At 38.7% G+C, this 144,179-nt stretch overlaps 1 protein-coding gene and 1 long non-coding RNA gene across 5 annotated transcripts; one reads left to right on the forward strand and one right to left on the reverse strand.

Annotated features, from left to right (window-relative positions):
* Nucleotides 1-57,818: 57,818 nt before the first annotated feature.
* LOC307008839 lies at nucleotides 57,819-64,137 on the reverse strand. Its single transcript, XR_013799913.1, has 3 exons — nucleotides 64,010-64,137; nucleotides 63,611-63,742; nucleotides 57,819-57,935 (listed from the first exon to the last, which is right to left on the reverse strand). It is a non-coding gene; the product is annotated as an uncharacterized lncRNA (long non-coding RNA).
* On the forward strand, nucleotides 63,768-111,073 carry lrfn5a (leucine rich repeat and fibronectin type III domain containing 5a). Of its 4 annotated transcripts, none has more exons than XM_079632081.1 (4): nucleotides 63,772-64,519; nucleotides 87,385-87,538; nucleotides 102,501-103,908; nucleotides 109,376-111,073. In XM_079632081.1, the coding sequence occupies exons 3-4, from the start codon at nucleotides 102,521-102,523 to the stop codon at nucleotides 110,358-110,360; spliced, it is 2,373 nt and encodes a 790-aa protein (XP_079488207.1). In that variant the 5' UTR covers nucleotides 63,772-64,519; nucleotides 87,385-87,538; nucleotides 102,501-102,520; the 3' UTR covers nucleotides 110,361-111,073. The 4 variants fall into 4 exon arrangements, with proteins under 4 accessions (XP_079488206.1, XP_079488207.1, XP_079488205.1 ...); XM_079632078.1 differs by lacking the exon at nucleotides 63,772-64,519 and adding an exon at nucleotides 82,979-83,178; XM_079632080.1 differs by lacking the exon at nucleotides 87,385-87,538 and having other exon boundaries at nucleotides 63,768-64,519.
* The last annotated feature ends 33,106 nt before the right edge of the window (nucleotides 111,074-144,179 follow it).

Raw genomic sequence — 144,179 nt, forward strand, 5'->3', positions numbered from 1 at the left:
AGAGAATCAAGCAGTTAAGAGTTTCCTATGTCGGAGTAGATGTCAGATAAGAGTTCAAGACTGGATGAAGAAAGTAGATGTTGTGAACAGTGGCGTAAGTTTCACCAACACCTTGACAACTTAACCTTCTCATAAAATTGTGATGGTTATGATTGAGGATTCCAAAGATTAATTTTCACCAGCCATTACTCCAGTCTTCAGGGTCACATGATCCCTCAGAAATAATTCTAATATACTGAATTGTATACTAAAGAAACATTTCTTCATACTATCAATGTTGAAAACTGCTGCCTAATATTTTCGTGGAAGCTGTGATGCAGTGTGTCTTGTGTTTTCGGGTGGTATAGTATTGAAAGTCCAAACACATCAGCACTATGAACACATGAGATGGTAATAGCACTATAATAATATTATTTTTGTTTGTCACCCAACACAACAGTAATGTCTTCCTCTGAAATATTTTACAGCAAACTTGTCTCATTCTGTATTGACTCACTAGTAGGCTGTTTAAAAGTTTAAATTCATGCATTTAAAATCATGTTTTTATGTGTTGTTTCTCAGGAGAATTCAATACTGCAGTATACAGTACAATGACTTTCTCTAGAACTGAGGAAGAAAAGCAAACAGGTTTTTAAGCACTTTTGGCAGCATGCATATAATGACACATATAGGGCCCTATCTTGCACCCAGCGCAATTGACTTTGTACACCGACGCATGTATCATTCCTATTTTGCACCCGCGCACAGCGGACTTTTCCCTCCACAGACGCACGTCGGTAAATTAGGGAATGAACTTGCGCTCGCGGGGGCGGTTCAGCGCAAAGAGGATACGTTTTCCGGCGCAAAACTCCCCTGGTGCTATTTTCCAGTTTTAGAAAGCAATTCCGCCACTGACCAGGAAAAAAACAGTCTAAAGACAGTGGCGCGTTGCGCGTTAGTGATGTGGTATTTTAAGGGCGCGTGCTTGGCCATAATGTTAACGCGCATCCACTTTGATTCTCTAATATAAACAGATGCAGCAGTTTTCATTTTTGCAAATCATACATTATTACAAGGAAAAATATTAACACACGAGGGAAATCATTGTTGTGTCCGTGAAGATGTGAAAAATATCTATTTAGATAAAAAAAAAAAAAAAATCTAGATTAGGCTACACATTTACTACCCAAATTATACGCCTGTTTAACCGAAGCTAATTTGGGTGGGTTTCTCCCACCATCCCCAATGTCACTTCTCTGTGTTTTACGGCCCTGACGAGAACGTCGGTCTCCTCGGCTGTGAACCGCTACTGGAGAGCGCTGGCAAACCCGCCGTTATAATAGCGATCCGCCATGGAACAAGCGCGCCGGCTCTTAAAGGGAATGTGAGAGGACGCTCTGATTGGTTTATTTCACGTTACGCCCAAACCACACCTATGAATAATGAAGCGACTTCAGACCAACCCCTTTTAGATTTGCGCCGGGCGCAAGAGTCATTATCCCGCTGGGAAAATAGCAACAGCGCCGGGATCCGCCCACAAAGTTACTTGCGCTTTGCACTTTGACACTTGCGTTTCAGATCGTTAAAATAGGGCCCATAATGTTGATTACCTCAGACCCTCAGTTATTCAAAATTAATTATAATAATATTAATATAAAATAATCATATGAATCATATATGGAATCTGGGTTTTGGGGCTTTATGGCAGGCTGATAAAATAATTCACAATAATAGGATTAATTAAATAAGTAATGTCTATATACATTTATCACAGGTACAATATCTCATGCCCCATTGAAATTGCATTTCTTTACACACAATTTTTGCTTGTTTTGAGTAGGAGTCTTCCTTTGATCGGCTACCGTTCGCTATCGGCCAATAATCGCATTGGGAAGTTTGTTCGGTGGTCTCTATTAAGGTCGATCTCATAAACTGATCTCGTGCTGACGACGCATAAAGAGGCGAGCCTGCCTTGAGAGGTATGGCGTGACATGCATTGGCACTGTATCAATCTCTGATCAATCTCAGTCTGGCACAGGTAAAATATATAATGCTGAAGGTGAGGTACAATATATATCTCTTTATAAAATAACTTACAAAGTCATTTGAAAACTTTCTGTGAGATGTACTTTGACAAACAGCGTGAGTGAATCACTACGCGCGCTCTCTCTCCATCTCAAAATGTGCAAATGTCTTCACATCACCACTTTGCGTCTGCACTATAAGCGAGCTGCAGGCTGCACAGTTGAGAGGAATTGTCACTTGCGCAATCGAGGCAGTGTCGCATCTTAAGTATGCACATAAACAGTCGGTTTTGTATTAAGTCAACAGTTAAGAAAGTTGTGTAACAGTATATTGGATCCGTGCAGCTATTAAAGTGACAACAGCCCAATAATCCTGCTGCTGTCTCAGTCTTTTGTTGTTTGATTACACTCACTGCTCTTGAATGACTGACTTTTGTAACATCAATTGTAAGGATTAATCTGTATTTAATTTATTCAGGGAAGACCGTCAAGTATTATTTTACATTAGATTGGCCGGGAGCAGCAGCAGCTCATTTGTTTTTAAAGGAACAGACACAAAACTGTGTGTTTTTGCTCACCCTCAAAAAGTGACAACTTTAACATGCTATATAAAAATATATGTGGTGTATTTTGAGCTAAAACTTCACATACACACTCTGGGTACATCAAAGACATATTTTACATCTCGTGAAAAGGGCATTATACCACCCCTTTAAAATAGATCGGTATCGGTGATTGTATCGGCAGATACTGCTTTCTGCAATCCAGAATCGGTGATCTGCTCCAAAAAAATCCTTATCGGAGCACCATTAGTTTTGAGTGTTGAAATTATGTTGAAATGAGTTTTCTATGATAATTAGCATAATACATATCCTGTATATATAGAGTATCATTTGAATTGGGTCAGTAAGACTTAACATATCTGTTTTACACATGAATATGTTTAAACGTTTAATTTGGAATTGCAAAACTGAATTTTCACATTTTTAAATTACCAGTCTTCAGTTTGACTTGATCTATCAGAAATTATTGTAACATTAAATGTATTTACTTTAACTTTTTTGTGCACTTTAATACCTCCTTGCTACATAAACGTATCAATTACTGATATATATATATATATATATATATATATATATATATATATATATAGCCTATATGTATGTGTCAATATGCCAATGTGTAGTGAGAAGGTTCTCCAGTGAGCTAGATTAGAGTGTGTTGAGCTCATTAAAACTGTGCGGTGGGAACTATAGGCCTGTTAATGTATGGTAATTCTACAGCTGCTCGCTAACAGAGGAGCCGGTATTACCCAGCGATACCTTGAACTCCCAACATCACGCCAGATGCATAATTAAGAGCAAAAGAGCTGCAGTTACATTTGCAGGAAACGGTAATTATGGTTCCCTTCTTCATCATTTACACTCTTAATCATCTCGCTCACCTCCGGTCATCACCTAGTCACTCTGTCTCTGTTTCTAGCTCTGTTTTGTGTCTCTCTCTTGTTCATAAACACACACATATACACACAGATTTGTGTGTGGGCTGTCATTTCATCAGATCGCTTTGTCTCTGTCATTCCTCTTCGACTCTCTCTCTCTCCCTCGCGCGCACACACACAAACAGAGGTCCATTAGTTTCTCTAATGAGGGCCCTCACACGCGGTTGCCGTTATGGCCCATAATCACCCCATCAGCGAGTGGCGGTGAGAGGCAGAGCTAATAAGCCAGTGACCACCAGGAGTGGGGGTCTCTTCAAACCCATCAGGGCAGAAAAGCAGAGCCCCAGGGTCAAAACACCTTTTCACATGTTCCCTCCATCCTATTCGTTCACTGCTTTATAACGCCATCCATTTTCTCAAGCCCATCGGTCCTCAAGGGACGAAGCCTGTAGGAAAAACACACCACTGACATTTTGCATGTGACTGCACGTGTTTCCATACGCAGCACGTTTGTTTTCGCACATCTACACTGAGAGCGAGCGACACAATAAATGCTTGCAATTTTACATTACACGCTTAGACAGCTATTAACTGGAGTGATTTAGGTGTTTGCATCTTGTTGTTTACTCTTACAACATTCTTCATGTGAGCTATAGCAAAACTAGCTTCAGGTTTGTTTATTGTCAACCACAGCTATACTTGAAGGAATCTTCCAGGTTTAAAACATGACTCTATACACTACCATTCAAAGGTTGAATAAATTGATATTTTATTCAGAAAAGACGCATCTTTAAAACTGTCTTCTGGAACATTATAAATGTCTGTACTATTTCAAATAAATACTGTTCTTTTGAACTTTCTATTTATCATAGAATCTTGAAAAAAAAAAAAAAAAAAAAACATGTATAATGGTTTCCACAAACATAATAAGCACTAAGTTTTTTTTTTTTGCAGTACATTGGTAAAAATATGTTTCTTGAACACCAAATCAGCATTTGTGTTAGTTAACCTTTATTTAACCAGGCAAGTCAAGTGCAAGACAAGTGCAATTATAGCCTATATTCTTAAATCAGCCTGATTGAAAAGACTTTCAACTTGATTTGTAAGAAAAGGACAATTATGTGTGCTGCAGTGACATAAAAAGGACAAAACAATAAAATAACACTATGAAAACATAATACCATTTAATAAATACATACTACTACTACTAATAATAATAATAATAAAACAAACAAGAATTGTGCATTGATTTTATTGATACAATACCTTTACTCAGCTCACATATTTCCTCTGTGAGAGAATCACATTTCTCCTAAAATATTAAAGGCATAGTTCACCCAAAAATCATTTTTTCACAATTTCTTTCTTCTGCTGAACACAAAAGAAGATATTTTGAAGAATGTCGCTAACCAAACAGTTCATGTACCCCATTGACTTCTATAGTATGAAAAAAAAAAATACTATGGAAGTCAACGGGGCCCATCAACTGTTTGGTTACTGACATTCTTCAAAATATCTTCTTTTGTGTTCAGCAGAAGAAAGATATTCATACAGTTTTGGAACAACTTCAGGGTGATAAAAATACAGAATTTAAATGAGTGAACTGTAAAAAAAATAAAAAAAATGTTGGGTTTTGCGTGAGAATATGGATATAGTATTGTGAGGTAAAATATTCCAATACGTCCAAATAACCATTCCCCCAGCCCTAGCACTAGTCTAGGGCCATGATTCACAGACAGGGCTTAGATTAAGCCAGGACTAGGGCTTAGGTCAATTCGGGCATTTAAGTAGCTTTTATAAACATGCCTTAGAAAAGAAAAAAACATTACTGGTGTGCATCTCGAGACAAAACAATGCACTGATATATCTCAAAAGGCATGCAGGGAGTAGAAGTGGAAAACTATACACCAGAGTCATGCTAATATGTACAGGATACAGTTTAAGTATTGTGGCTGTACTTTTATAACAGTATTCATTTTAATGTTTACTCCCTGCATGGCCTTTGTATACTGTTTAAAACTGACGGGTGAGTCAAAATAATTTTCTGTACTAATGTACATTGATACAAATTTGGTCGATAGAGCTTACTGCTATGAAGCCCCATTCCTTTAATGAGCCGTGTGGTATGAAACAGTCTTGGTATTAGTTACCTCACACAATCTCAATTGTGTCATATTCATGATGTGTATTGTTGAGTTCGTAATGATATTTTCTGTCTCTTGTGCAGAATGATAAAGCAGAACATTGATTCGTGTTATAGCCAGTCATGTGGGGGAATCAATGTTTGTTGAATCATTTGAGTTATTGGAGCTGTGTTGGTGTGATGCTTTTATAGTGTGTCTATAGAATTGTATCTGTTGCTGCACATAATAAACCCATATGGAGTTGGCTAGTGATTTTTATGTTTCTCAAGGGCACATAAGGCATCTGTTATATCATATTATGTACAACCCACAGGCAAACGTATGTTTCTGCTGGTCGGTGACCACACTCCAGACACTTTTTCTCCATGTGATGGTGCTCTTGATGAATTCATTAGGCCACACAACAGTTATTTGTGTCTCACGAAGCAAATACATTACCAACCAAACAAAAAACAAATATTCTTTTCATAAGGGTTTTCGCGAATCGCTCTCTTGCTATACACCAGATGATTTTGGAGTTAATTACTTAAAATGCAATGTATCATTGTGTAGTGGTGGTATGGTGGCTCAGTGGCTCAGGATGCCTTTCTGTGTGAAGTTTGCATGTTATCCCTGTGTCAGCATGGGTTTCCTCCACAGTCCAAAGACAAGCAGGTTAGGTGTGTGTGTGTGTGTCTGGAAGAGCATACGATGTAAAACCTGAGTCAAATCGAGAAGCGGACCCTGCAAATGCGCGGGAATAACGCTAAGAAAGAGGGAGCAATTTATCATTGTGCAAAAAACAAACAAACAGAAAGCACAAGCTTTTGTTTTAGGTTGGTATGTTGTAATGATAAATATAGCGGTCGAATTGTGTGTATTACCAAAGTCCCTTTAAGGCAAGTCATTTCACTCGGCGGCTAAAAAAACAGAAAGCACAAGCTTTTGTTTCAGGTTGTTATGTTGTAATGATAAATATAACGGTCGAATTGTGTGTATTACCAAAGTCCCTTTAAGGCAAGTCATTTCACTTGGCGGCCATCTTGAAAACGCCTCTCAGGCATCTATTTCAGTCATGCAAGTACAGCTCCTATCTCTCCTAACAAATTCTCCAAAGCTGTTCACTAAACTTACGGTTACATTTGATATTTGTAATCACAAATGAAATATGACCACAACTGCCTCATAAATGATGTTTCTAAACGCTCAAATCACGACAAAAAAATATATTTTTCAGGCTGGAGCAGCCAATGCACATATAAGCGCCGTTTTAGAACACTGACTGTTTCTATAGCATCCGGAGCATAACGGCTGGTGCAGTGACGCAATGACTTTACCAATTGTCGATTGGTTCTTGTATTTAGAAGGAGGGACGCTTCCAAAAAAACTTAACTGAAACATGAACGCAACACGGACGCAACAGATCAAAGCCATCTAAATGAACCAAAAACATGACGTGATGTCACAAGATGTGACCCTATAAAGGACAGAATGCTAAAGCATTCCTGTTTTTTCTTGTCAAATGAGCTACGTTGCCCATTACAGTTCATTACAGCGTCTCCTTGCAGAAGATCTTCATTTGTGTGCAATAGAAAAATTCCTTTACATAATGACTTCACAGGTTCTCAGCTTATAAAAAAAATCCCTTCATACGTACGTAGATACAAGCGCAAACTTTAGTGTGACGCAATTAGTCATGAGACATATGAGAGCCAATGCCATTTCACAACCAAAGCTGACATAATGCTTCTGCTGGCGGCGATTTTTGAATGTGTCAGGATCTTTATGAGCTTTATGGCGGTGATCACTTTTGAGTCTGTTCCTCACACAAATCAATCGTTTGCCCTCGGAACACTTGGAATATTTGTACTTTTTGAATATCTGAATATTTGAATGTTTTATCAGCCTGTTATATCATGTGTTTTATATTGTATACTATACAAATTGGTAGGATTAGGTTTGCATGCTCAAACATGTATAAATAGTAAATAAAAGATAGTGTAGATAAAAAAAACTCTAATAAATGTGAATACAATTATGCTGATTGAAATGAAAATCAAACCCCAACATACCGGTATATGTCATGATAGCAAAATTATACACCACTATTTCATCATGGTGATACAATTCCCATGTCCATCGTGTCCGTGTATTGATGGCAAAGGTTTCTAATTGAAAGCAAAAATGGTGTACCCTGTCCATTAAAAAGTGACACAGGGGTCACCAAAGCATCAATATGCGACGAGTTGGGAGTGAGAACGTGTTAGCCTTTGAGATGAATGCTAATGGAAAGCTTCCACCAGATATTGATGTAAAACCATAATAATTTAAATCCCTAATTGATATTAAACTAGGAACCCTGCTATTACATGAGCCTTAATTTACTGCGGTCATGAGTGTGTGAACACTTAAAAACCAGAGAAATGTTGGTTAATGTGTCCTGTGTTGGTAAAATTAATTGGTTTGAACGGCATTACAAGTTTAAGATCAAGGGGTCTTGGAGTCAAACCCTCCCCGAGTCTAAAGTATGCATAATTAAAAACTCTTTCATTGCACTATACTGCTATTAATATGTATTCTTGATGCCTGTAATTAGCAGAAACATAACAGACATGGAATATAAATGAGGACTAGCAAACAGACATGCAACTGGGGCTAGCGATCTCTGAGTGGAGTTTCAATCTCACAGCCTAATGTGATGTTTTTCTTTTTTCTCTCCCTGATCTGGCATATCTCATTAACGTGATTTGTTCCTCATCATCAGGAAAGTATTCGTCATTTTACTAGCGATTCATTTCATCTATTTTTTTCTCTCTCTCTGATATTAGTTCCACACATTATAAATTGCTTCACTCCCACCGTACTCTTGTGTACCACGACGGGGAATTTCATTGGAAATCAAATCCAAAGATGTATGAGGGATAATTTCGTTATTTTCAAAATGCATACCTTTGTTTACATAGTACGCTCGGTTATTCTGAAACAAGATTAATTTTCTGTGAAGAAAACCATTTCCTGTCAAGATCAAAAGAGAAACTGGATTGCATTGAACCTGTGTATTACATTAGAAAGATTTTTTTTTTTTGTAGCCATATGCCAGTGAAGAAAGGAAACTCACTTTTGTGTCCAAGCAGGCTTTATTGTCATGCGCTTCATTGTCTCTTCAATACTAACCAGCACTATATAAACTGTACTCAAACTGAAGCAGCACTGTTTCTTTCTTCTGTTTTCCAGGCAAAAAAGCCTATAAATAAAGAATAGAAGAAATCTAACGGCTGCATTTTAAAAGATTTGATGACATACGACAGAATTATTTTTATTCATTATTTTATTTTATTTCAGATTGACTGCTCTGATGTGTATTTTTATGGCATTTTTGCATTTTTATTTTATCTATTTAATTATTTTTATTTTATTTTATTTCATTTTATTTTATATTTTAGGCCTATTTTATTTCATTATTTTGTTGTATGATATACTACATGATTATTTTTATTTATTATTTTATTTAATTTCAGTTTCACGGCTTTGGGTATTTTCATGATTCATGTCCGTATTCCCCTGTCTTGTCCTATGTTTAGCAGTTCCCCGTTATGTTGATTAGTTCCCAGGTGTTTCTTATTAGCCACGCCCCCTTGTTATTTTGTTAATCTTGTTTGCCTGTGTATTTATAGCCCTTGTGTTTCACTTGTTACCTTGTCAGTTGTTGTACATGTAATGGTTGCTGCCGGTTCGGTCCTTTTTGTAGTTTTGCTTCTTTGTCCCTGGAATTCATTATTAATTGTTCTATGTGTTATTTCATTAAAAAACCCTGCGCGTAGATCCTCGTTTTCTCCAGCATGTTACAGGTCAGGTGTCATTTTCGTGTCATTTTTTTTTATGTATGTCTCTCATCAACAATTTAGACAAACAGATCTTAAACTCTGAGATAGTAGAAGATAAAAAAAAAAAAAGTCACTCTTCACCTTGCAGCATTTGTATTTTTTTTTAAACAGCATATACAGTGTTGCATGAAGCACACATATGGGCAGGGCATGTGCAGTGTGCGACCTACTGGTGTGTATCTCAGGGTCAGTACACCAATTACCACTCATAACATTTCATCCTGACTGCATGAGCTTCTGATTGATACCTTCACGGACAACTGAGACATAACATGTAAAATAAAGATGAAGCTTTAAGGGGAAGTTTGGCTTGTGGAACATCACACGCTGCGAATACACACCATTTCCTGGTGTGACTTGGGAAATGCCAGTAGCACTATCAGTCAGATTGCCTTCCAGTTCGAATCATGGCCGAAGAATACCGCCGTTTGACGTGCAAGTTAAATTCGAATCTAAATTGACTCCAGATTAACAACTAATTTCCCAAGGTATTCACTAATAGAACATAATAGATTGTTTGATAAATGAATCACTGGTTGATGAAAATGAGCTCATCAAAATGCAAAAACCAGAGAATCTCACACGCAGACACACTGATCATTTCTGTTAAATACTAGAAATACACTTCATAACCTAATGCTCACTCTAATGAGCTCGAACTGTTTAGGTTTTTTCTTTTCTTTTTCTTTAGTATTCTTGTTAACACTCCGGCGATATTAATTTGATATCCCGTGCTCTTTGTGATTCAGGAAATGTCGGTTTTCGGTGACATCAGTGATTCTTGCAAAGAGATTAGGCTCATAGATAAAGCACTTAACCGTGCATGAAGGGAAGTAGCTCTGCAAATTAAAATTTTCATTACATGTGGATGGAGGCTTGACAGAACTTTCAGATTTCTTGTCACTTCCTGACTGTCAAGTAGGGCTAAATAATTATTTATTTTTTTCTATAGTGACTTAATTTTAATGGCACTTGCATATCACAGAATTAAACTGGATTTATTGAATTTGAATGCTGGTTTGTGCGTCTATCATTTGATGTACATATTTGAATTTGAGTTCAAGCAGACTTGTTTTTGTATGATAAACACAATCTATTTGCTTGTCAAACATCTTTAGTCACGAGGATGCAGACATTTGAAGGACATCGCTTTCAAACATGATGTATTTATTTACTTTTCCCTGGGTACACATATTCAAAATGTTGGTTGAATGGCTGATTATTTCCATTCATAAATATGGATTTATATCCTGCATCAGGATGTGCCTGCATCTCTGAGCATCATGGCAGATGCTTTTAACCTGCTAATTGCATTAAGGAGCTTTATGAGCATGTTAGTTTGGAGGGATGTAATGAACAATTATGCTGAGCCTCCTCATCAAAAACATGACTTGATTCTTAAAAGCACATTAACGTTTTGTTGTTGTTGTTGTTGCTGTTTGCAAATATAAATACATGATTGTCATCCTTCTCAGGAAAAAAAGAAGAAAACAAATCTAATGCTGCAAAGCTGCAGACAGGTATGATAATGTGTTTTTGTCACTGAAAAGTGCCCTGCAGACTTCATTTCCAATGTTGTATACACGTCTCATATATAGCAAGAATATTTATGATTATTATTATTTATTTTGTATTTATTTAATTATTTGTTAGTTTATATTTAGTTATTTAAATATGTTGTCCTTCTCTTTAGTCAGAGACATAGGACAAACATTTTCAGGACATTTTTGCAGAGCTAGTGGCAAATAGATATTTAGAAAATAATAGATTATTTATGCGATTTTGGATGAGTATTTTGTGTGTATGTGAAGCTTTTGTAAATGATCTGCTGTCTTCTGAATGGAGGCGAAGCAGCAGCTCATTTGCATTTAAAGTGACACACACTAAAATGGTGTGTTTTTGCTCACACCCAAACATGGGCAAATTTGACAAGCTGGGGGGTTAAATAATCTTGGGGGTGTTTTGAGCTGAAATTTCAAAGACACATTCTGGGGACACCATTTATATTACATCTTATGAAAAAGTGGCATAATATGTAACCTTTAAATACATTATTTATGTTTCTCAAATAATCTCTCTTAAAGGGGTCATGACATGAGAAACCAAATTTGCCTTGATCTTTTGGTATGTAAGAGGTCTTTGTACCATTAACACGTCCTGCAAGTTTCATAGCTTAAGACTTCCTCCCCATTATAAACGAATCATTTATTTAATCAAGCTCTAAATACAGCTCGTTCTGGATCCACGGTACGAAGTGACGTACCAGCGTTTGCATATAGACCGCCTCCAGCGCAAGGCAACTACGCTTAAAGCGCAAGACAACTGCGCTCATTTCGTATCAGTGTCGCGCCCGCGCGCTGCGCGCCTCACAAGTGTTCAGTCGACGGACATCGAGTGGGTCTGTGTACAGGGAAATTACGATGCCACGCAGATGTGCTGTTCCTGGCTGTGGACAAACAACATCTTTGAATACGCTGCGAAAGATCCAGTCGTCAGGGAAAAATGCATGCACTTTATTTTTTGCGGACGTCTCAGTCACGGCAGTGTTAGTTTAAGCGTTTGTTCTATACATTTGAAGGATGACTGTTTTGAGAACAAATCCCAAAATGATGCTGGCTTTGCCAGAAAACTGTTTCTCAAAGATAAGTCTGTGCCGACTATTCTGGGCTCAACAACGACGACGCAAACTGTAAGTAATGTATTTAAAACTTTAAACTACTTTTTAAATACGCTGAATCCGCACAGGTTCTGGCTGGGGGCGTTAATAATTGATGCATAGGCACTGACGTTAGCCAATCATAACAGTGGGCGTTAAAGGATTAGTTCACTTTTTAAAAAACTTTTGCTGATAATTTACTCACCCCCATGTCATCCAAGATGTCCATGTCTTTCTTTCTTCAGTCGAAAAGAAATTAAGGTTTTTGATGAAAACATTCTAGGATTTTTCTCAATGCAATGTAATGTATTGGGTACCAAACGGTTCAAGGTCAAAATGACAGTTTTAGTGCAGCTTCAAATGGCTTTAAACGACACCAGACGATGCATAAGGGTCTTATCTTGCGAAACGATCGCTCATTTCAAAAATAAATAAAAAAGTTTAAGTTTTATAAGCACAAATGCTCGCCTTGCTCTGTTGTGTAATGCACGTTTGTAACGTCACGTAATACGCAATTACGTTCAAAAGGTCACGGTTGACGTAGCCGGATTTTATTGAACAACGAGGATCGAATTACTTTTTGATTATTTTTACTCTGTTCAATGAAGAAGTATTCAAAAATAGGCTACCTATACAGGCAAACAGGTAACTTAACTGTTACATTTAAGAATATTTCTGTATAAATTAATGCATATAATAACTATATGTGTAACTTTAAAGGATTAGTTCACTTTTTAAAAAAACTTTTGCTGATAATTTATTTAATATGTGTATATGTTCCTCCTTCCTCACATTGGTAACGTTAAACACCATAGAGGTAAACACTGACTCTGTACCGTTACTTCCGGCTACGTCAACCGTGACCTTTTGCACGTAATTGCGTATTACGTGACGTTACAAACGTGCATCACACAACGGAGCAAGGCGAGCATTTGTGCTTATAAAACTTAAACTTTTTTATTTATTTTTGAAATGAGCGATCGTTTCGCAAGATAAGACCCTTATGCATCGTCTGGTGTCGTTTAAAGCCATTTGAAGCTGCACTAAAACTGTCATTTTGACCTTGAACCGTTTGGTACCCAATACATTACATTGCATGGAGAAAAATCCTAGAATGTTTTCATCAAAAACCTTAATTTCTTTTCGACTGAAGAAAGAAAGACATGGACATCTTGGATGACATGGGGGTGAGTAAATTATCAGCAAAAGTTTTTTAAAAAGTGAACTAATCCTTTAACACTGAACTCTTAAAGGGGAAACACCCCCAAAACAGACTGTTTGAATCAGAGGATGAGAAACAGGGTGGGAAAAGGTCATAAATCACTACATTTTAAAAGTTTTTTGTAAAAAAAACTATAGTAATACTATAATTGCACCTAAGGGAACATAATAAAATAAAAAAACCCATGTCATGACCCCTTTAAACATAATTCTTAATTCATTCATCATCTTAATTAATTAGTCACTGTTGTGTAAAAAAAAAAACTCTCTCTCTCTCTCTCTCACACATGCATAATTTATACATGTTTGTACTATTTGTATAATTTTGCGCAGTTTGTCTTATTGTGACATTGCCATTCAGACAGTCTAAACAGATTCACTGGCCAATAGAACATTGTTATTGTTATTATTGTTTTATATATACTATATATATATATTTACTATAATAACATCCAGGCATACAACATCTGTAAATTTTGCAGCACCTTCAGGGCACAACATGCTATGGAGTTGAAAAAAAAAAAAAAAACATACAGTACCATATGATTAATGGATGGGGATGTCACCGGTTCTCTTACGTAGAGTTCTCTCGTACTGCGTCGAAGAACGCTACGGGAAAGATATTTCTTTGTCGAGATTGAAGCCTAAAATTAATCCTTAATTTTGTAATAATGTAAAACGCTTTTCTGAAGCATACAACCTAGGCGGAGCAATACAGCTCACCCATTGGCTGCTCTGCCAGAAAAGCACAGCCTATGCGAGGCCAGGACGCTGACCAATGAGGACGCTTCGCGCCCTTCTGCGTCACCTCCCGCCCAAACAGGCGTGGCCTAGGCCTATAAATACGAGCATAGCTGTCTAACACGCCGATTTTCTTAAATTCAACGAAGCTGCACGCATCGCTGGATTGATTCGAGCCGCCACAGCCGTTTGGAACAAGCACCTCAGCAGGACGAGCCCTTACCTGAAGCCGCTGGTCATCGCCGCCTTCAGCCGCCGTTCCCTGCTGCGCTTCTCCGGCGTGGAATATCCTTTCAGTTTTGTGTGTGTTTTGTGTGTGTGTTCGCCTACCGCGGCACACATTTTTTCCTCACAAAAGAGCAACGAGTGTCTTTTTAAAGATGTCTCGCGTTTCCTGCGGCTCCTGCCGAGCCGCGCTCATCGACGGGGACCACCACGAACTGTGTGTTTCCTGCTTGGGCGAGGAACATGCAGCTCTCGCTCTCGGTGATGGCGGCTGCCATCACTGCGACATGATGCCAATCGCGACTCTGCGGACTCGCCTTGCATCTTTCGCCGAGACTGCTCAACCGCCCCCTGTAGCGCCGCGCCGTAAGAAGCGCCGCGCTCAGCGGGTCCCGGAACCTCCCTCCACGAGGAGCTCGCCGCCGCCACCGCCGCTAGCTCCTCTCAACGTGTCGCTTGAGTCGCTCACCGACGGACAACAGCCGCAGCACGCCGCTTTGTCCGTTATGGAGGACGACCAGCAAGCTGTATCAGAGGGGGATGACGATTGCTGTTCGCTTCTCGCTTCGGAGAGCGAGGGATGGGCGAGCTCTGTGGACCTCCCCTCCCCAGCCGTTCCGGAACGTCGAGGAGGGAAGATCAGCATCGAAGCAGAGCTGATGCGTCTGCTCACACAGGCCGTATCGAGCCTCGGCCTCGAGTGGTCGACGCCCGAACAACCTGCACTCAACCGGCTGGATGGCCGCTTCCTCGCTGGAGACCGCGCTGCGCCCCCCTCCAGACACGCACCCTTTCTTCCTGAGCTTCACGAAGAGGTAGCGAAATCGTGGAAGGCGCCATTTTCAGCCAGAGTACGTACTTCTGCCTCGCCAGCATTCTCCGTAGTGGACGGTGCTCGAGACAGAGGCTACCACGCTCTCCCTCCGGTCGAGGAGGCTGTAGCGACTCACCTTTGCCCACCCTCTGCTGGACGGCGGGCTAAGGGAGTCCTACCATCTAAAGCTTGCCGCACTTCGTCAGCTCTGAACGGCCGCGTGTATTCCGCCGCCGGACAAGCTGCATCGGCGCTGCACACCATGGCGGTGCTCCAAATCCACCAGGCTAACCTCCTCTGCAAGCTAGACGAGGAAGGCCCGGGCGCGATCAGTGTTCCGGACTTACGTAGCGCCACAGACCTCGCTCTTCGCGCTACAAAGTCCGCCGCACACGCCATCGGCAGGATTATGGCCTCAGCTACTGTTTCCGAGAGACATTTGTGGCTGACTCTCTCCGAAATGGCGGAGTCGGAGCGCTCTGCGTTCCTCGACGCTCCCATTTCACCGACTGGCCTCTTCGGATCCTCCGTGAAGGACTTCGCGGACCGATTCGCCGAGGTACAGAAGACTTCGCAGGCCATGAGACATTTTCTGCCAAAGCGCTCCAGTTCCGCAACAGGCCGCCCTAAACAGCCGCCTGCCCGAACTCAGCAGCGCCCCGCGCCCGCCGCACCGGCCCAGCAGCAACAGGCCCGAGAGAGACCACGGTCTCGCTCCGCCGGACGCCGCCCGCCACCGCGTGGTCCTCGGCCCAAGATCTCACTCAAGCCCGAGGCCTCGGCGCCATCCTAGCCCTGCTAGGAAAACGACGGTGTTCGGGTCCCGCTGCGGCCGGACTTCCACCAAAGATTTTCGCTTGTACAGCCCTAAGTTCCGTGTTTGTACCAGTGTATTTAGCAGCCAACAAACCGGCCGTAAAGCCCGTTTGCCTGCACACAAACGCCGTTTTCACGGCGACCCAGATAAATCTAAAAAAGAGTTTAATTTCTGGTGTTCCGGCCAAGGCCGATGGTGTAATGTGTGTAACTGCAATGCCCACCCAGTGCCCATTCATTCACACAAGCACAGCCCCGTTCAACACAGGGTTTGCACACATAAAATCGGCTCATGCCGGTTGTGCTTTACATGTAGTGAGCGTGCCCACTATCCAGTGCCCACAACCACTACACACTGCACGTTCCGCGGTTTCTGTAAAAACGAAACTAACGAACGGTCAGTCAGTACACAAACACAGTGTCCCCGGTGTTATAAATGTGCCCGCCACCAAGCGCCCACGTTTATTCACAAACATAACGAGCCCCGTAGGGCTCGCCCCGCGTGCTCTCTCTCAACTCAGAGAGTCGAGCGCGCGCGGGACGCATACTGTGTTAAACATGTCCCCCGCCTCAGACGCCACGGCGTCCATGTTACAGCACACGGTTGCTCTCGTGTCGCCGCCATTTCGCGACCAGGGCCCAGATTACATTCAACCCCTAGTCACACGTGCACATGCATGGGAAAGACTTCCCGGGGTCTCAGAATGGGTGCTAGAGACTATAAAAAGAGGCTATTCGCTACAGTTTCATCGACGCCCTCCCCGTTTCACGGGAAAAGTCGAAACCACGGTAAAAACAGAAGTAGCACATCTACTTCGAGCCGAAATAGCGAAGCTATTGAGCAAAGGGGCCATAGAGCCTTTATCTCAAGCTCAGAGCGAAGGGGGTCTGTACAGCAGATATTTCCTGGTACCGAAGAAAGACGGGGGTCTCAGACCCATTTTAGATCTAAGGCGTCTGAACAAAACGCTAACAAAGCGGAAGTTCAGAATGCTCACGACCAGAAAAATCCTCGCGCAAATTCGCCGGGGAGACTGGTTTATGGCGATAGATCTGAAAGACGCGTATTTTCACATACAAATTGCGTCACGTCACAGGCGATTTTTGAGATTCGCCTTCGAGGGCCGGGCATATCAGTACACAGTCCTGCCATTCGGCCTATCCCTAGCACCTCGTACATTTACAGTGTGCATGGACGCGGCGCTGGCACCCCTGAGACTCCGAGGCGTTCGAATTCTGAACTATTTGGACGATTGGCTGATTCTAGCTCAATCGCCGTCAGAACTCGCTCACCACAAGACGCTAATACTCGATCACCTCGAGTGCTTAGGTCTGAGAGTCAATTGGGAGAAAAGTTCACTGTTTCCCAGTCAAAGGATCTCCTTTTTAGGACTGGATCTGAACTCACTGTCTATGACAGCACGTCTGTCATCACAGCGCAGGCGAAATACCCTGCAAATGGCGAAATCCTTCCGCAGCGGCCACATAGTGCCGCTCAGGAGATTTCAGAAAATGCTGGGCCTCATGGCCTCAGCCTCTACAGTGCTGCAGTTGGGCCTGCTGCGCATGCGCCCACTACAGTTCTGGTTGAGAACGCGCGTACCGCGCCGAGCATGGTTACACGGTCGTTATCGCCTCAAGGTCACTCAGGAATGCATTTCAGCCCTGACACCATGGAGAGCGTCAGACTGGTACCAGTCAGGTGTAAGCCTGGGGACTTCCTCGAGCCTGAAGGTGGTGTCCACGGACGCGTCCACCTCAGGCTGGGGAGCACTGCTCGACGGCAGACCGCTCTTTGGCCAATGGGCAGAGCGAGCCAAACTACCGCACATAAACTGCCTGGAAATGATGGCGGTGGACTTTGCGCTGAGGCGTTTCTGTCCCCGGATAAAAGGACACCACGTCCTGGTCCGCTCGGACAACGTGTCGGTAGTAGCCTACATAAACCACCAGGGTGGCCTGAGGTCCCGAAACCTATTCAGGTTAGCGGAACGCATACTGGTGTGGGCCCAGCACAACCTGCGCTCGTTAAGAGCAATACACGTGCCAGGTCACTTGAACGTAGGCCCGGACAGACTCTCACGGAACAATGTTCCTACGGGAGAGTGGTCCCTACACACACAGACAGTGCGTCTGCTGTGGAAAAGGTTCGGCAGAGCGGAAATAGACCTGTTTGCAAACCAGGAGAACGCTCACTGCCCAGAATTCTTTTCGAAGAGCGCGAAAGCGCTGGCCAGAGTCTGGCCCCGCCGTCCGCTCTATGCCTTTCCTCCTGTCTCACTCCTGCCTCAAGTGCTGGAGCGTATCAAGGAGAGCGGATGCTCGGTACTACTGGTTGCTCCATACTGGACGAATCAGACCTGGTTCCCAGCTTTGATGCGACTGAAAAGTACTGCCCCGTGGCCGATTCCAGTGAGGAGAGACCTCCTCTCACAGGCCAAGGGCGCGATTCTGCATCCTCACCCCGAGCTTTGGTCCCTACACGTATGGGCCATAAACGGGTACCCGCTAACCTCCCAAGAGGAGTGTTAGACACGATCGAGCAAGCTAGGGCTCCGTCTACTAGACGGCTCTACGCTTCCAAATGGTCGGTGTTCTCTGGATGGTGTTCAGATCAAGGTCTGTCACCATTTCAGTGTGGAGAACCGGAGATTCTCTCCTTCTTGCAAGAGCTATTGGATAAGGGAAGAACCCCATCCACGCTCAAAGTCTATGTGGCTGCCATATCAGCGTTCGTTAATCCAACGCTTGGCCGTTCACTAGGCAGGAACGACCTGGTGGTCCGCTTCCTGAGAGGCGCCAGGAGGTTAAACCCTCCAAGGCCTCCTTCAGTCCCCGTTTGGGACCTTTCTACAGTGTTGAACGCTATGAAAGGGGCCCCTTTCGAGCCTATTCACTCAGTTGACATGAAACACCTGTCTTTCAAGACCGTGTTTCTTTTGGCTCTCGCTTCAGTGAAGCGTGTGGGAGACTTGCAAGCGCTCTCAGTAAGAGCTTCTTGTATGGAGTTCGGGCCAAACGACTCTGTAGTCGTATTGAAACCGAAGCATGGGTACGTGCCTAAGTCCCTCAACACACCGTTCAGGGCTCAGGTCATCTCCCTGTCGGCCCTGCCGGCTTCAGAGGACGGAAATAGCTCCCTTTGCCCGGTCAGGGCATTAAGAGCTTATGTGTCCCGCTCCGCTGTTTTTCGACAGACGGAGCAGCTCTTTGTTTCGTTCAGCGGACGCTCCAAGGGGCGAGCCGCGACGAAACAGAGTCTGTCTCGATGGGTAGTGGACGCCATTGCGCTAGCCTACGCATCTAGAGGTTTGGAATGCCCTTTGGGCATCAGAGCACACTCCACGAGAGGCATGGCCTCTTCATGGGCTTGGTATAGCGGAATCTCGTTACAAGATATCTGTATGGCGGCAGGCTGGGCCTCCCCGTCTACATTTATTAGGTTCTATAACCTAGAGGTTCCTGCGTTGCAGGCTAAACTGCTCTCGGTCTAGAAGACTATGTATTAGTGTCCTGCCCCGCGCTGCGGCCCAGGTCACTTCAGTGTTAATATGTATAAGTGTTCCTGCCCCGCTGTGCGGCCCAGGTCACTTCAATGTTTAAGCATCACTCACTGACAATGTGTCCCATGAGCATGCTATTACCCCTCATATATATCTATATTTACATATATATGCTATTATGCCTTAAGAGGCACTACTATAAAGGGATGATGCTAATTTAGCCGCTCTCCCTATACTTCTTGGGGTAGGCACTTGTATACCAGGGCGCGCGCGCCCTTAGGTGTCTGTGTCGGTCCAAGAGCACGCACGGCGTTTTACATGGGGTTCCCGTAGCGTTCTTCGACGCAGTACGAGAGAACTCTACGTAAGAGAACGTACTCGGTTACTAACGTAACCTCGGTTCTCTCTAGAAGAGGGAACGAGTACTGCGTCTCATGGCCGTGCGTGTCCGCGCTGCGTCGCTTCATTGACGAAAATCGGCGTGTTAGACAGCTATGCTCGTATTTATAGGCCTAGGCCACGCCTGTTTGGGCGGGAGGTGACGCAGAAGGGCGCGAAGCGTCCTCATTGGTCAGCGTCCTGGCCTCGCATAGGCTGTGCTTTTCTGGCAGAGCAGCCAATGGGTGAGCTGTATTGCTCCGCCTAGGTTGTATGCTTCAGAAAAGCGTTTTACATTATTACAAAATTAAGGATTAATTTTAGGCTTCAATCTCGACAAAGAAATATCTTTCCCGTAGCGTTCTTCGACGCAGTACTCGTTCCCTCTTCTAGAGAGAACCGAGGTTACGTTAGTAACCGAGTACGTTTAGGTCTGTAGGTGAAAACAAGAGGAGGTGTGGAGCATTTGTGCAGGTGGAGACGTTCTATAAAAGACAGACTCAGTTTATTAGTGCAGTGCAATCATTTATCACAGTCCTTCTGTGACAGATTTAAGAGCTCGTGCTGTGCAGAAACGCTATCTGAGAATACTACACAAGGAGGGAAACCGTTCGAGAGCGATGTATTAAACCAGTGGAGTTTGAAGAACCTCACGCAAACTTAGTATGACCACTTGTCTTTATTGCTCTCGATTACCATGCGGTTAACATGCACCTAGACTGAATTCTGACAGTGAGAACGCAGCAAGGAAAGGTCAAGGTTAGTGATAATGGATGCACTGGATACTGAGGAGGTAGAAGGGAGCACTTAGCTGCGCTTGATCATTTTTACGTTGGCATATTTCTCTGAACAGCAGGTCTGCAGTGCATCTCAAAGGGAAAAACTGTGCATGATGGGAACAGAAGGGCGAATGGAGCTACGCAGCATTATTTCAGGTGTAAAAATGTAACCGATTCATTCAGTTTTCTTTTGGCTAGTTTGATTACTGACGTCCATCGACTAAACCAAACAAAGTCTTCCGTCTAGTCTTTGTAACTGTCACGTGGAGACATTATGAAGCAACTGCATACAATAGTTTAACCCGATTAATTTCTTACATATTTGTACATATTTTGGCTAATTCATACCAATTCGTAAGATTTTTGCTAAATTGTACATATTTTACGAGTTGTCCAATTCGTATAAATTCGTATGAACAAATTTGTACGAATTGGTCGTGAGAAAGCATTGATCTGTGTTTAAGTCATTTTATTACTACAAGCTATCTCTGTATGAAAAGAGCTGCATGAAGAATACAGGTTTGGAAAAACTTTGGTGAGTGAATAATGACAGAATTAAAAACAAAACAAATACAACGCCTGTAATAATTCACCACACATCCAATAAAACCTCAGATAAACGTGGTGTGCCCAAGGTAACCAATCGAACCCTGTGCCTAAAATGAAACAGGCCTAATGTAACATTCAGTTCAATTTATCTTTTTTTTTTCACCTCTATTGAAACTAACTTGATGTCTAAAGCCCCATTAGCTGCTGTAAATGTCAGTCATCAATATCGTGATGTCTCCATCCTATCTCTCTTACCGTTTATCGAATGTGCTATTTCTAAAGCAATGCTCTCCAGGAACATGTATCATGATCATTTTCCTACAGCCCATTGCCCCAAGCTCCTCTGAGATTGAGATGTTTTGCTACACCAGATGAGTGTTTTCTGGGTCCAATGAGGAGCTTTTTGTAGAGTGAGACAGAATGTCACGTGTAGAGGTAAACTGCAAATCATAAAGATGAGAAATAAGACAAAAAAAGATGCAAAGCTGAGTTTAAAATGTTATTTACTAATTATTTACGCACCGTTGTGTCGTTTCAAAACTGTATATATATATATATATATATATATATATATATATATATATATATATATATATATAATTAAATAATAATAATAATAAAATGTCCCCATATTTATTTAGAAAAAGTTTCTAAAATAGAGTTTGCACAACATTTAAACTATTATAATATGATGTGTTTGATCAATACAGCCAGACTGTAATGCATTTCTTTTTTTTCTGGATCTGTGTTATTGCCTTCAAATGGTTAGTAATGAGTTAGCCAGACTGAGGTATCATTATCCGCACCACTTGAAGGCCTAATAATGGATTCACCGCGAGCAGTTTCTGATTTAATTGCAGAGTGTATCATTTAAATGTGTTATATTACCTTCACTTCTTTTGTGAGGTGAACAGTGGCATGGAAATTATGTAAACTACACCAAAGTCCTGGAAAAGCATGGGAATCTAACAAGTATTATATGTACACTCAGTCATTTTCGAGTCATAATATTCTTGAAAATGCTATTTTGTCTAAATGTATGTACATTCACATGAGATGAAGACTTCATAAGGTCCTCATGTTAGATCACATGAATATAACTAACTTTGTGCCCTATCACAAACCCGGCGCAATGCAGCGCCAAGCGTGACGCAAGTGTTTTTTGCTAGTTTCAGTCCGACGCAGTTATCATTTTCACTTTGCGCCTATTTATGCGCCCATGGGTGTGCTGGTCTGAAAACGAGGTGTGTTCAGGCGCATTGTTGGCGCGTTGCTATTTTGAGGCAACTTAAAGGGGTCATGACATGGTTTTTTTTATTTTATTATTATGTTCCCTTAGGTGCAATTATAGTATTACTATAGTTTTTTTTACCAAAAACTTTTAAAATGTAGTGATTTATGACCTTTTCCCACCCTGTTTCTCATCCTCTGATTCAAACAGTCTGTTTTGGGGGTGTTTCCCCTTTAAGAGTTCAGTGTTAACGCCCACTGTTATGATTGGCTAACGTCAGTGCCTATGCATCAATATTAACGCCCCCAGCCAGAACGTTTGCGGATTCGGCGTAACTGTTTAATAGCGGGTGATGCATGCGAAGCGATGGCTCTGGCAATGATAAAACCTTATTATGTTTGAGCCAGAATCAGAGGAAAATGAACCATCACCACAACAACGAAGACTGGATCAGCCCGTGTCCACATGGAAAGTGAAACTATTTTGAATTAATAAAAAAAAATTAACCCGAGACACTTGAAAACGGATTATTGTTGCATAATTATCCTATAGCTTAATTTGCTAACAGTTTAACATTATTTAACTAATTCCAATGAAATGATAGGGTGTACCACGGACAAAAATGCATGCACAGACAGGCCATCTTAGAAGATGCAGCATTGATAAAGGCAACATTTTTAATTTTCTATCACATGTAGGCCTACTAGAAAGGCGACATATTTTCAAGATTCTCTTATACAAATGTGTTTATATTAGCCATGGTAAAAAGTAAGTTTGCGTCGTCGTTATTGAGCCCATAGTCGGCACGGACTTATCTTTGAGCAACCGTTTTCTGGCAAAGCCAAGCATCATATTGGGATTTTTTCCTCAAAACAGTCATCCTTATATGTATAGAACACTGCCGTGACTGGGACGTCCGCAAAAAATAAAGTGCATCCATTTTTCCCTGACGACTGGATCTTTCAGCGTATTTAAAAAGTAGTTTAAAGTTTTAAATACATTACTTACAGTTTGCGTCGTCGTTGTTGAGCCCAGAATAGACGGCACGGACTATTAACAGTCATCCTTAAAATGTATAGAACAAACGCTTAAACTAACACTGCCGTGACTGAGACGTCCGCAAAAAATAAAGTGCATCCATTTTTCCCTGACGACTGGATCTTTCGCAGCGTATTCAAAGATGTTGTTTGTCCACAGCCAGGAACAGCACATCTGCGGCGTCGTAATCTCCCTGTACACAGACCCACTCGCTGTCCGTCCACTGAACACTTGTGAGGCGCGCGGCGCGCGGGCGCGACAACGATATACGAAGTGAGCGTAGTTGTCTTGCGCTTTAAGCGTAACTGTCTTCTGCTGGAGGCGGTCATTATGCAAACGCTGGTACGTCACTTCGTACCGTGACGTCACTTCTTACCATGGATCCAGAACGAGCTGTATTTAGAGCTTGATTAAATAAATGATTCGTTTATAATGGGGAGGGCGTCTTAAGCTATGAAACTTGCAGGACGTTTTAATGGTACAAAGACCTCTTATATACCAAAAGATCAAGGCAAATTTGGTTTCTCATGTCATGACCCCTTTAAATAGACTGCGCCATTGATCATCTGAAACCTGGTCTAAATTTAATGGCTCAGTATTATTATTTTTTGTTATTTAAAGAGTGCGTTAGTAATGTGTACATATAGGCATGTCCACAACGCGCATACACTGCTTATTACACGCACAAACTAGCCAAATTTAAAAAATAAAAGGATTACAATGTAAAATATCAATATTGTGTACATAAAGATATGGTGGAGACGCGTTCAGTCTTTCCGCTTGCAAATTCCGTCATGTAAATAGCGATCCGCCAAGGCGCGAGCGCAACTGGCTTTTAAAGGGAATGGGAGATGAGACTCCGATTGGTTTATTTCACGTTACGCCCAAAACACACCCATTACTCATTAAGGGAATAGGGACAACCCTTTTAGACCATGCGCCACGCGCACCAACCATCTTTCCCGTCATTAAACAAAAGTGGATTCAGACACGCCCTAATTGCAATTGAGCCATACATTTTAGACCATGCGCGTGGATCGTTAAAATAGGGCCCTTTTATCTCCATAATCCCTCATTATTGAACACTTCTGCTTATGGAATAAATAAATAAATTAAATTCAGTCTGTTTCTCACGGAGACCTTCAGAAGACTTGTATAGGCTACTGTTGATTTAATTGTAGTGCTTCTTTGTTGTTTTTAGGGTTTGACACTAATTAGTCATATGGCAAGATACTTCAATGTTTTTTTTTACATTTTTTTTTTTTTTTTTTTTATGGGAAAAAATAAAAGCATTTGCGTTTGGTATAAAATGAGGGTGAGTGAAAAATAAGAACATTGTCATTTTGTGCTGAAAAATATTCCTTTAAACCTGTGTTAGTCTGGAATAATCTCTGTGAAGTCTGCAGGATGTCATTATGTAGATGGTTGTAGATTCAGGGCTGATTTACCTTTGTGTGACATTCAGCTTTGTATAATCCTGTGGAATATTTGTTTTTCCTTTCTGCAAATGCTACAAAAAACAGCATTTCAACAAATAACATGCTCAAATAATGTTTTTTTTTCTTTCTTTCTTTCTATTATACCCAGCCATGCATAGATTCTGGTTTCGATACCAAGCGTTGTGATTAGGCCTTTTGCATAATATAACTGCTTATTACATTGAAATCTCTGGGAACATTTCAACACCAAGTAACCTACAGTTATGTCCTTTGAGCTGTACCAGGTCTCTAATCTGATGAAAAGAAAATGAGGATGTCCCAAAGACAGAGGAGCAATACAAATTATTTAGCGAGACAGATTTTTACCTGGCTTAAATCAATGTCCCAAATGAAGGAGAGAGGAGAGAGGAGAGATCTACAATTGACAGATCCGATATCAATGACCGGTCAGGAATTATTTAACACGCATTCAGTCCCCGGGGTGAAAAGCAGGGCCCTAAAAACAGAAAGATGGTTGGGGGGTCCAGCGAGACTTATCGTAGTGTCTTGTGAGCTCTGAAAGAGGCAGAAGATCGATAGAAAATCAGTACTGAACCAGAACCGCTGGACAGACTGCAGGCAGGGACGAATGAGATTCCTCTTACATCAGAGCAATGGCTCACAACCACAAATGACCACAGAACTGCATGACTTTCTGATTCAGTCATTTAAACACTTTAAATTACATATTTAAATGTTAAAATGTTCAAATCTGATGAATTTGGCTTGCTTCTACCAAGAGACAATTGCACTAAAATACTTTAATACATGAGTTTGAATTTGAAATTAATTTAATTGAATAATCAGGAACTTTAATGGAATTTTCAATTGGAATGACAGGAAAAGGAATTTGCTGATTGACTATCTGTCTGTGTCTGTCTGCCATCCGTCCGTCTGTCTGTCTACAATCTTTGCTTTATAGGAACATTCATTTTCTAGTTACATTGTATTTAGGCCTACAATTAATTTATTTTCAGTGTAATTCTAATTTCTTACATTCAAATTCAAATTGCAACACTGCATCCTGTTTGATTTGAACCATCTGGGGTCTAAGGTGTTTTTGGGGTGCCCTGACATTTGTGCTTTTTTCAGTTGCTTATAAACATATTAATGGCAAAGGTGTAATTACAAAGCGTGTACAAATAACAAGGTCACATGATACACAGCCATCTTCTAATCGTATACATACTAGGTCTCAGAAGGCGAAGCACTGCTACTTCTGCGGAGTGATTTGCTCGCAGCACCAGAGTTCGCTCAGAGTGCTGCGCTAATCACTTCGCCCAAGTAGCAGTGATTCGCCTTCTGAGAATATAGTTCCCAAGTATGTATACGGTTAGAAGATGGCTGTGTCTCATGTAACCTTGTTATTTGTACACGCTGTGACTATACAAATCACAACATGTAAATAGGAAAATGTTGGCGTTATTTTGTCACTTATTGGGAGCAGTATGCTAGCTGGAGCCGTTTACCTCCAGTCTTTGTGCTAAGCTAGGCTAGCGGTGGGTGCGTCAGAGAGAGTTACGGCACGCACGGAGATGAGAAGGGCATGTATGGACTTATCTAACTCTGGGTTATACGGGGAATAAGCTGAAGTCCCAAAAAGTCGGCGTGTTCTTTTAACTAAAACTTTTTTTTAAATGCATTTTCCATTCAGTTTTCCCATTCAAATTCATCTACCCAGCTTTCAAAACCCCAGGTCGTTCAACTAAGTTTGTTTTGTGTTATGCTTTTGTTTTGTGTTTTCAACAACTCTGATTATACCAAACATTGAGTCAGACAGCAGTACTTAGCATTATGCACACATTTCCTTATTTTACGTTCTGAATTTCTCTCTCTCTGATCCTGCACATTTGTCATTTTATTCCATCACATGTATGCTTGTATATTGTGAATCATGAAACAGTAATAAGTAAATGTATTTTTTTTTTCATGTGGTGGTGACTGAAAACAAACATATTTTTCATAATAGATGTTCAGTAAATTGGAGAAAATTGCTTCCTGAAAAATATATCCCCAATTTACTGTACATTCTGAATCATTTAACACAGGTGAGGTCAGCTTTACAGAGAAGATTTTCTTCAGATTTTCTCCCATTGTTCTGTTAACAAAAACTGGAATTGAAGATGGCTTTTTAAAATTTAATGAGTAATTTTTGTATGTAATATTTAGTGGTGAATCGCCAAAACTATTACCATTGCTCATGTTTAAGATTAGGGAGTGTTAGGGTGAGGTGTTTACTTTTCTAAATGATCAGACTTTTTAAATCAGTAATAAACCTAGATTTTAAACTTCCTGAAGAAAATGTGTGGCTGTTTTTGTTTGTGTTGCTATGCAGTTTCTAAGGTGTCAGATAGTTGCCAGCACATTTCTGTGGTTGTTAAGGTGTTGTGGGCAATCGCCAGGGCATTGTTATGTGTTTTTTACTGAGTTTGTAGCATATTGCTACGCAGTAATTTGTGCTGCTCTTGGTAGATTGCGTTGGTCATTATGATCCGGCTGCGTCTGTGTTCTTTAATTTGAGCATTGTCGTTAAAACACACGCAGAACTTTCCTCTCCAATCTGTGCTTTTTGATTTGCACTCGCAGGCTAATTTGCCCTGGGCTGCGTTTCCTAAAAGCATCGTAAGTCGTTGATCGTAGAACAATTGCCACCAATGGTCTCTGCGATCAATTTAGGATTACGATGCTTTTGGGAAACTCAGCCCTGTTTAGTAAATCTGGCCCAATGTATTCGGACTAGGGGCTGCACAGACTAGTCGACTTTAATGCTCTGCCATTACGCTTTAAGTTTGATGTAAACTAGTTGCTGATCATGGCCTATAGATGGCTCAACAGGATAAGACATCTCTGAAGTCCACTTTTACGCTCCGTTCCCGACAGTTAAAATGACATATAAATGCATACTCAAAGAGCACTCCACTAGATATGTGTTGGAGCCATTATTTTGAATTATTTTGAGTATATTTAAATAAGGTGATGATGAGTTACAGGTGCGCATATGGAAGGCCAAACAAACTTTTTGACCATGCTGTGAGGAGCGTAGTATTGTGCAAGACTGTGCTCATGCCCAACAGTTTGTTTTTAAATAAATATTTAGCTTTTTGTTAGTATTAAGTCAAAGTAAAGTGTGGAGTATTTATTTTTCGTTTTATTTGTTGTTTGCAATGCCAAAGGGATTCACAATTGATCGGGTGAATGGAATTGATCGGTTTTCACAATTGATCGGGTTCCATTCACCCTCACAATTGATCGGGTGAATGGAAATTTTTAACAGATTATTATACAGGTAAATTAATCTCTGTTCTAAACTAATGCATGCTGCATTGTAACAGACACACACACACACACACACACAAACATACATACACACACACACACACACACACACACACAGTAGCGTGCAGATTGCGCGCACACAGAAACATTCAGTAGCGTAGAAATTGTCAACACTGTTATGTGTTTAATAGTGAATAGTTGAATATTACTGTGTTGAATAGTGTCACAGTGTCTGGTGGTTCCCTGGGTTTAACACTAGAGGTCTCAGTTTTCACGGTGTCTAGGCATTTTCACTACATTTCCCATAATCCTGTCTGTCACTGATTGTTCATTGCCTTCAGCTGTTTCTCGTCACCTTGTTTGCACTTGTGTATATATATACCCTGTCTGTTTCAGTGTTTGTCACGGAGTCCTTGTATATTGTCCCCACACTTCCGTTCCTGTTTGCTTTTGTCTTGTGTTCTTTTGGATTGCTTTTTGGATATCGACCCTTGCCTGGACTGGTTGTGAGTACGGATTACACTTTAATAAAGAATACTGCTTTTGGATCTACCTGTTCCTGTGTGTGTTCGTGACAAATAGTAATAAAATAGCTTAAGCTGAAAATATCTAGCATCTTAGTAACTAACACCCACAGCTTCACTTTTAGTAGAGAGACACTTCCAGGTAGAATAAATTCACGCTCTCTCACATTGTAAATAATTCAATTTGCTCTCTCACTATTGCATTAAATGTAATCTTTACTGTGCTACTTTTTTTTTCTGAAAAATATGAGCAGAGATCTGTGAGAAATATAATTACCCAAAGAAAAAATAACTGTTAAAAGTCTTTGTCTAGGAGCAATAGCCTTTGTGGGCAGCGCTGTTTCATATTTGCCATAGCTGTGCACAAGAAAACCCGTGTTCGAGTCTCAGCTCAAGATTCAGGCTAATTTGTTCTTTAATGATGTCATCAGCAAACAGTCGACGTCGATTAAATTTCCATCACATAAATGTCAACAATCTGATGTCGTTCAACCCCTAATTTGGACAGACAGCTCTTTTGTTGTACTGTTTATTATATACAATGTAGTAGGGACATATTCAGTTTCGGACGCAGCATATGATATTATGGTCTTTACAAAAAAAAAAAAAAAAAAAACATTCTCTCATAACTCACTGTGGAACATAAAAGAAGATATTCTGTACCTGAATTACAGAAACTTCCTATCGTAATTATTGACTTAAGATTTAAAAAAACACACAAAAAAAAACCAGATAGGATGTTAGTAGGATGTTTCTACAGGCATTGTTCAGAATACAGGCTCTAAATAATGTTTTGTTTATGCAATGAAAGTAAATGGGTTTCAGTGTTGTTTCTTCAATAAATATACTTTTTTGTGTGTGTGCTCTGAAAGAAAGTCATTTTTGGAAAGTCAGGTTTGGAACAACATGAGGGTATAAATTAAATTATTTAAATTTTTTTGGGGTGACTTATCTCTTTAATTAAAAGCAAATTTTCATTCAAATGAAAATCTTCACCATATGGAAGAGTTTGGCTGATAAAGGGCACTGTATGATCATTTCAGATTATAACTGCTGGACTCTGCAGAAGTCAGCAGGAACATTCCTATGTCTCAAGCGATTTATTTGAGTCCGTCCGATCGCTTTTGTGACTCACGTTTTTTTCTGTCCTTTCCTCCCGGCCTTGCTCCTTCTCTTTCCTGTCATTCTTGATTGGAGGTGCCCATGTAGCCAGTCTCCAAAATGCTTCTCTTTAGAACCTAACATTATCTGAGCAGAAAGGCCGCTAATAGAAAACCTCTCTCTCTATCACCCCTGTAGATGTGCAGCACAATGAAGCAGTGGTGGAACATGAATATTTATGAATTTTCACTGCCATTTCTAAAAGTGTCAGGGGGAAGTAGAGCATTTCATGAGCTATACCAGCCTCTGCTTTATCCAAAAACAGCGTGGAACAGAATAAGCGTGAGAAAGAGAGTGAGGTAGAAAGAAAAGAGATAGAGCGAGGTGAAAAGTGAGGACATAGTCATGTCACGCATCCTAAGAGATCTCAAATTTAATCAGACACACTAAGAAAAGCTCCCAAGAATGAGAGTATCACACCACAATCACAGAATGATAACATTCTCCTTCTGAAAACTGCAACTCTCAGGACATGTTTGACGTTTATGAAGTTATTTCTGATACGTTCAATAGGAGCACTGAAAATAAATTGGATACTAGGGATTTTTTTTTGTACATTGTGTTATGTACTGTAATCCATTAAACGCCGTAAACATAATACCAACTCCTTCAAGTCAATTTGGTTTTGTTGGAATGAAAGCGTGCCCCTCAGACCAGGCTTTAAGACATCTTCTATAAAGAAGTATCAATCAAGCATGAACTCCGTCCCAGAGGAGCCGATACGGTCAGGGAGAGAGGTAAGACGAATGGAAGCTGACATTGAGCTCTAACTGAGCATTATGTGAACTCACCATGATACATTCACATACAGCTTATGCTTGCTTGCAGCTTTCTTATGCCCTTTACATCCCTGTCAATATTTTTATTCTAGGGAGTATCTGGAGTGGGAGGACACATTCTAACCCTTATAAATCTGACTCGTGAATATTATTTAGACATATCTCGCACAGTAGCAATGTGATTTGCTGAAAGGCATGCGGGTGCTATATTAGAAATGCTTTCTTGCATTCAAAAACAGTTAGATGCAGTGCAGTCATGTTTTAAACGACTTTTAACCTGACTCTAAAACATTTGCATATATTCAATTAGCCGACATCTGTCATAAATGTTTCAAAATCTTTTGTTAGTGCTCGGCATAAATCACTGTGCTACATATTACTATATTTACTTCAGATTTTATATAGAATTTGCACAATGACATTTGCACAATGAAACAGTGAGGCATGTCACAATGGTCAAAGATCTCCATGTCGTGCAGTGGTTCTCATGCTTTTATACTCCAAGGTTGCCTATTGCCCAAGACAATATGAGGATTGAGTGCACATTTTAAAATAAGAAACATGATGTCAGTTTACATTTGTTCATTTAGCAGATGCCTTTTCCAAAGAAACAAATGAGGAACACAACAAGCAATTCAAATACACAATAACAATAAGAAGTAAATAAGAGAAGTGCTAGCAATACAAATATTCAAACATTGTCCAGGGTACAAGCTAGTCAAGTCTGGTCTTGTCATGTTCAAGTTTGTTATTTTCATAGTGAAGCCAAATTTTTGTTATTGCCTTGTTTTGTTTATCTTTAATTTGTTCAATAAATTGTAATTGGGTTCTCATCTCTTCTCAGCATCAGTGGAAATTGTTACAGTTACAAAGCACAAAGCCCACTCCAATGGTAAAAATCAGTGAGCACTGTTTCTGAACCCCCCTGAAATAGTCTTACATTTTCTTCAGGGAACCTACATTTCACAATATTCCTCAATTCAATTATTCCCACTCAAATCATACACAAAAAAAGTGTGCGAGTTGTGGTAGTAGCAGAGGCGTAGGTTTGATTTTGAGATTGGTGGGGACATTCCCGGAAGCTGAGGATTCAGGAAATTAATAGTATAACAAATAATGACAAGGAGGCAGTTTGGCTGACTTATTAACTTTACTCCGCTTATAGTGTAATGCAATAATTAATTATGTAATGTTACAGGTAACAAATAATGACAAGAAAGCCGTTTAACAGACTTACTAACATGTCAACATCATGTCAAAACTTGACCTCAGCTTTGACTTCAGCTCTCCACTTGCCTCTCTTCCTGAGCAACTAGCAGGACTGTTTCTGTCACCTCAGCTGGCAAAACAACACATTGACGGAATTAACAGGGAGAGAAAACGTAGAAAAAATTGTTGATGACTCTACACTTTAGCAATTGAGAAAATATTTTAAATGACTTACTTGTATTTGTTTTAAAGTAGCTCCTAATGTCTACCTTTCTTTTTTTAGCTGCCATCCTGACTCAGCACATAAAAAAAGCCTAATTGACAAACACATTTGTTTCACTATTAGTAAGCTCAGGTCAGGACATTGCAGACTTCCACTTTTTGTATCAAGTTCAAAATTCATATTTTACACAACCCTTACACAATAGAAACATGATTTGTCAGATTTATAAATCTTTTTAAATAGCAAGCACATATAAAATAGTTGTCATGATCTTTTAGTGTAAGTGCCCATCACAAAGTGTACACACACACACACACACACACGCACACATTTTTTGTACTGTACAAACTGTGTAAAAAAAAGTCTACACGAACCCTACCCATCACAGAAAACTTTTTTGCATTTTTACATTTTCAAAAACATCAGTTAGATAATTTATAAGCTGTTTTCCTCATGTGAATCAAAAAATCCTTGTCCACATAAGGATTTCAAATATTGCCATCGTTGTGGGGCATTTTACCCCCACAAGGGTTTACCAGGACATACAGAGACAGAAAGACACACGCACACGCGCACACACACACACACGCACACACACACACACACACACACACGCACACACACACCCAACCAACCAGACACACACACAGTTTGGGTTGGCTACTTATCCGCGATTGTCATACATTGAAAAAAAACTGCACTGTCCCAGAATCAATATTTGACGTTCACAGAGCTGTTGATTTCTTTCTCCCTCACTTACCGCATCTAGGTTTCGGAGGAATTTTGCCGCTTCTCACAACCGAATTAAGCTACAGCCTCTCACAAGTTAGAAAGAAAAAGCACAGCCAATCGGATTAGCAATGTGGGTTTGCGAGGCGCGGGACTTCTACGAGATCTATTAACCAATGGTTGTGTACCAGGAATTGCGCTTTTTTCACAGAACGCTCTTGTAAGAGTGGTTTTATATATACATATATTTTAATTTATATATAAAGTTCGTTTTATATAAATATATATATTTAAAAAAATCTAAATTATTGCAAGGGACAAATCAGTGGTCATTGGATATTGGTAGGGACACGTCCCTAGCGTCCCTACTAAATTCTACGCCCCTGGGTAGTAGCGTGTTGTTGCCATGTCTAAGAGATGCTGTTTTTTCCACCCCGGGTGGAAACGCTCAAAATGGCTGACCAATCACACAACACACTAATCCAACTGACCAATCAGAGAACATTGCATTTTTTGGAAGGAGGGGCTTCATGGGCTATGTTCAGATTTTTAGTCCAAATCCGATTTTTGTTCATATCCGATTGAAATCCGTGAACGGCCAAAAATCCCATGAATTTTTACAAATCCGATTCGAGCTGCTTTCATATGTGGTTTGAAATCAAATAGTATTTATGGAAATCCGTTTCTATCTGACTGCTCGAATAGGATTTCGCCTGCGGTTCTGCTGCTGCCTCCAGAAGACTGTCCAGCGGGGAGGCTACGGTTTACAAGCTCGGGTGCTGATTGAGACACACCCATAGAAACCAATGCAGATATTCCGGAAAACTAAAGAACGGCATGGACACACAAATCGGATATGAACAGTAGCGATACACAGTTTGGACATCAACCATTTTAGATCAGATACACAAATCTGATCGGAGAAGTATCGGCGGCGCGGTCAGACGCATGCTCCGGGTCCCATAGACGTGCTTTTAAGTCTTTCAAAAATTACCGCCAACTCACAAGGAACTCACTCCAAAACAAATATATGATCTCTCAAATCCACAACAATCATACCGGTACCAAAGAAATCACATGTGTCCTGTCTAAATGACTAGAGGCCCATAGCACTGACTCCAATCATAATGAAGTGCTTTGAGAGGTTAGTCATGCACAACATTAAAGCCAGCCTCACCAACACACTCGACCCGCTGCAGTTTGCATACCGTCCAAACCCTCCACCTGGCTCTAACCCACTTAGAAAACTCCTATGTTAGAATGCTGTTCATTGACTTCAGCTCGGCATTCAACACAATCATTCCACAACAGCTCATAAATAAACTAAATCTGCTGGGCCTAAACAATTCTCTTTGTAATTGGATCCTGGACTTTCTAACCGGAAGACCTCAGTCAGTCCGTGTCGGCAACAACACCTCGAGCACTACCACACTGAGCACAGGTGCCCCACAAGGCTGTGTGCTCAGCCCGTTGCTCTTCACATTGCTGACCCACGACTGCACTGCTAAGTTCAGCTCCAACCATATCATCAAGTTTGCTGATGACACCACAGTGGTAGGTCTCATCAGCAACAACAATGAAATGGATTACAGAGAGGAAGTGGCACAGCTGGCTGAATGGTGTGGCACTAACAATTTGTCCCATATTGAAAAGACAAAGGAAGTTGTGATAGACTTCAGGAAAAACTCGGTTGACCACCCCCCACTGACCACCGTCAGCTCGACTGTGGAGAGAGTCAGCAGCACTAAATTTCTGGGGGTACACATCACAGAGGATCTCACCTGGGCCACCAACACCATGTCACTCTCCAAAAAGGCACAACAGCGCCTACACTTTCTCCGCCGGCTGAAAAGAGCAAGCCTCCCTCCACCCATCCTCACCACATTCTACAGGGGCACCATTGAGAGTGTGCTGACCAGCTGCATCACTGTCTGGTACGGAAACTGCAGTGCCGCTGACCGCAAGACCCTCCAACAGACAGTGAACACCGCTGCTAAGATCATTGGTGCCCCTCTCCCCTCCATCCTGGACATTTTCCTTACACGACGCTCCAGAAAAACCAACAGCATCGTTAAGGACTCCACCCATCCCTGCCACAGTCTCTTCCAGCTCCTACCATCAGGAAGACGGTATCGGAGCATCAGAGCCCGCTCCGCCAGACTGCTCAACAGCTTTTTCCCCCAGGCCGTGAGGGTCCTGAACTCAAACCAAGTCGCCATCCTCTGAAACCCCATGCAAACACCTACCTCTTGAAACATATTAGTCACTTTACAAACTATGCACTAGACACTTTACACACACTGTTGCATGTACATAAGAAGACTCAGCAATATATGTATGTGTACATGCTCATGCACTTCGTTCACTGTTGTATGTTTGTATTTATGTAGCACCGTGGTCCTGCGAGGCACGACATTTCGTTCCACTATATGTCCCCACATGTAGTGGAATGACAATAAATCTCAACTTGAACTTGAACTTGAAATAATCATGTTGGGAATGACAGTGTGAACATAGCCATAGAGACAGGAAACTAAACAGAGCATTACTGACAGAGGTGCCACAATAATGTAAAATATTAGAAAATTGTGTTTTTTTAACATTCAAGCTTGAAAACCTATTCTAGTAGACCCCCAAAAAACTAAATCAAGACTTTACAAAATGACATAATATGGCCCTTTATAAAACAGTTCAGATGGACAAAATCTGCTCAAACTGCATTTGAAATCTGAATTAAATATAGTAATGTGTACTGCCACAATGTAATATAAACACCATCGGCATTTATGACAGACGTTTTCTGCATAAATACCTTATTTGCATTAAGTTGTGTATTTTGCAATTTTTAGCAACCAAGGCTTCGGTTCGATATTGAAGTTTATGCAGCCATCATTTCCTTTTCACCTTGGTAAAGCAAAATAAAGCTCTTAAAATATAATGATTAAATCCTATGTCCCCCAGGTTAAAATGGTTGCTACTCCCCTCTTTTCATCCATTTGCAAGCAGTACCCTTTAGCACCGTATCTATTATATCCTGGGTGATTTTTCTGAGGTTTCTGTGAAGGGCAGGTGAATGATTACAATCAAAAGTGCTTGTCAAGGACGATGTGTGCCGATAAAGCCTGAAGTCCAAATTATTTATTATTAATGCCTAACCTTTTTAAAGATGCACAGAGCACACAAACCCGTTAATGTGATTGTTTGCGTGCCTTTAACCGGTTATGGAAGCAAGCTCAAAGCGGTGGAAGAAATGACCTTGGTTTTTGTTCCTGTTTGTGTTGGTCGGGTGATATTTGAGGACGGCATGTTGTAGCATATGTTTGAAATGAACATAAATATGTGGCTACGCAAATGAAGACGCCATGCAGCTCTGTAAGTGCAACACACTGTCATACATAATGTAGCTCTTGATGTGATCAAAGATTTGTTACGAGCATTTCAAGAGTTTCGACAGAATTATTGTGCATGTACCGGTGCAAATTTGTGAAATGTGCTCTTAACAAGCTTGCCTTGAAGGCCACATGTCTTTATTATTTAATTTCATGGCTTGTGGTTCACACGTATTGTCACCGGCAGATGCTGATGGGAGTTGAGAGGGTGCAGTAAGGACCTTCAGGTTTAATTTTGCGAATGTCTGCAGCATTGTTTTGAAGATGGAATTGGAAGGCGAGAAAACAAATGCAGCATTTCCATGAGGAAGCCGTGTGTCTCTGCTCACTTTTCAAATTATGTATGGTTTATATTAAGACATGCCCTGCTGAAAATATGAAAATGAATTTCCATGATGGTCCAAGCTGGTTTATGCTGGTCTAGTTGACGTTGTAGTCTGTTGATTACAAGGATGTCTTGCTGGTTAATCTACTGAAGAAGCCTTATATGTACACCTGTCTTCTAAAGACATATGATGCAATTTAAAGTCTTTCAGAAGAGGAATAAAGCCCACTTATTTTTATGCTATGGTGCTTTTGTGCAGTTTGACAGGCCCACTTCTCTTTTAATTGCATTATATTCTAAAATAATGTTTTGTCTCATACATAAGACAGAATGAAAGTCATATAGGTTTAAAACGACATTAGGGTGAGTAAATAGTTAGTAATGTGTTACTTTATAGAAAGAGCTTTTAGTAATCTATTATGCTGTTGAAGAGGTTATTAACTAGTAATTGATTACTTTTTAGAGTAACTTACCCAACACTGTGTATACTACCGACATAGTAACAAAAAAGAGTACAAAGCTGAAAATCGGCAAACTTACCATTTAAAGGAACAGTTCACCCAAAAACGAACTTTAATCAATTAATGTAATTTCTATAAGACTTCTTTCTTCTGTGGAAGACAACAAGTTGTGTTTATGAATGCTGGTCATAAAATATGTAGGCTACACGTTACCTGCAGCCAGATATCCTTAATCATTTGTCAACAAAAGTCTGCCGGATGACACAAAATCTGTCATTTTTGCATCATCCAATGGACTTTTATTGACAAACACATATAACACACTTTTGACATAGCATCAGGGATTTTATTAAAACTTTTTTTTTTTTACTCTAGTCATGTAACAATTATATATAAAAAAGTGTTAATTAAGTCTTATTAAAAGTCCATCTTGCGAGCAGAGAATCCCCATTTTAAAGACATGAAATCAGAATGGGCTATTCTTATTTTAATGTAATACAGTTACATTTATTCATTTAGCAGACGCGTTTATCCAAAGCGTTTATCCAAAGTTAAACTAACAGTATGCAAGTGATTTCTCAGTATTAAATTATATTTATATTATATTTATTATATTATTAATATTGCAGTATTTATTATAAATGATTCCCATCATTATTTTACTAAACGTATGTGCCCTTGTAATCTTTAATCAAAATAACTTCCCCCCGCATGAGAACTCAGATTGTTGCCATTCTTCTATTTCTATTGCTAAGTACCGGTATATACGTCAAATTAGGGAAGAAAAGGTGTTCACAACTTCCGTTTCATGTTTCCAACTTACATTCATCCGTCAACCACCTTCAACAGAAAGACAAAGTTGGAGAACAGTTAAACTCGCACCAAACCAACCATAGTCTATTTAGCATACTGTAAACCCAGCTCTGCCTAGAAATGGGAAAGAGCTTTTCCCATTTGTCAAAGTCATCAGATCTTTATTCCAGCATTTAACAAACTGACGTAACTGACACAGATTGTGTAATTTTAGGCTGCGCTAACTCCCAACCTCAATAGCCGGTGAGCTCATGACCCCATTATTTGAGATTTAGAGGTCTGCAAACCCCATATTCACATATGCATGTCTATCCCTCCTCAGCCAGTTCCGTTCTCTCTATTCCCATTCCAGACAGAGTGTGATACTCATATCAGCATCATTGCCATGCAGCTCGAGTTTGTCCTCATCCTTGCTGGTGTCAGACTCCTGCCTCTGACACCTGGAATGCTCTGGAGGATTTTCCTCTCAACTGAGCCCATGCGAGAGAGTATTTTATGGAAGGGACATGGACTGTAGCTTCCTTTGTACCACCTGCCCTCTCTCTCTCTCTCTCTCTCTTTCTTTCTCACTCCCTCACTCATTCTCTGGCTGTGCAAACATGAGTCCTGCAGAGACAGGACATTAATCCTAAAAACAAACAGAGTATGTCTGCATTGCAGCTTCTCCTCTCTCTCACATGCCCAACACGTGGCCTCTGTGCATCCCTGGAGTGCCAACTAGCCCTGCCATTTCGATTTTCACATGCCCAATTGAGAGAGTCTTGGCAGAGCTTCCATCACCCGTTTTGATGTCCGTGGAAAGCTGGGTTAACTACTGTTCACATGCACTGTTGTTTTGTTTTGTTTGTTTGTCAAGATACAGTGGTTAATGTAAATAAATCGATTAAAAACTACTTACAATTTCAAGTCCATATGCGCTACATTTTATGTCTGTTTTTAGAGCGAATATTTTGTTCTTTACTATGTTTTCAGTGTCTGTTCTACTTTTTATAGACATATTTTGTGTGCATTTATTTAAGTTTAATGCTGTGACTCTGATTGAGATTTGTTCAGAAGCCTATCTGCCTATCTATCTATCTATCACCAAAGTATTAGGACACCCGTCCAAATCATTGAAATCAGGTATTCCAATCACTTCCATGGCCACAGTTGTATAAAATCAAGCACCAGGCATGCAGACTGCTACTACAAACATTTGTGAAAGAATGGGTCACTCTCAGGAGCTCAGTGAATTCAAGCGTGGTGCCGTGATAGGACGCCATCTGTGCAATAAGTCCATTCGTGAAATTTCCTCAGTACTAAATATTCCACCGCCAACTGTTCGTGGTATTATAGGGCTGGGACAATAAATCGATGCATCGTGAATCGAGAAATGAGTCCGGATCGATTCTGAGAATTTCCGAATGCTTCGCGATTCTCTCTCGAATTGATTCTAAGCTTAGTTTTTACCAGCAGATGGCACTGCGTGCTTTAGAAACTGCCATACTCTGCCTGCTTCCATGCCTTACACACACCACTTAAACCTTCCATAAAATAATCATTCGTAAAGTTTGAAAAGGTTGAAGCGAATTACAAGGGTGTTTGCAGTGGGCGATTTACAGTAATATTGCGTCATAAAAGCATCTTGAGGTGCAAGTACATTTTCAGACTCCGAATGCACGTTTGCTCTTCTTCGTGAGCATTTGAGCATGCGGTTAAAAACTAGCCTACAGCGCCAACTGCTGTTAAAAACTAAGCTCAGAATTGATTCAATATTGGATATATTGGAATCGATCCACGAATCGCAATGCATCAATTTATTGTCCCAGCCTTATGGTATTTATATGGTTTATATCAAAACAAAGTGGAAGCAATTGGGAACAACAGCAACTCAACCACAAAGTGGTAGTTAAATATCAAGTATTATATAAATGTAACAAATTATTACCAAGACATTTTGGACAATTTCATGTCTTCAACATTGCGGGAACAGTTTGTGGATGGCCCCTTCCTTGCACAAAGCAGTCCATAAAGACATGGATGATCAAGTTTGGTGTGGAGGAACTCGACTGGCCTGCACAGAGTCCTGACCTCAACCTGAAAGAACACCTTTGGGATGATTAGAGCAGAGAATGCGAGTCGGGCCTTCTCGTCCAACATCAGTGCCTGACCTCACAAATGCGCTTCTAGAAGAATGGTCAAATATTCCCATACACACACTCCTAAACCTTGTGGAAAGCCTTCTCAGAAGAGTTGAAGCTGTTATAGCTGCAAAGGGTGGGCCAACTCCGTATTAAACCCTACGGATTAAGAATGGGATGTAAAGTCCCATTAGTTCATGTAAAGGCCAATCAAATTTCCCTTAAATGCTGTTTTTTCACTTAAGTAATCCCTTAGAAAGCGTTAAGTGTTGCATAAAACCCCTTAACGGTCATTTCCCTAAGTATAACTTAAGGTTTGGAAATCGTAACCTTAAGAGTAACGCGGACAAAAAATAAGACGACATGGCTGAATTTATGGAACCAGCTGAAGATAATTATGTGCCAAGAAGAATTTTTAGGGATAGGGAGAACCCTATTGTTGCATGAATACCGTTTTGATCGACGCGCAATATTTGACATCACTAACAAACTAGACGGCGACCTTGACCGTGTCACAGATCGCAACCACTCTACCTGCGGTGTTACAACTGCTTATAGCACTGCGTTTTTTTTTGCAACTGGGAGTTTTCAGACGATAGGGGGAGATGTTTTCCACGTTCATAAATCGTCTGTCAGCAGCAGAGTGGTTCACCGGGTTGCGGGGGCTATTTCCCGCTTGTGTTAGTGTTTTGCGTATCTATGGCAACAACAGACTTTTATAACGTGAATCCAGGATCGCTGTCGTGAAACACTTAAATGTTTCCCTTACCTAAGAGAATCGTTTAAGAGATTATATGCAACACCCTTAAGTTATTCTCTTAGGTAAGGGGAAATCGCCCCTTAAGTGTCATACTTAAGGGAAAAACTTAAGGTGCTTTATGCAACCGGGCACTGACCTTTATCATTGTATTTCTTCTGTGGAAACAAAAGATGTTTTAAAAGGGTTCGGTGTTGTAATATAACATTAGAGACATTTGAAAAAAGATATAATTTGTGTTCCACAAAAGAAAGTCAGAAACAGCTTTGAAATGTCATGAGGGCCCGTAAATGATGATGACAGAATGTAAAAAAAAAAATTCAGTGAGATAATTTCTTTTTAATTTGAGCTTGTCATTATCTTTCGTATAAAAGTAGAAAATAATCTATTGTCATACGATACTGTATGGAGATGACTATTTACACTATATAGAGTGCAAAATATATAAGTAGGGAAAAAGCTAAACAACAACTGAAGACTGACTTTTCCATGTAACCTAGACTGCTAGTTGTTGAAAGAAAAGGCAGCGTTGACTGTCAGAAGTCATTACAGAAAGCTTTCTTCTGAAACAGACGAGCACACTGTCTGACATGAGCAACAGACATTTCACTCTCTGTTTATTCTCACTCTCTCATAATTTTATGTGGATTTGATCATTTTGAAGCTCCTGGAGGTTGGGATTGAAGGTAGTATGCTTGTTATACAAAGCCTCATGCTGACTTTGTTCTAGGTGTGTGTGTGTGTGTGTGTGTGTGTGTGTGTGTGTGTGTGTGTGTGTGTGTGTGTGTGTGTGTGTGTGTGTGTGTGTGTGTGTGTGTGTTTAACCATACATTTATTCATGGAAATAAAATACATACCACTACATTCACAAACTAGACCGAACATTGTGATTTTCTGTGTATCATCTTGAAAAACTAGTCTGTTATTTTTTCAAGGACTTTGTAACAGTAGATTTATTCATTCCAATATATGCTGTGTACCTGCAGAAAAACTATAGTCTTTCATTTTTGTAATACTTCAATAATATACACAATAACATTTACAATCTGAACCCACATGCTATATCCTTTTTCATGGAACACAAAAAGAGCTTTTACGGTTTTAGAACTGTCCATTTTATAATATTATTTAATTGTCGAGTGTTTTGTTCTCATCTTCAATAATATCTAATGTGAATCAGTGGTTTTTGCCAGACACATTTGTCATAATATTTTGATATTTTTAATGGACTTTTTACGTCCATTAAGTTCCAAACAAAATTATCAAATGAAGTCAAGTAAATTATTTAATTGTTGAAATTTGCGTGTGCGGCTTTATAGGTGCTTCATATACAGCATATTTCAAAGGTTTGGTGTTTGGTAAGGTTTTTTAAACATGTGTGAAAAGGTCTCTTATGCTCACCAAGTCTGCATTTATTTGAGGCATTTTTTTTATTTTAGGATACAGTAAAAGCAGTAATATTGTGAAATATTATAACAAATTAAAATAACTGTTTTCTATTTTAATAAATTTTAAAATGTAATTTTATTCTTGTGATGGCAAAGCTGATTTTTCAGCATCATTACTTAAGTCTTCAGTGTCACATGATCCTTCAAAAATCATTATAATGATGCTCAAGAAACATTTCTTAGTATGATCAATGTTGAAAACAGTTGAGCAGCGTAATATTTTTTGTGGAAACTGATACATTTCTGTTGCCATGTTTTCCAGGAGACCTCAGTGGAAGGAGAGCTATCTAGCTATGGTGGGCTTCCGCTGTCCATGCGCTGGCCACGAGATTCCCTCTGGACTGCGGATCATCTCTGGCCAGTGTTTGGTGTGGATGGGGTAAGGTCAGCGTTGCATGGAAAATTACAGTATGTGACAGGAACAGATGCTGCAGAAAAGAGCAGCCTGTGGCCACAGCTGAACACAGAGCAAGCAGATTTACTGGAAACCCTCAAACAACCAATGAGCTGTATCCTTTCAGATGACACACACACGCACACACACACGCACACGCACACGCACACACTGTTTAGCTATCTTTGTGGGGACTCTCCATGGACATAATGATTATCATACTGTTTATTATATCACTACACTAATACTAAACATAAACCCATCATAGAAAATTTCTGCATTTTTACATTTTCAAATAACAATCATTTAGTATGATTGTAGTATGATGTTTTTTTGTTTTTGTTTTTACTCATGGGGACAATAAATTCCCCAAAAGGTCATGTAAGCATCTGTGTGGTGATGTTGTCCCCATAACATATAGGTTTACCAAGACCATTACCCAAAAGGCTATTCAAGAGACAGAAAAGAGTACATTTTAATTTCATGATGACTTAAAGACTTAAAAATATTGGGTTATTTTTGTCTAGAGAGCAGTGCAGCTCTGTCAAATTGGTGCACGTTCTTGGTAAAATACAGGTTTGTATTCTGATTGTATTTGATCTATAAATTTGTTATCGTGCTGTAAATCGATTTTGTAAAAGCAATAAGCCATCTGCTGCAATGCTTTTTCCATGGTTAAGGGGGGGGGGGGGATCTGCATCATATAGTGCCTAACAACACAGCTTAACAGAGGTAAATCACTGTCTCTCATGCTTTATTGCTTTTATAGCATCCAGAAAGTCACAAATCAACAACTCCTGTCTGACGAAGTCTTGGAGGTCATATGAGGGTGCAGAGAGCTGCTAAGGTCAAAGGAGAGGATGAGGAAATCAAACCGAGCTGCAGTACATAAAGAACACTTGTTTGTATCATGAGCCTTAAAATCCCTTTGTGATTGGCAGATTCTCTTCAAGTCTAAGAAAGCTGTTTATCAGAGCTATCCCCGTAAATCCTCTCACCTCAACCCTGTCACCTTTAAATAAATGTTTTCAGTCTCCTGGAAGACAACCTGCCAACGCTAGAATAGACTGTTGATTTGTCCTGTTATTAGCACTAATCCAAACCTAGATATCTGCCTTCTAGTATCACAAAGTCATGAGTGACCAACTTGGAATGTTTTTACATATCTACAACATAATTGTAGAATGTCCTCGAAATATGAGATTATAATGGACATGGAATAATAATGGAAATTATAATGGACATTTCTTTCACCTCAACTGCAAATCTGGATTTCCTTTTCTTCTTTTTTATTTGAACAGAGCTCGTGGCAATGCATTATGAGATTGCTTATGCCCTATCATTAATGTATGACCTTTTTTTCCCAGAACACAAATACTGTAAGTCTGTAAACTGTGTGTGAAGTTTTTGCGACAATGAGATTAATGTTATATTATATTTATATCTAATTACAACAAACAATAGCAATGAACAAAAACTGCAATAAACACAATTTAACTGCACATTATCGAAGAAATTCAGTGTTGTAGTGCTTTATTTGAAAGCTGAAGACTAATGTAGGGCTATAACCCTTATATAGAGTATTATATAAAGTCAGTGTTGTAACGCCACGCCAACAGAGGGAGCCCTCTCCTGAATTCTGACTGGGTGCAACTCCCTGTTCTCACTCTATGGTTACTTCCTGTTTGGCGGCCATTAAAGCATGGCATGACCAAACAAGCCTTGCGAAGTATTGCCAGTCCTACTGCCTTACCAAGCATTCTCTATTCATTGTCTGATTACTTTGTGTATGACCTTTGCCTGCCTTCACTGATATCTGTCTCTAGGATTACCCCTTTGGATTGTTGACTGCCTGTTGGATTGTTTCTGGAGTTTGACCCTCTCGCCTGCCTTCTCATCTTCTGCCTTTGGATCCCCCTTGGTTCTGTTGCCCTTGGACCTTTACCTGTGTTTTTGCACATTGCTTATTCCCACTCAGTCTGCTGCCTACACTTAATAAACTTCAGCACATGGATTCTAATACTGCCTCTGGCTCCTCCTTACAAGTGTATATATATATATATAAGGTTTAATATTTTTTGTTATTTTTTTTTTTTTTTTTTGAGTCAGAAATGTGTCCATAAATAACCATGTTTACCACTAGAATTTTTATTTTATTTTTAAACTTTGCCTTGCGTGTGTGGAAAAACAATATTAAGCAATACTCTTCTAGCCTACTTTTCACAATCCAATCCAAAAAAAGAGAAAACGAAGCATATAATTTTCTCTTTCACTCATCACATTATACGTAAAGGTTAAAGCAATACGAATGCTCTTCATGTTGTCTTTGAAGATTAAATATCTTTATCCGCTCTCGTTAAATCCTGTTTTGCATTACAGGCCAATTTCAAACTCTGTTTACAAATACTAAAGGTCATAAGTTTATGGTAATATATAGAGGCAGTTTTCACATTCTGTCACGTACAATAGTCAGTAATGATGCATTAGGTGAGCAGACACGGCATTAGGCATTGCTGATTCATATCTCTGATTGACTGAACACCATTAATGACTGAATCTCCTTTTCTGTAATTGCAGACATTGAATTGCACATGTATTTCTCTCATGACTCACGCTTGTTCACTCACTGAGACCTGACCGTAAAGACTCAGATGTCTAGAATGCACCTGCCCGTTCACTTAAACGGCTGAGAGAGCTTATCAGTGTTTTGGCAGCTAAATGGTCTGGCCAGAGCACCCAGTTTTAGGGAAAGTTATCCGGTGTGCAGGAAAGCAGGGCACTCTCTGCCTCTGCACTCGCCAGGGTCATTCGTCAGCACCTGGAATGGAGAACGAGGGAGATTACGCCTTGTAAATAGTGGGAAATGTGAAACGGTGAACACTCCTTCCCGGCTCTCCTGTTTTCGCGATTTACAATCTTCCAAAGTGGGCTGTAAAATTCCCCTCTCCGTCTGACACGAGCACTCGAGCTCCCTCTGCTCTCGGGTTGTCCGTCCATATCTTAAATTTCCTTTAATCCCCATGGGATGCCATATTACACAATCCCATAATCGCACAGCCGACGTGCAGTGTTTAGGGCATGCCGTCTCAAGCGTGATAGGCTTGGACAGAAAACAAAACAAACAAACAAATAAAAGCCCCAAAAGCAATCATTGTGATAAATCTTAAATACTATTTCAGATGGTACCATCCATATTATACAACCGGAGCATTGCATGTAATTCTTAAGCAGATTGTATAGTATTCAGCCCAATGCAAGAACCGTATACACAGTATAAATACACATAACGGACATATGTCATGCAAAACACGATTTCACTTGTTATTTTGAAATGAAAGAGTTCAATCAAGAATGTAGATTTAGATATTTACAACGAAAAGTCCTGTATGTAATCCATCAATATTGGATATGGGAACCTAAGCGGCAAAAAATGGGTCATTTATAATGTTATGGCATGATCGTTCAGCTATTTAATATTGCTATATTATTTTATGAAATTACATAATATTATATTTAAGTATAGCCTGTAAGCCGCGCTGTATTGGTCCAATGAGGGTTTCCAATAACACGGGAAGGTTTCTTGCGCGTTCCGTCTTTCCAGCATCTCAAAGTAATTTGGGTTAAATACAATACATTTCTCATATGTATTTACTCGTTATTTCATCTGACTCCATAAATGAAAGGTTTTGATAATATCTATGCATCACTAAAAGTGAGCGAATGTTTGATTATTACTTTTAGACTATTAAATGAACAAGGTCAAAATCAGTTTGAATAATCAAATGTAACAATTTATTAAATCAGGTATCAGGTCAATTGTATAATCAATTCAAAGATAATCAATATAAAGCATGAATAAAAAGAAGAGATGCGAACCCAACCTGATGCAAATTACATGAGGCTGGAAGTTTCGGTCACTTCCAGCCATCACGGGCCAGTCTAGATACAGAAAAGCCCTGATTCCTCTGCCGCATTCCATTAAATAGCCAAAACCTCTTTCATATGTTAACAATGGGAATTTACATTCAGAGTTGACACCTTTTGGGGGTAGGAGACCATTTGCCAGAGACAACCTTCTTTTGTGTGCCAGTTTCTCTAAACTTCTCAAAACCTGATTTCTTTTTGTTTAATTTAGTTGGAAATGAGACATTTGTACCACTCACTCTGAGACATTTTAAATGATACTAAACATAATAATCATTCACATTAAACCACATATATATTCTTGTGTGAGTCTTTGGTGTGAGAGGGAGTGAAACTGTATGGGGTAGGTCAGATGGTAATTTCCAGCAAGGTCCTTTGTCCAGACCAGTCTATCTCTCTAACCAGTTTCTCCAGCCTTAAAGCCTAAAACATTGCCTAATATTAAGTGGACCTATACTGTAATATATAATATTACAACATAGAGATGTGTTGTTGAATGCCGTTGGAAATCAGATCCGCAACTCCCTGAAGTGTTTGGTCACAGGGATGGTTATTTATGTCTGTAGGATAAAGAAAAACCGCTGATATCCTGTCTGTGTTCCCCTGTCGTGTGTTTTACCATCACACAAGGGCATGTATCAGTTTTTTTTCTTATCTGCTAGGTTTCACAAGTTTATGAGTGCCAGAGTCTCTCAGCAGGTGAGAAGACAGCTGTTTCTCACCTCACTCTGCCAAAAAACACATTGTGTCGGAGCAATACTCACATGCACCATAGGTACACATAATCATAACCTTCTGAAACTCAAAAAGCACAGAGATGTAATTATAGCTGGCCCTCCTGCTGGAATTAATCCAGATATCTAAGGGTGTATTCACACCAGGAAAGTCCGATAGTTCACTTGCTTTGGTCCGGACCAAATACAATGTTTATTTATTTATTTTTTGGTACGGTTCACTTTCACACTGCTCTTTTTGCAAGTGAACCAACATCTGTAAACAAAACCACACGTGTGCTAAGGTCGTCCATTCATTGGACAGTAATTCTCAAGCAGGGAAAAGCAGGAAGTGCAAAAACAGGCTCAGCATGGAGATATTTCGTAATGCATTATTTGTTCTTTTACTGATTTGGTGTTATTCTATACAAATGCAATATGAAGAAAATAATGAGCATCATATGAATGTCATCTATACGATGTTGTAATTAGGATTTTGAGATTAGGTATAAAGTTTTCATTCATGAGAGGGACTATTCATACATCCAAATCTTAGAGATTATTATTACTGCTAACAAGTGCTGTCAATATTAACACATGCCAATTGGGTCGGTTCATGTTCACACCGTAAACTAACCGTACCAGAGTTCGTTTTGAACCGTACCGAGACCACCTCTTCAGCTGGGACTCGGTTGTTTGGTCCGCACCCGAGGGTGATTGCTGTATTCATACCTACCCAAAAGATCCGCACCAAGGGGGGAAACGAACTTGAATTTGATTCAATCGAACCAAACAAGGCAGGTGTGAATACATGAGAGAATTATGAGTGTGAACATCACAGAACAGTGTAATGATAATGTCAGAAAACGTATATATAGTTTTGTCTATCATTTAACTGATCTAAGGCTCTCATAATGAATGATTTTATTGTATGCCATTGTATGTTCACGAGCTGCATTAGGATTCTTCAAAAGTACTCATTGTGTTCTCTAGAGACAAGATAACAGACGGGTAACGAACGGCATTAGGGTGAATAAATAATGACAACATTTTCTTTTTTGGATGAACTGTCCTAGCCAACAATCACTGCGGTGTCATGGCTGTGAATGTCCCAGGGTGAGAGGGATCACGGGAGGGCTGGGACTGTCACTGCTGTTCAGTCAGTGTGTTTATCAGGCTACAAGAGCATGACAGCTTGTATGCTTCATTACGGTTTCAACCGCAGCATCGAGTGGCAGGTGGCTGTGTGTGTGTGTGTGTGCTTCCTGCCCGCTCTCTCATTCACACATACGTGACAGTCCTCATACGCAGTCCGTCTCTATTTCTGACTCTTTCTATCTCTCCTGTCAGCTGTGCTGCTCATTAGCAGGAGGTCTTTTGTTTTCCTCCAGAGGTGAGCGAGTGAGCACTGGTGGCGAGAGCTCTGCCATTCTATGGGTGCCAGACTGTGTCATCCCGAGATAACCTGCTACACGCTCTGATTCCTGCTCATTTTGTACAGTGGTCATGTTCCCTCACCTTTGAGTGAAATTTCACAAACATTCAGAAAGGTGGTAACTAAGAGGTCATCTACATTGTTCGCATTGATGTGCACCCAACATTGTGTTACTTTTACACCTTGAAACGAAATACGGATTATGAACTTTTTCATTATATAAATTAGATGGATGGAACTAGAAAGGCAAAGTTGGATGGATGTGTTACGCGTGAGTGTATTTACTTTGTGTTGTTGGGGAAGATATATATATATAAACCTGTGGTCTAGTTTTCCTGGTGCTTCTCACTCTCTCTTGTTTACTCTCTAACTGTAATGAGTCACAGGTGGAGCTGCTAACGAGTGACCTGATCCTGATTGGTGACGGGAGTGATTGCCGCTGTACTTAAGCCTTCAGAACCATGGATCTACAGTTCCGCACTCTCATTGCTTCCCTGACGGACAGATGTGTTCATTGTTTATGCTGTACATAGTGATTGTTAAAGAACTGGTACATGAGGCATTTGATGTAAACCACCAGCTTTTGTTAAATTGTGATTTATTTGTGTTATGTTAAACCTTATCCTAATCCTTATTGAATTGAAGCATGGTAGGGAGGTGCGGGCCTCTTTAATGTATTATTTATTTTCTCTTGTTTATTATAAGTAGGGAGAGAAGCTTTTGTACTTTTTGTTTGCTGTCTGATTTCTAGGTTAGTATCCTCAAATTAGTTTGAATGATACCCCCTCCTGAAGTTTAATAAATTCAATAAGTTTTGAAGCCTTGGGAGTGAGAGCGGGGACTCCAGGGATCGTGTTGATCGGATCCCTGTTAATAGTTATGGATGGTTTCATTCTCTTTGGGTAGAGATTTTACTTCATTTGTAACAGATGGATGAATGGATGGATGGATATATTGAATTGTGCATGCATGGATGGATGGATTAATGGATGGAGGGATGGGTTGATTGACAAATAGGTGGATGGATGGATTGACGATAATGGATAGATCGACGGATTGGTTGGTATTTATTGACAGGTGGATGGATGGACAGATAAATAGATTGATTTATTGATTGACAGATGGATTTATTGACGGATGTATTGGATGGAAAATGGATAGATTGACGGATCATTGGATGGATGTATAGATTGATTTATTGATTGATGGATGGTTTGACAAATAGATGAATGGATTTATTGATTGATGGATTGATTTATTGACAAATAGATAGATGGATGGATTTATGGATGGATGGATTGCATGACAAATAGATGAATGGATGGATTGATATATTGATGGATGGATTTATGGATGGATGGATGGATGGATTGCTTGACAAATAGATGGATGGATTGATTTATTGATGGATGGATAGATAGATTTGAATAGGCTTAGCTTGCTCTTTTTCTTTTTTCAATAGTGTCTTTCACATTTAAAACTGTGCACTCGAGTGCTTGTAGATGGCCCTGTTTTGATCCAGATAAATCCTTCTGTGAAACTGCCGCACACTGGCTTAGCATAAGGAGAATAACGTGCATAAATAGAGTTCTTGACTCCTTATTTTCACATGGAGATGAAACCGGTATAAATGTCTGGTTTATGAACCATGGGAGGATGTTTGCAAAAACAGGAAAAAAAGAAAATCAACAGGGGAAAAAAGGAAATAACGCTGTTGACTGAACTCATTAGAAGATATGCTTTCTCTAAGGTGAAAGCTAATAGTTGGCGGTTCGGTCCTATTTGCGTTTGAGGGTGTGTGTGTGTGTGTGTGTGTGTGTGTGTGTGTGTGTGTGTTTGTGTGTGTGTTTATTTACTGGCGTTGTGCTGGAATCTGGAGCTGATCACTGGATTAATCAGGCATTTATTCCAAGGAGAATAGCAAACGGATCTGTTCTGTAAACACTTTAGGCAAGTGTCAAAGAGGCAGGCTAAGCCATGCCTGACAGATTGGGCATGTCAAGGCCCCATCACACACATTCTTTACTAGCCTTGGCCTAATAATGAATGTGCCCATCACATGAACCCCCTTTCCACCGTGCCGCATTATCAGATGGTCTCCTTCTGCTATATGTTGGCTCAGCCATTTAAATAATCAACATGATCTCATTAATATTCATAGGTATTCACTTTTTTTTTTTTTCACAACTGGATAGACACCGATTGCATTGGTGTACTAGATACTGTACATGTAGATAGATGTACGGATGGATATATGATTGTATTATCTTTTTAATACATTAGTTAAATTAATTTTATTAAATTTTCAGAGCTGAATTGAAAAACAAAGAGTGAAAATGTCTTTGATTTTAACAATCCCATTTGTATCAGTAAATGTGCCATTATGTTGCCCTTCTCGGACAGTTTATCCAATTTATTGACATGAGAGTCCTGGATTTTTTATGTAATTTTCAATGGTGAAGGTTGCAGATCTGACCAGATTCAGATTCATAAACATTTGTGATGCGATCTGGGAAACCCCATCACATGGTGAAATGTTACCTATTACAGGGTCTGATGCCATATTAAAGCTGGCTTCAAGCCATTTCCAACTATGTTTTTATTTCTTTCATCGTTCGTCAGTAACAAAAGTTATGGTTGGCTGAAGTCGGCTGATCGCTATGATTTTCAGGAATGTAATTTTAAGAAAAACAGGTTTAATTAATGGTCACGTTCTGCTAGCGGGACGATTGGCGTTCTTTTTTTTATTGCCTTTTTTTCATATCACATATTTTAGTAATAAAAAAAGAGCGCCAATCGACCCGCTAGCAGGACGTGACTGGATTTAGGATTTAGGGCGTTTTTGTTTTTTTGCACCTCCGTCGTGCGTGTTCTTAAAGAGAAGGACACAGTCTTTTCAGCTTGCCATTATATAATCGCTATTTTTCTGCATTAAACTAGTGAATTTAGCCAAGATATATTCAGAGATGATAGACAAGATGTTATAGAATAATAATTTAGTGTAAACCCAATTTTGACAAAAAACTGACATTCAACATATTTTTAGACCTTACTTAAAACGTACCATTGCGACATCCGACGGATTTTCCCAGATCGCATCGCATTTGTACATCTCAACAGTTGTCATAGGGTTTACTTTAAATGTGTCCATATTGTACATTTTAGTGCCGTTCAGTGTGTGTGTGTACACATTATGTACAAATCAGGATGACACCACTCTGAAATACTGCTGCTACCTTTGAATGAGTCATTGCCAGTGTCCTCTAATGCTCATGATTTCCCTGTGTTTGGTATCTAAACGCTGCTACAAAGCTGAACTGACCTGCTGTGCCAGCTTATCCATGATATCGTTGCATCACAAAACCTCTTTACTATTACGCCCCCTACTAATGCTTTATTCCCCACTCCAGACCTCATACGGCACCAAGCCACAATCCCTCATCAGATTCGCCTCATGGAGATTCAGGAAGGTTACCTTCACAATTTAATCCTTGACTCAATTCTTCACAAAGGGGGGCTAGATGTTTAGCGAGGGGGAGAAAAGCCACACTTTGAGCTACTCTTCTCAGACCCCCTCCGATTCAATGCCATAATGTCTTTTTTCACCGAGGAAACTAAATGTTCTCCTTTTCTGTTCCTGTTTCCAGAGTGTAGCTGCAAGATCTGCTCCATAAGCTCTTAGAAACATTATCCTCCATTATCCATCGCATAAGGATTACTAACCACTGAGGTCTATATAATACCTGGAGAAAGCTATTCGCTAGTATATTATAATCTTAGCTGGCATGGAAGGTATGCGTTTTGAGATTCGCCATTTTATGTTCCAGACAATTCGAAACTTGGAATTCTTCTACTTAATCACTGGAATGGTGGACATCCAACTTGACTGACATCAAATGACACTTCTCACTGAAATTGGTGTTTTTTGTTCTCTTCAATATGCTGGCATTTAAAGTGACATTTTGTTGTTTATTTTATGTTGGATCTGGGAGAATTCAAAGTTCTGAGTCTAGCATGCAGCATGACTGGAATTTTTTTAAATCAGAAATGTGCAATTTCAACTAATTGAAATGATCCTGGCGTTTGCCATTTACCAGCTCTTTCTGAGTTAATCACCTGAGATGTACATGACTGTACACTTTTAGCCATAGTAGTAACCAAGCCAAACCTACTAACCATCAGCACTGTCTTTGAAACCTGCATGGTGCACTAGTCAAAGTAATTATTATTTTTCGTTGGATGAACTGGGGCATTGGCTGGGGCTCTTGAAACAGCAATAAAACCGTTGTGGCTTTTTATAGTGAATGTGACAGCTTGATATATTGTTTTTGTTTATTCATATAAACAGAACAGCAGAAAGATGCAGTCGTGACCTTAAAAACCACCACAGATGCATCCTCCCCTGCAATGCCGTGCATCAATAGATTGCTGCCTGACTTATCTAGCGGCCTCAGTAGGCACGCTCATTGCCTTTGTTATAAGGATGGTTTTAGAACCGAGGCTTACGTTTCTTAACCAAATGCCTATACATCCATTCTGTGGTTCGAATCCAATATAAGATTTAGTTTAAGCTTTTGCGGGACGGTGACGCTAAAGGGAATTGGAAGTTTCCACAAAACTGTGCCAGCATCAGCTATGGTCAATCAGACACGCACTATGGGGCCGTAAAATTCTGTGCAGCTGTACTCTCTTTAGAATTAAATCTGGGACTTTTGAAAATGTCATTATATATTGAAACTCATGTTCATCTAGTATTAGGTCTTGTCTGCAATGCAGTTTATATATACTGTACACAGGAAGATACCATGTGACTGACTAACGGTGTTTACACAACACCATTTTGTACTAAATACAGAAAACTCTTTATGCGTTTTGGGTGTTCATTTACCCAACAACAGTGTTCTGGGGGCCTGAAAACACACGCTTTTGAAAACGAGTTTCAAAGTACAAGGTTTTGAAAATGATACCTTTATCTTCTCCATGTAAACAACAAAAATGTGAATGTGAAAATGGTGACATGCGCTGCTTTCTCACAGCCTCGTCCTGCTTGCCACACATACCCTCAGTTTGTTCTGTTTGTAAGTGGTGTTTAGGGTGCGATTATCTGAAATAGATTCAGAATTCAATTGAAAATGCCCTTTAAATTCCAATTCCGTTCCTGAATTTGAAATATATTTGAATTGAGGTTGAAAAAGCAGTTTGAATCTAAGGAATTTAATTTAAGTTCATATCAATTCAACTGTAATTGTTAAAAAGTAAAGTTTGTCTAGACAAAATTTAAATGCTTAAAAGTTTAGAAATGCTTGTTTGAAATGGCATAGAAATATGTATTTGGTTTATATATTTTACTATAGTAAAAAAAAAAAAAAAAACTTTTTTACACCAGGATGGAAGAACACTTCCTTTCCCAGAATTCATTACATGTGTTAAAATTCTTTGAATTACAGTTCAGTAAATTAGAAACTGAGTTAATACTATAAAATGTAATTTATTTGATATATTTCACCATATTTAATAAAATAACTTTTGTAGATTAGGATGGGGAAACACTTAATTTCACAGACTGATTTTCTTGAATTACAATTCAGCAAAGTTCTCTTCCTGTGAATAAAATTCTGATTCAACTTCCTGGCCTTCAATTTAAATATCATTGCATCAATAGGAGGGCTTGTGAATGTGTATTGTTTCCAAACAGACTGATGATAAACCGCTGTGCTATTCCCTCAAGTTGTGTAAAGCCAACCAATCAGATTAAAGCTTACTAAATTGAGAAAGCGATTGCCAGTTTTGTGAGCAGCATGTATCATATGGTTGTCGTGCCTGTCTGAGGCTGAGACTAATGTCCAACTATACCTCAAACAACATAAACAGTCCCAGAAGAACCTGTCCAGACAGTAGAGACACTCAGTACATGATCCTTAAAACCCCACGGGAATCATTCTACCACAACCAGATGTCTGTCTCTTTATTTCTTAAGAACTACTGAGCTTGCTCTCTTTCCACAAATCCCTCCAGTATACCCCGCAAGGGAAGACCCGAGAAATACAGAGTGAGAAAGAACATCTCATTTTTCTCTTGTACTTTCCAAGCAGTAAATTCTTTTACATTTTTTCACAAAGCTCCTACAAAATAATGGTTGCAGGGGGAGAAAGTTACAGAGCAAGATCCAATTATAAAGGGGCGGTGAACAACCCCAGACATGACACGCGGTGAACAGCAGATAGGGAGGAGAAGCAGGAATCTCAAGCAGGTGTTGAAACTCTGCTTTGACTGAGGGCGAACAGATTGCCTCCATCCTGCCAGCACTCATCTGCTTGGTAATATCAGCTGCCCCCTGCTAACCAGACAAAATGATAAGACCTTCTGCCACAAGCAGTTCTGAGAAGTGTGTGAAGAAATGCAACACATAGTTTTGATGGTTTCTTATCGCTCGACAGGCATCTTAGTAACAACCCTGGGCAGCTTCTGATCTCCCAAATTGATCTCCCAAGATTGTGCCGTTTCTGTTAATGTGCATGTAAGATCTAGAACAAACACACATCAAATAAAGTGATTGGCTGTTTTAATTTCAAGCCCCCGAATGAACTGGTGTGATGTAATTTCGAAAAACAATCAGGCCCAAACTAAGTTTGTTTGGAGCTTGCCAAATGTTCACTCCGGATGGTAAACGCCTCCAATCTACCGTTGGTCCGTGACGATTACGTTATAGGTAGGTGTTGTCTGAGTGTTCGCTGCCTTTAGCGCAGACATCTTCTCCAGTTCTTTTCTTCTGTTCAGTTCGTCAAGGTCAGACGAGAGTGAAGTATACATTTTTGCCCCTAAGCAAAGCGTGAAAATGACTTTGTTGAGAGTATAATGGGGCCTTCCAAGGGTACTTCCATTCTTAAAGCCATGATTATGATTTGTGTGGGCCGTCCTTCTTACATCTTTCATGTCGCATGTTTGCATCAAACCACATGGACCTTGGTCATGAATACAAAAATAGACAAAGCAGTGAGGGGTAGAGGTACAGTTTGTTCAGTGAGTTATACTATTGTGGAATACAAGGTGCTAGAAATATTACTCAGAGATTTTGGTCCAAATTGACATGATAACATCACACAGTTACTGCATATTTGTCATCTAATTATCCATGATGTGAATCTCCCGTTCCACCACATCCAAAAAGATGCTCTATCGAATTTATATCTGGTGATTGTGGAGGCCATTTGAGTAAAGAGAACCCATTGTCTTGTTCAAGAAACTAGTTTGAGATGATTTGAGCTTTTTGACATGACACATTATCCTGCTGGAAGTAGCTATCAGAAGATGGGTACTGTGGTCATCAAGGAATGGACATGGTCAGAAACAATACTCAGGTATACTGTGAGGTTTAAAAGATGCTCAGTTGGTACTAAGAGAATGTTCCAAGAAAATATCACTGACACCCTTAAACCACCAGCAGCAGCCTGATCTATTGATAAAAGGCAGGATGGATACATGTTTTCATGTTGTTTATTCCAAATTCTGACCATACCAATTGTAGCCAATTGTGCCAATTGTAGCCTCAGTTTCCTTTTCTTAGCTGACAGGATTGACACGTGGTGTGTCTTCTGCCGCTGTAGCCCATCTGCTTCAAGTTTCAACATGTTATGCGTTCAGAAATTCTCTCGTTTGTAACACGTGTTTTTATTTTGAGTTACTGTTGTCTTTCAATCAGCTTGAACCAGTCTGGCCATTTTTCCTCTGACCCCTGGCATCAACAAGACATTTTCACACACAGAACTGCCACTCACTGGATCTTTCCTCTTTTCCAGACCATTCTCTGTGAACCCTAGAGATGATTGTGCATGAAAAATCCCAGTATATCAGCAGTTTCTGAAATACTCATGGCACTCAAAGCACCAATAACCATAGCACGTTCAAAGTCACTTAAATCACCTTTCTTCCCCATTCTGATGCTCAGTTTGAACTTCAGCAGATTGTCTTGACCATATCTATATGCCTAAATGCATTGAGGTTCTGCCATGTGATTGGCTAATTAGATATTAGTGCTAACAAGCAGTTGAACAGGTGTACGTAATAAAGCTGTGTACACTGTACGGTTTTGGCCACGATTTGGCCACCTGAGACAAATTTTGCAACTCCTAAAAAAATTCCTCAGAACCTAGGCTAAAATCGGAAGTCTTTGATCATTAGTTTGACATGCCCACCGACAGCCGATTAATGACCGTTGCGATACATTTTTACCCCAGATGAAATTTTGTCAGTGTCAGAATATTTGACTCTCAGTCCGGCAGTGTGACTTCTCCTACGACGAGCGTCAAATTGTCTTTCTATTTCAAGACAAGCCATGACCAAAATTAACATTAGAGATTTCTTTGTAGCCACCATTTTAATCCTGCGTGTAATGCAACTCACTGTCGCCGAACATGTCATTGATTGATGATGTAAAACTCCGGACGAGTTTTCTTGTGTGACCTGTCATCACACATCAAGGAAAACTATTTTTTTCCCCCCCAGATTTATAAGATAAACGTGTAAGGAGCAAAATCACTTTATATCTTCATATTATTGTGATAGGTGCTGTTTTACTGAGGAACAAAGAAGGATTCATTATGACCTGTGCTGTTTGATTTATTAATAGAAAAAACAGCTAATAAATTATATTGTCATAGAGACAGAAATATATTTGGAATCAATGTAATGCAGTGTAAATCACCGGTAGGATATGAGCCAGTCCAATTTTCTCAATTCACCCATCTGTGGTAGGAGCAGCAAAAAGTACGTTTTGGACACTATATACAGTTAAAGATTGTTAGTGCAGGACAATTTAAACACATATAAAATTATTTCTAAAAAAGCATTGGCTCATTATGTGGCTCGGCTGAGATTGTTTATCCCTTTGTTTCGGTTCACAGCAATTCAATGATGAGTGGGGTTTTTTTCAGACAATTTTGCTTTTATTTGCTGCTCATTCTTGAAATTAAATATGTGTAGTAGACAACTTTAACAAAATCACTGGTCTGCTCCTTTTCAAATGAGTAATATTGCTCAAATATGTATGCGTGTGTCATATTTGCTTACTCATCGATATGCAAATATCTGCCATACTTTACCATTTGTGGCCAATATTAGGCTGTACTGAAGACGTTTGGTTTACATTATACAATCAACAAGACAAAGTGCAGAGTATAAATGAGAAACCTGGCAAAAAAAAATCTTACTTGTTTTACCTGTAATGCTTTTTTTTTTCTGCTTGTCTTGGACAGTGGCTGTGCCGGAGGGCTGAGGGGGAGATGATGTGACTCAGGGAGATTTCTGCCTGGTTGCTCTCTGCAGGCTGCGTGAAGGGGAAGGTAACCTGCAGGTGGGCAGAGGCTTGGAGGAATTTTCCTGCACATGGAGGAAATAGAACAAAATGGTTTCTGTGTCACAGTGAACAAATAGCACCCTCAATCAGAAAGCACATGACCTGTCACACACGCTGAACTTGAACACACACATACACACGCCCAATGCATCTGTACTTATGACATAAAACCCTTCTTAGCCCTGCGGCTGAAGCTACAATGATACCCTTGACATTTCATGCCCAGTAATGCCCTTACGCCTTTCCATAGCTTCCATAATTGCCCATCTCTCTCTCTCTCTCTCTCTCTCTCTCTCTCTCTCTCTCTCTCTCTCTCTCTCTCTCTCTCTCTCTCTCTCTCTCTCTCTCTCTCTCTCTCTCTCTCTCTCTCTCTCAGATAGATAGATAGATAGATAGATAGACAGACAGACAGACAGACAGACAGACAGACAGACGGACAGACGGACGGACGGACGGATGGATGGATGGATGGATTAGATATATACAATGTATTGAAGTGAAATAATGTGGCCAATATTCTAGAAATATGCATAAGCAACTTATAATTCACACTAATAGTGTGAATTGGACTAAAGTGTTACCAATAGTTTTCCAATCTGGTGTTTTCCAATTTCGAACACAAAATTAACACTGGCTTTTGGGAAATCATCAAAACCAAGTAAAATATATATATATATATAATCACATTTAATGTAGATAAAATTGTGCGATTAATCGCGAGTTAACTACAATATTAATGCGATTAAATATTTTTATCGTTTGACAGCCCTAATATATATATATACACACACACAGTATAGAACACTGAACACTGACTATATATATTGTGAACATTAATAACACATTTTCTTTTGTGTTCCACTGAAAAAAAATGGCATATTGGTTTGGAATAACATGAGGGTGAAAAAGAAAATGACACAGGAAACCTTTAAATCATAGAGCAATATATCTACAGGACGAGCATCCTTAACGCATAAAGAAAACCTCATCTAGACTCAGACTGTTTACTTTTCTGTTCTATTCATATCTGCATAAAATTACAGCTAGTTACACTCCATCAGAGTCATTAGCATCCTCTCTCTTTCTTTCTAAAAACAGAAGATTGTACTGTGCAGACGCATAGCATGATTACAAGAGAGGCGGTCTCGGGAGAACAGAAGCTCAAATCAGCAGCGTGAAAGTGTCCCTCGGGAGCTACACCAAAGGTGTTTCATTCCCTCTGATGATGTGACAAGGTATGGCACAATAGAGCGCAGGTCATGCGTGTGTGAGCACAAGCACATGGGTATTGCGTAGGGGATATCTCACATCTGTTTTTGTTTGAAGGGGGTAGAAAAAAAGTTTTTTTTTAATTAACATATTAGTCATTAAAAAAAGAGACATGATCTCAAGGGGAATCAAAACAGTTACAAATTATTTCCCTTCTAGTAAAGGCAGCGTTCCAAAACCTTTTTTTTTTGCCCACTAGGACTATCTGCTGTCTAATTTGTCTGTTACGTCAATTACTGTTGGTTGGGTCCTGACAACTGACAGATTTCCATCAGAAGACACCTGATAGATAGTATATTTGTCCTCTCTAGAGAGCTGATAATTAAATGAGAATAGTGTATTTCACAATTCATTGCAAAGGTGTTAGTAATTGACAGCATACTACTATTTGAATCAGTCAGTAGCCTTCATGAGTGTTATTAAAGCTAAAACGTTAGTCCATATCAGTACAGAAATTCATATATATTTATGTTTAAAATTATTTGAAATTAAGTTTAGCTAGCTCTTTTCTTATAATTTCAGGATTATACATTCTGTAAACATGGCCTTGCATTTGGCAAACCAAAATCCTCATTATGGCTTTTCAGAGTGAATTAAAGTAAGTGCTAATTCGGCTAAACAAGAGCTTGATTATGAGATGATCAGCAAGGGGGGCTTTTTGTTTTGCAGGGCAGATGCTGATGGGCTGTTTAATGCTGAGTGGAAGTGTTTACTTTGGAAGGAGAACACCCACAATGAGTGGTAATAAAATAGTACAAATAAAGAGATTTCATGGCCATTTTGTAATTCACCCTTTAGAGAAAGTATATACTGTAACATGTTTTTCCTTGCTTCAAATAAATGACTCTGCAGGAAGTCCTGGACTGAATAATCCATAGCAATATAGTGTTCAGTGCAACAGCTCCCCCATCTTAACAGACCTCTTGCATGCATGCTGTGCTTCGAAAAATAATTGATCCAGCACATAAAACCATTTTAATGCTATGTTCTACTTGCATGTAGTTATACTGAGTGCAGGGAAACAACCGGTCGTGACTTTATGGAGCGTGCTGATGACACAAAGAATGGTGAATTGCCCAGACAATCAACTCACAGAGAGTGAAAAAGTCAAATACCTGCCAAACCCTTTTCAAGCATGTACAAATGGTTTTAATGAACTCATCATTTACTGTGAATCATTTACGATTCATAGGCCGTTCCACAAGGACCTCAGTGTGAGATTACTTTGAACTGTGGCGTCAAAGGAAAAGTTCAAACACAACTGCAGACAACTCTTTGAGGGTGAATGGGGGCAAACCTGGATTACAGTTACATCAGTGTCTAACACTTGGTATACCAGGACTCAAAAACTGATTTATTATACTGAAAATAACATTGGTCTAGAAAGTTATGTGTGTGTGTTCTGTTCTTGTTTAACCTACATTGAGAGAACCAAGTGTCACCACAAAGATAGTAAAATGTGAGAATTGTGACATTGTTTGGCATAAGGAAACCAGTTTATAAATCATACCAAGGGATGTTTTTTTTGAAAATGCAGAAGTTTTCTGTAGGGTTTAGGGTTAGGGTTAGTAGGGGGATATAATATACAGTCTTATACAGAATAAAAACCATTACGTCTATGGAAATTCAACGTAAAAATATACAAACAATTGTGTGTGTGTGTGTGTGTGTGTGTGTGTGTGTGTGTGTGTGTGTGTGTGTGTGTGTGTGTGTGTGTGTGTGTGTGTGTGTGTGTGTGTGTGTGTGTGTGTGTGTGAGTGTGTGTGTGTGTGTACCCTACGTTATGGGGACAAAATCTCCCCACTAAGTTGGCAATATCCAATATCTTTGTCCTTGTGAGAACATTTTTCTGGTACCCCATGAGAAAAAACGCCTAATAAATCATATAAGTAATGTATTTTTAAAATGTTGTTTTTCCTTTAGGTTTAGTTAGGGGGTATAATATATAGTTTGGACATTATACAAATAATTATATCTATGGAATGACCCCATAAAACATGAAAACCCAACATGCGTGTGTGTGGTCTCAAAGATATTAACAAAAAAAGCAAAACTGTAGAAATTGCTGTCCATGGTGCTGAATCACCGTTCAACTACCTTAAGTGGTTTGTGGAGAGTATTTATGTTTGTAGCAGCAGTTAGGCCTGTATACACAAATGCGCCCTTATGGAAACTGTTAATAGACATATTTGTGAGTGTTTTAAATTACAGCATAGAACACAAGAGTTCCATCGATATCGACAGCTGAAATGTCAAGCTATATGTAATGAGCGAACTCTTGACGCAGAGGTAAATGCAGCGTTGACGCTTTTATTGGTATGATCGTAAGTAATCGATCTCCTGTTTCACACAACACGAGTGTGGAAGCGGTATTTCAGTGGCAGCAACTCAAAGCTTTATAGCTTAATCAACTGTAGCTCCATTCACGGATGTCAGTGCATTCACTGCGTGAGACATTCCAGCACTCGGACCACGTAAGGCTCCTTCTTAATCCCGACCATCTGCTGGATTTCTGTGGACAGGGCTGAGGGTTTTGCGTTGAATGTAAGTTAGATACAGACAGTGTCAGGTGCATTTGTGGCAAGCTGTATTAGCATTTGTTCCTTTTCTAGTACTATTTATTTAGAAAACAGAAGGTAACTTTCTCATTCGTTTAGGCTACTTATTCCTTTGCTACTTGTCTATCCTAATAGTTACAACACTGTAATTTCAAATTTTCTTCAAAATGCTGTCAATATGTGATATCAATTTTTTTTTTTTTTTAGGCACTTTAAGGAACTGTCCCAACTCTTACTAGAATGTATTTACTAGTATTTATTCTAGTCACTATCCCAATAACTTAAGATTTTTGGTTGCACTTTATTCTACCGTACTTATGTATACTTAGTGTACTTATCTAAGAAAGTACTGACTGTAAAAAATGCTGGGTTGTTTCAACCCAATTTTGGGTCAAATATTTAGTTTTTAACAAAATTTAACAAATATTAAATTTTTTAATTACATTTTTGACCCATTGTTTTGGTTTGTCCATATTTGACCCAAAATTAGGTTGAAACAACCCAGCATTTTTTAGAGTGTGCTGGGTAGTATAAGGTTAGTTAGTTAGTTAATAGCCTTTATGACTAATCGTTACAAATGTCAAGTAAAAAGCCATTTTAAATGAGATTACAATTACAATTACAATTGGAAAACACATAGTGTTGCATTTTTTCACTGTTAGATTTCTTAATCACGTTTTTATATTAAATATGAATTGGACCAATCATGAGTCTCAAAAATAACGTGCAGGGAGCTTACTGTTGCTAAAGTAATAAACACAAATGTCACATGCATCTCAGTAGCAAGTGTGCTCTTATTTAATTGTTGGAGTTGAATGTGTGGATATTTCAGCAACAAACAGTTTGCTATTTTCAAAATTCCTACATCTTGTTTTGACATCCTTAAGGGGATCCAATTCGCACCCTGCCTAATAGTATCAAAAAAAAAGTTGCTTTAGAAATTTTAATGAATACACCCAAGTCATAACTTCTGAATGATAATATTTTCTTATTTATTGGGCTTCACTTTTGACATCTGTATATTACTTTCTTCTTTCAGGAAAACACAGTCAGAGTTATATTAGAACAAATATCCTGGCTCTTCGAAGCTTTATAATGGGATTGAATTGTAACTTCATGCACCCATCAGAAAAGTAATCCATACGGCTCCAGGGGGTTAATAAAGGTCTTCTGAAGAGAAGCCCTATTTGTTTAAACTGCAAGAGGAGTCTACTCTCACCACTCTTATGCTACTCCTACGTCCTACGTCATATACCGGAACTTGACTCTCTCGTGAACGTGTGGACGTACGTACCGGAAGCTAGTGTTTATAAAGTTAGAATTATTCTATATAATATGTGGATATTTTTCTTACAAAAACGCATCACTTCGCTTCAGAAGGCCTTTATTACCCCCCTAGACCGTATATGGATTACTTTTATGATGGGTGGATGTGCTTTTTTGTGCTTCAAAATCTCAGTTAGGCTACTATTTACTCCCATTATAAAACTTGGAAGAGCCAGGATATTTTTTTATATTACTAGAAAGAAGAAAGGGATATACTTCTAGGATGGATTGGCTTGAGGGGGAGTGAATATAGATAATAGCAGATCATTTTAATTTTTGGGTGAACTTACCCATTAATAAACTTGAGAATGTTATGGTCTCTAGTCTGCTTGATCATTCTCCTAAAATCTCGCGCTGCTGCCACCACACAGGGGTTTAGGCTCCTGTTTCCAATTGATGACTCCTAGCTTTGAGGCTGCAGACTAGTCAACCACCTTGACTTACTACAGCAGTTAAAAAAACTTTAGGTAAGAACAAAATTGATATTACTTTGTTCAAATGAATAAACGATAAAACAGCTTGCCATAGTCCGTGGTCTTCTTTACCTTTTCTGTCGTCTTCGAACCCTAAATCAACAGCACTTCTCACTGAGGGGCGCAGAGTGACACACGTATCAAGTATTGCGAGCGTCAGTCTGAGCCAATCCGCGATGACGTCCTGCGTTCTCTCTCCCAATCCTAACAGCAGGGTAGAGAGAACAGCCGTTATACGGATGATCCCAGGCAGTGGCTGGTGCAAAACTAGTTTGTTTAAACAGCTCGACCGTTATTATGAGGAATTTTCTCCGTCTTCCCGCTTCATGTGCAAATAATTAGACCTCTCTTTACATTTTTTTGCATCCTATGTGTGTTATATCGACTTATCGGAGACATTTCGAGTTATTAATCCATCTTCAGTCGCGTGTGGAGAGCGTACGCACCCTGAGGAGAAGACACTTTTGATACCTTTTGGATGGAGGGCTGGCGCGGAAGGCAGTCGGTCAGTGACTGTGTGGATTAAGCTGGGGGGAAAGTACTTGTAAAGGTGCGGTGGTGTGAAGGTCTCCCTGCTGAGATTTGAGTTGACTTCTCGGGTTTAATGCGGACGAAAGCTCGCGCTCGACCGAGGTGCGTCGACGGGCGGGAGGAGAATGGCACGAGCTTCCGCGCTTCTGAGGGGAAAACAAGTACTTAGCTTCCTTGAGGGGCGTTGGGCACGTTGCGCAGGAATTTGACTGTCCCTCAGTACGTTATTTGGGGATATCAATCCATTACTTCGAAAGGAAAAAAAAATATCCCATTGGATTTTAGTGGTTTTGGATATGGGCTTTGGGGTGTTGGATGCCTTCATATCACGCGCACCTTTGAATTTAGTGTGAATCCAGTGGAGCACAACATGGGAAAATATGACTAGTGAGAAGACTCGGTTCCTCTGACCCTCGGTGCTTCAAGCAGGACTGGTGTTCCTTCTGCTAGGTAAACTTTTCTGTCTGAATATTGAATGGTTTGTCACATTAAACTGTCCCTTCTCGACCTTAAAGAATTGGTGCCGAGAGTCCGAATCTCTTTTCAGTGTGTCTATATGTCTTTAGGAGATCGGGCTTTGGTTTTTAGGCAAGGTCAATATATATCTTAAGGTATAATATTTTATTTTGCTCTCAAAAATTAGAAATAGCATTGAGATGGTTTATTATAGCATATTGTATATCTGGTTCATGCATTAAAGATATAGCCATGATTTGGTCTGAGTGCTTGTATAGTTCAGATAATGGGATGGATGTGTGTGTGTGTGTGTGTGTGTGTGTGTGTGTGTGTGTGTGTGTGTGTGTGTGTGTGTGTGTGTGTTGGGCTGTGGAGGGGGTTATGTTGAAAGACTAGATCAAAATCAATTATTTTATATGCACCCACATCCGTAATCTGCTCTATTCTAAGCAGTGATGACATTAAGAGTGACATTCTCTGTCATGTTTATGTTATTTTATTATTATTTATTTATTAATAAATTAATTTATTTATTTTGTGGAATATTGACTATCAGAAGCAATGAAGTAATATTCTTCAACATTGGCACAGATTCTGTCGATGATACAGAAGGCGTATCCAAGTCATGTGCACTTGGTTTTCATGTATTTTTTCGGATAAAAGTGGTAATTTTTTTTTAATTTTCCCTAAAATGTACTTTCAGTAGTCGTTTGTATGTGAATTAATAGATTGGAGTTGTGTTTCAGTTCCATCTTTTAGTGTATGTGTGTGTGTGTGTGTGGTAATATGAAGTGCTGTAAGAGAGATGAAATGACGGAGCATTTCGCAGTGGTATTTGGATATATTCAGATGTTTGAGTTGTATGCGGCTTTTTGATTATCCTAAATAAAAAAATTAAGTTCTCACAAGAAAAAAAAAAAATCCTCACATACTTCATTTGTAAAACTCTTGAGCATTTAGAATATTTTTTTTTTTTTTTACTTTTATTTAAATACTTTATATAAAGTATCAATCATATATTATTTATGTTCTAAAAAATATGTTATATCTAAATGCAGAATAATTTGCAATAAAGATATATATTTTATTTTAAATTAAGTCCAATTTCATCAGTTACTTTGACATAAATGTGCAATTTTGTCTTGAATTACTTGAAAAGAAATGCAATTACTAATTTACATATGTTGTTGTTCCTAAGTTCACAAAATGCCAATATACGAGATACGTTGTTTGATATGAAGCTGCTGTATAGTTTTGGCCACAATGTTTGAGTTTTCACACAGAGTAGATGGGTAACTGAACTGCAGCACCTCTTCCACTGGCTGGTGGTGCTATAATTCAATTTATGGCTCACACAGCAGCTCTGAGGGCCGAGCACACTGTCTTCCTGGATAGGGCTGTGGGAAACTATGGTTATATCATGCTGACAAGACTGTATAAGGAAAGAGGGTTATTACCATATGTTATATTAGCATATTCATTGTACAGTACAGTAACAAACTGCATAATTAACGTGTTATTGTTTTATGGAGCTGCTTGCATATTGGACTTGTGGTTGACAGTAACCAGTCGTTTTAACATTTACTATATAGCTTTGATTTCCATTCATTGCCTAACATTGAAATTAGCATGTTTTTCCAGAACCACGGACAGCTCCTAAATCTCCTGCGCTGTGTTGTTGAATGTGGTGCCAGAATGCCAGAAAGTCCTTCAGACTTGTTTAATTACTCTTGCTGAGCTTAGACCCATGATATGATGAGATGGAGCCAAGAAGCCAGCAAGAGCGCAATGATTCCCACAGCTTGCGGGATTGTTTGAGTAAGGAATTGGAAAGGGGGAAATGTTTTTGTTAATGCACGATTATCACACTTATTGAGTTATTTTGCAGTGCAGAGTAAAACTGAGCTTTCCTTGAAACTACGCAACAAGCAGGTCGCAATCACAGCAGACCTGGTACGCTTTAGTTGATTTATAGTCTGTAAGCTGCTTGTTCGAGATAGGCGTTACATGTGTGACTTCGCACGTGAGAAATTAGGAGACATGTTAGCTGCGCTGAGATGGTGAAACCTAATATGCCTCTGTTTACAGCTGTCTGGAGAAGCAGCATGTCTCTGGTTTGTTCCTGTGCAGGTTTTTATTTATGTTTGCTTCATATATAGAGATGAGAGGATCCTGAAAGCTGTGTATGTGTATGGTTGAGTAAAGGGCAATCCTATGTTTATTATTTTAGTTTTTTATGGCTTTTTTTGATGTCATGGACTAAAAGGTTAAATCATATCTCTCAGTCAATCATCCATGTTGTTTTCTGTGGGAGATTGGTATAGTATATCTGCTCTGACTGGTATAGAGTATTTTCAGGCCTGTGTGGCCAGCTGTTGCCCTGACCTGTCTCTGAATTCAGTCAGCTAAAACAGATACATTAAACGCAATAGATCTGTGACTCAACTAGATGAATGTAAACATGTCAACACAGATTAGATGCTGGATATGACGTCAAATCCCAACCTTTAGTGCACGTTCTGACCTCATATCTAACTTTTGAGGCATGCTCAAGATGTATATCCAATGTATGCCAATATTTTCCCTAGAAAGGTTTTTTTTTTTGTTATTGCAGGTCTACAAAGGTTAAAAGAATCCTGCAGTGTTTCTGCAGATGCTGTGAGACAGCACCTGAATCTTCTGGAAGCTATTTTTGAGTCGCAGAGGACAGTCACTGGGATGTAAAACGCTTTTGGGCAGCCGTTCAGGAAATGTTTGGCGAGAGACGTAAAACTGAAACAATTCCAGTCAAAAACAGCCAGATTTTGAAGCAGCAGAAAACCTCAACATAGCCACAGTGAGGTCATGATCAGCACTAAGCGTTCTGAATGTCGGATTCGGGAGTGCTGGCGTTCGGAGATGGGGAGAGTGTGCTTGTTGTCAGAGTGACGGGAGAGGCGGTGAAGTAAAATGGCAGAGGTTCGAGTGGGAGTCACTTTAGGGGGTGTTTGTCTGTGATAATGAGCTGTCACTGAGGCACTGGTGCCTTGTTTTGATCTTGCCATCCTGCTGCTTTAAGCGAGAGAAAAGTGACAGCTGTGAATGGAAATAGAGTGTGTACAAAGGCCAATGAGGCTATAATGCCATTAGTTATGTGTATGTGTTGGAGAGTGGAGACTTTATTCTGTGTTCAGAGGAAGTGTGTGTGTGTGTGTGTGTGTGTGTGTGTATGTGTGTGTTCGTTCTACTGGAGAGTGGTAGATGTGGTCTACTTAGACTTGAACAGAGAAAAATGATCATGAATTAGAAGCCTTCAAGTGTAAAAACAGGAAATAAATCACTAGAGGGAAGAGGTGACAAAAAAATGAGTTATCTAATCTAATAATAGCATAATAGCATTATCAATACTCTAGTGGATTCCCTACCATGTGTAAGTGCTGCAGCTCAAATGAGACATATGGACTTTATCAAAGCATAATTTTAATGATGTTCAAGATGTCCCAATGTGTGTCTTCTTTTTGTATTTGGTTGTATATTTAATATTAATTAATTTACCATCTGCCACATCTACGTGTGTGAGGAAACTATTTCATAAAACGATAGATAGATAGATAGATAGATAGATAGATAGATAGATAGATAGATAGATAGATAGATAGATAGATAGATAGATAGATAGATAGATAGATAGATAGATAGATAGATAGATAGATAGATAGATAGATCTCGGGCAGACTCAGCGATTTAATGAGGTCCGTGAAAACTGAGGGAGGAAGAAGGTAAGGGTCGGTATCCAATCCTGCTATCTCCAACTTCTCCAAATACCGCTCTTTGTGAGCACCCTACCTCTACCGATAACGGCACTGTAACGTCTTCAATAGAAGAAGCCATGAAGTCTAGTGGTATCTTTTTAATACTGTTTAAAACTAATCAAATGTCCCGCTCGTCTACTACTACTTTAGCCTGTGCGTCCAGATATTTTGCCGTCCATCATGGCGTCGTCACGTGGTCGTGGTCACGTGTTTGCAAAGGGTCTATAGTTGTGTGAAGCTGACTGTTTTAATTGAGATCTGTGAAATACGCCTGTGCTAAAATCACAGCTCTAAGATGTTCATTCACCATACGTAGAAAAATGCAGAAGTTAGTAAAACATACTTGAGATATTATGAAATGCCAAAAGTGATTGAAATGTTCTCATGCAAAGCAATACTCAATATAAGATGACATTTGTATTGACAGTTCTCATAAAAATACAAAGCATAATTCTAAATAGAATGTTTACATTTAGTTTTAAATCATTTTATTTAAACCACAATGAATTAAATTCATTACAAAAATACTATAAGTTATTATTATTGTTTTCACATTAGTCTACTAGTGTTGTCACAAAACGGGGATTTCTAACTTCAATATGATACCTTGAAAAATATAAATATTTGATACCACAGGGAAAAAACGCTTTACATGAATACTTGCCAAGACGGGCATTTTGACATAATTATGTGTGTATTTTACCATTTAAGCTAAATAATTACTCAATTTGATACTCGCGACTCTCGAGCTGTTTGAGAGACTTTATGTCAAAGCAAAAAGCTTTATGCTCATAAACAAATATTTAATGCAAAATAAAGTCAGTATTGTTTTTGTTTTATATAGGGGTGAAATATGATCTTTGTGCATAGTCTTGACAGAATTCATGATTTTCACCCGCATGTGTGTACTGAATTAACACTGAGTTCCAATAAATGTAGTGGACCATGTGGTTAGACCATCAAATGAGCTTTGTGATCCAAAGCACTAATGGAGTCAAAAGATTATAAAAGTGTTGATATGCAGTGGTTTGTTGTTGTAGTGCCACTGAAAGCCTTTGGTGACTGAAGATTCATCAGGCCTCTCTGATCTAGAAATAAATCATCAGCGTGCATTAGCTGTCAACTGCATTAGCATATCGCCGCTACCTTCTGCTTTCCTCTGTTTGGAGCAAAGCCTGTGTCATCCATAACAAGATTAATAGCTCTTAGCTAACCAAAGCTATCTCTTTAAAGTAGCCCATGCATCCACACTGCACTTATTTAAGCCTCATCATCCGAACAGAACTGCGTTGGAATATTTGTTTTCTCTGATCTCTGTTATAGGGATTTTCTGCAATGCCAATCTCATGTCTAATCTAATCAAATATCAGGCTTGTATTCACAAGGTGAAAATGGGATAAATATTTGTGTCGTGTTCTGAGAAAGGAAGTGTTTTGTTTTTGTGAGTGCATTTGAGCATTAGACCTGGGGTGCGTCTCATTCAACTCCCTAGTTCAGTATTCAGGGCACTGATCAGGTAGTCGGCCATTTTAAGGGCTCAATGGCAGAATCCTTCCAGGGCACTGAAACATTCGCTCCCTAAAAAAAAACCTGTGCATCATGACAACGAGGGAGCATCGATGCTTACTATGTTCCCTTAACGGAAGTTCAGAAGCACAAAATTGAAATCACGTGAGCCAACTCACTACACATACAGTACTGACATGCGATAGATGTTTTTAAAAATACAAATCATTATTTTATTAGATTTAAGCATAAACATACATGACTAGACAGGTAATGCACATAATCTAGCTAACATTTATAATTAGATGAAATGTTGCACGTATATGTAACAAGCTAAATATTTATCATAATATACTTTAAATAACAGTGCAAGTAATGCCAGAAAGACAGACTGCTGTTGTTCATAAATACCAGTTGTGATGTTGTACTGAGTAGTTAGCCAGCTTCCTTTACTGTCCTTACCAGTGCCCGAATTTTGGATTTTGGAAAACTTCGTTTGCTTGTAAACTGAGAAAAACTCCGACGTCACATTATGCGACTATTTTCGGGATTCTGATTGGCTAACGTGGACTAGAGCTTCTCGTTACACTGCCACCAACAGGTTTGGCATGCTTTTGACGGCATATACACGGGTTCGTGTAAACAAACACTTTTCTGAAAACTGACAGGTGTGTAGTACAATGTTATTTTTGAAAACGCAGAGGGGTGAAATGTCCGTTTATGAAAATAGTCGCCCACGTGCAAACGTAGCCTGAGACACACCCCTGGTCTTTTCTGATGTGATCAGATTACAGACATAGAGGAAGAGCCATTAACAGCGTGGATGACCTTAATCTGGTCCAGGTGCCACAATCACATGTGTGTGTAAATTCACATTAACAAGCAGCATAAGCTCTACTGTCACATCCAAGATGTTTACTTTCTATGTTCTGCATACACTAAAAATAAATATATAAGGTTATGGTAACACTTTACAATAAGGTTCATTTATTAAACATTAGTTAATGTATTAACTAACATGAACTAACAATGAGCAATACATTTGTTACAGTATTTATTAATCTTTCTTAATGTTAGTTCATATGAATAAAGCTGTTCGTTGTTTGTTCATGTTAGTTCACAGTGCATTAACTCATGTTAACAAGATTTTAATAAAGTATTAGTAAATGTTGAAATTAACATGAACAAAGATGAATAAACGCTCTATAAGTGCAGTTCATTATTAGTTAACGTTAACTAATGTAGTTAACTAATGAACCTTATTGTAAAGTGTTACCAAGGTTATTTATTGGCATTACACTAAGAACCTTTAACATCCATGGAACCTTTTCATTTCACAAAAAGGTTCTTTATAGTGGAAAAGGGTTCTTAGATTATTAAATGTTCTTCACACTAAGAGGTTTTTTTTTGTAAGAACTGTTAATATTCCCTGATGATGCAGAAATGGTTATTCTATGGCATATCTGCATAAACCCAGTTTGGAACCTTTTTTTTCTTCAGAAAAACAGAAATGTTGCTTATAGTATGAATGACTATAATTGTACTCTCATTCCATATACTGTGCATCCTCACCGTTTGATAACTTGCAATTAGAAACTACATTCTTAAAAACTAGTTTAGTGGAAAAAGATCAAATGTGTGAAATGTCACAGGGAATTCTGGGAATGTCAGTTCACTGTTTTCACTGTGCATTATAAGATGGCTTTGTTCTCAGGGTGGCTTGTATAATTTTTTCAGTATTTTCCAGTTACATTGATTATTTGTTTTTACAGTGTTATTTATTAGCATCTATGGTTCTGTGAATATCTTTTCTAAATTATTTTACGAAGAACCTTTCTGTTGCACAAAAGGTTCTCTATCATTTTGCACCTGGTAGTTATAGGAACTCCGTTACAGGAACTGGCCACATTTTTCTTGGTTGTATTGGTTAAAATTTTTTATGGATTTTGGCCGTTCATTTACATAGCAATAGCGTTTTAGGTGCCTGAAAACGCAAACTTTTGAAAACGGGTTTCAAAGTGCAATCTTGAAAACGGTCTCTGTGTAAACAACAAAAACGCAAATCTCTGAAGACGATAACGTCACGCACATGCGCATTACGTGTTCAGTCTATAGTGTTTCATCGTGGCAGTGGCTCAGTGGTTCATGTTGGTTGTCTACAAACCGGAAGGTTGGTGGTTCTATCCCTGGTTCCACCTGACCAAGTGTCGAGGTGTCCTTCAGCAAGACACCTAACCTCAGCTGCTCCCGGCGAGCTGGATGGCGCCTTGCATGGCTGACACTGCCATGAGTGAATGTGAGGCAATATGTGAAGCGCTTTGGTGGCCATGGGTTTGTTCAAACGCTATATAAATGCAGTCCATTTACCATCACCATCTCATGGCCTGGTAGCAGGTCTTTGGACGTTTCCGCAGATCCGTGTGAATAGGGATCATTTTGACAATGGTGTCGTCTGCCCGTGGAAAACTCGTTTTAAAACTCTGTTTTTAGCATTGTCATGTAAACGTACCCTTAGATTATTAAAATGTTCTCCACATTAAAAAAATATAGATTTTTTGTACTGATCACTGAAAGAAACTTTTGAAACCTTAATTTTTAAGAGTGTAAGGTATAGTGCAGAGCAGTGACTGCTGTCCTTGTTGAGCTGATCTGAGTGAGTAAAGCACTGTGACACTGTCTTATAAAGGGTGCATCTGATACAGCTCCCCTGCTGCATACATGGCTGGCCAGGTTTGGCTTGCAGTAAGCGGATCTTACTAAAGTAAGCAGATATTGAGTCATAAAAGAGGTCTGCTGCAACTTTAAAACGAGACGGCACCACCCGGCATGCCTGATATACTCACTTAAGTGGTAAAGAGTGCATTAAAGCTCTTTCTGTATTCTTGCACCATTTTCTGGTAATGGAAATGGCTGCTTATCTACAGGCGTACACAAGCACAAACTATAAAGTGTGGCTAGGCGATGTGTCCTACGCCAAGAGACCCTAATTGCACTTCACTTGGCCCAGCTGATGAAGATAAAGATTCGGTAGGTGCGTTTATTGCATATATGATTACCTCCTCTGGCCTCTGTCTCCTGCGCATATTGACACTAAATGATGGACTGAAATGGATGTATGCACATCTGTATTCAGGGTGAATGTCAGACTATAATGGCTTAATGCAGTCTCTCTTCCTCTCACTATGGCCATGAGAGGCTCAAAGCAGATATAAGTCTGCCAACAGCTGGGCGGAATACAAATGCACCACCACACCGCTCTCTCATTAGCCTGTGATTTATCGCACACCACAAACTATTTCTGGCCTGTGTGTTTATAGGGGCTTGTTGTGACCTATGAGGATTGGTTGTTTTTCATTTACTTATCTAAAAGAATACAAAAAGTACTTGCTGGAAAGCGCAAGTAACCCAGGGATGACATGCGATAACAACTAAATGATATATGTTGGCTAAATGTCTGGGGATAACCTATTTAAAATAAAACTATACCAAAATCTATTTAAAATACATTTATTTCATTAAAATGCATTATGTATTGACATATCACTTAAGACTTGCTGATATAAAATTATAATTCAACTTTTTTTTGAAGTATTTCTTTATTGCACAATGCACAATATATTGTAAAACAAATGCACTGAAAAATAAATAAAGGAAACTTTCATAATTAGTTTTGTACTAATTTCTATACTTCACAATAAAGATGTGATTGGGTCAGCCCAGTGTCAATCAAGAAAAGAACCAATGGGCCGCTGATCTACGTGTTTCATGAAAAATGACTTTTTTTTTGACCAATGGATTACACCGGCACTAACCCAGCATCGCCAATTAATACAAAAACAAAACAAAAAACGAATGGGCCTCCGATGTAGCAGCTACGAGTTTTATGGGCTGTTAAAAAAAGAAAAAAAAGTAGGCCTATTAGATGTATCGGCCCAAAAGGGACCGGGAATATCCCGGTAGCCCCGATGGCCAGTAGGCTATGCGTGGACGTCACACTTTAAATCCTACCTGTTGCCTTTCACCATCCACTTATTTAGCTGCTGTCTCATCAATTGACCTGCCATCTCACTTGTAAGTCTTTCTTTTTCTATCTTTAGCCCCGACAGCTTTTTTACTTTATCCATCTTTATCGACGACAACTCTACTCGTACCTGCTCGCTCAGCGCTCACAGCGCCACCGCCCGCTCGCGATATTATCCCCCCTCTTCTAATTCAAAATTCTATGATGGAATCTTATGAGGGCGCCTACTCTAGCCAGTTAGTCCTCTAGACGGTTATATAACATTGAGGAAATGCAGAAATTATTTAGAAACGCACAACAGCAGCTCACAAATAGAAATTCAAATTTTTTAAAAATTAAAAAAATATATGTTTTACCATCGCTTTGGCGCCCCCGCTGTTGCTGCGCCCCTATGCGCCGCATATAGCGCATACCCACTTTTTGCGCCACTGCACGCCAGCATTTCTCCCCTCGGCTTTTAGGTTTCTGGAAGGAAAAAAATTCCACCCCACCGTCCAAACTTTTAGGATACCGGGTATCAGATTTGCACAGTCCATACGCACAACGCTTCGGCATGTTTCCCTCGCTCGAAAGCTTGCCAGACCTCCCGTGCCTAGTTACGGTTGCTAAGCCACGGTTGGCCAGTGGAGGTTTTCGGGCGTGGCTTAGCGAAGGGTCAATCGGATCTGTTAGATTTACAACACGTGAATTCATCCACTTCTCACAAAACACATGAAAGTAAGTGGCCACTGAACTGAGAGAAGAGTAGTGTAAACGTTAAAGTTACTTACACAATGTGTATCTGATATTAATAAACCGTATCGTCTAATTATAATGGAAATTATTGTTATTGCCGCTTCCATAGACATCAGTGTGTTTTTTACAAACTCTAAATGTATTGGTTTTCTTTAAGTACTTTAGTAGTTTTTTTTTTAGAAACCCTTTTTCAAAAGTTTGTGTATGCAGGCCTCCAAAACGCAGTAGTCATGTGAATGAACGGCCAAAACCCACAAAAAGTTTTCCGAAGTAGGAAAAAAGTGTCATGTAAATGGACCTTAAGTGTCATAATTAATAAATTAGATATAAACCTATATTTTTGGTACAAGAAACTTAAACCAACATGATAATAAGTTTACATAATAAGTTTTGGCGAACAACAATTTTTTAAAATGTTATTTTTTTTAGTTAAAACAAATAACAAAAATAAAAAAATAACATTAATAATGAAAATCAAGGTCTAAAATTAAGCTGCTTTTTGTTATAGTGTAGGCTAAACAAAAATACCTCATAGCGCCACCCAGCTTCCAACCAGCGTATACCACAGCGGTGTGAAAATTACGACATTGTGTCTAATAATGCGTTGTTTGAAAAAGTTTTTAGGTAAAGTTTTGCATGACATACTGCATGACACTTTAAATATAATGTCAACTACAAATACAATAAAACTAAGTGTACAGTTTCCATTGTTTGACATTCTTTCTGCATGTGCTGAAAAAAAGAGAGATCCATTTAGTGAAAGAGAGGAAACAGGAGTTTAGAAAGGCTTTGATGCTTTGTTGATTCTCATTAAGGAGCTGAAAGGTTGAATAGCTGTTTTAGAGGAGACACCTGGGAGGCCTGAATGGAGGCTGTCACCGTGAGTTTATGTCCCAGCGCAGGCAGACTCATGAGCTGAGCAAAGGCCGTCTGTCACTCCAGAGGTGCCGCTCACCGTCTCTAGAGATGCCACCGAGAACAATGAGCACCTGGGAGGATTTAGAGATCCTAAAATGTCTGTCAAAGCACTATGAGAGGTTAGACAAGCTCTGTTCGAGGATAAAATAACTATCACATGCTAACAAGCAGTGCTTAATTTGTAAACTAGGAGGTTGTGGAACAAATACTGGTGACGTATATGCCATTAAATCTAATAGACATAGCAAGCGAGTGGCAGGAGACAAAACTACATCTCTTCTAATCACTCATGCATGAATAACAATATTTTTTGGTTGTTATTATTATTAAGTGCAACATATTTTACTATTATTATTGATTTATTAACCTATTTATTTAACATTAGTATAAGTCATAGCATGTCTTTCTTTCAGGGGAATATGGCGGGGAAGGTGCCAGATCCAGACTCGGTTTGTTCCAAAACAAATTAGCGGGCTAACAAGGCTCTGTGTTAGGGCTCTGGGAGCATGAGCAATGGTGAATTTCCCATCAGCCAGTAGGTGTGAATTAAAAGACACTACACCACTTATAGATTGCAGGCCTGATTTTTCCCATCAGCACCTTGATCGCTAATTACAATTGATTAGACAGTAACTGAGTAATGATTGATCGTACAGAGACATATTTCTGACTATAGGCATACGGTCTGGTTCAGTTTGCAGCTTATTCTGGAAAATAACCTTTCATTAGATTGGTAGATGCTGTCTGAATGTCATGTTAAAGGGGTGTAAGACTTTCCATGTATTATATTTTTTTGTTTTGCCTATGTGTTTTTAATTGTTTTATGCTTAATCTTTAAAACCTTAAATAAAGGTTTTTAAACTTTAAGAAAACAAGACCTCCTTGACATCCTAGGTTGTCTACGAAAGCCTATAGACTGATTTATAAGTGAAGGACTCGGGCCGTTTTCAGCCCGATATTTGGCATTTTTTAAAGATCTGCATTGATACGTTTTTCTGATTGGTTGTCAGAATGTTAGAAGCGGGACTTTTATTTTGATGGCGCACCAGACTTTTATTTTGACGGGCGGCGCTAAGAATTCCTTAGAAGAACAACAGCGCTCATATTCTCCGTTTTAAGGTTAAGCGTCTCTTTTAACAGTCAAGAAAGACAAAAAAGTGTCTAGGGTGCTCGGGAGTTCAGTCAGATGTTTGAAGGTGCTCTTTGGGGTCGGAAATTTTAACTGGCTATTTCATAATAGAAAATGAAAAGACATGGGGAGAAGCAACCTTTGGAAGCATTTCCAAATTATTTTAAAGCGAAGAACGAACTAGAACTTCGCTGTGAGTATATCAGGGCCTTGAATCACGTTCAGTCTCTTGTACGTTACGTGATCACGAGTGCAAGCACGAGCAACAAGTTTCTGGCTGCAGTTCATTTAATGGCCACCGGTGTCGCTAATAACAAGATTTTCTGAATTCTACATATAGCCCCTTTTAAAGCTACTAAATGTAATTTTTCGCCACTAGGGGTCGCTAACCTCTTACAATGACAAAGGTGTAGATTGATGACGCATAAGCGGGACTATGGAACTTGTCATCATGCCAAATGCTTTAATAATGTTTATGGATGTGTGAATACATGGATGTTTTTAACATGACTGTGGTATGAAGCAGGGTACGATTGCTAATAAGAGACAGATATCATCGCCACACACAATCCCGTGGATATAAAGGAATAAGGACATTTCATTCTACCGTACTACCCGCAAGTGCAGAATTACTACTCACACAGGTCAGTTTATTAGAAACTTGTGAGGTAATGTTGCGCTGTTTCACTTGCTCTACACTATCACACTAAACTGCATTTGAGTGTGCTGAAAGTTATAATGTTATTCTATGTGTTAGTTTGTATGAGACTAGCAGTAAGTTAGATCAACATTAGAATAACATACTGATAATATTCTAACATTTCATCACGTTGAGCCATATAACAATGATTAGTTGTATGTACATTTACACGCCTGTCTAATAAAAAACATGCAAGAGCGGCGTCTCTGTCAAGTCGAAGTTTGTCACGGACGAGAAGCTCTCGGCATCTCGAAAATGTCACGCTGATATTAATGCTCGGTTTAGTTCTCCTTTTGCTTGCCATGGTCCATTATGTTTGAACAAAACAACAACAGCGTGAGCGTGCCGCTAGACGTAACGCAGTTGTCCACATCTGTCACCATGGTTACTATGGCAGTACGAGCGGAAACCAAGCATAACGCGGATATTACGTAATTGACAGGCGACAATGACCAGGGACGAGCCATTATTTAAAATGGGAATTTCTATGAAATTAAAAATCTTTGGGAACTTTTGGGATATTGTAAGTACACAACTACTGCAGGAAATATATCACACTGTGCAAGTCATTTGGGGATATTTTATTACAAAAATCGTACATATTGTAGCTTTAAGTCACTGTTTATTTTTATGTGACATTTAGAAGCAGAAAAGTGGCTCGTTCAAATAATGACTCCACAAATGGTTGTACAATTGTCGAAAAGGTTGAACTCAAAAGTAATAAGTATTGTTTTTTGAAAATGTATTTGATTGACCTGGTACCTTTTTAAAGACTGCGATTTGCATCCCTGATTACCTAAATTGCATAAAGCCAGCCAATTAGATCAGATATTGCTATTGTTTTACACATCTTGGCATTTTGTGTGTGTGTGTGTGCAATATGCATTAGACGCAATGTAGGCAGTCCTGAAGCTGAGACTAGTGATTAATCTTGGTCCAGTAACTGTGAAATAACAATTAAAAAGAAGTGAAAGGAATTCAAATCATCGTAATTACTTTCACGCATGAAGATCTGCAGTTTATTATGCACAAATCATACTAGAAACCATTGAGGTGTAGAGTTGTGAGTGGCAAATGTGTGTTGAGGTTTACTTCTCCCCCCCCAGAGCAGAGAACATTTCATTTGCTTGGTTTCTGCATGAGAAAAAAAATATTTAGATGTCAAGACGTTTCCAAATGTTTAGCTAAACACATATGAAATGTGCAGTGTGGCAGCGAGGTAAAGGGTTTATTTTTGATTGCTATGTTTTCTGGTGGTATGTGACAGAGATCGCATGTGGCGGTTGCATCACTCTGAGCTGTTTATGAGCATTAGCATAGCTTTGATGTCACGCTTCCCGTCGGAGGTGTGCCATAATGTATGCATTGTTTTAAGGCTCCGGGTTATTTTCCCGTCTTCTCTCTGGCTTTCCCTCTCGCTTATAATTTTACTCCCTCTGCATTTTCATGGTCTCTCTTTGATCCACTTTATCTGTAACGATTTCCACATTGCTCAGCTGATTCACTTATTTCTTGATTGCTTTATTACAAGGCTGGTATTGCTTCGTAACCTTATACAACTTTTTCTTTGTCTTCAGCTCCAGACGTTTTACATTCAGTCTTGGTTTTATAGCTAATTTAGATAATATAGAGATAAAGATAGTAACCTGCAGTGTGACTTCACCTTTTGAGAATAAATCAAGGTGAGAATGATGCTGTCAAGCAGGGGGGAAAAAACAACTTTCATCTGTGCTTTAGCAGTGTTAAGTTTCATTGAAATCCACTCAAGGCTTTGCTCTTCATGGCTACTGCCTTGGTTACTGTGGTAACTGTCTTGACAATCTTGGAATGTCTGCCCACTTCAGATATTTCAGTAAAACATGTACAATCACGCATGCCTGTTTATATATATATATATGGAGACTTGTGTTGTTCTTAATGTCCACAACTATTTGGATACCTATTTGTCACCCTTAAATATGTCTGAAACGCATACCGTTTCATGGATTAAATGCTTTTAAACAATAAATCTTTCGTTTTATCTTCAAATTATATATATTTTTTAAATTCTGAATGAAAGGTAGACTACTTTTCTTTAAACAAATACCACTTTTTTTATATATATATGGCAGTTTGACACTTTGTAATTCAATTATTAATTTGATTACATTTGAAAGTGTCCAAATACATTTTGTCTTCATTTTGAACATCTTTATTGTTTTATATAAGATATAACAAACTATCTTTTGTAAAAATTTTGACTAAAACGTGTACTTTTTCTTTAAATGCCACATTTTTCATATTTAGTTCTGTCACAATAACTACATATTGTTCGGCGATATATTGTCCTAGTAATGATTGCGATAAATTAAATTATTGTCATTGTAAGACCATTTTTCACTGATTATATAATGGTAATATACGGTAACAGCATAATAATACATGCTTTCAAATAACAAAGAACATTTAAATCTTAAGAATATTTAGATACTGGAATTGAAATGTCTATATCCTAAATAAAATACAACTTGAATAAAAAAAACATTTGTTAACAAAAAGTACAAAGTAACAACAAGCAGAACAAACGAACATGTTGATATAAAGTCAGCTTATGTATAAAGTGTTTTTGTACATAACAAAAGGCACTTGTGAAGACTTTTTTCCTCCTGACCTTCTTTTCTCAATAAGGTGGGATGCATATTTGTATAACACAAACTCTACTTAGCAGTCAAATATGTCCATATGAACAAAGGCACAGTACCTCAACACTCCATATCTGCTGCCAAATCTATTTTTCTAGAGAAGTGTTTTTTAAAATTTGAATTTTTTTCTAACTTCGTCAATATATTGTGTGATAAGTCGATATAGTTTTCACGACAGGCCTATTCATATTTTGTTATTTAATGCATTTAATATTATTCATACTTTCCATACTTTTTAGTGTAGCATAAGTGCTGAGATCGCTGTACAATATTACCTTTTTTATATAGCAATCTTGTCCCCAAAAGTGTTCGTAGATTAGAGATACGCCAGTGTCATCTCTCCTTGCCCCAGGTGTTTTGTGCCGCACGAGTACGGACGAAATCATCAGTACCATTAAATCCTAATGACCCTGTAATTATCCCCTGCATTTATTGGATAAACCTAGAGTGCATTCATCTCCATTCACTCTCCATATTGTGCTTTGTTGGCTCGATCACCCCTAATTTGCTGCTTGTTGCCTTGACCTTCAGAGGAAGCAAATCATTAGGATGCTGCAGCGTATTGATGATTAAGGGTTTTCTTTGTGCTGTGCCCTCTTTTGTCCCGCATGTGTGTGTACGTGAATGCGTGATGATTCTAGAGCGCTTGTGGCATTTTCTGATGGAAAACATCACAGTGTTGAATGCTTTTAGCTCTGTCTGACTGTTATGCACGACTTACCAGTGTGACAGAGCTTTTCTTCAGATGGGACACCCACACAACACACACACACCTACACAAATACATATAATTACTGAGATGTGTCTGTGAGCCGTCAGCTATTTGAACAGAAAACACGAAGACTGTGATAATCAGGAGCCACAATGCACAAAACGAAAGGAGGAAGCCCCTGAAGGGGTGGCTATTTTGTCTTCTTGATAACACACCTCTGTGATTTGTTCCCTGTCTAATGGTTTCCACGTTGTCAGCATTTCCACACAGAGTGGCTGAAACCCACGTGGGCCAACTCTGCATGAAATACAGCACCAATAATGTCCACGTGTAGTAAGCATGCATAGCTTAATCCATGTTTTATAGGATTTACAAAAGGGCAGATTGTTGTATTTTCTCGGACAGACATCCCAGTGTGTACTGCATTTGGGAAAGGTAAAGCGTCATTAAATTTTATGGCTTTTCATACATATTCAGGGATCGTAAGCGAGCTGAACGTGGATCGTACATCATCTCAGACCAGGGGCTATTTAATACAATAAAAGTTTCAATATTTATCACAGGCAGCACTTCATAGCAGAGTGGCCTATTCAGAGTCAAAAATATGACCATGGAAAGGTTGAGAACAGTGCTCGGATGAATGCTCTACGTAAGATCAATACTGTGTTGTTGTTTTTTCCCCCAGCGGTCACCATTTGAGATGGGTTTTGAGATGCTTGGATTAGTATTCATTGAAGCAACACATGCATATAACAAATCTTCATTCGCATAGCAATGTAATCATATACTGTGTTGTCAATAGGGTGTTCTAACTCTTCACTGGATGCATCCAGACCAGAGGTTTGCAAGGAAGTGGTAGAGTGTTGGTGGACAATTTTAGAAAAGAAAATGGACATTTTTGCATTATTACTGTTTATGTTTTCAAAAACTAGTTGGAGGTTAATAGTTGATTTAGAAACAGAAACAACAAAACATTTTTAGTTCTGCCTTCTAAAGACTTGCTGGATGATTTATGTATAAATAAATAATTATTACTCCCAATAGAATAAGTCAATATATATACTTATTCTATTAGTAAGAATAATGCATAATATGAGTGTGTGTGTTTATATATAATGTGCAATGAATTGTTTGCATTATATAATGGGTCTGTTACTATAAAAATGTAAAGCTGCATATATATAGTAGGCGATATACCGGTAGACACGGTTAAAAACAGGTGATTTTAAACCATTGAAGCGCAGTAAGCAGCGAAACACAACTAATTTCAGTACAGTATATGCTCTCTGAGAGACTGTTTCTCAGAACTGTCTGAGGGACGTGCGACATGAAGCCGCTGCTCATGGAGCGCGTGACCACTGAACTGAGTGCTTTTTGCTGCCTAGTTGAGCTTGAATGGTTAAACACACATACCTATGTATCAAAGTAACCATGAATTTGCCAGAAAACACTAAACAGAGTCAATTATGTATCAGGTGAACCACGTAAACAGTTAAGAGAGAAAATGCTCAAGTATATTAGATCCGTGAAGTCGGTCTTAAAGTGACAGCATCCAAATTTAGACTACCTGCTGTCATTATAAATGCTAATCAAACAACAATAAAAAAGAGATACAATATCTTACTGCTCTTGACTGAATAACTTTTATAACTTTAAATTAGAATACATGTACATTTAATTTACACAGTAAAGACTAGGCTTTGTTTTTGATTATACATTTTATGTAGTATTTCTAGTTCTAGTTCACATTTTTCAGGTAGGTTTATTTAATTTGTGTCTTTGTTATATTGTAGTTTGTTTCCTTTGCTCCTTCTTTATCAGTCTTCACTAAGCCTGAGAGTTTTTTAGGCTAGTATTAGCTTTTTAATCATATGAATATGGTGATAATGGAAAAATGGAATTATGCAATTTCAATGGCATCAACAATGTTGATATAAAAACCTTATTTAAAGCAAAAATAACTATATTGTGAAATATATCATAATCGTGAAATAAAATTACACATATCGTGATATAAGACTTTGGTCATCTTATATACATATATATTAGAAAGGGTGTCCTTGGCATCAAAAAGTTTGAAAACCACTAATCCAGATGACAGTGAAGAGCAGAATAAAGGATGTGGAGAGTCAGCACACATTTTCGTTGTTGTTTTGGACTGATGTAGTTTTATTCTAACCTTCCTTTCTAGAAAGCTTGCCGGTTGTATTTGTAAGCTCTCTGAATCTATTAAAGCTTTCAGACCGGACAACAAATCGGTGGTGAACACTCAGCCACTGAATTTGCTTTTGCCAAGTGGCTCTAATGGGCCTTACAAGTGATCTGAATGCCTACTTAGTCAGTGTGTGTAGGACAGTGGTCTCACAACAGGACCACTGAGACAGACTTTGTGACATAATTGAGAGCGACATCACAGAAACCTGTCCTGGCTAGACCTCTCAATCTTCAGAGAGAACAAACGTAAGTGGTGTAAGCTTGAAATCTTAAACAAACAGATTTTTGTCTCTCTCCATGACCCAGATATGGGCAACTTGTTCTTTTTTGTGTGAGCCAGTGGTATATAAACTGTGACCTACTTCGCTGAATAATGGGATATGCATCATTTGGTTTGGATCGCGGGAGGGAGCACGACCTGAGCTGCACCACCGGCACAGTTGGCGGTGTGTGTGTGTGTGTGTTAGTACATGTATGTGTGAATGCCACAGGCAGGTTGAAAGTGAAATAGCACACTCAATCCGTGCAGCATTGATCAGAAAAGGCCTCGACCCTTGTGCCTTGCAGCCAAACTTTGCTGATGAGGAACTAGAGGGGAATCGGTGGGGAATGTTTGAGACGCAGAAGCCAGACATAGCCACGGGCAGTACTATTTAGATTCAAGTTGGAGAGTGGCAAGGATGAGACCCCACCGGGGAGAGGGGGGAGAAAGTGCATCTGCAGAGACCCCAGGTGCAGCCGACACAGGTGTTGGAGAACCCAGAGGAGCTGAGGCAGCCGGCTCAACCAGACCTGAGTGTGTGTGTGTGTGTGTGTGTGTGTGTGTGTGTGTGTGTGTGTGTGAGAGAGAGAGAGAGAGAGAGAGAGAGAGAGAGAGAGAGAGAGAGAGAGAGAGAGAGAGAGAGAGAGAGAGAGAGAGAAAAAACCCACAATGCACAAATGACAAGTGCAAAGCTGCATAGACAAAATCATCAGCTTTAAAGTGCAGAGTGGATCATTTTTATGCTGCTCCCTAATTCCTTTTATAACGCTCTCTTTTTAGTGAGAACTGAGCTAAACATTTGCTAGATCTCACCTGGAATTGTTCACCAAAAATGTCTTTCCCACTCCATTTTATTTTCATTACTTCATGATAGAAACACTAAGGCTATATTCAGCCTACCACCAAAAATCCAATATTTTGCATATCCAGATGGGTTTTTGAAAGTCTGGACAGCAAAAAAAACACACACATGGGATCTGATTTTTTCAAATCTAATTCAAACCACTTTTGGAGGTGGTTTGAAATGTGATTCCAATCAGATTTTTACAGATCAGTCTCAGTCTGGACACTCTGGCTGCTCAAATCAGATTTCAAATAGTCTTTTACGTCAACGTCAAAACAGGTGACGAAAATGACTAACACAGTCTCACCCCAAAACGTCACATACTGACGGGTCTTGACCATACGGCAACATACGACGAAAAGGGTACCCTTTAACATCCATGTGTGACGATTCGGGTATGGTTGGGTTTAGGTATGCGTTAGGGTACCGCTAGGAGGCGCTGCTGGTGCGCTTATGTCTGCGTCTCATATTGACGTTATAGGGGTACCCTTTTCGTCGTATGTTGACGTATGGTCAAGACCCGTCAGTATATGACGTTTTGGGGTGAGACCGGGCTGAAATGACGGAATATTCATACGGTATTCAAACGGTGTGTCCAAAGATTTCGGCCGAGACTACAGCATGGAACATCCCATTATATACCAGTCTTAGTTTTTCCTGTGCGACAGGGGAGTTCTGACTCGACAGGGCACTTATTAAGAGAGTGAAATTATACACCTCTTTTTTTCCTGCATCTGTTTTGAAAGCCTTGTCACATACATCGTTACCAAAGCAACCCATGCAGATAGGTTGGTTATGTCTAGACACACAAATCTCATTTGATCACTTGCAATTAATAGTGTGGACAGTCTGTCTGAAAAAGATCTAATTTGAGGAAAAAATCCAATTTGCCTGCTGTCTGAACAAAGCAAAAGAGGTCTTAGGCGGAATTACCAAGCTTCTATTTTTGTATAAGGAAAGTGAATGGTGGTTTACATTGTCAAGCTAAAAGGTCAAAAAGTATCGTGAAGGTAGTCTCAACTTTGAATGAGTAACTGGCAAAAAGAAGTGGAGAACTTTCTCTTTTTAATAAATGGAAAAAAGCCAATGTAAAAATTAACAACAAAAGTACAACTTTACAATAATGTTCCATTGGTTAATATTAGTTAACGCATTAACATTAATAATGATTAGGGATGCTCCGATCGATCGGACACAGATCGGTATCATGAGTCACTAAAATAGGCCGATCTCACCAACCGATCGCAAATTGCTGACGTCAGACTTGTCATCGCGGGTGTGGAGTTATTATGCAGTCAGCGCACACACCTGGAACACACACACATAAAGCTGCGGCGCATTCATTGCGTGAGTACTTATCTCACTGGGTTTGAACAGTCAAATATACACACTTGTGTATCTTAATGCCCATCTTTGCGAGTATCGGTGCATTTGGTTAAAGTGAAAGCAGGCTAATAAAGCTGCTGTCGTCTTTGCCATTAATGGTAATCAAATGGTCTCTCATTGCTTTTAACTAAATCATTTTTTGTGAAGATAAAGCACTGTTTTTGTACATTTAATTACTTTATGCAATTTATGTTGTAATTCTATTTCTAGGTCTTGAAGTTTAGCACTGGAGTGTTGATGGTGAGCGACTCGTCAGTACAGCCGCATTTGTTTTGGATGAAAGAGGAATAGATGATCTCCCCCTAATGCAGAAAAGCTAGAATTTATAGATTCCTGCCATACCTACATAAGTAGGACGCAAATACTTAGCACTTCCTGAATAATATTCCTGATCATTTTTGTATCAGACTACTCATTTTGGTTATTTAGGAGTTGTAGTGTGTCTATTTGATTTTGTCCTCACTCACATATAATTGTACCATGTTTAATTACACCTTATGGGTTGTAATTATGTACAGTTTGACTTTAAGTCTTGTAGGTTTTTTAATAAGCCAGAGTATCCTAATATGGATAGTGTTTTGCATAAACCCTGTTTTTAAAGGCCTATTCAAATGTTCATTATACAATTAATATTTGTTGTGCTTATTTATTTTATTCTCAATATAAAACAACAATCTATAGCATTACTGTAAATAACATTTTTTTTTTTACTTGTCTGATAAAAAAACACTGAAATTCAACAGAGAGCTGAATTATTATATAAACTTTTTATATAAGTAATTTTATTATATATATATATCATTTTAATAATTTTGAAATTAACTAAGATTAAAAAAATGCTTCGGAAGTATTTTTCAATGTTAGTTCATGTTATCTACACATGGAAACATATTGTAAATGTGTTACACATCAACTTAAAATGTATCTGTTCACCACACATATAAAATATAGTGCACTTATCATATTGACTACTTTTAATTAAACGTTATTTTTGGGGCTTTTTACTTTTTGCCATATGGAATAAGCTCAGGCATTCTCTGTAAGATCTCCTTTTGCGTTAAAATGGTAGAAAGTACATTTGTTTTAGAGATGACAGAACCAGTGCTGTTATTGTTAAACTATTAAAAATGTTCAGTTTTTGATAATTTAAAAAAATATATATATATAAAAACATACAAATGTAAATGTTGACATTAAGTTGAAGCACTAAAATTTGTAAAACTATAAAAACTGATAAAAATGGCAAAAGCACAACAAAACTACTAAACCGTAAATTCAGATGAACATGATGTGCTTGAGGAGCATCTTGAAACTTCATCTCTTAAGCGATAAAGACAAGCCAATAATTTGCCAAAAACAACAGCAAGCACTGCTGCAAAACAAATTGATTATAGATCTCGATGGTCCCTTCCTCATGATGCCGAGAAGACTGAGAGGGAGGTGGGGTGCTATTCCCACTGATTGTCCATTAGACTCGGCATTAATCCTTAAATGCAAAATCAATACCGAGACGCAAATGAGATCAGAGCCCTGCTGGAGAGAAGGATAGGATGGAACAGGCCCTGAAAAAAAACACACACGCTGGTGCCAGTCATGCCCCGATGAGATATTTGTTCATGTTCTCCCCCACGTTCTGTTCTAGCCTCTTCAGAGAAAACAAGGAGATGTCTTCTGAGACGTTCATAGAGCCAGCTTGAGAGCCTTTTTATATGCCGTACATACAAATGAGCATTGCTTAGAGTTTAGCACAATAGAATGCTTTGTAGTGTTCTGTGATTTTCAATTGCAGGACAAGTCACCCAGGCGTTTCAAAAAGTAATGAGCTCGCAGAAAGATGTTGGTGTTGTCATACATTGCGTGCCGCATTATGTATTTATTTACGCTTATTTCTCAGAACCGGGAGTTTGTGTGTGTACTTGTCCTCTGTTTGATAGAGCTGTGGCGTGTCCATCTGTTGCAGGTTTTAATGTCTCTGTGGATAGCCGAAGGGTGCGCATCAAACCACACCAGCTCTTACACAGATGGCAATGATCAACTCTACGGAGACATTTAGGGTTAAGCCGTCCTCATACCCTCAAGGAACCATGTGACCCCTGCACTGCAAACAATCATTGGTGAGACAAGAGGATTTAGAGATCAAACTAACTAAAAATAAAAGCAAACAAATGCACCATGGAAAAATGTTGGTCTAATAAGGTTTAGTCGTCCTCATCTGTGCCTTACTGTGAAACCAGATCAGTTTTGTGTGGCATGGCTGTATGTTATTGCATGTACGTGCACCTGCTTGTGCATATTGATGCATCGTTGCATTCACAGCAGTGTAATTTATTTATACTCAAAGAAACAACAACTACCACTTTCAGTCGTGGTTGCTGTTTGGATTTGAATAATTTATTTATTTTATTGTTGTTCCGCATTGAGTGTTTGGTTGAGCTCATTGCCATGTGGTGTGTCTATATAAGGCTGTTTGTTCTCTGAGGTCTGGCACACCTTGACAGAGTTCTTTTAGGTCCGGATTTGGGTTTGGATTATGATTAGGTTCTTCCTTATTCACATTTCCAGGGGTGAAGGTCAGGAGAATCAGTTAGAGAGCTGCTTAATCCAGCCCATTGAAGGGGCAACTGCGGTCCTGGAGAGTTTAGCTCCAACCCGGATAAAATCTCACCTGCCTGTAGCTTTCTAGTTGAAGACCTTTTCCTAAAGACCTTGGTTATCTTGTTCATGTGTGTTTGATTAGGGTTTGGCGATAAGCTCTGCAGGACAAAGTCTCTCCAGGACTGAAGTTGCCCATCCCTGGTCTAGCCTAAACCAGATTTTTGACTTCTGCCATGAAGTCTGCTCCACAATATAGATTATTTGGGTCAATATCCACCCATGTATAAACAGCTGATTGCTGTAAAATGATCAACCACTGTTTGCTTTGACATTTGGGGCGAGTAAATCTAAAATCAATGATGCCGTAATAATAGATACCTTCAAATAAAGGTACATCAGTCTAGTGGAAAATGTGTGTAGACTTTGTGGTCAGATTGAAACAAAACTCTTAAGTATCTTAATAAGATGTTTTCTTTCTTCCCTGAAGCACTTATTGTACAATGCAAAATATATTTTGCAGTATATATGCATTTTTTTCAACTTTTTTAGCAGTAAATCTAATTATTAATTAAGATATTAAGAAATCTGAAACCAAGACTTAATATATTGTGTACAAATATAATAAGTATATCTTAGATTGTTATGGAAAGCGGTCATAGGACATAAAACGCAGTGAGAATATATCTGTGCTAAACTTATTCTTAGCTTCTAACTCAATCATCGCCAAGTGAAATTAACAATTTATTAGTGGCTAATATTAGCGGCTAACGATTTATACCAGTGGCTAACGATAGACATTATGCTAATCACATGTGCAAGTGATTTACTCGTAATGTAGAGGGTTGATGTAAATCAAGTTTTTCTTTTTTTACTAGAATACCAGACAAAAGGTTTAGAAGTCAAGTCACTTACATTTATGCATTTGACAGACACTTCTATCATTAAAAATATACAGTTCAGTACATGTATTGGTCTGAAAGTTGTGTAGCAGCCACCAAATTGATTTTTTCGTAACCATTTGCTATTCTTGTGTGCACTTTGCATCTTACAGCATCTGTGGGCAGTCCGTAGGCATGTCGTGTCTGAGCTACTAGACCATATTGGTCCTTTTTTTGTAATATCTCATAGCGAGAGTTACCTTTTCACCCGTTCACCATTACTCCAATGGAACAGTGACTTTGATATCCCTCTTCAAACAAACCGCTTTAAGCATTGATATCCTGGATCTTAAGCTTTTGCGAAGGTTTGCTAGATTTCACATATTCGATAATGGATTGGACCAAGTTATAATATTTACAAACATTTGCAGGGACACTCATAACGGTATTAGCTCAAATGTCAATGCTGACATAAGACGATTGCTTCATCTTTAACCTCTCCTTTGAGGTGCACAGACAGTTATCCTGTACTCATCCTCCTGTTTTCCATGGCTTTTTTCTTGTAATCCCATAAAGCTTTGCTTGGCTGAAAGGGTGATGTGAACTTCATGCATGAGGTAATCACCTCACTGGGTGTGTTTTCTTTTCCTTCACTTTGAGACAGAGAAAAGCCAAAGAGAGAGAGCGAGAAAGGGAGAGGACTATTGATCTTCATAAAGCCTAGCTTTCCCAGCTGTGAACGCCAGCTCTCAGCTCAGAGATAAGATGCTTGCTCCACTTTACATACTTAGAGACACTTTAGTGGCAAGTACATTTCAAGCGAAACACCAAACAAGCACGCCCACCCATACACAGCACAAAGTTTGTGTGGATGTTAGAAAGACCTAGAAGTGTGATGCGTTATGTATCGTTGTGACATTTAATTATTTTTGACGAATGAATCATATCGGGTCTACAATTCTAAGACAAATTAGTTTTGATAAAGACCTTCAATATATTCCTGACAATTATGACTTTTAACATTAAAAGCATCTCGGTTCATTGGCAGCGAGCCTCGTTTGGTTCTTACTTGTGAGCAGATTATTGTATCTATAATGGATTTGAAATACATCTGCTTGACAGATTTAGCAGAGGTTATGATGACACAACGCAATTTCAATAGCAATTTCTGCGAACGCTCTTGGTGTATTAGTCATTTATATAACATTAGCAGAAACGCTTACATAAAATCACTGATGTGACACAATCAGTACTGATATGAAAATGTAAGCCATTGTGCTTTATACCATTAAACAGACTTGGACTAGAGCAGATTCTGCAGCACTGGGTGGCTTAATGCTCCCAAAACAGTCTTGTCTATAAAAAAAAAATATATATAAACCCTAAATCTGGATCAATTACGTTGAGTTCTGGGAAAGATAGATATCCACACTGTTAAGCCCTGGTGCCATGGATCTAACGGACAGATCAGGTGGAAAGAATGAAGTCCTCACCCTTTAATCGCACTGAATGGCAGAGAAAAGTATTCAGCCCTGGGCGTATGTTCGAAAGCACACATCACAAATGCTTTTCATCTCATCTACCATTGCTGGTTTCCCTTTGATGATGGCAAGGGCTGCCATATATCCGATTGTACTGCGTATGAGTGCTGGAGATCCAGTTAACTTATTACGGCCATTTTGTCTGTAAATGTATCATAATAACACTAAACGATTATCATTAATGTAGTGAAGTGTTTGTGTCATTTCACTCTCTGTTGTTCAGTGCTGGTTGAAAGAGAGAATGTTATCGTCTGTGCAAATATCCAAATGTATCATTTTGTTTTAAATGAATGGTGTGATAAAAGAAGCGCTTGCTCCTTAAAAATAACTTTTTGAATAAATGCCCCATTTTGAAGCATTATATTTCTTAGGCACATGATAGATAGATAGATAGATAGATAGATAGATAGATAGATAGATAGATAGATAGATAGATGGATGGATGGATGGATGGATGGATGGATGGATGGATGGATGGATGGATGGATGGATGGATATGTATACCGTTGCGCTGACTTTGTATGTCTGAAATGTTTGCTTATCTTTATTTCCTATTGTTTCATCTTCTTATTCTTTATACTTTTATAGTGGCTATAATTGTTAATTTAAACTGACATTTAACAAAAAGATACAGGGTTTGTTTTATGTCTAATTTCGTTTTATTATAAATATAGATACAGCGAAGATAATCAGAGTATATGCACATACCACATATTATTAATATGTTTTATTACAAAAAGAGGCACGGTTATGTTTTATATTTTGTTTTGTTATGAATATACATGTGCACATGTTGCATGAACCCCATTTTGGTGGCTATTAATATGTTTGAGTTTGTAAAAAATGAAAACGAAAAGGGGCACGGTGGTGTTTTATATCATGGTCCGTTTTATTGTTAATATACAGTGAGGATAACTTGTTTCTAAGCTTTAAGATTTGCCCATATTCACTGAAGTTCTAAGCCAGCCAATCAGAAATGAGCTTGAGATTTTGCCATTTATTTGTACAATATGCATCAGACGGTCAGTGAACAGACTGTGGGCGGTCAGTGTGGCTGAGACTAGTGTCACCGTAATGAGGTGAAGAGGGACTTCAACCTATAACCCTCTGGTTACCAATCTTTTCCGCACTCATTTCCCAGCGGAGGTGCTACAGATGCTCTGTTACAGATCAAAGCGTTCTGGGTCCTCAGCTTCAAAAGCGGCGGGGTCATGGTGGCAGTCCAGCATAAGTATCTGGAGGCCTTTCTCTCCGTCCACACACCCGCCCGGCTTCTCTCCCCTCTCCCAGCTTGAGCCGATAGCTTTCTCCTATGGTTGTGATCAGCGGCCAAGGTGGGCGGAAGACCAGCGGGAGGTGAAGGATCTTCTAATGAGCTGTGAGAGGCAGGCTATGGGGGGGCTGTGAGAGTCACCAGAAAAGGGCTCGGGTTGTGTGTTTGTGTGTGTGCTGGGTCAATCACTGACAGCCAGACAGAACAGAACAGGTCCCGCTGAGCTTCAGTCATCAGACACATGATCCCACACAGAGACCTTATTAACATATGCCAGCGCGCACATGCACACGCTTGTCGCCATGTCATGATGAGTCTCAGGTTGCTTGTTGGCATGCAGCATTGGCTCAATTCTTGTATGCTTCTAAGTGGTTAGGTGCACTTTCCAATTGGTATCACCTGAGAATAGAATGTGATTGCACAGAGGTCGCTCTGTCAAGGCATGGGAGATTTTGAAGTTATGTTTAATTTAGATGTCAACTTTGTCTCTTCTAAAATTCCATAGGAGACACAAACAGAGAATTATCGACAAAGAATAGTACAGAACTAAAACTAATAGGAAAGTGTTATGACAAGTCTTATTAACTTTTCTTTTCTTATTTCTGACTTTTTATTTATTATTCTTATTGACTTTAGAATGTAAACTTTGACATATTGGCATATCTGAGCACAATCTTTTTTGCCTTTTTTTTGTGAAAACCTAGAGGAGACGGGATTATACTGTTGTTGTTGTTGTTTTTTCTCAGAATGAAGATTATATTCGAAATATATTACTTCACTATAATGTGAAATGACATCCCAAGCAAATCCAGTGTTTCTTATTGGTTGGTCCTCACAGCTTCATTTTAAATCCACAATTCCTATAATAGATAACCACTTTATTATAGTTCTGGTTTTAAAACTACATTGCATAAGTCATTTTTAAAGCTTTTTTCATTAGCTGATATGTGTATGCACACCTGTGACTGAACATCAGTTGAATTCTATAGTAATGAGCTAAGTGGTTACTGTGTGCTGCTTAGCAACTATAAAGTTTGGTTAATTAACTAGATTATTATTTCACAGTAATGTAAAATTAGGAACAGAATTTCTCATCTGTGAGTCATTTTTGAGCTGTTTTTGTAGCATTTTGTCACGGAACATTAGTGTTATCGTGTTGCTGTGGTGTTTTGTATAGCAGTTACAGTTTTTTTGGTACTAACAGTACACCTTAAGTATGGTAACACCACTGTAACACTTCAGAAAATGTAAAAATTTGTTAGCATTTTTTGGAGCCTTCAGACAGACTAAAATATGCTTGGTCTTACTGTCTGATGATATTGACACCTACATATATAATAACCAGCTAGAGTGGCATTACGAGGGTCAGTGGGCATAGATGCATCTGCTCATGCTCAGACTCAGAGACCAAAAGAGAAATGAGATTCCCCTGATAGGATCTGTCCTGTGTCACAAGCTTCATGCGCTTTATTAAAATTCATCCCATCGTATGCAACGCCGAATTCATTTTCTCATCCAATTAAGTGACCCGCATGCCAGCTCTCTTTCTGTCGAGCTGTTGTTCCTGTCTCCGACACGCACACACTGTCACACGGTTTCTTCCCTACTCAGGTTTGATCAGGGCTGAACAATTGGTTATCTTTCCAGAGCACAGATTTACTATGATTGCTGCACTCTGGTCTTCTAAAGCAGAACTCCAGAAAATTGGGTAAAGGTGGCAGAGCAGGAAGAGGTGTAAAATATTGCTTTATTTTGACATCTTTTCGTACAATGGCAGGGAACAGAAGAGATACAAAGGAAAAAGGAAAAAAAAAGTTAAATCACTCAAAGGAAAATTGTGTTACTTAGAGGATGCTCTTTTGTAACTCAGACATAATCAAGTTCCCAGTTTTAGAGTTCATTAAATAATCAACTTTTTCTCAGATGTTTCTTATATAATACTTAGAAGAAATAAAAACTAGAAAACAAATATCATTTATGTGGATATTGTAACTCAAATTATTTAATGAGATACCTTTAAGTCCATATTTAAAAGACTAAGTCAATGGGGCCCATCAACTGTGTGGTTACCCATATTCTTCAAAATATCTCATACATAGAAATGCATACGGTTTGCAACAATGACATTATGACAGAATATTCATTTTTGTGTATTGAAAAGAATATTATAACATTATATAATATTCAACTATCCCTTTAAAAAAGATCACATTTATAATTTCTCTTTCCTATTGAATTATTGAGATATAGGCCTATTCTGACTCTAGTAATCTCTCCAAACTATAGTCATTATGTAAAAGAAAAATTCTGTCAGCAAAAGCCTTTATTTGATGTCTAGAAGAAATAGCTGAGATATTCAAAATATCTCATTTGTGTTTTTTTTGTTTTCCTGTGGGGGAGGAAGCAGAAAGTTGGGGCAGCCAATATATGAGCTGAGGGGAAAAGGCTAGACAGAAGGAAATGATAGAAAAGGATGGAGAGAATGCAGTAAGGAGAGATGTTTAGTATGGATTCGGTCTTATTGTGTTCCTGTGCGTGTGTGTCAGTGGGAGTGATGCTGAGGCTGGTCATTGCTCCAGGCAGCTACTGCGGATGTGTTGATGTTTCTTCTTTTTTTTTCCTTTCTGTATTTCAATCCATCTCTCTCAGTCTGTACCCCTCTCTCTTTTATGGAGATTTTAGCACTCTGTTTTGCCATTAGGTGCTGATTAATCTTGAATAAGCAGCCTGAAAAATGCTGCTGCCATCACTTAGCGCGAGGAAAAAAAGCGGCTCCATTTCTCTTCCTGTTGAAGTGTGGATCTACATCCTCCAGAACAAGTCAGCCTCCCTCCCAGCTGTTGGAGCAAAAAGTCTCCACATTTTTCTTCAAAAACATCTTGAGTCTGACATCTGCAGTGCATCACTGTTCGCAGTGCAAATGGGCCAGAAATGGGATTTCACATTGTGACACATTTTGCTTAGTGGTTTTGGAAATACAGTAACTGTCCAAATGAATCTGTTTAGCTTTGATCATTTTTAAGATTCTCTTCCTGTGCAAACTCAAACCCTGTAAATATAGCTGGAATTGATCATATAAAGAGATCAGAGATGAGCGGTTATATAATTTAATTCATACATAAGCGAGAGTGTACGGACGATGTTTGACCAGTAAAAGATCTGTGTGACACATATTGACCTTTTTGGCTCAAAATCAATCAGACAAAACCTATATTTTGGCATTTTGCATATTCAATATTTTATAAAAGGCAATGTCACTGTATTTTGAAAAAAAAAAGTCATTGCAAATATATGGTATACTGTCATTTATTAGCCCATCTGTACTCATACTGTAACTTTGGATTTAACCAAGGAGGTCTAATACTTTTTACTAATGCAGACATTATAGAACTCCTTAATTTGAAAATAAAAGTTGAACACTGATAAAATGTTCTGAAATCTGTACTGAAAATGTCATACTGTACGTATACCAATAGGGTTCAACTGTCAAAGATATCTAGCCAAAACATGACCCCCCTCATAACAACACATCTAAATCTCGTGAGTTTCACAGAATGAGTTTTAAATCTTTAGATTTGACTCTCTTTGTGTCCGTATCCTGCTTCGCATCTCTGCTGGGTTGTCACATCTTAAATATTTATGAAAATATTTTCAGTGAGGAAAACATGCTTAAAAATTCATGTGTGCATTGTGTGTAAAATATGGCCAATGTGAATTATAGAGACGTTTTTATGTTTTACCATGTGAATGATGCATGATAATCGTGTCTTTCTCATTCTCCATTCTCTCTGTCAGTCTCAGGTCAACAATCAGTTGCTACACACACAAATACACATGCACGTGTAAGCAAAAAAGAGGACCTAAAGCGTTCTTTTATTCCATACATCCAAAATTTCTGTAAGATTTTGTTTTCGGTCAGCTAATAAATCGGAAATGGCTGCGTACAAGAATAACGATCCACGTCTTTGTCGCTGAATGAAAATATGCTGTTCTTGCTTAATTGTGCAACACTGCTGAAGATGAACTTATATCGTATATCAGAATAATATCAGATTTCATGTGCATAATGTCCAATAAACAGTACTGTGCTGTAATATTATACAGTTCTCCCCCACAGCAAAAAAAAAAAAAGCTATTTAACATGCAGCAATTATCTTTTTTTTTTCTTTTCTTGAAACATTGTTTGTGAAGTTCCCCATCTCGGGACTGAGCTATTGTTTAACCGAACGCCTCACTTCATTAAGGACTGTGGTGGGTGAAACATCCATACTCGCTCAGACATGCTTGATTAGCGAGTGTTTGTCTTGGGGATGCTCTTCACAGTGAAGTACACGGCAATTGGTTCCTGTCAAAGTGACTGACAGCACTCTAAAGCTTCCTCATTACAGTAGCTATCATTATGCTTTTCATGAGAGTCGGCTGCGCATGCATCATCTACTTGATATTCAGTAGGGTCACTTGTCATTTAGAATACTTCAATACAAAGAGGTCTTTTGTTTGGTATGGTTTGAACTGACTAGATAGGGTTTTAATATAATCAGTGATTTTTTTTAAATCAGTTTTTTTTTTAAATAGTTCTAGTGTTTGGGTCAGGAGCTTGCTGTTAATTTTTGATGAGCTTGCCGATGTCATCATTAGATTGAAGCTTATGTGCTGCGGTTCCCTTTGCATGCTTTATTTAGTCAAACAAGTCTTCAAATAATGACTGATACATCCGGCACATTGGCTGTTTAGATTGGAATATTACCATACTACGTAAATTCTGCTTAATGTACACTGCCTTCTATTTGTTTTTAAATAGTAACAGTAGAATTCCACATTGTTAGCTCTATCTTTCATGTTATATTCATCTTATAAATAATATAAAGTGAATTTGCATTTTGATTTTGGTGTAAAGAAGTCTTAGCATTTGGCAGTCTGATATGAGTCAAGAAAGAGATGCCTCACATCTGATATTACCACTGAGTCATCCATTACACTGGTGCATTGTGGAATACAGTATTCCACACAGCCCGTTGCAAACCTAATGGGTCATCTGGGTATTCTACGCATACAGAACATTTGCACACTGTGCACTATAGTGTATACTGCAGCAGTAGTATTAGCCAGATGCTAAGCTCGATAACAGTTTTAAAATAGGAATCATCCAAAATACAGGATAAGACAAAATCATCCAAAATACAGGATTGAAAATAAAAATAAAAATAGAAATGTGGTTCTAGCACTGCATTCCTGAAACTGCAGCCTCCGATATTGCAGGAATACCCTGCTCATTAATTTAGCCATTAATAGTGTTGGAAAAGAAACACATAATTCCCAGTCCGACTATATATACTGCTCTGTATAGAACGTCATGTATTCAAACTGGATGGGAAGAAAAACAAAGTATAAATGAAGTTTGGTGATTTTCATTTTTTATAGGACTGGTAGTGTGTTCTGTCAAAAATATTTATTTCTTTTTAGCACTTAGAGGCCCTTAATGAAGCATGAAATGCAGATTAATTAGGCCTATTGTTCGTTAGTTTGGTCCTATCTTAGTTTGTAACAGAATTGGGAAATATGAATGTGCTAATTCTAGGATATGCAGGCATACATGATAAAGAAGGGTGATTTCAGAGAAGAGAAGATTTCAGGACGTTGGAAGCTTGAAACTAACATAAATTAACTTGGGCTGCCAACGTTAATGCGTTAACGCATGCGATTAATTCAAAATCCTTAATGGGTTAAAATAATTAATGCAAATAAATTAATGAAGCACACAAAATTGCGTCATTAAGGTAATTTACGTCACACAGTTAGATGATCTTCAAAGTCGAGAGCATCTAAAATGCCACAAGCACCTGTAACCCTGGTACAGTAGGTGGAAATTTCTTTTATAACCCGATTTCACTTCTCTATTTGTGATCAGATCATTTAACATTTCAGTTTTGTGAGAATCACCCTTCAGTCTGATGGTTTACTTTGCTGGATATAGCAAATGAACATTAAACAAGATAAATAGTGTATGCTTAATTTCACGATAAGTGTGCAATTAATCGTGATTTTAAAAAAATTATCTACTGACAACCCTTAAATTAACACATTTAGCCTGTCTGTGGTGTATGTATGGATAAAGCACAGCTATTAGATACAACTGAACAGGTTTAATCAACATCCGTGCTAAGATTGCCACTCTTACTGGTAATGCAGGAAAAGCTGTCAGAATTGTCACCTAGTGAAGTTAACAGCTGCTTTGATAATTGCTGTTACAATTACTGGGAATGGTATGCGCAAGCCCCTCCCAAACTATACCCTACTTTAACTTTTTAGACGGTATAGCTGACAAGAATTGGATTGTGTTCTATTCAGTAGTAAAAATATATACAATTAGTTTTTGTACACTGATAGATTTGTATACGCTGTCCCAATCACGCGGTGAGGCCCAGTGTGAGTTAGAAGGAAGCAGGACCCCCTCGGTCTGTTGCACCGCCCTGCCGATAGGCCCTTGTTCGTGTGGCTTGGGCACATTGTTCAGTTAATCTTGAGGCAAAACATAATGCACATCTGCCTGTTTTGCTTTACTGCACTGGTGGAGAGCCAGTGCTCGTGAATCAGATCCACTCTGGCATGAATCATACACTCCACATACTATTCCCTATTGTTCATATGCATAACACATCAGTCTCCATTACAGCATCACATTTCTCTGTATCTCTCTTGCTCTTTCCTACTTCCTTCCCTTTATCTCTCGTTCACTGCTCGCTGCTCTGTCCTGTGCACAGTTTGGAATGAAAAACAATAGTGAATATTTGCAGTGTTGGAAAGGACATGATCTTTGCATTTGCTGTGTGACTGGGCGATGACCAGATGAGTCATTCACGTAAGAGGGAGTATTTTATCTTGTCCAGACATGTTCAAAAGTCATCTTTCCATCATCATTTTCACTCAAAGAAATACCCATAAATTAAATGTACTCACCCTCATGTTGTTTCATTATGATTGTCTTTCGTATGTAAGCCCTGTGTTCCCTTTCGAGGGAACTCGAACTGCGTCGATGACGACAATTTGGGGAACATCCTTAGCGTAACACATCTGAAGTATGAATGAAACTAATGCAATCCTGATTGGTGCTGCGTCATGAAGTAACGTGATGGTATACACGGAAGCTACTAAGGGACGCCGGCACGCAACAGAGTCAGCTTTTTGCTCTTCAGCAAGCAAAAACTATTTGTCCAATTTGATGTTGTTTGTCAAGTCCAGTCACCTTCATTTATATAGCGCTTTTAACAATATAGATTGTTTAAAAGCAGCTTTACAGTGATAATAGGAAATTAAAGTAACAGAGATTGTTTTGGCTTTACAGCAGCTCTAGAATAAAGTTATTGTCCAGCTAAAGTTAGATTTGATATATTCACTTCCGTCGCAACGATCATTAGTTGTTAACTTAGGGTCCGCTGACGACACCGTTCTAACAGAAAACCCTAAATGTGATCCGGCCGCTCATTTGCACAGTGCCTGGTGTCTCGAGAACGCAAACCATGAAATAAGTTCCAAGGTACAAGCCTTGAAAAATTTATAATACAGAATTTGTTATCGCTTCCGCATAGCCAAGTGAACCGGAATTATCCCGACAACGTTTTATCTGTACAGAGGTAAAGGGAAGGAGAGACTAGTTGACACTTCAGGACTGCGTTGTCGTCGTGTCCAGGCGCAGGTCCTTCATCAGATACAGATACGGCCTGGATCCGGCGGATTGCGGTAAACCTCGCGATAAACAGAAAGACTAATATTAGCTTAGAAGCCATCCTTCTTATGATGTACCAAGTACATCAGGATTTATGGGAAGTGTTCCCGGTTCCGGCTGATCTAAACTATGCAGCCTAACATTGAGTTATAGAAGTCTATAATGTTATGTGTCATTATAGGCTAAAGAGATGTGTTTTTAGTCTAGATTTGAACTGACAGAGTGTGTCTGCTTCCCGGACAATGTTAGGAAGATTGTTCCAAAGTTTTGGTGCCAAATTGGAAAATTGGATCTACCGCCAGCATTCGATCTTGATATTCTAGGTATTATCAACTGGCTGGAATTTTGAGATCGTAATAGACGTGAAGGACTATAATGCGTCAAGAGCTTGCTCAAGTACTGGAGATAAATTATTCAGTGCTTTGAAAGTAATCAGCAATATTTTTAAATGTATACGATGTATAATAGGGAGCGAATGCAGTGTTGCCAGAACCGGGCTAATATGGTCATATTTGCATTGGACCAGCTGTAGTTTGTTCATTAAGCGTGCAGGGCAACCACCCATTATAGCATTACAATAATCTAGCCTTGATGTCATGAATGCATGAACTTAAAATAAAGGTCTGCATTGCAATATAGAATCTAGTGGCTCGGATCTCGTGTTTGCCGAGGCAGGGCGTAGATTACGGGTATACTCTGCACATTGGTTTTACTTGCTTCATCGCAGAAGCTAATTCTGTTGTGTGCTGTCCCTTTCCTGATGTTTTTTTTTTTGCAACCGAAGCTGATGGAAATAAATAAAATATAAATATTGATGAAAATTTAAACTTAAAAATAAGAAATACTTCCTTGGTAACTAACTGAAATAAAATAAGTTGAAGTAATACAATGGCTGAAACTGAAATAAAAACACTTTAAAGCTATATACAGCGTATATAAATGACTATAACTTTAAATGAAAATGACAACTGAATATAAAAAAAATAAAAGCTAATTCAAAATAAATACTATAATAGTATATAAATAATACTAACTTGTTGACACTGTGCTTTTCCCCCATATAATGCAAGAGAACTAATGATGCTTTGGAAGAGAACTTTGTTGTTTTGTCATTTTTGGAGTTTACCAGCCCCTCATCACTATTCACATTCATTGTATGGAAAACAGCAGCGTGAATATTCTATTAACTTCCTTCAGTTGAGTTCTGCAGAGGACAATATCAGGTTTGAAATGACATAAAGGTAAATAAATGATAGCAACTTACTTGTCATATTTGAGAGAGCTATCGCTTTTAGACCATTATCATCAACAAGATGACAAAATCAGTCAGTAATCATACTTCTTCGGGTAATTTCAGGTCTAATGCTCAGACAGTGTCCTCATGATTTCATAGTCTGATGTCAGCTGCTGTTGCCATTTGATGATAGCTGTTTTTAATGCAGTACTCTCTGAGTGCATAGTTGTTAGACCCCGTATTGTGTCATTACATACTCAACTTAGCGTAATTATATAATTAAATATAATACAGTTGCCCCCACTGGGTCAGGGTCTTGCAAAAGCGTTCCCTGTTCACACACACGGTCATTATGAAACAGCTCTTCTGCACACCCACACAATTCTAATGGAGAGTGAAGGACTCTACGGTTGGAAAGAATGAGTCACACCTTCAAGAGAAGTGTGAAAAAGTAAGAGAGGAAGATATTGTTAAAACACTTAAAATCAAAGATGAAAATAACATATTGGTTTAGAATGAACTAATGTAGCTAATAAACTGAAGTGTTGAAATAGTTCCAGTAGTGTGCATGACGTTTATTAGCCATGTGTTTTGCCTGAAATAAACCCACACTCCTTTAGAGACTGCATCGATCTATTTTCAGCAGTGTTGCCATGAGCACTTATTATAAGCTAATTTTTTTCATAAAGTCGCTCATAAATATGGGCAGGTGGCTGTGTTTTATTGTTTTTTGGGCTTATTTTTTATTTTTTATTTTTTTTTGATATTTTATTTAGAAGGGACCATGTGTAATTAAAAACATAAATGTAAACATTTGATGCATTACACCAGAGTTAGCCTTAGGCTAATTTACATCTGCAGTCCCTGTGTACAAATAAATAACAAATACATGCAGCATAAATACATACAGCACAGGTTAAAATATAAACATTTACAGTCATGTAGTTGGACTAGCTAGCAATTAGCTGCCATATCACAATAAAAATTGACCACTTATCTCAGTTGTCAAATCTCCACCTGCTGTTCAAAATACTGCACTTTATATCTGCGAGCTGGAAGCTGCAAGCAAATATATACAGTCATTTTCTAAATAAAATATGTATTTCTAAATCTCTCCTTCCTTACATGTGCATTTGTTCAAGAATAGTTTGTGTTTGTGTCCTAGGATACAACACAGAACGTGTTCCTTTATAAAAAAAATACTGTTAACAAAGTATTTTACAGGTTACCATGTATTCATTTGTTTTGGGTTTGGCACAATGACATATAAGCCCATAATTAAAAATGTGGTAACCACATGTTGCCTTTCTAATATCACACTATTTTTCACACAGTATAAATGGTTCTTTATACCTGAAAATGTATTGGCCTAGTTGCTTTTAAATTCAGCTAAAAATGCTAGATACACTGTCTGAAAATCAAGAATGTATTTTTTAGGCTGGCTTATTTTATATTATATGTATATTTTCCCTTATTTTGGATTTTATTTTATTTTATCAGAGGCAGGTTACTTGTTTTTTGTTTTTGTTTTAGATCTGGCAACATGATTGGGAATGCTGTGTTGCAAAACTGCTGGTTTCTTACATCTGACATGGGGTTTTGTTTGTGCAAGATGAACTGTTTATCACGCTTCCTGAAATAACTGCAGGATAACCAATGGCCTGCTGTTATCTCATGCATTATGACTGCGCTAAGCACTGGTGTTTGATAAACATCTACAAATGCAATTATGCTCCAACTGAATAAAGGCCTGCTTTGCTTGAAATTGTAGTTCAAAGGCACAGTAGCATATTAATCACGCCCTTCGTCTTTTTTTTCTCCTTTTCCCCTAGGTGTAAAAACCTGATTTACAATGGAAAAACTGCTTGTCTGCTTGTTGGTTATCGGAATGGCAGTGAAGGCCCAGATCTGTCCGAAGCGCTGCGTCTGTCAAGTTCTATCCCCCAACCTCGCAACACTCTGTGCCAAAAAAGGGCTACTCTTTGTTCCGCCCAACATCGACAGGCACACCGTGGAGCTCCGACTAGCTGATAACTTTGTCACAAGCATAAAACGGAAAGACTTGGCCAACATGACCAAGCTGGTGGATCTTACTTTGTCGAGGAATACAATAAGCTACATCACTCCACATGCGTTCGCAGACCTGGAGAACCTACGAGCCTTGCATTTAGACCACAACCGTTTGACGCGGATATCCAACGAGACCTTCAGTGGCATGTCTAAGCTGCATCATCTGATTCTGAACAACAACCAACTGACCCTCATCCACATGGGAGCCTTTAATGACCTACTAGCCCTCGAAGAACTGGACTTATCCTACAACAACCTGGAGACCATCCCCTGGGAGGCCATTCAAAAGATGATCAGCCTACACACACTTAGTCTGGACCACAACATGATCGAATACATTCCTGAGGGGACTTTCTCCCTCCTACAGAAGCTCAATCGCTTGGACGTGACCTCCAACAAGCTCCAGAAGCTTCCACCAGACCCGCTTTTCCAGCGGGCGCAGGTTCTGGCCACATCCGGCATTCTCAATTCTTTCTCTTTTGCTCTGAGCTTTGGGGGAAATCCTTTACACTGCAACTGCGAGCTGCTGTGGCTTAGGCGGCTCAATCGCGAGGACGACTTGGAGACCTGCGCCACACCCTTGCACCTCTCCGGACGCTATTTCTGGTCCATCCCGGAGGAGGAGTTCCTCTGCGAGCCGCCCCTCATCACCCGCCACTCTCACGAGATGAGGGTCCTGGAGGGCCAGCGGGTAGCATTGAAGTGCAAAGCCAGGGGAGATCCCGAACCTGCCATTCACTGGATATCTCCCGATGGGAAGTTAGTCTCAAACTCGTCACGCACGCTGGTTTACAACAACGGCACGCTGGACATCCTGATAAGCACAGTAAAGGACACGGGCTCTTTCACGTGCATTTCCTCAAATCCTGCCGGGGAGGCCCACCAGACCGTGGAGCTGGTAATCATCAAGCTTCCGCATATTAGCAACAGCACCAATAACATCCAGGAGCCTGACCCTGGCTCTTCTGACATCTCCACTTCAACGAGGGCGGGAGCAAACGGCAGCAACCACACCGGCGACGCCAAGACCAGTCCAGATAAGAGGGTGGTTATGGCAGAAGCCACCTCATCTACTGCGCTCATCAAATTTAACTTCCAGAGGAATATACCTGGAATACGCATGTTTCAGATTCAGTATAATGGAACCTATGATGACTCTCTTGTTTACAGGTAAGAAATACTTACTTTTCATTCTGTAATTTTTACACATTAATCCACATTAAATGTTTATCCATTTCTTGAAGTGGATTTCAAACAGTTATTGTTAGTCATTGTTTTTTATTTCTTTTTTTAGTTTTGCTTGTTTGACTTCATAAACTGAAACTATCAACCATCATTTAGAAGAAAGCCAATAAGGACAATTAGATTAACTAGGACAACGTATTTACATTGTGAAACAAGCTAGAAGTAAAACTGAAGTTGAATTAGAATTGTGCTTACTATACAGTGAATTTAGCTTTGCATTGTTTTAGATCTATACACAAAATTGCTTCAACTATTGAAACTTATGGACCGTCTTGAATGCCCTCATTTCAGATTTGCACTTTAGTAGATAATAGAATAGCAATGAGAAGTAAACATGAAAATACCTTCAGTATTTCTCTAAATGTGTACAATTTTGGACATCATAATTTTTATCATGTGAATAATAAAGCACAAGCATTTGGAAATTAGACAGATACATTAGTATGTGATTTGAAATATGGAGTTTGTAGATTGAAATTTAGGAAGCCAATTTAATATACACTAGACATTAGACACAACAATAGGCCAGCAAAGAGAGGAACAAACTGACTTTGGCCCTTTGAGACAACACCAAGGTGTTAAAAAGGCCAGTTGTGAAATGGGATCTAATATTCAGCACATTAGCACAAAAATCCATCACCAGTTTATGTTGTTCTAATGGATGGATGGATCGATGCTTTTTGTTCATGTGAAATGCTAGAATAGAAATCCATTTCTAATTTTCTCTTAAATGAACAATACTGGTGTATGTGTGTGATTTGTTTTTGTATGCTGGCTTTTAGACTGTGCCATGTTTTTGTCTTTTGTGGTTGAGATGTTGCAATTGTAATTCCACATTAACAAGACTATGTCCATCAACAAACCAATGTGTATATTTATAATTTATTGTAGTGCGCAAAGCTTGTAAATCCTTTATCATTACTCATACAGTCATACTGTAGTAGTAACAACAATAGACAAGCTGCATTAACTGACAGTTTTAGGTAATAGTGGCCCATAGCTGATTAGCAGGACTATTTCAGTAAGACAGTAATAACGTGAGTTAGCCTGAGACCTGTACAATTTCAGCTCAGTCCATTCCTGCTGGTATTGAGAATCAAACCCACAACATTTGGGTTACCAGTCTGAATCTCCAACCATTAGGCTACGACTTCCCCCATCTTTTCTTGTTATGGTTTAAAGAGGTTGTGGGCGCTTGGGAGACTGAACACAGAATAAAATCTATGGACGTCTTTGATTAGGATTAGCAAGCGTGTCTACCTAGAGCATATTAAAGTGTAAAACTGAATAATCATTATAATTTATGACTGATAATATTCAGAAACCATTGTGTGTGTTAGCCAATCTGTTTTAGTGCTATCTCGAACAGTATTTCCTTTCACGTATGCTGTACTCATTAATACGTTCTCGTAATTACGTTTCTTTGCAGACTCGCTTGGGGGAATCAAAAAGAGATTCATTTTTGGCTTACTTTATCTCAATGGGCTGCTGTAAATGAGCCACAGTCGGCTAATTACAATAACACACACTGGCCATGAGCGTTCCCTGTTCAATGAGACACACTGCAGAAGCAAAGCCATTACCTTGTCATTTGTGTACAGAGCACATTGTGTGGGAAGCTCTTTTCACAAACGACAAGAATGAAGCCCACAGAAAGACAACAGACACATCTCAACCTATTTTTTTACTAGAGATCTGGCATCTGGCTGATACCCCATGTTGTTCTCAAGTGCTCCCTTCTCAGTTAACACATTTAGTAACAGACCGGCCACAGTGAAATATAGACTATAATCGAATTCTCGCCACACATACAGGGCCAGTGGAATTTGTTCCTGCGATAAAGCTGCAGAAAAGTGCCCTGAACTTATAACAGAGACCATCCCCTGTCAAACCTGGGGTTAAGTGTCTTGCTCATGGGCACAATGATGATGTCTGCTATCTTGATTCTTGCCATTCTGAAACCTTCCGACTATCACTCCTAAGCTTCAAGTCGATATGAAATGTCATTCATAATTTAATCTATCATACAGTGTATTTCTGAGTTATACAGAATATTCAATAATAAATTGATTGGGTCTTACAATGCAGGCATTAAGTAGTCTGGTGGTTTGTGATGTCTGTCGAAAAGTAAGGTCATTTCATATGTGAAACATTTAGATAAATGTTTATAAAGATTAATTGTTTTTTTCTTTGGAATAAGGTGCAATGATGGTGAATCATGCACACCAACACCAATAATGTGTGTTAAGGAAATTAATAGTACATTTTTACCACCCATATTTGTAAGAAAGAAAGAAACTCAGTTTATATAATACTGTATATACATGTACTAATATTTTGTTGGTAGTACCAGTTGACAACTTAGTGTTAACTAATAATTGTTGCAAACTGGTACAACCAACAAAATATTAGTGCATTCCTGGAACTGGGCATCATTACACTACATCCTTGTGCATCGCTTTCTGCCAGGACTTGTACAGACTTTTCCCAAATCACAGAAGTGACCTCGACGTCCTGGTTAGCGGTAGCATACGCCATCAGGCAAGTGTTATTTAAATAAACTCCTGATGTACTAACAAACTTTTCAATGCCTCGTTTTATGAGTACAGAACCTATTTGTACTGTAGAAGTTTGGTACCATTCTGGACATTATTAGTGGGGTAATTTACGAGATACAACTTTTGGATCCATTAGCACCTGTACTAAGATATTCGGCTGATATCTCTAAATAAGCTCTAACTTTAATAATGTTCGACCAAGGGGAAAAAAGCTTCTGGAGGGGTGTTTGGCTCGAGGTCATGGTGCAAAGGACCCTAGGTTGAAATTACTCTCAACCATCCCTTTAAGTACAATTAAACAAAGAAACGTTTTACTTTCATCCCAAGTAGCCTATGCATTTAGCTGAATACTTTGACTTTTAACTGGTATCATTTTGACGTAGTATCCATACATTTACTTAAGGGGTGGTAAAATGCCCTTTTCACAAGATGTAAACTAAATCTCTGATGTCCCCAGAGTGTGTGAAGTTTTAGCTCAAAATACCTCACAGATATTTTTATATAGCATGTTAAAGTTGTCACTTTTGTTGAGGGTTAGCAAAAACGCACCGTTTTGTGTCTGGCCCTTTAAATGCAAATTAGCTGCTGCTCCCGACACAGAGGGCGGGGTTTCAAGAGCTTGTGTGTTAGCAGTTCAGATTACCTCATGCAGACACACTAAAATGACAGACACTGTTCTGCCTTTTATGTTTAAACGGAATCAGACAATGATGGAGAGACTCAAGAAGAAGTGACAACACATAGAATGCAACAGGACGTCTCTGAATGGTTAGTTGATGAATTTATGTAGCTGATGTGGCGTTAACTATCTTCAATTATGATATTCTGTCATGAAAATCTATAAATTGCTCGTATAGGAGCTGTTGTGAGATGCACACAGAGTGACTTTCTATTGCATGTGAAAAGACAGATGCTACAGAGCTGACTCACAAATGTGCTCGACTACAGCAAGTCTCCCTCTCCTCAACATGGACTGTGTGTTCCCGGGGGCGTGGTTTATGTAAATTCTAGGGTTGGTGATGTCACTAACCCGGGAGGAATGTCGTGTAGTCCATACCAGCCGTTTGTTGTATTTCTTTAAAAGCAAATATCTCCTTTTGCTTTGAACTTTGAGAATTGTAACTTTGCCGTTGTTGTTTATCCTCAAACAACAACATTACATACTAACTAAAGTGAAAAAAAGTGAAATCATACTCAACCACCCCTTTAAATCTCTTTTTGTAAACTTTTTATACCCAGTGTTTTTTGTCATTGCCGAGGATTGCAAACGTCTTCACATTAACAGCGCCAACTGCCTGCTAGTATCAAGAAACTCCTCCACAAAGAGGAAACGTATGCTACCCAGATTTAGTGACACTAACAGAGTCTAGGCAGTGCTCTAATTAGATGATACATTTAACAATAAAGCATCTAGAAATTGGAGGATATATTCCAGTGTCACTGCATAAAATGAGTACTTACTCAATGGTACTGTAGAACGATGCAAATATTTTCAGCCATTTTGTGAAACATGACCCTTGCAGCTAGTTTCTTGACACCATTAAACACACACTGAGTTACTTAGAACAACCCTGCAATTACCGCTTATTCATTTGTATGTATGACGGCGGACGCTCTCACCCAGCATACTGAAACGCTCTGACCGGCTGGGGCGCGAGGCCGCTTCTACTGAGAACCTTTGTGCTCCAAATCCAGTCGGTTTGCATGGGAAATCACAGAGCGCTTCTTTCAGCAGGCTGAATGAGCTGAATGTTTGCCAGGCTGCAGAGGAGACAGGTGGGGCGTGTGGGGAAGGATGATAAGAGATGCCATTGTTCACATCTGAAGTGAATGGTTCAGAGAGTGATAGCAGACCCCAGGCTCCTGCAAGTACAGCAGGACTTCCTGTAGATACAGCACCGAAGCAGATTTACCGTTGCTCCAGACTTACGCTCTCTAGATTATGTGATTAAACATGCCTGCAGCAGAGTAAACACGGGACAGATAAGAGATATTGTCCAGATATCACAGTTTGCTTTACGTGTTTTTTTTTGTAACATGCTCAGAATGGTATAATAGGTTCTCCACATGTGTCGTGCTTAAATCTGCTGCACAAATGAAAATGCAACTTGAGCATTACCATATTTATCAATAGCTTAGGACTAGTGTGTTCCTGTACAGAGCCCAAATCCACTTCTCTATCTCTATCCACTTCTCTAGATTTTTAGATCTATAGCATTATATTTAGATCGTGACATGAAAGGCTGCAGTGATGCGCATTTTAGCCGATCACAGACATGTTGAGTGCATGAATGCAGGGATCTCGTCATTGTAACTCGATTTCTGCACTCTCAAGAATGCTTTCATCATAACAAACAGTGAAAGCACGATGTAAATAAGAGATTTATTGATTATAACGGGACTTTTGGACCTTACACTTTGAATGATAGTGAATATAATATTACAACAAAAGGGACTCAACAGAATGTAATTATGGGTAATGGACAAGCAATAACATACAAAAAGTATAAATGCATGCTATGAAACTTTTTATCAGTTGAATAAGTCTATGCAGGTCTGCAAAAACAAGTTCTGCAAAAAAAAAAAAAAAAAAATGATGTAAAAATGTTGAAAAAGTCACAGTACATAAAATTTTTATTTTTTCCTTATCCATATATGTAGGAAATTACTCTCTCAGGGCTACTGCTGGGCTGACAAAATATGTAAATTAAAATTTAGCATGAACTGATACCACTCTTGAGGTTGTTCAGAAGGTGTAAAGCAGTTTAATAAATGAATGATGAATGAAACCTATCATGTTTTATTCCAACACTCTTCTTTTCTTCACCCAACAGAATGATTCCCCCAACAAGCAAAAACTTCCTGGTGAATAACCTGGCTGCCGGGACGCAGTATGACCTGTGCGTCCTTGCAATTTATGACGACGGCATGACCTCTCTGACGGCCACGCGGGTTGTAGGCTGCGTGCAGTTCACCACCGAGTCTGAGTATCTACGCTGCCACTTCATGCAGTCCCAGTTCTTGGGTGGCACTATGATCATCATCATCGGGGGCATAATCGTGGCCTCCGTTCTCGTCTTCATCATCATCCTCATGATCCGCTACAAAGTGTGCAACAGCGGCAACTCCGCCAAGGGGACCTCGGTCACTGACGTGCACTCTCAAACCAACGGGGCGCAGTCCCAGGGCTGTACCGTCACGCCGTCTGCGTCCAAACAAGGTGCTTTGAGCTTGGAGGCAGGCGAGGGATGCCAAAAGAGCTCCGCCGCGCCTCTTCCTCCACCTCCAGATTCCCAAACCCAAACCTCAGAGACCTCCATTCCAGACTGCTCCACCTCCAGTTCCCTGGTATGCCAAAGCTGGACGACACCCGGCTCTTCAGGGTCCCTAAAGCCAAAGCGCAAACCAGCGCCAAAGCCCGTCCCCGCGGCCGGCGCCGCCGAGCCCAAAGTGGAGGCGCTGCCCAACGCAGAGACGCAAAACACCAACCGTAACAACTCCACTGCCCTTCAGCAGAATGTCCCAACCCCTCCGCCCCCATCCCGCTTTAATGACACTCCGATTTTAAGGAGGGCGCGTCCGACTTCGTCCAAGTATATGACACTGCCCGTTGAAGGAGTGCGGGCTAAACGCAGGTACTCTTTGAACGAGAACCTGTCGAAACACCACTGCTACATTGGCTCACAGAAGCTGGGGAACGTGTTTTGCAAGCGGAGTATGTCTGTAAACGGGATGCTAGTCCAAATGGCAAACTCAAATCTAGACAGCGAGAAAACAGCGTTTTCCAGTTCAGAGTGGATTTTAGAGAGCACCGTGTGAATGTACGACTGCTGGAGACTAGATGGAGTGCCTGCATCTCATTGTGTACGTGTGTGAGTGTATGTGTGTGTGTGTGTGTGTGTGAGTGTGTGTGTGTGTATAGGCTCTCATAGTATATAAATGTGTGTGATCGTATGAATGTGCACGTTTTGCACCATTTCTTTAGTTTCCATCTGCAAATCATATTTTCTGCTGTCTTTTTATTAATGTTTTCTGGAAGCCCACGGATTACTGAGGATATTTGCTTTGAGGGAGGCGCTAGCCGCTCATAGCCGGATCCATCACCCAAGAGAGACACGCCTCCATCTTCACTGAACACGGTGAGCTTCACGGTAAGAGGAAAGCATCGGTGCCTTCCTGTGTCCTCTTACCAGAGGGCTCCTACTGGATACAAGCTTTGTGTCAGTTACACAGAAAGAAGGAAACATAAGAGATTTCACAAAAAGCCTTTCTATTCAAGGAAATGACATTTCCTGCATATTATAGAGAAACTCTTATAAGAAAAAAAAAACCTATATAAGGACTTGATACTGGGACCTGTTATTAAATTGATATTTTTTAAAAAATCAAAGCTTTTTCTTTTCAGTGACATTTTGCCTTTGTTTGAAGGCACAAAAAAAATCCATGTACAGAAAGACAACATCTGCTGTGTTCTTATGTTGTGTAAAATAAAAATAAAAAATGACACCATTCCGTTTGTGTCTTATGAACGCGAAACAAATGTTCATGATACTGCTTCAATTCGTGTAATACACAAAAACTAGAGTGATGTTTCAGGTATTATGAGGTATTATGAGATGGCATTGTAGGACCTGTATATTTTTTACATTTCATAGCCATATTCATTGTTAATATATAATCTACTTGAACTACAAAATGCTTTGACAAATGGCAAAACAGGTCATACAATTGGCCTTTCCATGAACCACAAATCAACAGGGTAAAATAATTCAATAAACATTAACTTATAAAATATACAGTAACATAAAACATTATTTATAATAAAAGATAACCATGTGATTTTACAATGAGACAACTGAGAATGGTACAATCATAATAATTTAAATATTTTACTGTAAAAGTACTCTAAAAATATAGTTATTCAGATTTTTTATTTAGAAAAAGAGTTGTATTAAAATGTGCATGATAAATTTAAAAAAAGTATTTTCTGTTACGTCCAGTCTCATTTTTGTTAAAGATAATGACATTATAAATGTGTAAAGGGAGTTGACACTTTTTCACAAGTTAATTTACAGTCTTTTCACAGGCAATCCTCAAAAGCTGAGGATTGCCAGAGTGGACTTGACAGCTGTATCTGATTCAAGACTGTTATACAAAAACATGATAGGCATAGATGTCCTGGTAGGTTTGTTTGCAGTAAGACCCTTTAAAAATGTCCCCATCAATGTTCAAACAAAACCTACACCTATATGAATGGTCACTGTTCCTTACAAAGGGTCAGGTGAATCAGAGTGGCAGAAGCTCAAATAAAACTGTCCCCTTTAAGTCCTCTTAATGGTAAGTAGCTTTAGGAAGATTTCTTTGACCACATGGTTTCCGGTTGGCGGGGTCCAGAGGTCTCACATCCCTCTTCAGCTTTATTGTCTCATAGAGAGACTCACAAGTACCCATGTGAATCTACCATAAAGATTTAGCCGAAGGCACTGACATTTTAACAACCCTCACTCCACTTTTTCTGTCACAAGTCTTTAATCGGAATGTGTCAGCTCATTAGAGGGGAGAAGAAGGGCAAACTCACACAGAGAACTGCAACTCTTTAGGGGGAAATTAAAGCGTAATCGTTATTTACAGAGATGTCTACTAAACTTAGGTACAATGAGCAAATTTCAAAATTTTAAAATGTAAATACATGACCTTTTCTACTTCTCATAATAATGATACACTATGAATATAAAAAACATAATTTACATCTTATCATACATTGCAAATTGTTTACAAATCGCTATATACTGTATGCACATAAATGCAAGTGAAAAAAGAAAAATAGAGTAGCACATCATCTGCATACCAATGACAAATGGCATGTCAGTTAATTACACTGCAAGTGAAAGCCTTCTTTCTTTAGCTCCATCTGTCAAAGACGACAATGGATGTGACCGGGGATAGTCATCATTTACAGCAGCGACCACTGTGGTTAAATTGTCTGATTTTTGAGTGGCAGTCTTTACCGCAGTTTGCGCACACATAGGTTGATGATGTTGTTGCGTTGGTTCTGTCGTAACCTTTCTTTTCAATAATTGATCTTACTCGGTTTTCCTCTGCTATGGCTAAACCCTTGCATACCGTCTCTTGCAAAGCAGTGAATGAAATAAGAAAAATACATAACGGGCCCAGAATCAAGCCATGTGGGACACCACAAGATATCATTTTCTGTTTGTAAATTACAGATTTGTATTATTTTTAGCAATAAGCTATAAATAAAATATATTAAATTAAGATTAAATGGTTGAGATATACAGTGTAGTTAAATTGTAATTACAATATTATGAGTATAAGCTTCCGTATACTCTCTTTGTGTAAAGTGGCGCAAAAAAACATAAAGAAGATTCATGTTGGTAAAACCTGTTCCCTTTTTGTATAAATTTGACATCAGACTAAAACACATTTTTGAAAAGCAAGAAGGACAAAACAAATAAAAGAAGTAAACAGAGCACATCACTCATCCTTTCAGCCCACGTCAACATATATACTCTAGACATCATAATAACAAAAATATGTATTTTGGTTCAATCACTGATGTTAGGTTGGAGATTCTGTCAAGGTTTGTGCCAGATGCATTTTACACAGTATATCTGACATGAGCCAGCCCTGACGGCAATTTATTTTTATCACAACTATCTCTGCTAGCTGGTGGTGAAAAAATCACTCAAATTAGAAATTCACTGGATCAAAACCTAATGAAATCAGCCATTTCCATCTCCCTCTGTCTGTAAGACAGCCTTCTAATATCCCTAAAACAAGAAAATGACAAATAGGCAGATATATGCATGAAGACACATATATTCCATGCCAAGCTGAAATAATTGTTTAATTACATGTCGAGGAAGATGCCAGTTGTCTTTGTTTCTTAAATAATGTAGCATCCTTTCATTAACTTTTCATTTATCCAGGGAGGGACGGGAGATAGATTTGGCTTATGATAAATGATTGACAAATGCGTGAGATTGAAATCCTCTAAATCTATCTGTCCTATATTGCTGGACAGAAGATGAAAACCGCTTGCCTGCCATCTGGAACCTCTGCTAAAAAGAAATGCGTTCAATATGCACCCACGTGCCTGTTGGCTTAAAACCCGGATATATATTATCTCTGAGCTTTGTACAACTGTGTACAGGAGAATAAAGAAACGTATGCATGCAAGTGTACATGCACATATTATATGGGTATTGTAAGGTACATTGCCCTTCATACATTTGACTTTCATCCATCCATCCATCCATCTTCTTCCGCTTATCCGGGGCCGGGTCGCGGGGGCAGCAGTCTAAGCAGAGATGCCCAGACTTCCCTTTCCCTAGCCACTTCCTCTAGCTCTTCCGGGGGGACACCGAGGCGTTCCCAGGCCAGCCGAGAGACATAGTCTCTCCAGCGTGTCCTAGGTCTTCCCCGGGGTCTCCTCCCGGTGGGACGTGCCCGGAACACCTTCCCGGGAAGGCGTCCAGGAGGCATCCGGAACAGATGCCCAAGCCACCTCAGCTGACCCCTCTCGAAACATTTGACTTTCATGTTTTAGCAATATTGCAAGTTGCATTGACATCCTTTTCATAACAATGAAGACACAAAAAGATTATCTTTAATTGATTTTGGGGTTAAATGTGACCTGTTTTCATGAGATTCGCCCAGACAGAATGAAGTGCCAAATTTTTTTTATTAATTTCAAAATATTTTAATTGTAATATCAAGCTAAATAAATATTAATTGAGCAAATTATTCTTAATACATTAATTTCTGAGCCGATTTAGTGTTCTTAATGACATTTCTATTAGATTTGGATGAATGCATTTCTAACTTCTAACTAAAAAAAAAAAAAAAATCACAAAAACACGATCTATCAATTAAGTATTTAGTATAAAAAGTATTAAGTATTTTTTTTTTTTTTTACTTATGCATACGCACTGGAAACAAACACAGCAGAATTTGTGTTAAAAAGACATTTTACTAACTTAAATTATTGGGTAAAAAATTGATTAATGCATTTTTTTTAAACATGAACCAAACTCCCAGTGCAATTTATCAAATCTACCAAGGATATTCACATGTCTGAACAATAGATCTTAATCTCTGATTAAATACAAACTTCTTTTTGGAAATCAAAGGGGGGGAAAGTTGTGACAAAGCACAAATGTTTTCCATTTAGCCATCATCCAATTAGTGTATCTGACCCCCAGAAGCTGCTATGCGATGATTTCCCCCAAAGCCTCGGCTGAGATTTCTAAAAGCCCCCACTTGCACACTTCAGGAAAGTATTTCGTTTCTGCCTGGTGTGTCATGTACAGAGAACTGGGGAGACTAATGAGAATAGATGCAAGTAGGCGGTCTGATTCCTCTCAATTAGCATTGATTTGCACTTTAAGGAGAGTGTTATTTAACCACATTCTTCTCCACAATAGTCTCTCTTGCGTGGAAGGAATGGGGGATGCAAATATAAGGGAAGGATCAAAGCCGTGAGAGCTCAGTGCTTCAAAGAGGCCTTCAGCATGAACACACAGGATCCACGTTAAGTCTGCGAGACATCTAAGGTGTTGCGCTGTCAGTAACTCAACACAGGAATGCAGTCGTGGCCAAAAAGTTTGCGAGTTCAAAAAGTAAAGGGAAATATTAGAATTGTCAAATCAAGTCAGAGGCAAAGTTTCTGTTCTCAGTGCATCAACATCAAATGTGACTTTGCGTGCTTAATTATGTTCCTGAGGCCTCATTTATAAAATGTTGTATAGAAACTGTACTACATTTGATCTAAGAACATTTTCTCAAATGTGCGTATGTGTGATTCAGAGAAACCGAATGTATGCACACAAAAAACACGTGTGTATGCCTCTCTTTCAGTTGTGAAATCTATGTCTGCATTATAGACCATTTATAGCCTATAGATTGGCCAAATAATGTAAACGTGTGGAATCCAAGTATGCCTGACTGCCAACTTTTGAGTTCAGCTTGGAGTGAGAACTTTCTAAAAAAGAAAAAAAGAAAAAAAGAAAAGAAAAGAAAGTGTCTACTGGTGCAGTATTACAGGTTGAATTGGAATAAAAGGATGTGCATTCAGATTTTGAGTTCTGTCCATATACACATCAACATAATGCGTCAGATCAATGCAATTCTACAGCATAAATGTATCCTTTTGTGTTCCATGCAAGTCAATGATAATGATGATAAATGAAGATCACATCTTTGGGTAAATGTTTGAAATGTAGCTTTTCAATCTTTCCAAACATCTTTACATGATAAATTCAGCAGTAATAGAAACATCTGAAAGGCATAGATGACCTGGGAGGACTGTTCGCAGGAAAACCCCTTAAAACATTCCAATGTCAATGTTCAAATGAAACCTATATGTTCATATGAAAGGTTACGGTTGCTTACAAAGGGCAAGGTGACTCAGAAAGTGGCTAAAATGCCCTTTCTAATGCTAAAACTAATACTGAAATTAAAGAAATTATAAGCCCTAATGGTAATGGATTTGGTTGTGATAAATGAGAACAATGATGATATCCCTGTAGCTTATTTTATGTTGTGTTATTAGTGAGTGGACAGTTTTATTGAGGTGTAGGGAGCTTTCAGGTATTTCACTTGAAGAGCCACAAGCCATAGACTCCTGCTTGAAATGGTTTTTAGATGCAGCAAACTAATATTCCTGCACGTGACATTATCACATAGGCATCATCTCAATGGTGAGCGGTCTATATCAGCATGCCGTTGCCCTTTATACACAATGCATGTGCACATCTCACGGAGGGGAAGCGTTTCAGTGCATCTGGATTACTGTCAATCTTGAATGACATCGTCAATAATCCTGACATAAGCCTGACGCTCAGTGATTGGCATTAACACTGGTGGTGAGGAATCTGAATGAGAAATCTCCTGACACACATACAGCTGAGGCCGTATAGTGCTGCAGCTGTTCTGTTCTTGTTCTTATTAATGTATGACTACTATAGGAGTCCATTACATATATGGGAACAAAATATGTGATTAATAGTTTGCTGATTTGAATCCACCATTGAGCACCACTGAGAACTTGTTTGCTTAACATGACTTTAAGATGCCTTTCCACGAAGTGATCAATCAAGTTACAGGGATATTCCCAGTAAAGATACTGAAGAGACAGATTTAGCATCAATGCTGATTTTCTGTCAGCGACAGTGTAGAAATATAAACAAGCAAATGATTATGTATAATCCCTTTCAAAGATGGTTAGATTGTATGTTGTTCCTGGTTGGGATGAAGTCAAGTTTTTAAACTTTTTTATTTATTTTTTACATTTTTGATATATGATTCAAATAATCTATATGAATGTCACAGATGGTTAAGACAGATTTACATACATTTATCCATGGTCAGTTTCATGCTGTACCTGGTTATGCAGTCAATGTTTTAAACTACAAAAAAAAAATACAAAAAAAAAAAAAATACAATACAATACAAAAATACAACAAAATAATATAAAACAATAACAGTAATTAAAAAAAGTGTTATACATACAGTTTGTCAGATTTCTTTGTTCATTTAACAGCAGTTTGCTCACCCAGTATAAAATATTGTATTGACATGATGAATGTTCTGAACTGCTGTAGAAAGACAAAGAGGCCATGACTGAAAGGGATTCATCCCTGCCCTTTAAAGACATACAACATGAATGAATGTCAAACTCTCTTTCAAACCTCACAGTGGATCAAAGCTCGCTTGCAGAAGATTTCTTCACATTACCTCAGCGCCAGATATGAACCACCAGCTAAAGCTGAAGGGAAGCAATGCAAGTCATTAGAGTGGCTAAAAAAGCAAATGCTCTCCATCAATGTCACTGCAACTTCCCCAGATGCAGCTCAAACATCCAGCGCTGATTTCCCACTTCTGCTATCGATCACAAACCACCTGCCTTTTTCTAGTCAGACAATTGACACTCACAACAGGGGAGAGATGCATTTATTGATGGTCAGGGTTATCTGTGAACTATGATGAAGAGGAACGGCCATCGTGGACACGCTACGTCTTTTAGGAACACGCCATCTCAAGAGAAAAGCAAAAGATGATAAATCTTTTAAAATACAGAGATCAGTTCAAGACCATTACTCTTAAGAAAGCTGTTATTTTGTTCTTACATATGTTAGTAAAGTCAGCCAAATGAAAACACTGCTCTCTGCAGAAAATCAATAAAAGCATAATGTAGAATTTTCTGAGATTATTTAGCCAGCAGCATTTACACATTTGGCAGATGCTTTGTTACTTTTTTTTTTTTTTAAGTGTGCTCCCTATAAATCAAACCCATGAACAAAAAAAAAAAAAAAAGTTCAAACATTCACTGATGCTCCAGAAGGAAACACGATGCATCAAGAGCAGGGGGTGAAAACTTTTTGAATTTGAAGATCAATATAAATTGTACTTAATTTGTCTTCCTGTTCTGTTGTTTCCAAAGGGCAGTACTAAAGAATTTAAAATAATAAAGAAAGATAAAAAAAAAATATTTATCCTGTTCAAAAGTTTTCACCGCCCAGCTCTTAATGTTTCTGGAGAATCAGTGAATGTTTGAACCTTTTTTAATAGTTGAATACTTCAGATGCAAAAGCCTCTAAGTGCCATCTCAAATTTTCTTTTAAAATGAGCATTTTTGTCAAGCTCGTATATTTAAGTTAAGTAATTTCACTTTAATGACAATTAATGGGTAATTTTCATTGCCATTAAAGTGAAATAACAGAACTTAAACATACAAGCTTGATAAAAATGATCATTCTAGAAGAAAATTTCAGATGGCACTTATGCCTTTGCATCTGAAGTCTTCAGTTGTGCTTGAATCCCTCAATTGTCCTCAGTGTGAAAAGATGGATCTCAAAATCATACAGTCACTACTAGAAAGGATTCAAATATGAAAAAGATGCTGGAAAACTGAAGAATGTGAAGGATATGAAGGATTATTCTGAAGAACAGTTTAACTTCTCAGGACAAAAAAAAAGTACTCGAGAGCAACCATCACAAAAAAAAAAAAAAAACAGTCGTGGATCATCCAGGTAACAACACACAGTATTAAGAATTTAAGGGTTCATAAACTTTTGAACGGGGTAATTTAAAAAAAAATTCAGCTATTTTATTTTTGTCTTGGGGACTATATGTTAACATATTTTATGTAAAATATCTTATTCCGGACAGTACTAAATAAAAAAATAACATGCATTTCGTATGATCCCTCTTATTTTGTTACAATTAAAAAATTGTCAGGTTCTGCAAGGTATATGTAAAGTTTTGAGCATGACTGTATAATTTTATTTCACAATATAGTATGCTATGTTGCTTTTCTGAATAAAGGGCTCAGACAATTCTGGGTCGAGATCAAGCCATCCCATGATGTGCTGGGCCAGATGAGGGCCTGAACACTGCCAGCTGTGTTTCCAATTGTGGAGATTAAGTGCTGAGGCTTGAGGTTTGGGTAGGACTTTAGGTTAGTCTCAGCACAATCCGACCCAAGCTCAAGCAGCTCAGAGAGGACGGACAACTCTCTGGCAGGTCGTTCCACCTCTTTAATCTGCTCAAGGGTTCAACCTCGCTTCGATACTTTAAATTAATACCCACCACTGCAAAAACAAGGTTTGGTTGACTTGTGCGAAAAGAACAAATCAGTGCAATGTTATAAGAAAGATCAACACTTTTTTGTATGCCCTTTCCATAGCACTTCTTCTATCTAGGAGAGTCTCATTTAAAAAAAGGATGACCTGGGTGGACAGACATTCCCTGATGTCTATTCTCTTTATATTGCCTGCTGTGTCATGATACCATGATGCTGGTTTTTAAGAATGATTATTTTGAAAAGTCATGCTAAAATACAAAAATGCATGCAGATGCATACAGTACAGTCACACAAGCAAACTCCAAACTATCAAAAAAGCAGTTGAAATCGTTTTGGAAATCTCTGATATTAGAATATACTTTTGTTTTGGTAGCAACGTTCTTTTAAAACAACACCAATCTCTATGGTGAGAACCTAAACTGTAAAATGAGTATTAATCACATTTCAGCCTATTGATTATGTATATTTATATATATAAAAAGTTTACAAAAAGTTGTAAAGTTGGGTTTCCAATGCAGTGTCTTTGATTAATATACACATTTTAGCATCTCTAATTTGTGTTCCAAAGCTTGAAAGGTATAGATAGGCGACAATGATGGCACAAGTCCAGAGACGACAGCCCACGGTGGAGTCGAGGGAGGGGAGAGCCAAGTTGGAATAATGGCTGACGTAAATTGGGGGACGACTGACAGAGGCAAAGCCCAATGGATCCCAGGGCGTAGGTGGCCTAGGCGATGCCATGGCTACGACTAGGACTGCCCGAGGACTGAGGCAATGCCACTGTAATGGAGGACCGTAGCGTACACGAAGGGAAGGAGGAGCCCGCCGCTGAAGCCGTAGGGGTGGAGGAACGGAGCGTAGCGGAAGATCCACAAGTCTGTGGCGGAGGTGGTGTGACGACTGACCAGAGGGAGCCGGTGGGACGAGGGAACCCGGTAGAGTCGAAAGGTGGAGTCGTAGGTGGGAGGAGTCAAGGCACAGCCGAGATGATCTGAGGCTGGAGGCGGAGCCACTGGATCTGCCCGCTCAGGCGTTGATGGTGGTTGAAGGACCTGAGGCTCGACGTGACTGCTTGGCATTACAGATGGTGAAGCGTTGCGAAAATCCAGCGGAGGTGGAGAAGTGTGGTGACGGAGGCAAATAGAGATTTGACAGGGTCGAAGGTAACAATCCATTGTTTATAGTGTCTGTGCTGTCTAGAAACAGCGATGAAGGTTCATATAAAACAGATAAAGAGTTTATAAGTCCATATAGTGCTGTCCAGAAACAGCGATGAAGGTTCCGATAAAACAGTAACCAATAAACAATTATTTTTAAAAAACTTAGCAAAATATGCCACACCATGTGTTGGTGTAATATAGTGATGACAAAAGAAATGATCCAGTACTTTGAAACAAATGAACAATTCACGCCACTTCATCACTAATCATGAAGCATGGCAAGAAGCAAGATCACACTGGACAAATAACACGTAACTCGCTAAGCAATAACAGGATTCAGTGACGTAAAAATAAATTGAATTGGCTTATTTCATTAAGCTTCTACTACCAAGTATCCATCATAATTCTGAAAGAGCTTTTTAAAAAGACAGTAAGAATGCTATTTTTGCTTTTAATCGACTGTATGGAGGGACATCTCATTATGATAGATCTGTCTCTTTCTCTCACAGTCTTTGAGATACAATCCTTCTGAGTGGCCTGAAAATCATTTATTCTGTGTTTCTCAGAACTTCAAGGACAGTGGAGTGTCTGTGTAGTGAACACCATCATCATGAGATGTGACAGGAACCCAAAACTCCCATTCACAGTTAGAGCGTTGCTGTGAAAGAGACTTGTTAATAAATAATTGGGTGCAATCACATAGCTTTGAGAAAAACTTTCATGTAAAGTTATTTGGAAAGCCCCTTTTCATTTAAAGTTGAGTTTTTTGGGGTAGTAAGCACTTTGAAACACATTAAAAAAGATCTGCAGGTGTGCATTATGCAAATGACTCCTTCTCTTAAGCTTTCGAAGCTCTATGCGGTTTCAGCCAGTGAAATGGCTTTCAAAGGAAGCCCAGAGGTCCATTATACAGAATATAATAGTCAATTCTTCCTGCTTTAAAACCAACCGAAATGTGACTTTTTGCCATCAAACGGCCTTCTTGTTATCAATTGCTTTAATAGACTATGAATAAGTCTAAAAGTGGAAATTTTAAAATAAAAGCATAAAGGTTTTGATTCACAAACATAGGTTTTTTATTTTACTCTGTTGTTGGGCGTTTGCCTATTTCGTGTAAGCACCCAATTAAATGAGAATATCACTACATGGGTGTTTTAGTTGTAGCACATGCAGCCATATCTCACCTAAATGTGCTCATTGTGGCATTTTACGCTTTACAGAAGATAGTAGAACACCATTTCAGGAAAACACAAAGTTTGGCTGAAATAAACATGTAGACATGACAGTTAAAAAGACATAATAATTTGTTACATTTTATATAGCGCTTTATCTGAGACCTCAAATCGCTTCACACAGAAGGGGGGAATCTCCTCAACCACCACCAATGTGCAGCATCCACCTGGATGATGCGACGGCAGCCATATTGCGCCAGAACGCCCACCACACACCAGCTTACTGGTGGAGAGGAGACAGTGATGAAGCCAGTCAGTATATGGGGATGATTAGAGGCCATGATGGACAGAGGCCAAGGGGCAAATTTGGCCAGGATGCCGGGGTTACACCACTCTTTCTCAAAGGACATCATGAGATTTTTTTAATGACCACAGAGAGTCAGGACCTCGGTTTAACGTCTCATCCGAAGGACGGCGCTCTTTTGTCAGTATAGTGTCCCCGTCACTACACTGGGGTGTTAGGACCCACACAGACCACAGGGTGAGCTAACCCTGCTGGCCTCACTAACACCTCTTCCTCCCTAACACATTCACTACCGTTCAAAAGTTTGGGGTCAATCTTTTTTTTTTTTAAATAAATTAATATGTTTGTTCTGCGAGGATGCATTAAATTGATCAAAAGGGACAGTAAATATTGTAAATGTTGCAAAAGATTTATATTTCGAATAAATCCTGTTCTTTTGAAAATTATATTCATCAAAGATGAACCTGATAAGAAAAGTATGGTAATATGGTAATTTGATAAGATAAAATCAGAACATCAGAACGAAGTCAACGATCGATGCAGAGCAGAGTAGAACACCAGACCTGGGGACCAAGAATAACACAAACACAGAAGTGCAGTTCACTCAAAGTTAGCTTTATAGTGCTCGTGCCATAGTTTATATAGCAGGCTGAAACCAACAAATAGAATGAAAGTCAATATAGAAAATAAAGGAGACTATCAGCTTCGCTGAAAGTGTCCATAGAGAGACAAACAACTCCATTTATACCATATGCAATGTTTCTCCTTATGGATATCAACTAGCACATGTCTTACGTGCTGTGACTAAACAGGGTGTGCAATAAATTATTAGACAGAAAAGGAGATGTAAACACATGTATCCTAACATGTATGGTTTCCACAAAAATATTTAGCAGCACAACTGCTTTTAACTCTGATAAGAAATGTTTTTGCGGCAAATCAGCATTTTAGAATAATTACAGAAGGATCATGTGACTCTGAAGATTGTAATGGCTGCTGAAAATTCAGCATAGGAATAAATGACATTTTAAAATATGATAGAGTAGAAAACCAATGTTACTCACGTAGCAAGCAGGAACAGGAACGTCAGCATCCACCTTCAGACCTTCCCGCTCTTCAACGTCTCTCCATGCGATGGAAAGCTTTTTCAATATTAACGCCGGTCCAAGCTTTTTGTCTGATATTAAGGCCACATTTACACATAGCCGGGTATTTAGAGAAACGAATATTTCTCCCCCTCCGTTTTCAATAATAACATCGTGCACACAACCCGCATAAATACGCCGTCGAGCGCCTTTATAACTATGCTAAACCTATGGGCGGCAGTGTAGGGAGAAGGATAAAGCCATGCAAGCCAATCAGAATCCTCAGAATCGACAAGAGAGAACCTAAAACCCCGTTTCTCCCAGTTGACACGACAACATATAACCGGCGTTTTCAGAAATCTCCACTTTGGCCGGAGTTTTTAGAAATGATCGTTTTCTGGGATAAAAACGGCGTTTTCATGTAAATGACAGGCCAAAACGCAGAGAAATATCTGCGTTTTCCCATCGTGTAAACGGGGCCTAAACCTTATTCTTCAGTTATATATTCCTCTGCTCTGACCTTTTTGTCTTTGGTAATGTTTCAGCCACCTGCCGCATTGCTCACCCTCTCTCTGTGCCCATCATGAGTGTATACACCCCCTATTGCTGATTGGCTACAACAGTATTTTGCTCCTCTGTGGATCGGTCTGATCCACTTTGTTTTTTCTTCTATTTACACAGCCAGGACTATGTACACCGGACGCGACTTCAAATATCAACAGTGTTTCTCAGAAATCACCTACTGCACTTTTAATTAATGGGTTTTAAATTAAGTATAATACATTTAAATAATGTTTTTTTGGCCAAATAAATTAAATAATTATATTAATGTAAACATAATTGTATTTTTAAAAATACACAAACATCCCTCCTACTCTGCATTAGCCTGCTTAAAGTATGTGTTTGGTGACCAATTGAACAAACTTTGTCAAGTGAAGTGAACTTCTATATCATACAGGGAGCAGCAAACAAAGCATAGGGACCCTCTCCAAACGCCGTTTAGGAAAACTGCAGAGCTCCATGGCCATGTTTGCATTTGATGTGGATTACAGCAGTGTCCCAGATTGTATAGTTTCTGAAATTAAATCACTCATGTTTGCCACACCATTGAAACTAATTTTCCTCTCTCATTAAATGCTACTGCTTGTGATAAAAGCACCTGAAGAGAAGTGTTGGCAAGCTAATATTTGATGGTTTCTGTTCTGACACCAAACAAAACTCAACAATGAGGGCCCATTCACTTTTCGAGAGGAGCGAAAATGAAGAATCCGACAGTTAATTTAATAGCTATCCTAGAATATAGAGTAAACGTGCAGTGAATTATAATGCTCTGCTCTAACCATCCAAAGCTTTCAATTTAAATGATAGATTCTTTTCAGGATACAAATTCAATCTAGAATGGTGACTTTTTTATGGTGACTAGCCTATATGTTGACCTCAGAATTTGAGGTTTAATGAAAAAGTCATATTGTTGCTTTTCTGGTGGTTTGGCCTTTTTCGAGCTTCACAAATGTGATTTATAAACCGTTGTAGGCTACTATGGAAAGGGAGCATAAATATTCTTCAAATTTCCAAACAAAGAATAACAACGCACAGTATTGGTGATAGATTTGCTTTTTTTTTTTACTTGCAGTTTGAAACCGGTTTTCAAAAGTTTGTGTTTTCAGGCACCCAAAACGCCATTGTCGTGTAAATAAACGGCCAAAACGGATAAAAAGTTTTATGTTTTTTAGTTGAAAACGATGTCGTGTAAACAGCCCCTTAGTTAGTTTGTCCTCATGGTTGTTGATTTGATTAATTACTCACTTCAGGTGTGTGTCATTGTGTCCAGGTGTTCATGTCTCATATCCTCTCACTACAGAGTAGGCCTAACTAAACACTAAAACAACTTTTTTTAGTTAATGATCTGTAAAACTGGGGCTTTATTAATGCTGTTCATTGATTCAAGTAAATTTGTTGACATTTGGGAATAAAGTGTTTTAATTCTACAATATATGGTGTACAAACGCCTGAGTGCTTCCCTCTTCAGGTTGAACGGTGGCTACTGCAGTTGAATTTCCTATTGGATGTGGTACTGCGTGATGTAAGCAGGTACCAGCTCACCACGCCCTTGCCTACAGAGAGAGACGGGTCTCAGGTGCAAGCCCCCCCTCCGCTGGGCTCTGCCCACTTTTCCAGCATTTTTCAAATATTGCCAGTGGGTGGAGTCAGGCTTTGACCAGGGGTTGAGTCACCCTTTAAGGTCAGTTCAGTTTGTGTTTATGTTCGGGTCTCGTCCTATGTGTAGTTGTGTTTGGATGTAATTCATTGGATACCCTTTTGGATCATTCAAGTTTGTTTACTTTCTTCTTTGTGTGTTTAGTATCTGCCTCACTACCCGTGACAATGTGATTTAAAGACATGCATATATATATTGACATGTTTGATGCATGTGTGCAATTTTGAAAACATTTACAGTTTGTACTTGTATAATCATCTTAATAGGGCATGATGAATTATTCATGTGATAACCAATATAATGTATAATATCACCTCGATCAAAATTTAAAACCGACATTTATTAACTGTCTGCACCTTCTTCTTTGTTTTAGATGGAGAAAAAATACATGGAAAAAGAGCTTTATCCAAGCTGTTTTATAAATCTTAAATGAATGCATGGAAACAAGAGATGCCTGTAAAACAGAATAATGAGGCAATAATTATCAAAAGTATGTTATAAGGCCAGGTTATGAATTGATGTGTATATCATTGTCCTACAGGAAAGGACAGGCAAGAAAGGAGCTCATCACTCATTAAAGGAGAACTCCGGTCAATTTTAACATTGAGCTCATTTTTTTGTAAATTTGGAGTGCTGTCAATACAGAGAACAACGACAAAAATCGGTGTTGCCTACACTGTGTTATCCTCTTTTTAAAATTTGCACCCTGTTGACTTCAATGGGGCACGTTTTAAACCTGCTTTTAGCCTCTTATCATCCTTGATGTGTCATTACAAGTGCCCAGCCATGTTAGATGATTCCTTCAGAGTGAACACGAGTGAATCTGACTACAGTAGATGTGAAAGATATGAATAAAAATGAGTTATTTCAGCCAGTGCAAATACCTGTATTTACATCCTGTTTTCGGGTTCTAAGTCCAAAGTAGTCGATTGTCGAGTTCACGCGCATAGTTTTAGTTACCTATGATCACGCGCGTGAACTCGACAATCGACTACTTTGGACTTCGACCGAAAACCGGAACTAAATACAGGTATTTGCGCTGGCTGAAATAACTCATTTTTATTCATATCTTTCACATCTACTGCAGTCAGATTCACACGTGTTCACTCTGAAGGAATCATCTAACATGGCTGGGCACTTGTAATGACATATCAAAGATTTTAAGAGGCTAAAAGCAGGTTTAAAACGTGCCCCATTGAAGTCAACAGGGTGCAAATTCTAAAAAGAGGATAACACGGTGTAGGCAACACCGATTTTTGTCGTTGTTCTCTGTATTGACAGCACTCCAAATGTACAAAAAAATGAGCTCAATGTTAAAATTGACCGGAGTTCTCCTTTAATATGGCACATCAGTGAAGGGTGAGTATGAATATTTTTTTACCTTTCTCCATTAATTATTGACACTCTTCCTTATTACGCCATGCTGACAGGTGTCTTTCACCACTGCAATAACCCGGGTTTGAATTGCAGGGCCTTGCTCTAAAAATTTCAACCTGAGTTTTGCATATTAGTATTAATGGAGCTTATGAATATGAATGCTCTATATTACAGGAGATTGTTTCTGCTGCTAGACTAAATGTGGTTAGTGACCCTCGAGTCGGTAGTATCTTTGGTGCTTCGGCAGGCCTCTGCATCTTTCAAAGCCTCTCTAACAATAGAAACGTTAAAGGAGCTTGTATACTGTAATGGTTGGCCTTTAGATGAAACACCTCATTGATACCCAGCGTTGCTTCTCGATACTGCAATGACATTTGACAGAGCACCTCTGTGATTAACGCTTCCAAGAAGAGTCTCGGGAATATGTCAGTGTGCATATTAAAACTTTAAAAACAAGCACTATTGCGAAGCAAATATTGCTCATAGCATTGCTAAGTTTCTTTTCTTGTAAGTTGCACCTTGTTGGCTCTATGTACACAGGCCTTAATGAATTGTATTTCAGATAATAACATTGATCTGTGATATATAATCTTGTTTGTGTCTTGAGGCCTAATCCATCACCTTCAGTCTGAAACTACAGTCAGTAATGTAGATGATTTATTAACGACACTAATGTAGCAATGATCATCACTCAGAATGTGTCATTCTGCCCTATATGCAGAAGTGTTTTATGATGAATGGAAACAGCAGCTTTTTTGGTGGGGATTATAACAGTTTTATTGCTCTTGTTTTTATTGGCAAGTAGATATTCTGAATGCCTAATTATCACTGTCGGTAACTTAAGCGCATGGTCAGAGTAAGTGAGCGTGTGTGTGTGTGTGCGTGTGCGTGTGTGTGTGTGTGTGTGTGTGAGTGTGTGTGTGTGTGTGGGAGGTCAATGGTCAGTGATTGGCACATAATATACAGCAGTCCAGTCAAGCCAGCCGGCAGTTTACATGAATATACAATACAGGGTCTGCAACTTCGTTATAAACTGAAATAGAACTACGGACGGACGGATGGATGGACGGACGGACGGATGGATGGATAGATGTATAGATAGAACAGTGACCTGACGACTTTGAAATTCGTGCAATGTGAACTCGGCATTAATCACGCTCAGTGTGAAAGGCCCTTTAGGTTAATGTTGAGTTGGATAATAGTTCTATCAAATCTAAAAGTTTTTAAAAAATTCACTGGACGACACCAGAGTGAACTGTATTTCTGTATATTTCGAACTGTAGAAAACAGCTTGTTGTGATCGTCGCACACAGTGAAAACAGTCTACACATCAATGAGCCCTGAAATGCTTTGTCACACAGATCAGCTCATTTGAATCCAGAATCAATTAAAATCCGAATATAATCTCCAGTCTTCATTCTAACGATCCCGTGTTGTTTTTATTGAGATATTCAATTTTAATAGAGGAAGCCAAAAGCCCTGCACATCCACTCTCATACACCTACTAACAGACTCACTTCACAACACACTCATTATACAATACCCAATTATTCTTTTATTCTCTGTTTAAAAAAAAAACACTAAGCGACACAAAAAAAGGAGCTGCCATTGCCTAATTATAGGTGACTGCCGTTTAGTTGTCGTATAAGCAGCTTCTTGCTCCGCAGCACAGGTTGTTTATGCAAATTATTAGCAATTTGTCATTGCAACCCAGATAGACTGCAGTATAGTATCAGTAACACTTCTGCTGCTGCTTTCCTGCTGGATCTTAATGTCATTTATCCCACGGTCAAGAGATTATTTATAATATCGCCCCTCCTTTTTTATCATGATGGCCTAAAATATGTAATGCCTAAAGCAGGACATAGGCGAAGGTCACCACACACTGGTATCTCTGCTCAGGTACTGAATGGCATACCAGCTTCTAGTAAATACACTAATAAACATTTCATCTCCCAAGTTATATAGTTCTTTTTCCTCACTGTAGGCTGTTTGCGGCAACCAAGCAACAAATATCAACATCTTGAAAAATAAACACCAATCATTCAGAATTGAACACAGGGAACCAATAAGAACAAGAAAAAAAGAAAAGAAAAAAAGAATATTTCTTTATATACATTGCCAATCAACAAGACATCACATTTTATAATTGCATAAGTTGAGCATCAAATGTAAGCAAATAAACATCAACTGGCCATTCAAAAAGAATACAGCCTCTTCTTCGCTGTTACATATGTAACCAGTTATGAATAATGACCTTTATTTTCTCAAACATTAGATTTAAAACTGCTGAAAAAAGTAGAAAACTCCTTTTGACTGTCTCACTAATTAAAGCATCAAAATATTTACAACTTTTAACAAATTATGAAATTTAAAATAATGACAATAAGTTATAGCAATATATTCCATTATATGTCTGTTTATAGAATTAAATATATTATATGTATACTATTTTGGTTCATTTATGTCATGTGATTTCCAGTTCCCCTCATGTGATTTGGTCATGTGTTTCATGTGTCGTGTTCTTATTGGTTGTCATGGACGTGTTCCCCTGAATCGTGTATTTAAGCCTTCATGTTTGCCTTGTTTAGTTTTCCTGTATTGAAGTTGATGTTCTATGTGCAAGGTCTGATTAACGTTCTTGTTTATGGTTTATTGTTTTTTTCACAGTAAATTAACTACACTTAGGTTTGCCACACTATCATCTATGTCTGCTTCCAAGGCCATTACTCATAACTGGGCACATATGTAACAATGAAATAGAAGAAGCTGTATTTGAATGAAATGATGGGCTCCATTAAAATGACTTTTGCAATAATCTCCTTGCAGTATTCATATTGCAGTTTGTATGTCAGTATGGTGTCTCTAATGGTTAGTGTTACATAATTGCTCTTTACACAGCATAATCTGGAAATGCTTTAAAAGCTTTTTAAGAAAGGCGCTGTATGTTTAATGCATGACGTTTGCACATTTGCACTCAGTCTAATCATGCTTTCACATGGCCCACATGTAAACACCATATCTTTGAAGTCTCCAATGTCTGATGATCATACATTTCACTTCGTCTTAATGTTTAATGTTAATGTTCGTCTTAAAGTGCTTAATATGTAATTTTTTACCTTTTTTTTAAGTTCTTTATAATATACCATGGTCTGTTTGAATACTCGATTCTTATTGGCTGGAAGGTAATAAAACTGTTTAATGCACAGGTATCAGCATTATAATGGTTGTATAGATGTTTTTTATGATCAATATTACAAAGTTGTTTGTTAAGGTTTGGGATGATACTGCTTGCACCTGTGAATTCCATGATGCGACATGCGCAGCTATGATTCAATTTCAGCCGACAGATAAACTCTCCCAAATTAAGTTGGCTCCATATTTTAAAGTCTCTAACTCCCATACGGAGCGTGACAAATAACGCTGGGCTGAGGATATCCCCCGAGGAGCGGGCTGTAAAATAGACCACTCTAATATTCATTCCAGCTCATCTTCTCTTCCAACACAGACGCTATTAAAATGCAAACAATTTAAACACTTTGCCGCCTACCATTAAAACAAAATGATATGCACAGAATAAAGTGGCCACTGTCCTTGAGTGTGCCTTTGCAGGATCATATTCGCTGTGATTTATCTAGTGCATTCCGCTCACAGCCCTTTAGCAGACATGATTGAATCTCTAAAGATCCTGCTGTAATCTGGGCCATGTTAGACGCAGAGGTATTGTGTTCAGTTTGTTCGTGTTGTGCCATTGAAGAGTCGTGTTTCCAACAGCGTCGTATTCCTGCTCACTTAAAACCATAGTACCACAACCATGGTCAGATATTTGATCGCAAGGCCAGGAAAGGCTGGAATCAATCAAACAATGACATCCGTCAAAGGCCTCTTAAGCCCTATTCGGACGGGACTAGTTTTCCAAACGATGTTTGAGTTACAATCCTTATCAACCTACGTCTGTGATTTCATGTACGGATTCGGACGGGACTAACATCTCCGTGTTTATTACCGAGGTCGGAGTGTCTGTGTTTTACATGTGGGTATTGCAGAAGATCACGTGTTCAGAATGCGTGGATTGCGTATTGACATATGACCGATCTTTTTATAAAAAGTGTTGTATAAAAAAACTAAACATACATTTATCATCATGCTTTTATAGAACTGGGTTCTTATAATAAACCCACTAGAATAAAAAGTTTTAACTTATATAATTTACACATTATGTAATTAAGTGCAGAAATGAAAATAATCTTACCTGAAACTGATATTACAGTAGCCAGTCTTAACAGTTTATGTGATTTGGCTCTTCTTCTTGATTTCACTTTTTTATTGTGTGTGTGTACCGAACACATCTAACGTTACATCCATTATCGGTGCGCAAAAAGCCGAAACTTGAATACCGGCGTGATAGCGAGAGATTGTACAGTAGTTCACGTTGACCAAAACACACACAAGAAAAAGCGTTTCGAAGAAAAAAAAACATTTTCGCAACCACAGACAAGAAGTCGTGTGAGAAAAAGACAGACATGGCAGATTCGGACAGGATTCAAATCTCAAAGTACGTCTGTGAAACTAGCGTCCGAATAGGGCTTTAGCCGCCAATTGAATCTTAAATTTTTTTTGTCAATTAAACAATCAAGTATTTTCTTTCCATATTGCTCTGTAAATGTAGGGACGATGCTGGGGTTAACACACTCCTTGATTGTGTCTCTTTAACCCAAAACACGTTGGCACACCATCATAATTGGGAGATGGAAAGGAATCAGCAGAAAATGTAATCGTTGACCATTGTGAAGCTAAAGAGATCAATAGATGACATAAAGGAAAGGTCAGTCATTTAGAGGAGTCTAGAGTGCATTACATAAGGCTGCTGATAGTCGCCTAATAGAATGCCAAACAGCATATAATTAACATATTGATCTGGAACACATTAAAGAATTTTCTTATTTCCCTAGATGTTCCTACTAACACTAAGAAATTAAAGATAATCAATACAGCTGCTTTGGTTTACTTGCTTTCACTTAAATGCTTTATAAACAGATTGCTTTTTGTCTGTGTAGATGTACAAACTACATTTCCAAGTCATCAAAATCTTTAATTGCACACATGAAAACCTTAACGTGTTAATGAAACAGTTTGCACTCAGCACGAAAAACGTATTGTCTTGTTTACTAACCTCCTGTTATTTAAATTTATCAGGTACTAAATGCCCTGAAATAGTGCTGCTCTATATTTAAGTCACTGTCATTCTTCAGTGTAAACGCCTCCGATGTAAATTAGGCTCATTATAAAATGTGCCTTTCTCAGAAAGATCATCACTTTTGTCCTGGTGCAATTAATGTCATGCTGTTACAGCTCATGGAAAGCAGGCCATAAACATGATTATTTTTTTATTTTAATGGATGCATCTTCTAGTGATCATGGCCGGAGTAATTTATCAAATGATGATCAAATGGTGGAGAAGACAACATGACCGGGCACATGTCCAGATGTGTGCTGTGCTCAAATGCATTTTCTGCATTGCAGAGATGCTGGCGTGGCATTCTCGTCGTAATGCAGAACTCCTGTGAGATTGGGAATTGCATCATGCAAATCGCATTCAGCTAAAAAAAATTGGGAGTGTTTGTGCCCCCAGCTAACAAAAATATGCTTTGAAAACATGCTAATGCTAACATTGCTAATGTTCCCATTAAGTTACGAAAACGTTATTTCTGAATGTTCTCTGAACGTTCAAAATGTTCAGTTATTTAAATGTTGTAAAAAAAGTTAAGGGGACATAATGGACATTCCATTCTGCAAACGTTACTGTTGAACATTCTACTTTTGAGACAAGAAGTCACATTTAAAAAAAATGTTTGTGAAGTGTGAACTCGGCATAAGCTAAATTAATGTACATTGCTATGGCGCTCTTGAATCAAAACAATAGATCCGTATGGAGCTATTCACACAGAGCGCGATCAATTACAGCGCTCCAAAGCATTTTTCTTTTCTTTTTTTTTACCAGTGAGCCCAGTTTCCCTCTTTCCCCCTGCGATGAAATGAGCCATCCATTTAGAGTTTAGCTTACCTGAGCCGCTGCTGTTTCACAAAAGTGTGGCGCTGTTTTGAAAAACTGTGTGAACAAGGTAAAAACATTCAAAGTTTGTTCATAACTTTGAGAGAACCTTGTCAGTACATTCTGGGAATGTTCCCTGTTTTCTGGGCCCTTACCTGATTCATTCAGTGAATCAGATCTGAGACGAGACGTCTTTGATTGTTAACATTACAACAAACGTTCGCAAAATGTTGTGCTCCAACATTCAAGCTTAATCTTCTATTCACATGAGTAGTGAACTAAAAGTCTAAGAAAGAAAAGTCAATTCTTATCTTCAGAAGGGCACAGACTTGATTCAAATAAAAACATCTGATTCCAGAATTGTATTCGGCTGCACTGAAGCACAGAGATGAGAGTGTCGACTCTGTACATAATCACCATGCAGCCTTCAGAGTCCAGGCCTTCAAAGAAATCGCCTTTCTTTCTCTCATCTTGGCCTGAGATTGCTTTTCTGAATGGATGTGCATATGAAAGTAGGTTAATGAACTGTGAAAGAAGGTCCTACTAGCAAGTGAGTGTATATGTTGAAAGAGATGCTTTCTTGTGTGGTTTATATCTCTAATCACCCTTAAATATTTAACTTTATGAGTAGCCTGTGTCCTGTCTCACAAAAAAAAAGGTCCTTGATAAACAGTGTGTACAATGTCGAGAAAACAAGGGCAGCCATTTTCAAAATACTTTAAAACATTGCTTTGTAGTCATCAGGGACGGGACATTATATAGCCCTGAGTATCTTTGTTCTATTGTGTTTTTATTTGTGCTATTTGATTATTTCTTCTTATTACTGACTTGTATTTAGTAATGTTTTAAATTAACATTAACATTAGTAGTTTTTGCTGTAGTATCAAAATTGTAATTTAGAATTGTGATATTTCACTGGTATCTAACATAACATAAACCACTGACCCAACTGGACCAGTAGAAAGAATCCCTAGCATTGAGCCCAACATTTAAATATGCGCTGTCCTATTAAATAGAATATACAATATGATAGAGCAATACAATGAACAGTCAAAGCAACAGAGGCTTGTACAATACATTTTAACAGGCATAATTAAGCATGAATATAGCTGAAGGAAATATATATTTGCTAAACAAATTAAATAAACGAATATGTTTCATATTCTTTAGATTTCTCTATCTAATATATTTTACTAAATGACAAATGCAGTGAAAATACCGGTGTCTGTATCGGTATCTGCCTTGTTCTGCAAAAAGTATTCTCATCGCTTCATAACACACTATTTTAACGACGTCTTTACCTTTCTGGGCCTTAAAAGTGGTAATAATTTGTAGTCTATGTATGGAGGGGTCAGAAAACTCTTATATTTCATCAAAACTATCTTAATTTGTGTTCCGAAGATGAATGAAGGTCTTACGGGTTTGGAACGACATGAGGGTGAGTAATTATTGATTATTGGGTGAACTAACCCTTTAACACATAAATCACTGTCAGGAAATTAGCAAGAATTGCTGTAGATAAACTAACATAGCACAGAATAGCCTTCACCAACTTGCAGACAGCTTTTTACAGGAAGAAGATTCAGTGTTCTACTCAATGTTGATGGCTTCAAACAGTTCATGAGCAGATGAAACAATGTCTCCCAGTTATACTGAGTTTAATATGAGGCCAAATATTCATTAGTGTTCAAATCTGGACTCTGACCGGGCCAAAACATGAGCCTGATGGACGGATGTCTCTGCAGTTTGGATCATCGGCTTGTTGAAAAATAACATCTGATCATTCCTCTTTAGATAACAACTTTACATTTGTGGGAAGCAAGCCATTCTGCAATATTCTCCGGTACTCCAAAGCATGAAATGACTTTTCACAGTGAAGTAGTTTACCGATAGCAGCATCTAAAAAGGCTCCCCACAAAATGACACTCTTCCTCCATGCTTTACGGTAGTAGAAATGCATTTATTATTATATTTCTCACCAGATTTTCGAAGGTGCCGCTCTGCAGCATCAACATGCAACTTGTGTTTCATTGTGATTCATAACTTCACACACAACTTCACGCCAAAACCTTCATTCTGTCTTTTATGTTTTTCTGAGTCAGCAACGGCTTTTCAAGTAGTGCATTTTATTAGTTTTTGCTAATTTCCTGACCAATCATTTGTGGATAAAATTTAAATCTTAGTGTTTAGCCATTTTACCAAAGGAGTGTATATAACCCTTTTAACCTGTGCGATAACTAGTCCAATTCCCCTCTCTTGGAGATGTTGGCTTTCACTAAATGATTCACTCCATAACACCAGAGTTATTTTCGCTGGATCACACAGTGTCACATTTGGCATTTACATTTTCCACATGCCAAAACGAAATGCTTGGAATGAGATTGTGATCTGATATATGCACATATTTGCCAATTTGTTCAGTAATGCATGCAGATCTGTCCCTGTGATAACTATATTCTAGTGCCTTGATTTTGTCATAAAAATAGATTTTTCTGCAGCATATAATGTTAGCTGATGTAATATGGTCCACTGCTGCATGTGGATGACGGGAAGATCTGCAGAGGTGTCAAACTACAGGCCTGACCTTGACAGACGACAGAGAATGAGACAGAAAGAGACAGCAATGGTCTGGTCAGCAAGCATACATCTGTAATACTATCACATCAGGGTGCCATTGAATCCAGGCGGGTCTTTTACGTGAAGGGCCAGTGCTGGAGACTTAATCGGCTTTGTATTAATATAAGAATCAGTTCCCCGGTGACTGAAGCAAGCAGGTTAAAACCCTCTGACATCCGATAGCCCTTCCATTAGCTTTACATTGTCTGTGTGGAAAGGGATGGATGGCTGAATGAAAAAGTTAAGAAAATAGCACAAAAAAAAAAAATCCTTTAAATTTACGGTAATAAAATTGCCGTAAAATAAAATAAAATAAAAAATAACATTTTCAATTCCAAAAACTGTAAATTTAACTGTATTTTACTGTAAATTTACATTAAATGTACATTTAGATCTATCACAGTTATTCACCGTATAGTACAGAAACATTCTGTTAACCAATTAACAGTTTTTCACTATAGCCTTTTTACGGTCTTTTACCGTTAAAATCACGCTAATATTTTACAGTGAAGATATTATTCATCTCAATGTGCATGACAGGTAAACATTTTTTTTTGCTAAATAACTAAATCTAGATAACTAACTAAATAAAAACGTGCATACATATATACATAGATAGAAACAATAATACATATTTAAAATAAGAAAGCTTACAATTATTATTATTTTCATCGCAAATACCTATTCATTTCAAAATTACCTTTCATAGATAAGATTCAGCTCAAACAGCATCACAGATAAACATAGAAACATTTTTAAATAAATACAAAATAATTAGATAGATGGAAATAAGGTGTCCCCTGCACAGACGCCAGATCCATGGGCCGAACGAGAGGAAAAGAAGCGTAGCTTTCAGAGGAATAATCCTCGAACCAATGATCACTCATTCAGCAACTCTGCACAAACCCACAGACACACAGCTATATTTAGCTCGAGATCACTGCACCTCCTGCTGAAGATTAATGGCCTGTAATGGCAGGAGAAACTGCAGGTGAAGACATGGTGGGGATGGATGATGAACAATTGGCACTCGACGGCGCAAACAAACACGGTTCCTCATTAGAGGCTTGATCCAGTTCCCGTTCACATCGCTAACTTTGATAAAGACCCACTCAGACAAGTAGGCCTTGTTCTATGTTATGATTAAAGAGACTATTTGTCAGGTAATGCATGTAACACCTGCACGGGAAGTAATTAGAAAATGCACATAGGAAAATAAATATTATAATATGAACCACTTTTTTTTAGTAGCTCACCTCTGACAAATGCAATGGTGAAAACGGAGCACAAAGTAAGTTTAAAATTAAATAAACTTAAATGTAATAAACTGAAGGCCTATATACTATTTATATTTGGTATGGATCCATACTTATGCCAATATCCATTCAATATTTGTATATTTAAGAAAGAAAGTCTCTTAGGCTCAAACAAGGATGCAATAAAAAACGGAATATCATGAAATAACATTACACCTGAAGAATTCTATTTAAATTTATTCTAAGATGTAATTTATTCCTGTGATGGCAAAGCTGAATTTTCAGCATTATTACTCGAGTCTTCAGTGTCACATGATCCTTCAGAAATCATGTAAATAAACTAATGTGGTGCTCAAGAAACAGTTTCAGATAGTTTATAGAATGTTCAAAACACTTATTTGATTTAATTATTTTTTATTTATTTTTTTGTGAAATCTGTAAAAATCTGTTCTGTCACTTTTGATAAATGTAATGCATCCTTGGTAAATAAAAGTAGTAATTACTTACCCCATTAAAAAAAAAAAAAGTCTTATTGAGCCCAAATAGGTAAATGGTTATAACAAAAAAAAATTACCCTCATAATTTCTCGGGATTTAAAGCAAATTTATTTCACCATGCAAGTAATTATCAATAGTTCCTGCCAGTTCTTTGAATGAGTGGCATTGCTAATCCACGGTTAATTAACCAGCAGCTTTAGCCGTCAATACAACTCCATCAATGCAACACTTAAGCAAACAAGCTGCATTCGCTGCAAACTAAGCAGAGATTGAAAACCTCGCTGACAAAAAGGCAGTATATGTTCTGTGTATTTGTGACAGAAATCCCCCTTCCTCCCAAAAAGCACGCTGATAGCTGTCAGTGCATTAACTCCGCTGTCTGCCTCACTGCCAGAGAAAATCACAGTAATTAGTGATTCACAGAGCATAACATTAATTACAGTGTAGAAGAGAAAACAAACAAACTATGTTTTAAATGCCCATCATAGATTTTATCTTTTAGCATGACTATTAAAATTACATTTGTATTCTGTTTATTCTGTATAACAGTATGGTTGTATGAATACACTACATGCAATTGTAATGATATATAGATACTTGAAATAACTTATTCATCAAGTTAACATAATACAATTGGTCTCAATGCAACAGGAAACGCATCAAACATGCTGGAGGAAATATCATACTGTGTTCTATTACATTAAGTCACAGCAGATCAAAAAGAAGCAGCTAGGGGTTAATGCAATTTTAATCATATTACTCTGTGACAGTAGATTTACAATGACAAGGCCTCTTATAGTTAAGAGCAGACATGCAAACCACATCCTCTGCCGTTTCCTTGTACACGATCACATGATTTTACAGTACAAACGTCAAATTATCCTGAAAGGACCTTTAACCGGATAGAAGCAATCCACTTTTTTAATTTCATGTCTATAGAAGACTTAAGGAAGGTTAAAAACGGACTCCTTGCACTACGACAAGGCCCATGTGGAAAGGTTTATGCCTGCAGTTTAAATAACAAAAGTCTGTAAAACCACATGACTTCCAAATTAATAAGTTCATAACTTCAGTTCTGAGTTAGCAAAGCAGTGTTAGAAATAATTAGTTTACACAAGTTTACACTTAAACAGCACAGTTATTAGGTTTCATTGCTTTATATTGAAAGAAAGACTTACCTGTTTTATGATGAATAGTGGCATATAATGTAATGAGTTAAATTTTTTAACTTCTCCAAGGCCAATGCCGTTCAATAAATGAATCATGGAATACAAGTTTTATTATTTATTTGGAAGTCCTGTTAGGAATTGCATGAAAAGCACTATAGGTCTAAAAACAAGGTGTTGAGATACAAAATAATGGAGTCAGCGTTTAGCTCAAGTGTGCCTAATGAATGTGCATGGATCAACGAGATGGATTGGTGAGGGAATTTCCCATCCCCCGGACAGATCTGCACTCTTATAAAGCGGAATAAGAGCACCCTCGGGTCACACCGCATGATCTTTAAAGCTGGGTTTTGTATTGATATCAAATTAATGCAATAGCTGAACTGTGCTTAATGACTTGAAATGATAGTCCAATTAATATGCCTCATGAACACACTACAGGTTTTTCACATCATCGGAACAACAATAGAGCCTTCGTTGGATGCACTTTTCAACCTGATTAAAACTCTGATTTTTTATTTTAGTTTATGAATGTGATTTAATGTTTGTTCTAAAGTTCAGAAAGCTGTTATCAAATTTCATTAAACTATTGTTCCATGAAATTCCTTCATCATCTTTTATTATTAAGTTGACTTATTTTTTTTTATGGATTGCATTTTTGTATCATAACTAAAAATTCAACTAACACAGGCAAGGCTATAAAAAGCTCATCTCAGACATCTTTGTACCCAGAATCCCTGCTGTCAGCTGGCTGCTATTATCCACCAGCGCTCCAGACCACTTTGATTCGAAACGTTTATTATTGTTATTATGAGTTTTACCATACATTTACTGAGCCATTTGAGACATCTGAGGGAGATGATGCACTTTAGTGGATCTTGTTTGTGATTTGTTGTAACCAGTGGTGCTCTGGAAAATGTGATATTTTTATATGCAGAAAATACGTTACTCTTCATTAATATATTCAAGAAAATTGTACATGCTGTCTAATGAGGAAAGCTGCTTATATTTAATTTTGGACTGTTTTGTGCAGCTACATATGCACAAATTCAATGATATCTGTAGTATGTTCTCCTGTCTGTCACAAACTAAGTCAAGGAAGATGTCACATGCTGTCTTACAGATGTCTGTATATTTTTAAATACTGTATTACATTATTGCTGCATTTACTTTATTGTTGACTTCTTTCAAAAGCATATATGTATATATATATATATAAATATACAAATCATTTATTATAGGGAACTTACAAGTGTATGTACTGGTATATTTTCATTTGTATTAAGTTGGTATATTTTGAAGTGCAGTATAATACAAATCTTTAATAATTTAACTCTTTCCCCACCAGCATTTTTAACAAAAGTTGCCAGCCCCCGCAGCATTTTGGATATTTTTTCAAATCTCAAGGTCCCCAGAATAGTTTGTTGTATAACAGAACATGAAATACATCAAGGAAAAAAACGGAGCCTCTGCTTTTTTTTTTTTTTTTTTTACACTTGAGTATGTTTCATTAAAAAAAAAAAAGGAAAAATTTTGGTAACACTTTATTTTACGGTGCCCGTGATACAAAGTACATAATTAAGTACTTAGTAGTAGATGTTGTAATAGCATGTAACTACATGTACTTAACATGTAATTAAGTTATGGAACAGCCTGTACTTACACATTGTAAATACACACATGTAATAGGCAGCTACTGTTACACATATGTAACAAGCCGGGTCAGTTACATATGTGTTACCAACTTGGTACAATGTAATTATATAAGAAAGTACTTAGTACTACACAATGTAACAAAAAGTACTTAAATATGTTACTAAGGTGTGAAAAGCCTGCAGGGGTAACATGGGCTGTTACGCCTATGTAATGGTGAAAGTCTGTTACACAGCTGTTAGTGTAACAGGGAGATCCAGATCTGTACTTTAGTTTGGATTAACTCACTAGTTCACAGCATAAATACATGTAGTAGTTTTCTAATTACATTGCAATTACATAATATTACACAGGGATAAGCTACGTAAAATAAAGTGTATCAAGAATGTACTTAAGTGTACTTCATGTGTATCTACATACCTTATCTGTACTGTAGTTTGGATTAACTCACTAGTTCACAGCATAAATAGGCTACATGTAGTAGCTTCCTAATTACATTGCAATTACACAATATTACACAGGGATAAGCTACGTAAAATAAAGTGTATCAAGACTGTACTTAAGTGTACTTCATGTGTACAGATGGATAAGGTATGTAGATACACATGAAGTACACTTAAGTACAGTCTTGATACACTTTATTTTACGTAGCTTATCCCTGTGTAATATTATGTAATTGCAATGTAATTAGGAAACTACTACATGTATTTATGCTGTGATCTAGTGAGTTAATCCAAACTAAAGTACAGATCTGGATCTCCCGGTTACACTAACAGCTTCGTAACAGCCCATGTTACCCCTGCAGGCTTTTCACACCTTAGTAACATATTTAAGTACTTTTTGTTACATTGTGTAGTACTAAGTACTTTCTTATATAATTACATTGTACCAAGTCGGTAACACATATGTAACTGACCCGGCTTGTTACATGTGTGTAACAGTAGCTGCCTATTACATGTGTGTAATTACAATGTGTAAGTACAGGCTGTTCCATAACTTAATTACATGTTAAGTACATGTAGTTGCATGTTATTACAACATCTACTACTAAGTACTTAATTATGTAATTACTCTGTATCACGGGCACCGTAAAATAAAGTGTTACCAAAAAATGTTTTACCAAAAAGTTGAGAAAATTGCGTTCTTGCCAAAGACTACAATGTGCATACAATGCTACAATTTATTGCTTTTTTCTGCTTTTTGCCTGTGTTTCGATCCGGAGATTTTGTACTATTTCAGAAGATGTGTAACAGCTTTTATACATATCAGGATAGTCACAATTAATCAAAATGAATGATTATTTAGGGCTAATAAAATTACTCTGTTTTACTTCTCCCAGCCAGTTCAATTCAAACTCCCAAACTCACACTCACTCAATCAATTCTTAAATTTGCTTCAAATTGTAGTTCCGATGTAAATGTCTATTATATTATATTATATTATATTATATTATATTATATTATATTATATTATATTACTGTATATTATATGCTGCAATGCTCACACCATCTCTTGTGCCCCTTATAACTGCCACCGGAGGGATTCCTGGAATCAATCTTACACTCATCTGTCACAGACATGTTGCTGATGCTTATTTCCTTTGAGCTCAACCTCAAACTCCCACAATCCCTCATTGGACCCCAGTCTGGCAGCTTTGTCTGCTTCGATTTCCATGACAACCTCCAGCAGAATGAGGAATAACAAAGGGGAAGATAAATGATTGTGCTTTGAAAAGAAACACAGAATAGCAAACAGTGTTTATTATGATAAACTATGGGGGCAGCCATGTGATTTGACACCAACCTGGCAAACTTTGGTAAATCCAGTGAACAGGTCTTCCTAAAAATGTGTGACCCTGATAAGCATAACATTATTTCCTGGTTGTTTCCTTAAAAAAAAAAAAAAAGGTTTGTGTGCAATATGATATGATAATAATCAGAAAGCCTGTGGCCGGTCTATAGACATGAGTTTGAGAGTATGAGCCAGATCACATTATTATTTTAACATTTATCTAACAAAACAATGCAATGGACAGTGTAATTTCGTAAATGACAGATTTTGGGTGCAGATTCTGTGTGGGCTTGCTTAAAGGATAATTCCGGTATTTAACACCTTGAGTCTATATTGTAGTTTGTTTTGGATGAACAAGAGTGGTGGACAACATTTTTTTGACAATGGTTCCTCTCTCGAGTTTTTGACTATAATAGAATTGGCCATGGACCCATTTAACATTGGAGTCAATGGGCATGTCCGAAAATGTCATTAAAACAGCCAATAATGTTCGTTTACAAAACTGTTAAACTCACCGAGTGGTTAGTGGTGTTCGTTGATGATTATAAACAATATATCGTCGCAATATGATTCCAATCCGTTTATTTTGCTATAGTGGAACTATTTTTTCAGACACTTCACAACCGTGTAACTTCCGCTCAATATTTGAATCTGAAGCGTTAGCACACTCCCTTTCACTTGATGGCGATAACCGATGTTTATGTCTCGCGGGACACTCACGGTCACAGTCGAGTTCAACTTCATATTGCACTGGTCAGTGGTCACGTCTTTCAATATTTTCAAGGTTTTGTTTGTTTATTTCGCTTACTCTCCCGGAGCACAGTTGCTCTGCTCGCTAGCCTTATGAGAAACGGAAGCGAGCAAAAAGACTACATCGACCAAATGTAAACAGCCCCCTTTCCGTTTCCGGTAGCGCATTTATATTAACGAGCACTCAGTCCTTCAACAGAATTCAATGGGATTTTACAAAATGACGATTAAAACACGACAGAAACTGTATTTCGCAACACTTTTTGTTTCTGGAACATCAACTAACATCACTAATCACTCTGTGAATTGCACAGTTTTGAAAACTAATGTTAAAGGTTGTTTTAATGACATTTTCGGACATGCCCATTGACTCCAATGTTAAATGGGTCCATGGCCAATTCTTTTATAGTCAACAACTCGAGAGAGGAACCATTGTCAAAAAAATGTTGTCCACCACTCTTGTTCATCCAAAACAAACTACAATATAGACTCAAGGTGTTAAATACCGGAATTATCCTTTAAAGAGTCATTCTGGATTAGAAACAGAGCTCACCAACAAGGGCTGTATGTTGAAATGACGGGAACAGCTTTTGGGTTTGAACCAAATGCATTATCGGTGAGATTTATTGCCGAACAAGTGCTGCCCTTGCGCATCGCTGTTTTTAACCTAAATAATATTCGGTTTTATGATAAATGGAACTATTTTAGCAATCTATTTAAATTCACTTACAGCACCATCTTCGAATAGTGCACCTCTGCAGTTCTTCATAGAGTTCCATAATCTACCTTTAATATAGACATTTATACTTAGTTGAAGCAAAATCATTTTGGACTGCTTTCAAGCTATACTCCATTAGAGGAAACTCTCAAAGGAATGAGAACAGTCTGGCAAATGAAGATAAGGCCTTTTGAATTATTATTTTTATATATACTTTGCATTTTAACCCTGTTATACTGTATGTAAAATGCATGCTTGGTTAATAGTATCTCTTACTTATGTTGTCAGGATAGTGTGACGTGTCCTGTACAATCATGTACAGGATTTTTTTTACCTTGCTTAAAAGTTTGAAGGTCAAGTCCTTGTCATTACACACACACACACACACACACACACACACACACACACACACACACACACACACACACACACACACACACACACACACACACACACACACACACACACACACACACACACACACACACACACACACACACACACACACACACACACACACACACACACACACACACACACACACACACACACACACACAGCAAGTGAAACTGCAAATGAGCTAAAGTTCTGCTTAGCAAATGAGCTGGAAATGTTTCATTCACAGCAATTCCCTGTAGTCTTCTATTCCTTCCAGCATCATCAACAAGACCTCATATTAAGACCCCAAATTAGCAACACATGACTGTTCTTCCCATGAGCAAGCGCTTAAGTGTTATGCCAGTGGGCTATTTTGGTCTCTATGTGAGGATATTGTGTCCCCGATGAGCATATAACTTTACAAAGGCAACACGGAAGGACATGTGTGTGTGTGGGGGCAGCACTACCAAGCTATCTGTGCCAAGAAAAGTGTCTAGACTAGCACTTCCTGTATGAGATGATGTTGAGAAGTTCTAAGATGGCTGATCCTACAGGTCATATCACACGGATATCACATATTTTAAGATAAAAATAAAAAATAATAATTGTACCATGAAGAAGTAACTTTAAGGTCGGAAAAGGGTATCTTATAAATATAAATATAAAGGGTAAAATATAAATTCTGCCTAAATTACTTCCTAAAATGTAACAATCCTGCTGAATTTGAAAAGAGCATGTATTGAAAGCTGCGCGTTTCTCACTCAGGCTATTTTCGGTAGTGATATTACACCCCGCACATGACACAAACAGACAATTAAATGTCACAGAGAGGGACGAT

Source organism: Phoxinus phoxinus, assembly GCF_949152265.1.
Source record: "Phoxinus phoxinus genome assembly, chromosome: 13".
Lineage (NCBI taxonomy): Eukaryota > Metazoa > Chordata > Actinopteri > Cypriniformes > Leuciscidae > Phoxinus > Phoxinus phoxinus.

Bases quoted from the DNA above. Each gene is read 5' to 3' on its own strand.
- lrfn5a (XM_079632080.1), top strand. From the start codon at position 102,521: ATGGAAAAACTGCTTGTCTGCTTGTTGGTTATCGGAATGGCAGTGAAG. The intron at 103,909-109,375 runs GTAAGAAATACT...TTCACCCAACAG, and splicing joins GATGACTCTCTTGTTTACAG to AATGATTCCCCCAACAAGCA.